The sequence below is a fragment of the Scophthalmus maximus genome, chromosome 2 (genome assembly GCF_022379125.1).
Source record: "Scophthalmus maximus strain ysfricsl-2021 chromosome 2, ASM2237912v1, whole genome shotgun sequence".
NCBI classification, from domain to species: domain Eukaryota; kingdom Metazoa; phylum Chordata; class Actinopteri; order Pleuronectiformes; family Scophthalmidae; genus Scophthalmus; species Scophthalmus maximus.
The window spans coordinates 3,536,763-3,645,006 of record NC_061516.1 but is presented as its reverse complement, the minus strand read 5'-3'; the positions used below and the strand labels follow the sequence as shown (position 1 = coordinate 3,645,006).

Genomic DNA, 108,244 nt, shown 5'->3' with positions numbered 1-108,244 from the left:
CACACCAGGATTACTGCACTTTCTCTAAAGATATCAGTGCGAGGATTTAATACAATGCCACTTCATCCATTGAATGGGATTAGGCCTGCAACTGATAGTCGTTTTCATTATCAATAATCGTTTGGTCTGTGAAATGCTTACTGTGAGTAAAAGCAGAGACGATATCCTGTTTTATCTGACCAACAGTCCAGTCGCTCAAGACATTCAGTTAATTACCAGAGCAGATTTAAAAAAACTAAAAATCCTCCCATATGAGAGGCTGGAACCGGAGAATTGGGGGAGAAAGAATTGGGGAAGGGATTATGGGTAAAATCATGCAAAAAAATTAATGAGCCAGAGGATTTATTGACACTTAAACGCCTTTTGGTGATACAAGGTGCTGCACAGTATTAGTACTGTACTGTAAATGCAAGAATCTTGAATCTAAAAGCCAATAAATAAAATGTAAAATGTACTATGTACTGGTAATTGTTTCAGCCAGGTTTCAAGCAAAACGTTTTGAAGCTTTTCTTTGTCATATGTGACAGTGAAATAACGAGCAAACTAATTACATCACAGCAAAACGGCAAATATCAGTTGTGATAAAAGTTATAAACTTTTCATAGACAAATTGATTCGTTAAGAAACTGATTGGCAGTTTAAGTAATACAGATACAAGTTATTAGTTACAGCCCCGATTAACCAGCTCCTCGACTCATTAAAATTCATTGCCAACTGCGTTTGTTCACCAATTAATCATTTCCTTAATTTTCCCTGCAAAAAGTTGAACGTTCATTGATTTGAACTTCTCAGGGGAGATGATTTGATGGTTTTCCTTGTCATGTGATGTCATGATTGACAGTCTGACTCGTGATTGGCCGAGCATCTGTATCCGTGGGACCGAAACCAAGGCACCACAACACGATCACTAGACTCCAAATCACGTTACCTGCGCAAGATGGCGGTACTTGTGTCCTAGATATTTTTGGCTTAATTTTTGTTCAATGGAAGGAAGTGGAGATGTGTCGTCCATCTTTACTTAAAGCCTAGGGTTTTGGACTGATGATTGGATGAAATAAGTCTTTGTCTACATTGTCTATTTATTTTCCCTATTTTCTGACCGTGGTTAGAAGAAAGATTTCCAGATAAAAAGAGAAAATAAGTGGCAGATCAAGCAACAATCAAAATGATTGTTAGTTGCAGCCCTGATGGTTGAGTATTAGATGGTCAGGCCATTTGCTTTACAGTTGCTGTCTTGCCACACATACACACGCTGTTTGGTGTGAAGTAGCAGCTGCCTCTAGGGTTAATAAAGACTGCAGGAAATGGACAGGGGCTTGCTCGAATCCACAGCAGTACAAAATCAAAACGACATGGTGTTTTAGTCGTGGCCAGTCTGCCCCCTGCCACCACCTCATCCCTCAGTGCACTTATGAGATGAATGTATTGTGTGGAAATATACAGCTGGACTTGTTTTCTGACTCTAATGTGAGGTAAAGTGACTCGAGGGGAATTTGACTCCCTCATCTCCCCCTCCCCATGCTGATCTTTTCCCCTGTTGCTGAAGCCCCCTGCGTTTGCACAGAACCCTTCTTCTTGTTCTCCTCCACTGAGCAGTTCTGTAAGTGTGGCAGCTGTTAGGCAGCCATGCGTCCGCTGGAAGGGCCTGCTGACAGGGCACGCTGGCTATTTTAATGCGGGAGGCCTCTGCAGACTTGACATTCTTGGTCCAGGAGTCAGCTGTGCCATTAGGACCTCATGGCCCGGGGACACAGCCGCACAACAGTCTGATTGTGCTGAGATCTGCTCACATGTGGCACACACAAGTCCTCCTGTCGAAACACACTCAGCTGTGTTCATGGCAGGTACTACATCCTGTATGTAGCTACAACAGACACGTGGTCCATAGGAGCAAGCAAAAAGTGGCGAGAGACGAGATGTCAGTTTGTTGTTGTCGTCAAAGTGGCTCCTTAGTTAGTCCCCAATTGTTTCTATAGTTGTCTACACACTCCAGTACAATTACAGCCCTATTCGCTGTCCTGAAAGAAAATAAGTGCAGTCATGAGAACAAAATGTCAGCGGGGAGAAGAGTTTGGACTGACATAATTTGGCCACTTCACTCGAACACAGAGATGAAACAGAAACAGGACACAAAATGAATTCAGTGAGATACACTGTGGGCCACAACTAGTTTCAATTTGGCAACAAGAGCTAACTTGTTTGTTTTCTAGATCACTCACCCGCACCTCCCTTAAAGTTTGAAAACCTCGGGATTATAAGCGATCAACCAAATCTAGCTGGTGAAAAAGTAGCCCAAATTCCAAAAATCTTTCGAAAGGTTTTTTAACCCTCCCATATAAAGAAAAAGTAGCTCAGTTGGGAGGAAAACTGGCCAGCATCCCTGGAAGCACGGAGGGAGACACAAGGCAAATATACTGCAAAGGTGAAAGGGACGGGTGCACACCGATGATCTATGGCAACAGGAATTTGATATTGAAGCTTGGCTGCTCAGCACAATGAACAGTTGCTGCAGCAGCAGCAGTGGCAATGCAGGAGTCATATCAGTCACATCTCAACACACAGAAATTATGCCCATGTTTTTACATTCAGTGTGACATACACTTTCTGAGGATACCATCATCTCCATTTTGCAGCTTAAATATAGATCATAAACCCACTTGGAAAAATCACACTAAGAAGACATCAGTGGTCACTCCAGAACTTGCCTGAAAAAATCACGCTTTTAGGTTGTTTGTCACTATTTAAGTAGGCCATTGGCAGCTGTTTGTACATAGTCCACTAACCAGATGGTCAGTGGTTTGATCCCTGGGTCAACCAGTCCACATGCCTATGTGTACTTGAGCAAGACACTTGTCCCTAAATTGCCCCTGGTGGCTGGGCTGGTAGTGTATGAATGATGGGTGATAGAAAAAGCGCTGTGTATAGAGACAATGTATGAATGTGTATGTGACTGGGTGAATGTGACTTGTACTGTAAAGTGCTTTGGGTGTTAGATAACAGGAACTCCTAGCAAATTGGGTATTCTTCTTTATTTTCAAAATGTTGATAAATATAGGCTGTTAAAACCGGACTCATTTTGTAGGCTAATATTAAAAAAAACTGGGCTACCTTTATCGGGTTGTACTTTGCAATCTGGTTTCTTTTTGTCAGTCGAATTTGGCATCACTGGGTCACAGTCGGCAGTAACGATGCAGTTCATTGACCACCCATTGAGTAGTCTTTATGTGATGTTTCTAAAACCACACGATTTTGCAAACATATGTGGCTGAAGTATGCTGTGCCACTTTTGGGGGTGACCCAGCCTTTGGTTTTGCTCAAAATGCTCAATTTAGCATTACTTTGATAAACCCCATACTATTCTTTTCCTAATACGTTTCCCTCATTGTCAAAGCCACAACAAGTATATATTAAATGTAATGTGTAATAAATCATATACATTAATATGAATATGCATATACATTATATGACAATATGCAAAGAATAGCCAACAAAATAATTAACGCAGTATCACCTCTGATTATTATTAATATTTTTCCATTAATAGAAATCAACTGGAATATCTGTATTTTGTCAGTTTGACATTATATTCAATCACTGAATCTGGATTTCTAAAGAGAACAAACCCTTTGTCATCATGCCTCAGGCATCATATAAAAAAACATGGGTGTTGCTGCTTAATAGTGTCAGACTTGACAGTGACTCAAAGTGATTTTCACAAAAAACATTTGGGTGGACAATTTGCACAGTTAATCTAAACCATATAAATATTGGATAACACTGCTTGTTTTAGGCCTTTCAATGAGAAAAAACAGCGATGACTCTTGATGGCTTTATGACACGTCTTACTGGTGTTTGTTCTACTTTAATCTGTACTAGTATGGCTCAGACCATCACTTTGGTCCAGACTGAAATATCTAGTGTTGTTATTTGTGAAATATCTCAACAATTATCAAATGTTGCTTAACTTAAAATACTTTTAGACAAATGGAGGAGTTGATTGACTGTAAACAAAAACACTCCTTCTGCAGCGGAATTCATGTTCTTGCTGCCACAGTACCATGGCTGTAGACTCACAGTCCAGCTACATGAACAATGCATTCATAACTTGATATAATGTGAAGTGGAACATACAGAGCATTTAAGTCTCTTTGACTTCTTTATTTTTTTATTACGATTTTGTTTCACTCTCACAACTCTCATCAACCTTGTTTCCAGGTCTAACAGGGATCTGTTTTCAGAGACGCAGCTGTAAAAAACAGCTGACCATTACCTGCTCAGCAGCAAATAGCAGACAGACACAGTCAGAGAGCAGCTCATGAATATAGTGGAGCATTCAGGAGCTACAGATCTGAGCAGGTATTTCTCTGTAACCTTGACAGGTTTATAAGCAGGGTGCGATTTGTGAAAAAAGCAAAGGGGGGATGACTTGATCGTGTGTCACAGGGTGGGCTTTGAACTCCCGACCTCTGGCGCATGAGAGACGGACTGTCTCTAGCTGTAACGCGTGGGCGCTAGCATTAGCATGTGTCTTAACGTGTACGCGAGTGAGGTTTACACACACACACTGCATTACACACACTCGATTGGATGGACCACCGTTACACATGCATAACAAAACAAAATATGCAAGAATTAAATCCCCCTCCCAAATATTTGTGTTTGGTGACATAATGGTGAAATTGGTGAAATAATGTTACATCAATGTAAAAATCCTGCATTCAAAATCCTTTAAATAAATATGTTAAACTACCAAAGTATTATTGTTAAATTCTACAACATCAGGGCTTGAGGCAAAAGTCATGAGATTATTATCATTATTCTATATTATTATTATTATTATTATTATTATTATAGGGGAAGAACGAAGAAGAAAACTTCTGTTCTGATAGACAAGTTAATATCTATTTTAATTGGATTCTACTCTGTGCTAAAGTTATTATTAAATCAAATATTTATTCAAATTAGACGATGTGAGTAGTTCAGAGGGGAAATATCTCATAGGTGGAACTGAAATTCACAGTAGTGGCTGAAACTAGTTTTTCGGGAAGCAGTCACAAGCCAAAATGTGTGGGAACCACTGTACTGTGTTAGATTTCAAAAGTATTCAATCTTATGTTTCTTAATGTTAAATCTATACATGTAGTGGAGCAAAACGTGCAAATCCTTAGACCAATCCGCCTCCCTTGCTTTAATTGCTGGTGAACTGCCAGATTTGTGTTTGACAGCAACTTTCACGTGAACAAGCCGATTCATCCCTCAAAAGCTAACGCTAAACCAGTGGATCAGAAATGTGCGGAAGCTTCGTTTTGCCAACACTTGAGAGGAAACAAATGAGAGAGAGGAAGCCAGGGACAATATCATATTAAGTTGCTGTAAATTCATCTCTTCTAATCAAAGGCACAATGATAACGTTATATCAGGGCCTTAATGGGGAGCTACATTCCTCTCAGTCAGACTGATCCCAGCTCGGGGTTTGTAGCTCTCTAGTACCTGTCGTCTTCACTGAGCGGACAGGACGACTTGACTCAGGAGAATGATTTTACCCCAGAAAACATGGAGCACTTATTCTGCAGCTACTTCTGAGGACCAAAACATTGCACATTAAGTGACATTAAAAAAAGAATGCTTGACTTGAATAATGTCACGCGACTGAGGCGCCCCCGACTGAGGCGCCCCCTGATATTTCCAAGTTTGCATTTTCTAGTTTTACAGTACTTTTTCCCTTCCCAAGCAGACACAAATTTTCAACAGATTTATTTTCACTTTGTGAAGAAAGGATGGATTTCTTTTTTTAAGGCTCATTATTAGTCATCGATATCACTAACTTTGCATTTCAATTCCGCAAACACGGCATCTACAAACAAAATATGTTCTTATTTATTCTTACTCAAGCTCCAGTTTAATAAATGTGTTTTAAACTAAATGCATTTAAAATGCGAATGTGATTTTAAAGGTAGATATGGCAGTTACTGCTACTCTGCTAAAATAGGTTAATTCACTTTTGGCTTACTCCACTATGATATGATTTAGCTGCTACGTTATTTATGGTCTGAACGAAACTCAAACATCCAAGATGTCAGAACATCTAAATTGATTTATCAAAGACATGAAACATGATTGGTAAATTAACTCAGTTGCAGTTGCACCAGCTAACTGTAACTAGACAGATTAAAGTCACTGCAGTTATTTATTAAATAAAAATTACACATTTCTATATTATAATAATTCACTATGGTCAGGGTTTGGTCGGATTATTTTGAAATGCAGTCAGTTAGTGATCAAATTACATGGCAATTCTTATAATTGTATTGTTGTATTCTAACACATTGGATTACAAAAAATACTTTAAGATTACTTTTGATTACTTCGGAATCAAAGATTGAAAATCTTTCACTTTACACATTCTCTATCTATGACTCAAAAAGGATGACCTGATTAGAATTTGGTGGTCAAAGCTCAGAGGTCACTGTGACCCTGCAAAAAATGTTTTTTGTCTCATTAGCACGATATGCCTTGAGGAATGTCTTCAGATTTGAAATAAATTTAACTTGGATTTAAGGAAGAACTGATAAGAGTTTGGTTGACAAAGGTCAAAGGTCGAGGTCACTGTGACCTTACAACACACATTTTTGGCCATAACTCAAGACTGCATACGTGTAATCTATTCAACAGATATGCATGTAAACTGCATCTTGAATTATTGGCGGAGGCATTCAACTGCAAGGTGATAATCCTGTTTCTTCAAGAAAAATTTAGAGACCTCAGCTTTTACAGAAGCTGAGGTCTGTAAAAACGTAGAAACCCTGTATGTCAGACGCATGTTTCATTAAATAATATCATAGGTTATCATTGCTGTATTTCAAATATGTATTCAAAACACAATCATGTAAACCTTGACATTGAAACCCTGATCTGATTGCGTAATCCTCATTAGATGCAATGTACAAGACTAAACAAAATCATTAGGTTGTGTAATTTCAGCATAGCTGTAGCTGAAATCCAGAGGAGAAAAGGTGCATGTAGACAGAAGGAGAGTAGCCTTTCTGAAGACAGGGAGAATGATGGCAGGTAAAAGTGACAAAGTAAAAGCAGGAGGAAGGGAGGGTGAGAGGTGCACAAGGGGTACCAGTGTTTGTGTGAAGCAGAGAAAGAGGGACAGCAGCAGCAATCCTACTTTAGAGGAAGCATGATCCCGCTGTGAAGCCGGGCCACTGGGGCTATATTTAGCTTCTGTTGCCATGTGTCGGGAATGTGCATGGAAGAGGGAGACACATACACACTGACACACACTCAATCATATACCCACACACAATAGGTTCACTACTGGAACTGCACTCTAGCACATTTTAGTGTGTGCGCAGATCAATGAACCAGTTTCAAGGATGTTATTGGTTTTTCTCATGATTTTCACTTGAGATCATTTGCATTGATTTTATTTCCTACTTTCCTTATGTCCTTTTTAGATACGAAGAAATGTATGTCATATTTGCTTGTATCCATGTGCACACACATAAACATTCTCCTTTCTGTCGCACATACTCACGTGATGTTAGTGTCTTAGCTGGTGAGAGAATTGGAGTTTTATGCAAATGTTGAACGTTTTCATAAATCATAGATGCGGTAAGAGTAATCCGCCAATCGCTAAAACTGGAGCAAGGAACTGCATGCTTGAGTTGGTAAATGTCATTGAAATCTACACTTCTGTTGGGTTCCCCCCAAAAAACGGGTTACAAATAGAAATGTGTCTGTGTGTGTGTGTGTGTGTGTGTCGGCAACAGCAACGATGGAGTCGCCATGAGAATAAAAGATGAAACACCCTTAATGTTCAACACATCACTTGGTTATTTGCTTTACGGACGCACAACATCGAATGGCAATACCGAGCAGAGCTCGGCATCTCTCATTGGTGTGTTCTGTGTCAAGTAACAGCCGAAGGTATCACCATGCAAACCTGCACAGGCTGTACCAATGACAAGAAGTCAACTTTCTCTGAACCAACTCTGATTGGCTGAGTTTCGTTAAGTCTGCTATTGTGAAGGGGAAGAAGAGAACGACATTTAATTTGGTGAGTGCTGGGAAATTCAGATTACAGGCTGTTGTGTCTGTTGTGCGTGTGTGTGTGTGTGTGTGTGTGTGTGTGTGTGTGTGTGTGTGTGTGTGTGTGTGTGTGTGTGTGTGTCTGGTGGATGACCTATGAATAAAGCAAAGCTTAAAATGCAGAGATACATAATTAGGTATGTTTACTGTGATTGTACATGATTATTTCCATGTCATGATACTTCTTCTGCTCTCCACTGCTATTCAGAGGGAAGCGATGGTACTTTTTACTGCCCTTCATCATTTCCTCTGGTACTCAACCAACCAATACCTTAGAGCTGAAATGACAAGTTGATTGAATTTAACACAAAAGACAAAGTTTTAAAAAAAAAAAGGAAAAATGCCAACTTCTCTTCTGGTTGTTTCTTAGTTTTCTAGAAACCAGTAAGAAAATATTTAATTACAATGTTTTATTTGCATGGTGGGCAGAAAGCAAGAAGGTTTTGCGTCTGACCAGGGCCTTTCTGTTTGGTAAATGGTGAAATATATTGTATTTATATAGCACTTATTGAACACATTAAAATCGCTTAACAGCACAAGTCACAATCACACACACCTTAATACAGCAATACTACCGACTGGCTTTTTCTGGTGAAAGCATGTTTAGCATGTGTAACTTTCTTGCTTAGTGGGACACGTTAACAACAGTTTAACTTTAAAAATGAACATGCAGCAGAAATCATTGCAGAAATATTCATTCAGTCGTCATCTTTAATCCAGGTTTGAGTGTGTTAATCTGTATAAGGGAAAGTAAAAATGTAAATTTTTATTGTTGTGCATAAATATTCTGATTTTTTATCTTATTGATACATTTTTCAGTTCACAAAACCCAATTATATTCGTAACTTTTATAAAAGAGGCATTATTTTCAATGCCTGTTACACACCGACCCTGAACAGGCTGCTGTAGAAAAGGTTTAGTTTGGCTGAATTGTACTGGCTAATTGTCTCCAGCTGTTTGCAGTATGCTTTACAGCGATTGGATCATTCACTGCCGTGTATCTAGAAACATCCAATCATGTTCATCCAGGTGTGCAGCTCGGATATTACAACATGTCACACCAGAGCCATTGAGAGAGAAAGTAGCGACAGCACAAGTCCAAAATGATTGCACGTCATGTGACTCATGTAGACTTCAGATAGTTCTGGAAGTGGTCCCGGCAGTTCTTGGCATACAATTAGAATCCATTATTCAGAGTGACAGAACTGCAATTTTTGGTAATTAGTAGTCAATAAATGTATCGATTTACAATATAGACGACCAAAATGCCTATGTAGTTACACTATGTAGTAACTCTATGTGTAACAAAACAAACCAGTACCAGTCGTGGCTGCTTGACTTTACAGTTTTGTAGTCTGTCTTCATATAAAGTATTTGAGACTGTCATCTATATTCTGAGATGTAGCTCTTTAGTTCCATTTTATCCTACTGATTATACATAAGTGTTGTCAACATAAAAAAGGGAGCTGCACTCTATAGTGGACTTAACATGTTTCATTATCTGAAGCATTTATCACACTCATTTATTAATTTAAATCCTATAGTCATATGTGGACTTGGTGATAAGTTTGTCCAGAGGCAGATTTTTTTGTTCGTCAAGGTTGATAAAAAAAATACGAACTATAGCTATAACACTTATTACCTCTTCCCCTCCCCTACAGTCCCACACTGTATCCCCTTCTCCTCCCACCACATTGACTCTGCAGTTCTGGGCTCATTCTGAGCTCAGCTGTTACCACTTGCACAGGCCCAGTCTGTATATTAAATGTGTTCTATAATTTTAATATTGACCACCTTTTTGTGTTTTGTACCTTCACTAAAAATAAATCTAAGAGTTAATCTTTAACTTGGTTCTGGCTCATAAATTGTGTTTATATTTAATTGTTTTGGATTTTATAACAGGTTTGTGCAATAACAGGTTTGTGTGATTTAAATATATTTTAAAAGCCGCGTAACAGTACATGTAATGATAAGAACCGAGTGATTCATTTTTCTTCTTTGCTCTTGGAGACAGAACATGGTCAGCACAATGGATTCCTTCAGCATGTCCTTCCCTAATAACAATGAATGTAGTTTTCGATTTAACAGTGTTCCACTAACACAGTGAATGTAAAGTACAGTATGTATATAATATTAAATTGTTATCAAAGCTTACGGGCACCGTAGAATCATTTTTTGTTCTCATGTTTCACTTGGGGAAAATGTGACCAGTAAGTTATTCACAAACCATATGTGGAGTACCTGGGGTCAGTGCTGAAGTGATGAGTCAGTTCTGCTTCATGTTGAGCTCCCACTGGTCCAGTCTGTCTGGATCATCTGGAAGAAAACTTTACACAGACAAATAGATTTAACTCCTTAACAGACTTCAATTTATGTGCAAAATAATTAAAAAAAAAAAAATTACTTCAAAGTTCAACATCTCATAAGAACATTTTAGCAAAAGAATTATGCAGAATTTCAGAATTCAGAAGACAGCTCTGGGGTCAGAGATACACTAGGAGAGATAGAAAACACAAACAGGGTTAGTGACATGTAATGTAAATACATGGGGGCAGAGAGAAAGAGAGAGAGAGAGAGAGAGAGATGCTCATGATATAAGTTCCCCCAGCAGTCTGGGAACCACAAGTAGTCCTGCGTTTACAAAGCGAATTGATCTATTGGGATAATATGAAACTATGAGCTCTGAAAAATATCATGGAGCTTGATTATTAAGGGCTTTGTAGGTTAGGAGCAGGATTTTGAATTCTACTCTGAATTTTACAGGAAGCCAGTGCAGAGATGCTAACACTGGAGAAATATGATCTCTTTTTCTAGTTCCTGTCAGAACTCGTGCTGCATTTTGGATTAAGTGGAGGCTTTTCACAGACTTATTGGGGCATCCTAACAGTAATGAATTACAGTAGTCTAGTCTAGAAGTGACAAATACATGGACTAGTTTTTCAGCATCCCTTTGAGATAGGATGTTTCTAATGTTCTTGATATTGCGCAGGCTGAAAGAGGTCTATTATAAGTCATCCAGGCCTTTATGTCTTTAAGACAGTCCTGAAGTTTGTCTACCTGATTAGTTGCATCTGGCTTAATAGATAAATACAGCTGGGTGTCATAGCAATGGAAATTGATGTTGTGTTTTCTTATAATATTGCCTAAAGGAACCATAGATAAGGTGGAAAGTATCGGTCCCAGCACAGAACCTTATAGTACTCCATGTCTCACTTTTGTGTGAATGGAAGATTTGTTGTTAACGTTAACAAACTGAAATCTATCAGATAAGTAGGACCTTTAATCCCAATGTGTTCTAGTCTCTGTAACAGAATTTTGTGATTGATCGTATCAAATGCAGCACTAAGATCTAATAGGAGGAGAATAGATACATGTCCACTTTCTGAGGCCATGAGAAGGTCGTTGGTAACCTTCAGTAGTGCTGTTTCTGTACTATGATGTTTTCTAAAACCTGACTGAAAGTCTTCAAGCAGACTTTTCCTGTGTAAATAGTCACATAACTGGTTAGCAACAGTTTTTTCAAGGATTTTAGAGATAAAGGGGAGGTTTGATATGGGTCTATAGTTAGCTAAGATATCTCGGTCTAGAGTCGTTCTTTTGAGCAGAGGTTTAACTACTGCCACCTTAAAGGCCTTTGGTACATAGCCTGTTAATATAGATAAATTGATCTGATCTAATATGGAATTATTAATTAAAGGTAATACATCCTTAAATAGCCTTGATGGAATAGGATCTAAAAGACAGGTTGATGGCTTGGATGAAGTGACAAGTGAAGTCAGCTCAGCCAGATCTATAGGAGAGAAGCATTCTAAATATAAATTAGGTGATACTGTTGGTTCAGGGGCTGCTCTATAAATGAAATTTATTATTATTATTACTGTACTTGACAGTGTATCTGTGCTATTAGTGGGAAGAAGCTGATAATTTTTTTTCTCTGACGGTAATAATCTTATTAGTAAAGAAGCTCATGAAATCATTGCTACTTAGAGTTGGAGGAATAAACTGTTCAGTAGAGCTTTTACTCTCTGTCAGCCTGGCTACAGTGCTGAAGAGAAACCTGGAGTTGTTTTTATTTTCCTCTATTAGTGAAGAATAATATTTGGTTCTGGCATTTTGGAGGGCTTTCTTATATGTAATTAAACCTTTTTTTTTTTTAGGTGAGAGTCATCTAGACTATTGGAACGCCACTTCCTTTCTAACCTACGTGACGTCTGTTTTAAAGCACGTGTTCATGCATTAAACCATGGAGCTATCATCCTCTGTGTTAATGTGTTCTTTTTCAGAGGGGCGACAGTGTCGATTTTGGAATGTAGTGAGGCTGCTGCACTATCAACAACATCATCAATTTGTTTGGGAGTAAAGTTTTGATAACTGTCCTGCACTGTATCGGCACGTGGCAGTGGAATAAATAATGATGGAACTTTTTCTTTGAATTTACTTACAGAGTTTTCTGATAGACACCTGCTGTAATATAACTTTTCTCCAAATTAGTGAAAAGTAGTGAATGGACAGAGGGTTTTGAGGAAATTCGATTTTCAATGTCTATGCCATAGGTCAGAACGAGGTCGAGGGTGTGATTAAAACAGTGAGTGGGTTTGTTTAGATGTTGAGTAAAACCAATTGAGTCTATGAGCGAATTAAAGGCAGAACTAAGACTGTCGCTGGCAACATCCACATGAATGTTGAAATCATCCACTATAATAACTTTATCTGTGCTAAGCACCAACTTAGATAAAAAGTCTGAAAAATCGGATAAAAATTCAGAGTAAGGGCCTGGTGGTTGATATAAAACGACGAGAATAACTGGTTTTTGACATTTCCAGCTTGGGTGAAAGAGGCTAAGTGTTAGGCTTTCAAATGAGTTAAAACCATGTTTAGGTCGGGGGTTGAGTCTGATTGTCAGATTGCTGCTACTCCTCCTCCTCGGCCTGTGGTCTGAGGAATATGAGTATTATTATAAGAGGGAGGTGTTGATTCATTTAAACTAACATATTCTTCTGGCTGTAGCCAGGTTTCAGTCATATAAAATAAATCAATGTGATGATCAGTCATCAGATCATTCACTAACAGAGATTAAGATGGGAGTGACCTAATATTTAATAATCCACATTTTATTGTTCTATTGTTAGGTTCATTGATAGGCTTTGTGTTGATCTTGATAAGATTTGTGTGAATAACACCTCTTTTATTTACCTTTGGTTTAGATAGTTGAAGTGGTCGGGGGGCAGAAACAGTTTCTGTGGGGTTTTTGTTGGGGCGACTGCTGTAATAGAAGCGCAGAGAAGCGTGTAAGACTGCAACTCTGCTTCCTGGTCCCAACTCTGAAATGTCACGGGTTTGACCGTCTCGATAACCGAGTCAGGTTTCTACAAATTAGAGCTGCACCATGCAAAGTTGGATCAATGCCGTCTTTCCGCATCAGACCAGGAATTCTCCAAAAGGTGCGCCAGTTATCTATGAAGCCCTCATTGTTATCTGGACACCACCTCGACAGCCAGCAGTTTAGTGATGATGTACGGCTATACGTGTCATCATTGTTCATGTTGGGCAGGGGTCCAGAGAAATCTACAGAGTCCGACATTGCTTTTGCATAAGTACACACTGAATCAATATTCATCTTCATGACCTCCGATTGGTGTAATCGGGTGTCGTTACTGCCGATGTGAATAATAATTTTACCATATCTACGTTTATCCTTAGCCAGCAGTTTTAAGTGGGATTCAACGTCGCATGCTCTGGCCTCAGGGAGACAGACACTACACTACGTTATTATGCCACAGTAGCTGTTATTGATGTGAGTCTGCCTGCAGTCTACACATTTCTGAAGATGGACTACAAAATGCGCATCTTATAGACTACTTCGGCCCCCGGGCATTCTTAGTGGATTGAACATGGCTTAACATGGACAACACGTGAAAAATATGTTCCATTACCAAGGTTGGATGACGATGATGATAGTTTCCGTCAAGGAGCCCCCACAAAAAGCTCTGTGTTTTAAAAGGTTTAATGTATACATAAAAACAAAAATAAAAAACAAGCATTTCCATAGAACCAGACGAATGAAGCCTATTACTTTTCAGCTTGCAATGATTTTAAATGCACATGTTTTAATTTTCTTGTTACAATGAAACAGAACACTTGAAAATAGCATAGCAAGTAACAATCTAGAGATTAACCCAATTGAAGTTTTGAGGAATATCCTATTACAACATTCTCCAGCAAAGAAGAATCATTTTTAACAGCGGTTTGCCAGTGAGTAAAAGTACTGAATTATTAGTCATCTCCAACGTTCAGAGCAAAATCAAAAAGCAGGTGATGGCTCCATCTAGTGGCCACAGTGGAAGCAGATGTGATTCTGGTTAATTTCAAACTGTTCTGGGCTCCTTCAGCAATGACATTTTTAGCAGATGCTGAATGAGATGACATGGTAGGAAGTGTCCACTCTATACATCTTCACAGGTTGGTTTTCTTTCTCGTAGGAAGTGCTGATGAACCAACCATGGCACAAAACGGACTCAAACATGTTCCCATTTATTTCTCTCTGGCGAATGTAGAAGAGGAAACGGTCCATGTTTCCCATCAATGGTGATGCTGATGATGTAGGAACTTACTTTTTGAATAAAGTCAGTTAGGAGATTACCCATATTTAAGATTATGACAAAGTCTAATTTAAGCAACAAAATCAAAATTGAGTTAAAAAAAATGAAGTAAAAATGTTTACTTATAAGATTATGGGAAACACCAATAAATTTGAATATTTAAAAGTCTACATTTGAAGATAAAATCTCCAAATTATGTGTTATGCTCAATTATAAGATTTAAAGAATCAAGGATTTGAAAAAAAATTCTAATTTATGAGATAAATGTGTGTGTGTGTGTGTGTGTGTGTGTGTTTGTGTGTGTTCTTGATAATGAGATGATGCACAAATATATTTTCCTCTTTTTGTACCTCTATCTAGCTTTTTTTGGTGAATTACTGGATAATTGTACATTTTTGCATGAAATTATTTGAGACGTTGAAGAGGGAGATTTCTCATTGAAGTGAAAACCACCCTATATTCTATAATCATGTTTTTTTTGTTGATGTAAAATCTTTATCTGATAAGTAACTGAAACTTTTAAAGGAATCAAATGCTGTAAAAAGTTAAAATGTCCCTCCTGAATAAATGTGCTTTTCATCAGTCAACTCATGATACTTGTACCTTTGTGATTGAAGTTTCCTCCTTTCAGAGTGACGGCTTCCAGTTTTAAAGCTGCTGTAGGTAGGATTGAGAGAAGTTTGGACATAGTCTCAGAAAACGACTCTTGCTCCCTCCCCCTCCCTCTCTGCTGCACTTCGGTTCTGCATCCCCAGCTCCTCCCAGCCCGCCGTGCCCGCGAACGCTACCATGGCAACCGAAGCCAGGCAAGGTACGTAACATGACGTTAGACTATAACACGTTTTTTAGTTACCATTGCCTCACATCATTACGTGTGACTTTTTGTGAAAACAACATCGTCACTTTTTTTGAACGGAAGTGACCATACATCAGTTTATGTTAGCTTGTTTGCGTACCTAACATTAGCTAGCACTTGAGCTACTACAGTGCTACATTGTAGGCCTGTAAATTAACAACTTTATCTTCACATATATCATAGATGATTGACGCTTTTTATCTATATTTTTTTAACATTATTAGAGCTTTGAGACTGGTACACTGGACTCCGATGAGAAAGTGAACATGGCTGCTTCAACGAGTAGACGAGCGAGGAGAAGACGGAGTCGCTTACGAGGCGCATGAGGCAGGGGCCGTGGGAGACCGGGCCGAGGTCAGCGTGTTGGCCCGACACCCGAGGACTTGGGAGCCAAAGACATAGCTCATCTTCATGTGATGAGCCAGTTGGTACCTGATGCTTGCACTGGTTTCATCTCAAAATGGTGTAGCTTCAGACTTTGCTAGATGTAAATAGTGTGCTGTGCAATACATTTTTTTCCATTTCATTTATTTATTTCAAAGTACTATTTTAATATTTATGCAAGCCTTAGTATTTGCCTTGCAATAAAGTGTATTTTTGAAAGTGATTGGTTTCTCACTGCATAAATATACAACAATGGGAAGAATACTTCATTTTTTCATCAATATACTTTTTGAATCAATTCAGGGCGTTCCAAATATATTAATGTAGGGTAATCTGATTCACTGGTTCAGTACTACAGATACAATATCTCAAAGAAAATCGTCTGTGAATCGCTGCTCTGTCATCTGTGGAGCCGCTCCGATGTATACATCGCCTCAATCTGCTTCCTTCTTTTTAGCTCGTTTTTTCTCGTGGTCTTTGTCGTATATGCAGTTTCTGGCAAAGGAGGTGGGCAGTTTTTTCGAAGATTGGTGTTTCTCTGCCACGGTGTTTTCAAACTAACTCCGATTCTGCTGCTAGCTCCTCGTTGCGAAGACGTGAGGTGGGACTTGGCTGAGCGAGTGCACAGGGACTGAGCAGCGCGACTCGAGTGCATGCAATTAAGGATAAATGTACCATGAGTAATGCTGAATGCCACAGCTGTAAGAAACAGGACATTTTGCTGTTGTAAATGAGTTTACTGAACCCGAGGAGGAAAGTGAAAGGAGTCAAGTACACTTCCTTGGAGAAATCACAGACGTAGAGAATTCAAGTAACGCTTGGACAGTGAAACTGCCTATACAGTAATATGGGGCCCCGTTTGTAAAGTGGAACACGCTGAAATAAAAATGAACATTTCTCCACGTTAAGCAACAACGTATAAAAAAGTGGTGCGAATTTTTTAAAGTCACTTTTGACCAGATTTACGACAATATTTGTGAAATTGTGATATTTACTTTTCTTGTAAAAATAGAATGTCAATGTTAAATCTAAATGTTAAATTTTAAATGTTAAATGTTGAATGTAAATGTAAATGTAAATGTAAATGTCAAATCTAAATCTAAATGTTAAATGTAAATCTAAATGTTAAATGTAAATCTAAATGTTAAATGTAAATGTAAATGTAAATGTAAATATAAATGTGAAATGTGAAATGTGAAATGTTAAATGTTCAATCTAAATGTTAAATATTAAATCTAAATGTTAAATGCTAAATCTAAATCTAAATGCGTCGCCAAGTGTAAAGCTAAATGTTGGATCGCTTCAGACGATTTGAAAGGGTCCTACCAAGGCCGGTTCTCTCCAAATGGGAGAGATGAGCACCTTTAGCTCTTGAGGAAAGGCTTGCTGTTGGATGAGCTTAATCACCACCTCAGCGGCCCTCCTGCGTTCTTCGACAGTCACAAGATCGCCATGACGTATTAGCTTAGAACCTAGTCTCTTGATTCTTGCAACTACTTTAACAAACATTATCCAGTTGGAAAACTGGCTTAGGCGGCTTAGAATATGTCTGCTGACTGGCTTGGGTTGCAAATGCTTGAATTGACCAGGTAACCAGTTAGCCGAAGAAATGTCTTCTGCGTGAAGACACCTGGAGTCATGGTCGGCTTGATTTTGTGTTGTATCAACATAGTGCCATTGATTTGGGTCTGTATTCTCTTTTATCAGTTTAACACGGTTTGCTACAAACACATGGAACCTTCGTGCTTTGTTGTTGAAGTATTCGTGCACTACTTGAGGATCAATCCAGAAGAACTCTTCATCAATTGTCATCTCAAGTTTTCGCCTTTAGCATGACACTCATCCTAGCTGAAGTGACTGCAGCTGAGAGCGCCAATCTTGGGATTCTGGTGATTTTCATAGGAGCAACCCTTGCCTTAGCCATCACAAGACTGCAATGGATCTCGTTCTTTTGGTTTTTGTACCTCAGATAGGAACATGAGCCATATCCCACATTACTGGGGTCTGAAAGTTCGGTTCCAACCTAACAAGGGTGCCAACGTTTTGAGGGTGGATACATCTGGGTATGGGGACTTCCTTTAACTGTTTGAGACCATTCTTCACTCCTCCCACCGTGAATGCAAGTTCTCAGGGATGGATCGTCCCACCCGATGCCTCTACAACATAGCTCCTGCCGGATGCATTTTCCACTTAGAGTGAAGGGAGCCACGAACCCGAGTGGATCATACAGGGAGGCGATGACTGACAGAAGACCACGGCGTGTTGGCGGGTGGACCTTTGCATCGTTGTTGAAGCTGAAGGTGTCGTTTTCCATGGACCACTGAAAGCCAAGTATGTATCCATCTGGTGTCGTGTCTGGGTTAAGTTTGAGAGGGTCAGTGGTGACAGCCCTTTCTGCAGGGGGTACACCAGAGAGGGCTTCCCTTTGGTTTGAGTTGAACTTGTGCAAATGTAGACCTGCACATTTGCACAGCTCCTTTGCTTCAACAATCAGTTCCTTAGCCTTCTCAACTGTTTGTACACTACTTAACCCATCGTCCACATAGAAGTTCTTCTCAATGAATGCTGATGCTGAAGCGTGGTTGGCTTGGTGTTGCTGTGCCAGATACTTTAGTCCGAAGTTGGCACATCCAGGGGAAGATGAAGCACTGAAGAGATGGACTGTCATTCTATACTCCTTTGGTTCTGTTTCTAACTGTCCGCCCACCCACCAGAGAAACCTCAGGTAGTTGCGAGCCTCAGGTGAGATGTGGAATTGGTGGAACATCCTTTCGATGTCACAGGTAATAGCAACTGCTTCCCTCCTAAAATGACACAGAACTCCCACCAGAGAGTTGATTAGGTCGGAGCCTGTCAGCAGAGTGTCTTTCAGAGAGGTGTCATGGAATTTTACTGAGCAATCAAAGACGACTCTTAGTTTGCTTGGTTTCCTGGGGTGATAGACCCCAATGATGTGGGATGTACCACACAATATCTCCCTCAGAAACTGAAGGTGCTGGCTCAACATCCCCAGTATAATGGTCGTAATACTGTTTGCTGGTCTTTAACTTCTTCTTTAGGTGTTGTAGCCGAACAATGGCCAGCTTCTTATTATTTCGTAATGATGGTGGACCACTGCCCTTGAAGAGGAGGGGCATCTCATATTGTCCACCTTCCTTCTGCTTAATGGTTTCACCGAGGAGATGAATGAAGCGAACATCGTCTTGAGATACATATTTGTCCTCGTAGCTCCTTTCATTAAAATCCATTTCTAGGACTTTTTAGCATGTCTGTGGCTGGTGGCACTGGTATTTCCTTCACAGCAACTCTGTGGACAAAAATCTGGTTCACCTGTCTGTCTAAATGAGGATTGGCTGACCCTATAATGCTCAAACCGAGCACTGTCCTTTTGGGCGAAAGGTTCGTTTTCACCACCCATGATGACCACCAAGGGAGCTAGTGCTGATGGGCAGTCATAACCAATTAGCAACCCAACTTGTAGCGGAGGTACCTTGTTTGTCAGGTGCTTGAGATGAGGCCACTGGACAGCTGTGCTTTGGTTGGAATGTGAGACTTATCGACTGGGAGGAAGCTGCACTGATTGGGTATCCACATTTAGTTCAGAAAACTAGATCCTCCAAGACGAAAGTTGAGTCACCCTGTGTGCCGAGTAGAGCATAGGTGAGAATTTCTCTCTGGGGCTCTCTTGCTGATGAACTAAGGCAATGCTGGAGGTGGCAGAAGCGTGCTGCTTCAGTGCATGGGCCATAACCTTGTGGATTTCCTTTTCCTTGCTTGCCTGGTCATTTGTGGATACAAGACCTCTACCTGCTGTTTCCACAGGCCTTTCCTTTCTCTCTATGTGCAGGCAGGTTGGATGGCATCGACCACATATGCTGCAGGTGTGTCGCCTTTTGCAGTCCTTAGTTGTGTGTCCCTTTTTTAAGCACCGGAAGCAGAGGTGATTTTCATGGACAAAGTTTTTCTTCTCATCTTTAGTCTTTGCTGCAAAAATAGGACACTTAACAACACCATGTGTTTCATTCTTACAGACTAAACAAGGTGGCCATGTCTTTGAGTTTTCCAGTAACCCTGAGCTGGAGTTTTTCCTTTGAACACTTGTGTCGAGTGCTTTGGCTCTCTTTGGAAGCCTCTCATCTGTGGTTTTAATGTTCATCAAAAGAGGGGAGGCAATGGGGTTACAAGCTATTCTCGCTTCTCTTTGCATGAACCCTGTGAATTGTACAAAACTTGGATAGTTTCCAGATTTGTCCAACTCTTCCACAACAACACGACTCCATCTGCGCACCATCCAGTCAGGCTTTTTAAGAAGCTTGTGGTTTTCCTCACAGTCGTTTAGGATGGTGAGACCCTTAATGTGGGGAATAGCCTCAGAACATCCTTGAAGAAAATCGGCAAATTCTCAGAGTGCTGTAGGGTCATTTGTAGCTATCTTGGGCCACTTCATGAGCTTAGCCCTGAAGGCTCTTTGGACAATGAACGGACTTCCATACCTATCCTCTAAAACTGCCCAGGCGCCCTTATATGCATCTTCTGAGTTACGGAAGAAAAAACTTTCCACAGCCTTGCGTGCGTCCCCTGCAAGATAACTCTTTAAATAGAGCATTTTTTCACTAACTGGGAGAGGCTTCAGTCCAATAAGGGCCATGAAGGATATCTTCCAGTCTATGAACTTCAAAGGGTCACCAGTAAACATTGTTGGTTCTGGGACTGGTAGACGGCTCAGTGTAAATGAGCTTGCAATTGCCTGGGTCAGACTGACCTCCTGAGTCAATGGTGTTTCAGGAGATACAGGATGAGGCTCGAATGGTCTAGCTTGTGGATTTAGTGGATTTTCAAATTCTGCATTTTGGGATCCGCTTTTAATTTGGGGGTCAGCTTCTTCCTCAATACCTTCGGGGCTATCAAAACTGTTGTACGCTCTAACACGAGCTGCTGCTCCCCTTACTTCATTGTCTGCTTGTAGCTGTTGTAGCCTTATTTTTTCCTCCTCCAGCTTTTATTGCATTTCAGCTTCCCTTTGCTTGATATCCGCTAGCATTTGTGTTTCCTTGACTTTCCATTCACTCTTCATTTTGTCAAGTCTCGCTTGTTGAATATGAAGTCTTTGCATAGCTTTTGCGTGTTCTTGTTTGGCAGCAAGGTCTGCTTCTGCATCTGCACGTTTGTTACAGGACTTTGAGGTGGTACATGAGAACTTGCTTGACCCTTCTGATGATTCTTAAATCACAGTTTCTGTGTTAGTGTTTCCAAAGACAGACCTATATCCATTCTTATTCAGCATTATTCTCACTCTCTCCTTTTTAATTTGGTCATTGAATATCTCGTCAATCCTCTCCAATCATTTGCTGACAAGGTCATGAATCTCAGCTGTCAGAGTGACACGTGCATCCATTTTCCTGACAATGTCTGGAGAAGAAGTCATACCGGCATATAGAAACTATACACCGGTGCACATTGTAACTCACAAAAAAGAGGTAGCAAACTTTGCCATCCATCCCTCGATGTAATGTGGCTCGATCTAGATACTACATGCCGAAGCCATGTCAAAACATACACAAAGGAAGTTGTATGCTTGCCTTTTTCACCAGAGGTGTCGGTCTTTGTTATACCCAGAGGAGCGCAGACTGGAATCAGTCAGTATTTGGTTTATCAGAGCACCAGTCATTCCCATTTCAGTTTTTGAGCACCATCAAAGGGTGTAAAAAACTGATGAAACCCAAGGTTCCTCCAACTACCCCTGGGGTGGGAAGGAAGTTGCCACTGTCTGTTCCAACACTTGTCTGTACATCATGGCAGGAATGGAAGTGTGTGAAAATCACTATGAATAATAGCAGCCTCTCAAGGTTAATTGCTGATTTGCTGATTACATTTTTTTCATGAATTGGTGAATTGTAACTCTTTGAGAAACAACACCATTATATTTTTTTGTGTGGAGTGAAAATAGTGTAGAAAAATTTGCATCAAGGGATTGATTTGAATGATATGAATTACTGAATAGATTCAGAGAGATGTACTGTACTGAAGCTGTGGTTTTGACAATTAGTCAACAATACGGGGTGTCTAGTCAGGACACGGGAGGCACAAATATCCTTTGATGGGTTTATTGTGGACTCAAACGGAATATACAGATGCACAGGCACTATTATTTTCTTTTAGTTAGGAGTGTGTGATTCTAAAAGGAGAGGAAAATAAAATACATAAAATGATGCTACTTGTGCTATCTTGCCAGAATCTTTGAGCATTGAAGAAATTACAGGAATTGTAAGAGCACACAGCGAGAGGGTTTTCTCAACAGCATACAGACCGATCTACATCAGCCGAATTAACGTGTGGACAACTGTCCTCCGACTATTCAGTAGACGTAGATTCACTGAGAGCACCAATGTACTGTATGTCACCTTTGCAAGTGACGAAGACACCAATGAAGATGCAGAAGACCTCGGAGGGCCCAGGTGAGAATTCTTCCGTCTAATTGTAAAAGCTATCTTCAAAGAAAGTGGAGCATTTGAAGGTAATCTTTTTTTTCCATAAATGTTATATACTACATATAAACTGTACACTGTCCTGAGGTGGTAATATGATTTTTCTTAAATAGAAGATACATTTCCCTCTAAAAGTTTGGGTAAAATACATACATAATAAACTAATTCGACTTAATATCTTCATTAGATATACGTCTTGACTATGGAAAACACATTGGGAACTAATAGTGTGTATGCAGCTTATTGGATTTCCATTAAGTATTTCTCTGTTTATATCTCATAAATGTCTTAGTAGTTCCTTATATGTTCTCTAAAAAGTGTTACCAGATTTGTATTGTTCTCTCACATTTGGGACACTTTAGTAAGTCAGCAGAGTTGGTTTCTATTTCAAAAAATTATGTTATCCGTTAATGGTATTCAAATTCTGGTTATGGTATCTTCAGTGATTATTTCTATCTTTAAAGTATAGGCACAATTGTGTCATTTTCTCCTAGAGTCTCCGAATGGCATCATTCCAAGGATGAGCATTTCTCATGTGCAGAATGGAGTGTACCACACTATTGGATTGATGATGACTACCATCATAGTCCAGGGTGGTGAACATCCAGCCCTCCTTTCTCCTTTGATAGTTGAATACCTTCTGACAGGACCCATCCTTTGACGAATGTCACTCTAGAAGACTTGGCTGACATGGAACTGAGAGAAGCACTGAAGAAAGTATTATATTTTTGGCTTCAACCCCAATTTCTGAGTTATATATTTTACCTGTGAAAGCATCTGTCTTATCCTCATGTTTCTATTATCCACCTTGAGGTTGACCAAGCAGCAACCAAGGATGAGCTGGAACTAGCAGTGGAATGCTGTGACTCATGGAGATAACAAATCAAAGGTCTTCCAAACTCAGTTAAAACAAAGATGCATTTGTGAAGAATGCAATACTTTTCCAAGTCCTCATTCAACGACAGTGCTGCTATGATCAGTAAGTCGGGGGCTTGAAGTACTACGAGGTAAGTTAAGACTTAAATGTAGTGCACAACAGAGAGTGAATTGCTTGTGCGAAATTTTATAGCACACTGTTTTTTGAAAAGGTTTGAATTAGATTTTTAGAATCTAGAATTTTTAGATTAGATTTGAAGAATTTGATTAACCCTTTTCTGGTGGCTCTCATGAATGGAGCCATTTTAAGTGCAGTACAGTCTACAGAAAAGAAACAAAACGATGCTTGAATTGTAAATGTGGAGCCCAAAGCTTTCAAGAGGTGGACACCAGGTCTATAATCGGAGAATCTGGTGTAGCATGTTCTTTGAATTGTGTCAGTCACCTGAGACCCCTCCTCGATGGTCCAGATATCTTCGAGGAGGGTGGCGAGGAGAACATCCTGTCTGATTCGGCAGCTGATCCACCTCCAGTCATAGTGCCATCAACTCTGGCACGCATCACCTCCAGTGGCAGACATGGAAAGTATGTGAAGTAGTTAGAGAATAACCTGTGTTAAATGGCAATGGCATCATTTGTGTTAAGGGTTAAGACTTGCTAATCAGAGAATGTTTAACATAAAATGACTGTCACAAAGAAGAACTGATATAAGAGACAAATTAAATGACTTGCCTAAACATTAATGCCACCGGTGCGTATTTGAGCAAACATGCATGAGGAAAGCAAATTAGCATAATGAAAGCCCCAGTAATTCCACATAAGGCTACACTACCTGCCCCCTGTCAGGAAGTGTTCATTCTTGAAAATGGCATGAAAGAATAAAAATAAGAACTTTAAGAGAATGGACATTGACATCCTCCTTTCCAACAAATCCAGAAATTAAAGTCAACACTTTTTACAGTAAGAGACCGACTAAAGCGGTGCTGTGAATGCTGTGTGGTTCGCACTGTCACTGGAATAAAGAGGAAAAGATTCAATAAGAAAATGGCTAGGAGGTCAAGGGTAAGTGTCTGTCACTGATATGCAGGTGCAGATGTAGGCATAGGCGACATCAGCATCCAAGGGATGCATTCAAGCTCAGAGCGCTTGCAAAAACATTCTTTCCTTGCTCCGGGACCAACCCCTTTGTTATGCTACTTCGTCAACAGCGTGGCACATAACACAGAAAAAAAAAATCCCCTTTGCCTTGAGACACTGCAGCATTTCACAACAGACAGGTTAGCAACCTGCATTGCAAATTCACTACTCCAGCCAACTCTGTTTCTCCGGACCTCACCTTGCTCACCGTCACACTGGATCCGCCGCTCTCTCTCGCTCTACATTTGTACAGTAATAATGCAGTTCCTTGTTTGAGCTGCTGATATTCATGGATAAGAGGAAGTTCTCTGAAATGTACCCAATTTACCATGTAACTGGTATAATAACCGTCCTCATGCTGCCAGAGGCTGATTAAGATTAGTGCCACCTGTGGCTGCCTCCACAGGTGACGGCGATGAGCTGCTGATTAGGAGGAAGAGCACACACACAAACACACACGCACCCACACACACACCCATACATAACCACAAAACAGATACACAAAGAAAACACAGACACAGGACGCGGGGGGGTTACCAAGTGATATGTCATGCAATCAATCTCCATAAACAGAAAAATAAGGTGTATCATAATTGTTTCAAAGTGATTAACAATAGGGTTCCCAGCACCGCTGGAACTGGGAACTCCCTAGCCCTAACTCCCTCAGGCTCGGACCCCTAATCATACCGTTCATATTGAACGTGACTTCTACAGTAGCTTAGCAGATAGCTAACCGGTTTCTCAAGAAAAAAAAGTAGTTTGATGTTTATCAGGGGGACTGAAATGCTGAAAGGATGAAACTGAAATACAAAATACACATTTTATTTGATACCCATTTTATTCAATGAATCACACATTACAATACACAACACCAGTTACAGACTGGACTACTGTAATTCATTTCTGTTAGTATGTCTGTGAAAAGCCTCCAGTTGATTCAAAATGCTGCACCAGGAATCGTGCTGTACGAGTTCTGACAGGGACTAGAAAGAGAGATCATCATCAGAACCATCTCACTGCTCAGCACGGAGGGCAAGATATTTTTCAGCATCTTGTCTTGGCGCCTGTCAAAGTTCCTGCTAAAGAACGATTATATTGACAAATCGTTAGAGAAGGGTGGGATCTCTGGAACACCCGGCTGCTTGGATCATACAGGAGCAGTCACACAGCTTCTGAGGGCAGCAAAGGAAAGCAAGGGTGACCTGGTTATCCTGTGGTTGGACCTTGCCAATGCCTATGGGTCCATACCTCACAAGCTGGTTCAAGATGCTTTTCGTAGACACCACGTTCCTAGTAAGATCAGCAACCTAATTCTGGATTACTACAAGATTTTCCGGATGAAGTTTATTGCTGGGTCCTCAAATCAGAGTGGCACAGGCTTGAGAAGGGAACTATATCGGCTGCACCATCTCAGTCATCCCTTTCGCCCTCGCCACGAATAAGGTGGTCAAGTCAGCAGAGGTGAAGTAAAGAGGACCCCCTGACAAAGACCGGCATGCGCCAGTCACCAATCAGAGCCTACATGGAGAGGACCTGACTGTTTAACATCATTCAGTCCCTGGCGGCAGGTGGATTTTACAAGGACGTGAGAAGCTCGTCTCGTGGGCAAGGATGAGCTTTAAACCATCGAAGTCAAGGTCCCTTGTGCTGAAGAAAGGGAAAGTCATGGACGTGCCCTGACGTGCTGGCATACTGCTCTAACGTATTGTGTCACTTCCGGTTGTTGGTGCTTCTGTGAACTGTGCTTAGCCACTGCTCATCCTTTTCTCTCTTTAACACTGCTGTTTCCTCCAACTACTGAGATAACCATCCACTCCACTCACCCTTGTTTAGTCTAAACACTAACAGCTCTCTCCCTCTTTTAGCGACTCGCTTGTCTGTTGCTATGTGTGCTCCATGTTTAGTTATTCCTCTGCCTCCTTTTGGGATAATGATACTTGTAATAAGCTCGCGCAGGCTTCTGGTGTATCCCTCTGCCGTTTCTCCTAGCTTTTGTGCGCGCTGATGGAAATGGGCCCTTTCGTGAATTGTGTTCAGTTTAAGCACAAAATAATCACCCAGTTTTCGCCGTGATAGTCCCTAGAGCAGCGAACATACCTATACCTCTCCGTCCTCTTTGTTGAGCTTCGTCGCTGAAATCTCTGGCGCCACTCTGGCCAATGTTCCGGCCGTGAAAAATCAAAATATTCCAGAGGTGGGAGCTTTGTCATCTGCTGACGACTTCTGACACCACAAGAAACATCAGTTCCTGTGTTGACACTTCTTAGGCTTTACACCACATGAGATAATACGGCAGTACAGCATGAGGCTCAATGTGTAATTCAAGTCTACAACAATACGAGCGAGAAGCTAACCTGCCTTGACCTGTTAAATCCATGTAGTTGTGTGTGATGTTATAAATGCAAGAAAAAAAAATATTTTTACGGGGGCAATCTTGCTGTAGCTGATTAGATTACAGTAAAACAACAGCTAGCTAGCTAACGTTAGCTGAAGATACCTAGACTAAATTGAAGGCTAGTTTGACTGCTATCTAGCTGGTGAATGTTTATGGTAAAGCATTGAAATTAGTCATGCAAAAATACCTTTATCTTGCTGTTTTTTCTCTTCCTCTGCTTTCTTTTCTGTCCATTTTTGTGACATTCCCTTTATATTTAACTTTATATGCCCCACCCGGCAGCGTGTGGGGCATATAAAGTTAAATATTCGATTCGATTCACCTTTGGCTTCAGAGCTGAAAGCAGAAGTTGAGTTGAGTGTTTGGGTGCATCACTACAACAGGCTCAGAATGTTAGCATAGAAGAACAATATAGTATTCAATACTTCTACAGTATCAATACAATGGTCTTCTAAGTATCTTACAAACCCATATGAGTATTGACTTGACCACTAAACCAGTTTTCTTCAGTTAGCACCGCATCTCTTTGCTGAAATAAATGAAACCACATCCACATATATATCCTCTTATGTGGATCTCATAAGAGGATCTGAGACCCACAATAACAGTGACGGTAAAAACTTTAGTTTGTTGCTCGGTATGTTGTTCTCTCTTCTTTGTTCAAACCTGCAATAAGTGAAAACAAACACTGATGTACAGTAATCAGCCTTAAGTTGATATAGCAAAAGGGTTGCCTGTTTTTCCTTTTATCACTTATATCACTCTAAATTAATGTTAAGTTCACCACATCATCTCAAAAATATTTTTTCTGTTGACAAAGAAAATCCCTGCAGGCAGGTTTAACGTATCAACAATACTCTCATAATGAATGTGTACATCACTTAAACATTGCAGCTAGTAAATGTGGGGCAAATTTAATAAATCATTTCACATACTGCTGGGAAGCATGTGAAAACAGGGCACATCTGTCAAACATGGCAAAGTAAGCCATCACATTATCACAACAACAACCATCCTAGTTGGCCCCTATCATCTTACCTGTTCTAGATAGAATGGCATATATATTTCCATATTCATGGAGCTTTTTCAACATTTTGATGAAGTTAGCAGTCTTAGAGTGTGCTAGGCAAGTCATGAGATCCAGTAGGATATGCTGCATTTTCAAGATATTTTTACAGTTATCTATGATGAACATCAGTAATGTGCTTACTAGAAAGACCAAGGAGAAGTGACAGTGGGTCCAGTTCAAGCTCAATTCTCAACCTGTTCTGCATTTCATACAAGAAAGCCCTACGTGATTTTTGCAATTTGGTTCAGGACCAAAAATGAGTAACATTACCAGTTTTAATTCTGTAAAGTCTTGACCTCACTATGTAAAGTGCCTTGATATAATAATGTATGTTGTGATTTGGTGCTATACAAATAAATACATTAATACATAATTTGTTACGGGAAAAATATTGCCCATCATGAATTTGTCAATAAACATTGCCTGCAACTTTTCACAGTGTTTTATAGGAAGTGACCCATTGGTGTGGCATGGATAATGAGAAAGTGTGAGGTTTTACTTCCAATCACTATATTACTATGTTTTGCAGTGAACCATGGTTAACCATGAGTAACAAGATTTACTGCTGCAGACGTTCTGAGGCAAATACTTGATGTCCAAGGTGACAATACAAACAGATGAATTGACAGAGACGTTCAAACAAGAAGATTGTTTGGATTTTGTTTTAAACAGATAAAAAACACGTGAGAAATGAACATTTTAGTTTCAGATTTTAAGTAGGAAATATAAAGATGACTTGTGATGTCAGATGGTGCCAATGTGATCCTTTGGGGGTTAGTCAGATGATGTCTGTGTGATACTGTGTTCATGCTATGAGGAAGCCCGATGGGAGTCAGCTGACTATCAAATGAAAGGTATGAAAAGGGCATTGTTCTGAGGAAAGCCTGATCAACATCTGGAAATATGACTGGTTTAATCAACCATGTCATGAGTCGGCAACTGTTATGAGGGTATGTAGGAAAAAGACTCTCTGAAAGTCTGGTAGAGAAGAACCATGAGGGTCTTCTCATTTAAAAAGTCTACTCATGGCACGTCACCAACCTTCTAACTAGCACATAAAACTGACCTGAGTGTGGGATCAATTCAAGGCACATATATGTTCAACAAAACATGAAATAACTTTTGAACCGTTAATGATAGAGGCCAGGTTTAAACTGTTTTTGAAGCAAATTGAACGGTGCTTTTACGACAACCGGGGCTCATTTACTTTGTGTGCAAACACATGACCTGAACAGGCTGATATGACACTTGATACTTACTGAAAGAATAAGCTCAGGCAAAAAAATATAAAACTTTCTCCAGGCATCTGTGTATGCTTGCGAGGGTTAATGCAGCACATCCATAATGTTCTTGGTTTTAAAAATGCAGAGAAATACACAGTGGAAACGTACACCACAGCCTCAGTCTCTTGTGGCTCCTCAAAAATCAACCCTCAGCTTGCAGGTTGCTGTAATGGAAAAAATGGGCATTGTGCATGTAGGTGTGGTGTTTATTAGTGCCCTGTGGTCTGTGAGTGTACTATCTTTTGAAATGTGAATGATGTCTGTGGTAATGTATCTCTGACCCCAGAGCTGCAGGACCCAAACCTGTCATTATTATTGTTGTTATTATCATTATTATCATTAATAATAACATCAACATGATTGTAATAATATATATATATATATATAATTATAAGTATTAGTCTGGTAGAGATTAAAGCGGCGGTGGTACCACTGTCCTCTACCTCTCTTCTCTCCTACTGTCTCTCCTCCCACCCTCTTTCTGCCCACCTCTCCTCTCTTCCCCATTTCCCTCCTCACCCCAACCGGTCGAGACAGATGACCGCCCACAACTGAGTCCGGTTCTGTCAGAGATTTCTTCCTGTAAAAGGGAATTTTTTCTCTCCACCGTCGCCAAGTGCTTTGCTCATTGTGGGATTTGCTGGGTTTTCCCTGTAATATTGTAATATTGACCTCACTATGTAAAGTGCCTTGAGACAATGTATGTTGTGATATGGTGCTATACAAATAAAATTTAATTGAATTGAACTGAAATTAATGACAGGTCCATCTCTAATACTCTTGGCTTGCCGATGCTTCTGACAAACAAGTTCCATAGGCACATCCACAGATACATGCACATATTTGCATACTTTCTTGTTTTATTATTATTTTGATTTTTGTAACCCTGCGCCCAAAGAAATTGCATCTTGTTATGTCTGTGTGGAAATACAAAAGGCAAACACAATGAACATATTTAGAACAGGATTGAGTTTATTTCCTAAGAAAATTATTTACGTGTTAAAAGTAATAGAGTCTCAATGTACCCAAAACTGGCAGCATTCACAAAACATAAGATCAATTCTCTACAAATGTGATCTGGACATAAAGATCAATTTAATGGTGTAGTTCTCAATAACTCCTTGTTGTACCTGAAAACTGAGATTTGCTTACCTATAAACTACATCCTCAATCTTATTCTATCCAAGCAGTCTTTATATATATATAAACACACACACACACACACACACACTCTTGTGTATATATATATATATACACACACACACACACATCTCCACATTATCAACCCCCTTAAAAAGAACACCTCTTCATCAGTATTAGTAGCACAAAGTAATGATTATCTTTTTTACATTCAGTCATTTGATACCATAGCAATGAAGTTATTACAATAAAACAAGAAAAAAAAAATTACTGATACTCACATGAAAAACAAATGGCAAAATGCTCGAGTGGTAACACTGAATGAATCAAACAAACATGGAATCAAAAAAGAGACAGAAAAGGTGGCTATGTAACAGGTGGCAGAGCCGATTCAAACAGCCCGAGGCTATTTTAATACAATACTCACATGTCCTAATCATACTCATACTCACACTGACAATAATGGACCAAAATACATTCTGAAGTAATGTCAGTTTTCGTGAATATGAGGCTTCAAATTTAATGGTTCATGTTATGAATATGTCTGTTTTAGTATTAAATTCCCAGTTTACGATGCATCCTTATAGTTGCTTTGTATATATAAAATATCAGTCTTAAGTCAAAGTCCGTTCTACCCTCACTAGATTTGCGAAGTGGGAGGAGTGTGATCTGTGATTGAATTTCTTGCATGGAAAGGCACCTTGGGAGTCTTCCACCTTTAAAGGTTTTCTAACCTTTGTCATGAAGCTGCCAAATCAAGACTGTTGAAGCCTCATATGAGGTTTTGCTAAATGCATCATTATGCCATAACATAGGTGCTTTCTATGCTGGAATTTGGGACAAAATCAGCCCTTTACAAAAATAATACTGTGATTTCTCACAGCAACTGGACAGCTGTGTGGAGGTGACATTATTATCTGGAACTAAACTTCTCCCAAGCTCTTATATGATTCTTTACACACTTTAAATTATTTCTGTCACTTTTTATGTAATTTCTGGTTCAAAAAATGTTTCCAAGAGCCAAACATGACATCCTGTCATGATGCTTTGTTTTATTTGAATACTTTTGAGTTTTGGACTGATTGTCTGTTTACTATAATATACAGTATATATATATATATATATATATATATATATATATATATATATATATATATATATATATATATATATAATATCGTTTAACTGGAATCAAACCATTTCCATTAACTTGATTATCAAAATAGTTTAATTTAATTTAAATTAGATTAATTTAACTAATTGAATATTGACTAAGTGCAATTTACTGCCTTCGAGTGTGGTCATGGTCAGACAAGACAAGTAGTTAATTTGGAGCATAACCATCCTGTTAAACTTTGTGTATTTTTGCACATTATTTCATGGTGTAGTCAAAGCAGCTGTTTCCAGTATGAACAGAGTGAACATTAAAGGCTTGTGAGTATTTCATTAAAATACATTTGGAAAACCCCAAAACTATCCACTGAAGTTCTGATTTTGGTAAATGGCTCTAAGCGCCTCAGTCAGAGGGTCTGCCTCATTATTTTCCTCTTTATCGTTGATATATCAATTAACAAGGAAAGGAAACGTTATCTGGAGGCCAATTGTAACACGTTCCACGTTTACATGCAACAATGACAGAGGGCGAAAGCTTACAATGTATGTTAGTCAAACATACAATGTGGGTAAAGGAGTTAATGATGACTGGATGCTTGCTTGCTGACATGTACGAATGAAATATTGTATAATAACACACTCACACACACAGACAAACGCATTCATAGAGAGACGTGAACATGTACTGGAATGTTAACAGAACTCGAATGTGGGATAGGAGAGAGCAGAACAAACAAGGTGCTTCAAGAACAATGATCGAATCTCCTTGGCCAAACAAGTGGATGTTTAACTCCAGGATAGGAACATGTGACTAGTTGCAGGGTTTAATTGAAACAATGAGATCAGTGCAGGCACCAGTTTCACAGCGACCTCTGCTGGACCACATATTCAGTGCCGGTAATACTATGAGGTACCTGAATAGGTCTTGTGGTAGAAAACAATGTCTATGGGGAACAAGGATGTCACACCTCGAAATAACTAAAAAATATTGTGGGGTACGTAGGGCTGGGTATCGTTTTTGAAAGTTTGTGATACTAGTGCTGATGTAATACCAGCCTAGACAAGTAACAGTTATTGTTAACATCAATTATTCTGCTGATTTTTGTCTTGATAAATCGATTTGTCATATAGTCACAGGAGCTTATGTGACTTAAACTACTAATATTGTGTTCTGTTGATTGACAAATCAATTGATCAAATAGTTTTAACTCTACAGGATTTTCTCTTAAACAATTTCTTGTCATTTCACTTATGTTCTTGAATGCTAAATATTCTCTTAATAAAGCAGCTGCAGAAGAATGTTGCCAAAATTAATTCTGTACAGTCTAAAAATTTGTAAAATTCAGATTTAGGTTTCGGAAAAAAAAATGCTTTCAAAATTATGAATATGATCAGAAATTGGATGGGAAATTTTCAGCACCTGACAAATATGAATGTTCTGTTACTCTTGCGTATTATCCTCTAATTTATCATCAGCATTACATTTAAATTATTTTTACTATTTTTAACAACATCATTGCATCTATAAATGTCATTATTATTATTGTCATTATAAAAATTAGTCTGACAGAGTTTAAAGCAACGGTTATACAACTGTTCGCTCTCTCTCCCCAATTTCTCTCCTCTCCCCCCAACCGGTCGCGGCATATGTTCCGCCCACAACTGAGTCCAGTTCTGCCAGAGATTTCTTCCTGTCAAAAGGGAGGTTTTTTATTTTGTATCTACAGTCGCCAAGTGCTTGCTCATTGTGGGAACTGTTCGGTTTCTCTGTGATATTATGAGGTTTCGACCTAACTATGTAAAGTGCCTTGAGATAATGTATGTTGTGATTTGATGCTATACAAAGAACATTTTTTATTGAATTGATCAGAATTTTGCTCAATTCTACATTCTGAGGTTTGATACCAAACCAGGCTCACCAGTCATCTCTGCTGCTCTTAACATTTGGCCAATGCAAAAACTGTTTGTCACTGGAATTCAAAGTTTAACTCCTTGTACATAATATTCGATTGAATTTTAATGGTCTCGTGCAAAATCACAACATACATTATCTCAAGGCACTTTACATAGTAAGTAAAAAAGCACATTCTGATTCCGAGGGTCACATGCATGTTGGATTACTACTATTTTCCTTATCAATTTATCCGAAGATTATTACCTTGACTAATTGTTTGATCTTTAAATTGTCAGAAAATTATGAGAAATTGCCTGTCAGAGTTTCCTAAAGCCCAATGTGACTTCCTAAAATGTCTTCTTTTGTCACACAGTAAAGACACGCAGCAAATAAAAAACTTTTGCTTTAAAAATTCACTAATTGTTTCCCCTCAAATTATAACCACACTTAAATTCATATTTTTTGACTTAAGTATCACTAAAAAAATGACACTCATTTTGAAACGTGTTTTTCAGTTTGGATTACATCCTGGGCCACCATTTTTAATTTGAATATTTACAGTATATATTCAACCCGTCATTGAATCGCGGATCAAACCTTTTTGGTCATATACACACCTATGTCTGACAGAAATATTACATGAGGATATAAAACCCGGACCGTAAAAAAGCTTGATGTATCGACAGTGCACAACTTTAATGTGCAAATCTGCTTTTCAACCAGCTTGAAAGTTTAGTATCTTAAACGGACGGCTGCTTGAGCACACGTACACGCACACGCACACGCACACACACACAGGAAGTGTGGGGAAGTGAGGAATGGCAATACATGAAAGTATGAAAGGCTAAACCCGGAATAAAAAGGCACCGCCAAATTCAAACAAAGAGTGTGTGTTAAATAGTAATAGAAAGCTCATAATGGAATGGGGGTACAGAAGTGTGAGCAGTGGGTCGACATAACAGACAAATAAAATCACTCTCACTCCAGTCCAGTCCAAAAACTACGTTCCAGCCATAGATGATTTTTTTCTTTTCTTTTTACAGCGGGCAGACAGAACTGCACTACCCATTAGCCTCTTCTTCTGTGGAGCTCTCCTGGGCTCTACTGCCACCTGTGGAACCCAACCAATGACAAGAGAGCTTGGGGTGAGTGAGGGATGATGGCAAGCAAGCAAGCAAACAAACACACACACACGCACACACACACACAGGTGATGGAGGATATTTAAAAAAACAGGAGCAACACTGGCTGCGTTCGAGAAAAGTGGCACAAAAGAGAGGAAGAAAGGCCAGAGTTTAAGAAAAAGAAAAAGTTGTTACATAGAGTTATTGCATAGAGAGCTCAAACAAAAGAAAAATGCATTCAATATCTCATAACGTTTCTAATAATTTACATAATTAATGATGTTCTGTGGCTCCCTTCATAAAAGATGAAAGTGATGTTTTTGTGGAATATGAACTTAAGTGGAACAGGGTATCCGCACACTTGGAAAAAAAGATCCCCATTAAAGAAAACACCACACCTTAAAAAAATTAATGTATGTTACGGTTTGGGCTATGCATTTAAAATGAATCCTCATATTAATATGTATTTCCAATCTATAGCTGGGGCAGCTGTGGTTCAGGAGGTAGAGAGGGTCATCCATTAACCAGACAGTTGATGGTTCAATTCCTTGGTCCTCCAGTCCACATGTGTAATTGTCCTTGGGCAAGACACTAAACCCTACATTGTCCCTAAGGGCAGTGTATGAATGATGTGTAATAGAAAAAGTGCTGTTTGAATGAATGTGTGCATGTGTGTGTGTGAATGTAACTTACTGTAAAGGCTCGATAAGATTAGAAAAGTGCAAAAAAAAAAATACAGTCCATTTACCATTTTGAATAGCTGCAAGCTGTAGATATTTTCAAACAGCAAAGTTTTATGAATATACAAATGTTGCAACTGCTGCAGCAGATGCTGGTTTGTCTTTGTCTTTGAATCATAATTGATTTACTTCATCACATGTGAAGGCTGAATGTGCTTTCACCACAGGCTGTTTTTCGACTCTTTTGTGCCTTCTTGTCACCTCAGACAGCCATGTGGGAGGTCCTGTGCGCCAGTGTTTGATTTCTGCTCAGGACATTGCTGTGCCAATTACTAACTAGAGCTCCAAATGAAAGTGGTCATAAGTGGTCTGAGTGGACGTGCAATACATACGTCAGAGGACATATTAAATCCCTTCAGGTCAGGGGGCAAGTGAATCAGATCCGACATGCGGTTAATGGAAGAACACTGTGAGAGTTTTACATACCCAACAGAGAAGGGGGAGATGATTTCAGGAGGAGAGGAGGACTGACACGAGATGAAGAAACAGAGGTAAAAGAGCCTCACAGACAAACACACACGCAGCAACTTCCTGATACTAAATCCAGACAAGAACTTTGTCTCATAAAAAGTACACAATGAAAAAATCTCACTGGAACTAATGATTTCAGACGGTAAAGGGAAAAAGGGTAAAAAATTGTAAAGCCAAAAGATATGGATTTTTTCGGGGGACCAATACAGATATTAGGGTGTAAAACATGTCATATATATTTTTTTTTAAATGGATTCTAAAGATGTCGTCATCCATTATGATGACAAAGAAAAAAATGAGGTTTTGTCATTTTAGAGTTTAACCTCAAACTTAACCAAATAACCATAAATAATAAGAAAACACAAAGAAAGCCAAGCAACAGAACTCGAAATAAGAAAATTGACCTAAATTTGTTTACGTAAAATGTAAACATAAGAAAAGGTTTTCATAGCAGTGCGTATTGGTAAACATAGATGCAATATGTCTGTGAAAGGCTCATATCAGCCTATATTTTCAGCCAATCGACATATCGGACGGGCTCTAAAAAATGGTCCTCTTCTTTCAAGAAGAGTGGGACGTCATTTTGTGTCTCTGTGTGTGTGTGTGTGTGTGAGTGTGTTGTATGCACAGTCTGTCTGCTGCCATGCTACTGACAGTCTGCATTTCATTTACCTCATGCAAAAAACAAACAAACTACTAACAGTAGTTCTCAATGGTGTCAAAGAATGAAAAGTTTACAGGAAACTCTGGATGAGCCAGAGGAGAGAGGAAACATGGAGGTACGCAAGGAGGAGGGAAAAAAAGAGAGAGAGAAAATAATTTTAGTTCAGCTGAAGGCAAACAGGAAGGTACATTCCTCACAAATCTACAAAGGCGTACACAAAGTTTTAGTGTGATTTTTATCATCAGCAGTGTATGTTAGCTTAGAGATGCACGGGGCTCGCGGACCCCGGAGGCCACGCTGCGTTTCGAGCGAAGATACCTTGTGTGGTGTTTCTGTCGTTGAGCAGCTTAGTCTGACTGTTGGGTAGGATCTTAATCTCTGGAGGATCTGGACTCTGGCCGACGCGTGATGCCATGAGAGCGTTCAAATACTGGAGACGTGTCACCTGCATCACATCCACAAAATGAACGGGGAGAAAAAGCAGAGACAGTTACACCAAGTATAAATGATACTACAACTGGATTTTGTCTTAGGTTGTCCGTCGATTCTCGTGGACGTGCTATCTCAGGAACACCTTCAAAATTTGGCACAAATGTTCACTTGGACTCAAAGATGAATCGATTAGATCTTGGAGGTCAAACAAAAGCCGATCTCCCGTCTATATAATAAAATGTGTTGAGTGCGTTCGTGAGATATGAGTTATGGCCAAAAAAGTGTTTTGTGAGGTTAAAGTGACCTTGACCTTTGCCCTTTAAAATGTAATCACCTTTGAGTCCAGTTGAAGCTAGATTAAAAGAAATCCCTTCCAGATGTTCTGGAGATATCATGTTCACAAGACACACGGACAATGAGAAAACAAAAAAACCTTCCAGCATCAGCTGTCGCAATACATTTTTACACAATTATTCAAAAGTGGCGATTACAGGGCTACTCGTATTGTATTCAGTGCCATTTCATTATCATGTCCACTTGGTGTCTAGCTGTGAGTCAGAGCAGCAGCCAGATTGTGAGAACCTGGCATGACATGTCTGACACTATTGCCCCTTTTCCACCAACATGGAACAGGTTCTGTTCTGTTTCGTGCCATTCGCAGCCTTTTAACTAAAAATGAATTGGTCTGGACCCTGGGAGGTCGGTTCTCAGTTGGAACCAAAAAATAGCAGGTTTCTAAATTTGAACTGGGAGGATAAAGAAGGAATGGAAGCGTGCAGTGGTCTTCTGATAAATACATCATCTGTATCAACAGTATGAAGACTTGCAGGTAATAAGGTTATTTTTTGTGCGTTGGGCAACCACCCTCTGTCAATGTCGCACTGTTCTGTGCTCACAACTGGTGGAAACGCAGGCTCGTTCCAGAAGCAGAGCTGTATGTCAGAATTTACGTCAGCCATCAGTATTAACAGAGCTGCACATGATGCAACACTGTGCCGCAGTCTGCCCCCCAGGGACTAAAAAAATGTAGTGGTGTCAGTGTGAAAACACACAAACATTATTACACACCCGTATCAGCTGCAGGTCGGTGAGAGCTCGGACGGTGTAGTCAGGACAATAGCTGGACGGGCTGGTGGCATCTGCTGACTCAAAGGGATCCCTGGGAGTGTGATGCTGTGTTGACACTGGAGACTGGTGCACTGTCATATCACACACACACACACACACACACACACACACACACACACACACACACACACACACACACACACACACACACACACACACACACACACACACACACACACACACACACACACACACACACACACACACACACACACACACACACACACACACACACACACACACACACACACACACACACACACACAATGTTATCATTATATTTTTTTTATAACCCAACTGATACTGATTTACATATTTGGGAATTAAAACAATTCTGTTAATAAAATATATCGGATAGTTTAACAGAAACAAAATCTTGATAGTAATCCCACAGATTTAAAAAAAAAAAAAAATCTACTACTACTACTATCGGTACATTTTAACAATGTAGCACATTGTGATGCACACTTCTCCCCGCGACTGACCTGAAGATGGTAGCGTTAGAGCAGAAACACCATAGTAAGTAAATGCCCCATTTTCAAACTTCAGCCCCTCTTTTCCGATCTCCACCTCCACGCGGCCCTGAGAACAATAAACAGGCAGCATGTACTGTCATTTTTACTTATCTACTTTTTTTGGCACTTGTTTATGTTAAATGCAATAAACGAGGAGTGTGAACTCATTCCCCTATACCTAACTGTGTGGTTACCAAAGGTATGTAGTGCAGTCATGTGATGCAAACAGGTTTACCAGACCATATAAACCTTACGTCCCCCAAGTCCCCCAACGTCACATTAATAGTCTATCAATATTTCAAAAATTATAATATAGTTGTAAGCAAATCCTTGTGTTTATCAATCAGCATTCCTGAGTGAAGGCTGCTGTATAAACAGATAATGACAACACAGTAAAACACAGTTGTAATTATATGAAAATAATGTAGAATACGACCCACTTCCTGGTGATCTGATCTTGTGAATACAAAGCTGAGGCGGACGTGTCACGTCCTGAACACGAGCACGTACCTGCAGCAGCAGGATGAAATAGTCCACCGGGTGGTTGCGGGTGTATAGATAGTGACCCGGGCTCAGCCGGTTGCTCGGGTCAAAGTGCACCTCCTGGTTGACGCTGGGGTGACGGAGCAGGTGGAACAGGACCTTCTCCGACATGCGTCCAGGGCTGAAGTGCTCCACCTCTATGGGGACGAGGTCAAAGGTCAGAGAAACAGAGTACCATACACGCGCCACCGGAGCTGTGGTGTCAAACTTGTCGTGGATTGTGGTTGTGTAAAAATGATCCTGATGGGATTTTTTGGGAATGATGGAATCTTTCAGGTATGAGAATGATCAGGTAACTGACACGACACTGTCCAAAGATGAGTGTAAATGATCCGTAAATGATTTGACTATGAAAAGAGAAAAGAGCGACTATGAACAGGGAAGACAGTGGACGTCTAGTGTAGGGCACTAAAGTGTCCAGAGAAGACCCTGATAATGTATAACAGCAACATAATCATTACATGTGCCGTGTTACACTATGACTGAGGTTCATGGTCAGACATAACCTCACTCAATCTTTCCATGCAGGCAAATGGTCACAGACAAATGCACAAACCTCTAGACAGGAATCGGTGGGTAGCCAGCAGCAGCTGGGGAGAGGTGCGAATCTTGGGTTCTCCTTCGGGAGGCTTGAAGAGAGAAAACTCCTCGTGCGCGCTGCGAGGCTCCAGAGGAATCTCCAGCTGAGGGAGGGGGCGTTTCACTTTCCTGTCCACTACAGGAGCCGGCAAAGTGGTCAAAGGGTTAAATAAAGACATCAGATGCTAAGACAACTGAAATATTCACAAAAACTTACAATAGCCATCAGATTCATCCAGGATCTCTGACTTGATGATCTCCTCGATGACGTCCTCCAAGGTGACCAATCCCAGCACCTCGTAGAAAGGATCTCCCTCCCCCTCGTTGTTCACTTTCTGGACGATGGCCATGTGAGAGTTACCTGGTATCAAGTGGAAAGGTTAATGGCAAAATCACAGAAAATTGAAAATGAAATTAGGAAATTTCAGTTCGAAGAGATCGTTCTTCATTAAAATACCAAAATTAAACAAAAATTGATTATTTTCCTCTTAACCTCTGGCAGTATCCAACCATGCACATAGCACCACTCCTATCAAATGATGTGCTGCCTAATTTTCAATTTTAAAACTTAAAGTCCCGGTTGCTCAACTCATTTGGTGTTTTGCAAACGGAAATGATGTACGTGTTGATTTACATACAGAGCAGGTAAGTGAAATCAGATCACAAGTGGTCACTGGAGACGCATGTGGAGACACGTTCTGCTGCGTACTGAGAGTTGTCCACCTGTGATCGGATCACTCAGGACAGATGTTACTGCCAGGTGAAAAAGGGGTCATTGATGGATCCACTTGAGATATCTATGAAAAAAAAATAACTGCTCCATGTTCTTCCAGAACTGGCCTGAGAAGCATCAGGTTTTTCAATTTTCTTCGGGAACAGATTATTACAGTGACAGCTGTTTATTTAAAAAAAACATTTTGGGGGGCATTTTTAAGCCTTTAATGACAGGACAGCATTCAGCTTGAAGGGGCGAGAGAGTGGGGGAAGAAGCGGAGCAAAGGAGGACTCAAGCCTCCACACAGCCTCCACAGTGCCCGGTACAGCTGTTTGTACATCCAAGAGTATGTTGCAAACAGGAACAGCTAGTTGTTAATTCAGGATAGGTTCTTAGGCCAACTGATATGGATTCTTAAGGGGCAATGCTGTTGCTATTAGGGAGTAAAACATTTCTTAGGGATCATTGCTAATATATATATATATATATATATTATAGTTAAACCAATGAATAAAAATAAAAAACAAATGCAGCCAAATATATTGCACTTGTATTTTTTTTTTTTTAATGTTAAATGTGAACATAAATGCACATCTTTTCTGCATTATTTTGTAGAACAAACGTTTTGATATCGGCAAACTGATAGCGATATGTCTGCGAAAGGCTCATATCTGCCGGGCTCTAGTTTTTATTTTAGTGCCACATTGACAAAATTTTAACAATAGTTCTATCCGGAGCAGGGGAGTATTCTAGAAAACACGTTTAACCCTGAAATTTCGGTTCCAGAACAGCTGTTCTGAGTTAGTTCAATCATCTCTGAGTATGTTCATGCGCGTGCCCGGCCACTATTAAAACTTTTTGGCATTTTCTCTGTTAAAAATATCTGATGTTGGTGTAATGGTTAGGAATGTTCTCCGGTGCACGGGCGACCGGTTTTTCGAATCTTGTTGCACACGTCTGTAAAACGTGCAATGTTATATAATTCTTTTTAATTTAGGTGCAATTCCACTGGCACAAAAATGAATTATATGGATATAGTGCAGATAGGTAAAGCATATGGTTTTGATCATAGTTCACATATTAAACAAAGTAAATATATCGGTGGCTAAATCAACTTGTTGTACAGAAAACTCCTGTTCGCAAAAAATCGAAGGGCAATGTAAAGAATTGGCTCTGGTCGTAAAGAGCATGTCCGCGATATTAAAATACTGGAAATAAGGCCAGAGAATATTGTTCAGATATGTGATAGATTGTGAGAAAAAACAGTAAAGTTCTTCTAAGTAGTCGTCGAGGAATGAAAGCACATCTATACGAGGTCTCAAGATCCTCTCCCACATAAGATACAGAATTAATTATTCTTCCATATCGATCGGGTGGACAAGGAAAGGACACCCTGTTTTTTGTCAGCTAGTTCCGGTTCGGGAAAAGGCTGGAGATCGGGAGAAACTCTGCCAGCGAGCAGGTTAGGTTCACATAGTGAGCTAAAGTTTAAGTTCAATTGCTTTCTGGAACGGAAGACCAAGAGTTTCCCTCTTCTCAGGGTCAACGAAGAGTTTTAGCAAAACCTTGTTTCTGGAATAAACCCCAGCTCTATCAAGAACAGAGAGTCTGGATCAGCCTGGATGGGTCTGGATCAGCTGACCTCATTGTGAACAGATTTCATTAGAACTATTTTCTTTCAAAGACGGGACCTAAAGAGCATCATCTCATTCCAGAGCACTCTGTCAGCGATATCATTTAATTATTTTACAACCAGGTATGTGGACGATACCAGTAGTAATTGTCTCGACACAAAAGACACATGCTGCTGAGTTTCTGTCTGCATTGGATAAAAATTACAATTCACGCATAAACAAAACTAAATTCTGTTCACCTCCATTGTACTGAGGTGGAGAAAGCCACAGCCACCCTAGATCTTTAATAATGTTTTGATCAATGAAATAAAGCTTATCAGAATCAGAAATACTTTATTGATCAAGTTGAGGTCATGTCTAAAGTCCTATATGATGCAGATATTGCATTTTTGTTGACCTTGGTCAGCTCCAAAACGTAATCATCTGAAGATACCTTCCCAAGTAACATTCCCGAAAAAATTACAGTAAAGAAGCCTCCACTATCATATTTGGTGTTGTTTTTTAATGACCTGCAAAATGCAAATATGAGCATGGGCATACCTTTCTTGAACTCCTCCAGCATGGCATCTAGTTTGGTGTCATTGAAAACGTAATGCAGCGGATGATTGTAAAACTTGGTGATGGTCGTCATGGGGGTGCAGTCATCTGGATCCACCAGGGCCAGATCTTTCACATATAGGATTTCCACAATGTTGGACCTGTGAAACCAAACAAATGTTGATGTGAATAAAGCCATGGACATAGCTGTTTTTGGCACTGCGTGCGGAAATGTTGAAATAGTACAGGTCACTTAACCCACATTGCCAAGACAAATGGCTGTAATGTGAGGCACACAAAGAATATTGTTATCACACAATAACAGCTTCTGTCTTTGTGGCTACACATGATGAAAAGTTCAAAGATTGAACTACTCTGTTTTTTTTTTGTTTCCCTCATGGCAGCAGTTAGGAAAACCTATAACCTATTTTTTTAAATATACTGTAGGTTAAAAAAAAGCACCTGTAAGAATAGAGGTGACAAAAGAAATTCCCACAGTTGAGTACTTGTTCGGTATAATGTACATTACATTCATTTTGATGATACTTTTATCCAAAGCCACCTACAATCATGGAGGCAGGTAGCATTAAGGGCCTTGCCTAAGGGCCCACACTGGGATGACCTTTCTATAGTAAGTCAGCGGTGTAACCCAATAAGCTATACCAGCTGCTAATGTAAAGTATTGTTGTAATAACGACATGTTTATAAAAGTAAAACACCTTAAGTACAAGTGAATAAACTTCCCTTATCTACTCTAGCGTTAATAGTTTAATTCGTTTTTGAGTTATAATTATTATCATATCTTATTGTTATTTCTTAGTCAGTATGCAGAAAGACCTCCTAATATATTATGGTATATCAATATCAGAAGATACTACCACAAAAATATTGACAAATATAACAAAATCCGATTTGCATTTACAAAAACAGACGTAAGTATAATATATGTATTTATATATACACACATATTTAAATGAGGTATTTAACAAACTAGATGGCATCTTTCGGTGAAGACATTGCTTGACTTTGCACCACTTCTGTCTGCTCAGCTGTGACAGACTCTGTTTGATACCTGTGCTGCAGAGTATTGTAAACAGTGAAGTTGGAGTGCACTCAATTGGACAAACTATGTGATGCATTATGTTCTGTAAAAAAAGAAAAATACATACATACATACATATAAGCTGATACCTATATATCTGATATGCGGCCTCTGCTTCCTTATCTGCTGCTAAAAGCTCTTTCTTTGAATGTAAAATTCAGTCTTCCTTCTCGAACCCCAAGAAACTTTTTCAATTTTCTCTACCCTCCTCGAACCCCTCCTCCCTTTGTACGGGAGACTTTGTAAACTACTCTGCAAAAAAGATAGATGGCCTTCGCTCCTCATTTCCTGACCCCCCTACTGACCCTACCTCTCCTACACCCTCCTCCTCATCTCCTTCTCTAGCCGATTTTTCACCACTCCCTCCCAGTGAGGCTCTATCGGTCACTTCCCTACACCCCACCACATGGCCCCTTGACCCTATCCCCTCTCACGTTCTTCAGTCTATTGCTCCTGACCTCCTTCCCTTCCTCACCCACCTCATCAATACCTCTCTGATAACAGGTTACTTTCCCGACACTCTTAAAGCGGCAAGAGTGAATCCTCTTTTAAAGAAACCTACACTCGACCCATCTGATGTGAGAAACTACAGACCGGTCTCTCTTCTTCCATTTCTTTCCAAATCTCTTGAACGTGCCGTCTTAACTCAACTTTCTGCATATCTCCACCAGAACAACCTTCTTGAACCCCACCAGTCATGATTCAAGGCAGGACACTCAACAGAGACTGCCCTCCTAGCTATCACAGAGGAACTCCACACAGCTCGAGCAGCCTCCCTCTCCTCTGTTGTCATCCTGCTCGACCTCTCAGCAGCTTTTGACACAGGGAATCCCCACATCCTCCTCTCCACCCTCCAACAACTGGGATACCAAGGCTCGGCACTCTCCCTGTTTGCATCCTACTTCAAGGGTCGCACCTACAGGGTTACTTGGAGAGCATCGCTGTCCGAACCCCGCAACCTCCCCACTGGGGTCCCTCAGGGCTCTGTTGTGGACCCCATCCTCTTCTCTCTGTACACCAGGTCATTAGGCTCTGTCATTCACTCACATTGCTTTTCTTGCCATAGCTATGCAGATTACACCTAACTGGTGCAGTCCTTTCCACAATCTGAAACGCAGGTGGCAGAACGCATCTCTGTATGTCTGGCTGACATTTCTCAGTGGATGTCGATGCACAACCTGAAGCTCAATCCGGACAAGACCGAGATGCTCTTCCTCCCAGGGAAGGCGTCTCCCACCAACGACCTCTCCATCACCCATTGAGAACTCGGTGGTGACCCCTACTCAAACTGCAAGGGACCTGGGTGTGACACTGGACGACCAGCTGTCCTTCACTGCCAACATTGCAGTGACGAGCCGCTCCTGCAGATTCATCCTCCACAACATCAGGAGGATACGTCCGTTCCTCATAGAGAAGGCGACGCACGTATTGGTGCAGGCTCTTGTCATCTCACGCCTAGACTACTGCAATTCCCTCCTAGCTGGTCTGCCGGTATGTGCCATCCAGAATCTAGCGGCCAGAGTGGTCTTCAACCTACCCAAGTTCTCCAAGGCACTGGTACTCACCTGCCGTGCTGCGAATGGTTCAAGCCCTATTTAGCACTTTGAGATTGCTTTTAGCAATGAAAAGTGCTCTATAAATACAATTTATTATTATTATTATTATTAATTATTACATCCAGAAAATGGTCAAGCTTTACACCCCAGCCAGTCCATTCCGCTCTGCTACTGCCAAACAGCTTGCTACACCCTCATTTCGAGGGGCAGGCAGCCAACCGCTCATCTAAATCCTGTCCTGGTTCCTCAATGGTGGAACAAGCTCCCCATTGACATCAGGACAGCAGAATCCCTTAAATGGTTTCGTCGCAGACTGAACACTCACCTGTTCAGACTGTACCTTACTCCCTGAAATTGTTATATTAAACACAAAAAAATAACAAATATTGCACTTAATTACAAATAGCAATTGAAGCAGTTTTTGCCTATTTGATAAATGTTTATGTACTAATTCTTGCACTTTTGAGTATTATCTTCATGGTTGAATACACTTATTGTAAGTCGCTTTGGACATGACACAAAGCTGATTTGTTTGTAAAATTGTGCTCTGTCACATTGCTTTCAAGTCAAGTAATGAAGAAACAAGAAAATGTGGGTGAGCCAGTGCTATTATAGGAGAACCATAATACATCTGAGAAATTATTCTCCTGAATATAAAATATCAAAATGGTGAAAAATGAACATGATTATTACCAAGTTAACTTATTCAAATTCAGCGTTGAATATTGTGATTAGCCAATTAAAAAAAATTGTTGACAGTTAATATTAGTATATAATACAAGTTTCCGTTGTCTCAGACGACAAAGTTTTGAAGAGGACTTGTTGCTGTGCCCACCTCTCCTCCTCGTAAATGGGCACCCTCGTGTATCCGCTCTGCATGATCTCAGACATGGTAGAGAAGTCCAGGACAACTGAGCTGGGCAGCATGAAGCAGTCCTTCAGAGGAGTCAGGATGTCCTCCACCGTCTTAATGCGCAGCGTCCCACGGCTGAACTCCTCCTTCACAAACTCACTGCACAAACAAGACACAGACATGGGAGAAAAGTATCAGAGTATGAGACCGGACAGTCTAATATTTTGTTAACTGCAAATATGAAAGCACATACAGTAGAAGAAAATGGATGAAAACAGAAATTCCAGTGGCTGGATTATTGTGGCCTATTATATTTTTCTAACAGAGATATTTTCTGAATATTTGATGAATGATGTACATATGGGGTACTCAGCAGAGAGGAGTGGTAAATTGTTCTGATTACATATGAGCTATATGTTCGTTTCTTTATTTTTTACCATATTCTGTTTGAGTTGGTCAGATAAGATACAGAGGTCGAGCTTGTTTGTTGGATGTGTGGTGTAGATGTATGTTGCTGTATGTTTTGTATGGTTGTGGTTTTCTGTTTTGTTGATGTAGGTAGCGTTTATTGAGAAATTTAAATAAATCTTCTAAGAAAAAGGTGTGATTATATCGCTGAATGATGTTTTTTAACCTTAATTTATGGTGGAAGAAAAGAAATAGCCATTGTTTGCAAATAGGTGTCAATATGAATTACACATTAATTTTAGCCACTTTACAGTGAATACTTCAGTTGAGTATCTGCCCTGCTGCAAAATGATTGTTGTATGGATCAGACTCCTCCCTGATGATGGCTATGAATCAGAGTCATAAAGAAGTATCTTCACAGACAGGCCGAGCCAGCAGTCCTGCAGCAGATGGACTGGACCCCACAGAGCCCTGCTTTCAACATCATGTGGTCAGTCTGGGATCAAACAAAGAGACAGAAGAGCCACAGAACAACTGCGACAGATTCTCTGAGATTTCTCGAACATCCTACCTGCCAAGTACCTGGGAATCTGTGTGGGGGCATTACTATGCAGGAAAACAAGAGGTTTAACTCTATGCATATATGTACAGTATGCAATGTGTGTACGATTCTTTCTGCGGGTGTGATTTTACCTGTAAGGGTCATTGACGCTTGTGCGGACCATCTCCATGGCCCTCTCCCTTATCCCACAGGTGCTGATGTCCCTCCTCAGCGCCAGGTCCAGGATCAGCCCCAAGGGGCAGGACAGGGGGCAGGTGAGCACCATACTAACCTGGGCCAGCCAGGTCAGACCCGGCGCAAGCTGGAAGCCATAACCGGAGCAAACGATGTGGGGGCCCAGCTCGGCCAGGAAGAAGACCAGGAAGCCGCTTGCGAAGACTGCGGACAGGATGGAGCCCAGCGCCCGGTACAGGAGCACACCCAGCGCCGAGTGTCCAACGGCACACAGGAACAGCAGGGAGCACGTCTGGGATGGAGAGAGGGGTGGGATGGAGGCATCGTTAGGCCGAACGGTACTCTCGACCCATCCTCTTTCTCGTGCTCTCCCACGCAGACACTTACCAGGAAGTTCCCCCTCCTCCTGATTGGCTCCAGGCGCTTGGCGGCCCGTTTCTCCTCCTCGGAGCCGCAACTGTGGAGGATATACAGCTCCACGGGGTCCAGCCACAGCAGGCTGAGGTTCACGGTCCTCAGCACCCCGCAGAGCACCAGCAGCAGCACAATCAGCACGACCAGAGCCCACGGCGGGATGTAGTCTGCGGACAGACCCCTGTCAGTGTTCAACCGCAGGCGGTCGGGGCCAACGGATGCCCACTTCTCTCCGCTCAGCACGCACAGGTGGTGGTACATCTGCCGGCCACCAGCTGCCCCCGCGGAGGTGCTCTTCTTCTGGACCTGCACCGTTACCAGCCCACTGTACTCTTCGTCTGGGACGAACTCCCCCGTCACCTGGAAGGCGGACTCCTGGCGGCGGGACTCCTGACCGCACGGGTCCGGCGCATCGCCGACCGCCCCCGCCGCTCCGCCGGCAGCCCCCGCGAACGCCACCCACGGCCAGCTTCCATTCAGGTCAGCCCCGAAGAGACGGAGTTTGATCGTGGCTCCTTCTGGCGCCGAGATGATCCGATCCTTCATGTACACCGGACCCGCCGGGTCTTCCAGTCGCAGGCCCAGGATCCGCGGAGCGTCCTGGCTGCAGGAGCCGTACCCGATCCCGCAGAACAACAATATCATCAACAGGAACCGTAGACCTGCCAAGCTGGCCACCATATTGGAATTGGTCAGCCTGGCTCCGCGCGGATCATGTGACTCCAGCCGTACAGTAGCCCCGCCCACCCGGAGAGAGCGGGCGGGGTTAAGCGTGCCACACAAACTGCAACTGAGCTGCCGTGCGGCCATTTTGGCTCTGCACAAGGCGGTTCGGCGGACAGGCAAGCGTCCATTTCGGCGCTCGATTTGTGTGTGTGTTGTCGTTATTTATTGCACCGCCCCTTCTCGAAACCAGCAAATTGGAGTCTGAGTGTGTTTTCACAGCCAATAAAAATGCGACAAAACAAGTGGGCGCGTCCCTGTTTGGTTTGTTAATAACAAGTCATTCATCATTCTGGTTCTCTGTTAGAGAACTGACCCGATAGTTTCCATCATCAGGGAGGAGTCTGATCCATACCACATTCATTTTGCAGCAGGGCAGATACTCAACTGAAGTATTCACTGTAAAGTGGCTAAAATGTATGTGTAATTCATATTGACACTGGTTCTCCTGCCACGCCGGCAGTGATCTCTTTCTCCTGAGAATTCCAAAGTTCAACCACAGCTTATCTGAGATGCTCAAAACTTTGGACAGTTAAGCTCAATTTTGAGTTAGCATAATCTTACAGCAGCAGAGCAGTGAGTGATATGGAAGGTGCACTCCTTCCCAATCCGTCTGTAGGCCCAGACGCACCGGGAGGTGGCACGGCTAAGTTCATTTGTGTGTGACTAAGAAATATGTGGTTTCACTGGTTGTGCTGGCAATATAATGGCTAATTATAGCCAACTTCACACATGAATCATGGAGACAGATTTTCTGTAGAGAAATATATCTCAGGTTTATTAACCCCATAGATTTCTTCGAATGCCTTACAGTAGTTATAAAATAGTATGTACACATTGCTTTTAAGTTACACAGTCTCGAGTCTCCTCCAGCTCTGCCCAACCCTTACAATCAAAGACAAAAACAAAAATCACAGCAAGTCAAACGTGTTGCAGTAGAATCCAAATAGATATTATGCATCTACTGTATACACCCTGGAGAAATGAAAAGGGAAATATATATTTCACTTCAGTATGAGCGTTTATGGTCGAATCCAAAGCTCAACTGCCTCATTATCGCTCCATGTGTAAAAAAAAATCCAAACATTAATATATCAAAAAAAGGATGATCATAGATGCAAAACATGTTTTGGTTCACTCTTCTTCAGCTTGTTTAATTAAACCTCAAACAGCTAACTTGTGAATGATACACAGTATGGAAAAGTCACTGGCCTGAGAAAGTCTGGAAACTCTGGACCAGAAAATATTTAACCTTAGGGCTGGTCTAATCATCACACCGCTGCAGGGCTAAAAAACAACACCACAGGAGCTGCTGATAAGTCACAGACACACACGCACGCACACGCACGCACACACGCGCACACACGCGCACACACGCACAAACGCGCACACACACACACACACACACACACACACACACACACACACACACACACACACACACACACTTGGCTCCAGTCCCATTACAGCAAAGGTTTGAACAATGACAATGGCTTAGCAAGTCAGACCAGAAGTCGAAGTTGGTGGAATTTCAATACGTCTGAGCAGCGGGAGCATAGCAAAAATAAGTGCAGGGTGAAAAATAGTAAAGTGACAAATTGAAGCATGGGAAGAGAAGGAAAAGGGAGATACAGGATGGGAAAGGAGAGGAGCAAGGATTATGGCTGAGACAGAAGCTTTGGTTTTCATGTCTAATGACAAAAACAGAAAGAAGCCAGCTACAGAGGATAATTATTTGAGGTCAACTCTGTGCAATGTTTATTGCTATGTAATGCCTTCCTAGGAAAACAAAAGCTAAAAACCTAAAATAACACCATATCTCATTATAAATAGATCTATTTTCAATATCTCTCTCAGCATCACACAAATGCCCATGTCTTCATGTACAGAGTATTTACAGTAATATAACACAAACAGCAATCAGAGAACTGAACACAGTGTTTCAGGGTAAGGTCACCCGACAAAAGCTGTGCCTGAACAGCTGGAAGCCCGTTTCACAGAACAGCACCCCAGGTGTGCATCTATAACAAAAAATAAAGGAAACAATAAATGAAGGGGTTACAATAAATAAAATTTAAAAAAAACATTACTAAGTAAAACAATTGATTTCACATTTCCCACAGCCAACCAGTGGCTTCATTGGAAACCAGCACAGGACCAATTGCTACAGGAGACCTATATGAACCAGCAGGCAGGTCTAGATTTTTCTATAAATATACGGTAAGGCTATGTCAACTGTGTATTTGCAACAAGCAGGTTTTCCCTCTCAACCTTGAGAATTGAGAGTTTCTGCCGAATAAAATCTAGTTTTTCACAGTGACAATCTTCTCCATGGCCGGATATACCTGTAAGGGGGCCCCGGGGTAAAAATGAGCTGCTGGGCCTCCATTGTCTCCCCCAGTGCCTCCCACTCCTGTGCACTGTGTGGTACTGCCTGGCCCCAGCTTCGGTTGCTGGCAATTTTATAAACAACAACGCAGATTGTTGGGGATAAAAGTCAAACAATTGAGTTATATACTAGACTTTGACAGTGGGACTTTGAGAAAAAAAAATCTTATATTAGGAAGATAAACCTTTGTGCCCATTACAGTTGATGTGGGGCTTTAGTGGTGCATATACCCAATCTATATTTTAACATATTGCTACACAATAGGCTGTTGGGGTTGCAGTTCAGGAGCTCATTTTTGTCATTTGGGTAATGCCGCCTTGATCATCTCACTCCAGAAATCATCAATCACAAAGGAAAAAAGAAATGCTTTGGAATATTCACTTTTTCAGACTTATGCTACATAATAATAATAAGTTTAAAGTGTTTTTAAATCAGTGCTACCTTATGCCTTTATTCCCACCATTTGTATCTTTCCAAATAAATATCCTTTAGTATAGCATTAACAAAATAATCAATCTTTACAGTCACTTAAATTATTTCAGTGTCACTCCATACATAGAAAATATATAGGTAGATTACATGCTAGCAGCTTAAACATCTCAGCTCGGCCCATCACACACACAAGAGGAATGAGCTGCTTCACTCATTGTCACGTAACCTCTTCTTCTCTGCGTTGTAAGTCCATTGAAACACAACCAAACATCACCCAAGCACAGGTTGAATAGGTGCAATATCATTTAAACACGCATTCAAATGTACATCACAATGTTTTAAGTGCAATGTGTATGAATGAATCCCCTGTTTGTAATGTCACGATGGACACATACACATAATACCAGTTGCAGAAAACAACACAAGGGTTTTCCATACTACATCTATTTCCCAGCAAAGACATGGTCAACACCACTGGTGTGAATCAGCACAAAGACATGCTGTGGAATGTTTGTTGTTCATTGAAATCTTAATCTATTGTGCTGTAAGTGTCCTCGAGCATCAATCCTTAACCCTTGGCACACTTGTTAGCTCAAGGGTTAATAAATATGTGCACTTACTTGCTTTCTCGCTGAGAGTTAGTTAAGATTATTGATGCTACTCTCATATCTATTGCTGGAGCCACAGCCATGTGGCTTTACAAAAGCCTATCCCAAGCTCACTAATTAACACTTTTTTTCGTGATTAATCTGTTTAATTACATTTTGTACAAGTAATCCTCAGAAATCAGTTGCTTTTGAACTGTCTGGCACATAACCACCTGTAGGACCACAACTTATTATTTAGTTTTACTAAGTTATAGTGAGGTAGAATATTTTTATTAGAGAGCTTTTGAGGTAGCTATTTTTCCCTGCTTTTTGCCTCTACGATATGCTAAGCTAAGGCCACCGCCTGCTGGCTCCTGGATACGAGAGTTGAATTAAACTTGTCATCTTCTCAGCATTTATTTTTGTCTCAGAAGTTTGGGATATTGTCTCTATTTTTTTTTTTACCTCAGGTTTTTCATCCAGCATTCAGTGATGCTATCCCTGCCAATGTGGCGATGTGCAGAGCTTGATCCCCAAGGACATTTTGTGAGTTTCAGTAAAAATGAAGCTAGAGTCAGAAGGCGATTAACTGATGGCAACACCTCTTAATGCTCCTAAATGAACAGGTTATATCAATTTTTTTTCACCTATGAGGCTATATAAAGAGAAATATGAAATCAAAAAGTTGGGGCTTTAGGGCCATAAAATAGTTCTATCTATCAGATTTTTAAAAAATTATTAAAGGTGCCATTTGTAAGTTTTCTCTGCGGCTGAACCTTTTTTGTTTGTTTGTTTGTTGTTGTTGTTGTTGTTTTGCCTTGAGCAGGTGGTGGTGATGATCACTGGCCAAGAGCTTCAGCCATTGTTCTGATTACAAGACGAGAGGTTATAATTCATCCTATGAGCAGCTCTACTTCTTCGTGACTGGCTATCACAAAGTGATGAGACAGGCTGGCCAGACTAGCTGATAAGTATGCTAACTTCAGCAGAAAAGTGTTGGAAATAAAAGACAGCTCTTAAAAGAATGTAAAAGTAAAGTTTGATGCCGAACTTACATAAGATGTGTCCCAGTTTAGGGGCCACATCATTCAGCTGACTCGCTCTACAAAGAAGTTGCCTTCGTAGACCACAAAGACCAAAACCGAAAGAAGACTTATGCCATTCTTGCCATTGCATTGTTCACTACTTTGAGCCGCTGCACTTAGTGCAGCTCAGCCGCCCGCGTGGCTAGCTCCTTAGCGTTGTCACTAATGTGCAATTAATCCTAGGATAGGTTGGACCAAGAAGGATCCGGTTAGATCCTCTGTTGATTGGGAATAGAATGGCCACATATGTCGGCCACATTTGAAGGAGCCCTCGAATTAAGACAGCCCGGTCGGGCCACTGTGACGGAACCAGTCTTTAAATGCAGCCTCCGAAGGATGTGACCCCTGAATTGGGACACAGCTGTTGGTTTAGCTAAATGATTGGTATAAACATGTGTTAATGCTAACATTGGCTATGTAGCAATAGCATCAACTTACATAGAGCACCTTACAACAAACATGATACAACATGTTAAATAGTGCTCTTTCCAGTCGTCTATGCTAAGCTCCGCTAACTGCCTCCTGGCTCCAGCTTCATACAGATGTGTGAGCAGTATCAATTCTCTCATCTAGCTCTCAACAAGAAAGCAAATAAGTATAATTACCAAAATGTCAAGAAATTCATTTTATATAACTAAATTATCAGAAAATATAGCTGAAACCAAAAACGAGGACAAATCCAAAACAAATCAATATAGTTGAGTTTGACTCCTGGTTACGGCCTTACAATCAAAACATTCCAGGGCCTTTGAGAGAAAGAGCTTGGTCGGGTCTTTGTTGCAGTATGTTATCAGACTCTGTAATAAAGTAGTCTTGTGCAGAGAATATGTAGCAATGCCTTTGTTAAACTTGCACAGCAGATGGAATTGAATTGAGGAGCCAACTGTGCTGTGAACATACTTGTCACTGTGAGCATTAAACTACAGGGTTACTTGGTCTTCAAGTCACCTTTTTCAACCCAAATTGGGGGCTGAGAAATACATTATATTTCCAGCCAAGAGTTGTGACATACATGAACACAGTCCGTCATTTCACGGTAGTGAAATGTACAGTAACGCAGCGAACATCAGGTCCAGTTTGGTCAGCTGTTTATGACTTGACCTTATGATGATTTCGGACTGAGCATCATTCACAGTGAATATTTGGTGGCGATGATCAGTGGAAACTGTTCATAATAAAGAGTGTGGTGTCACATCATGTATGCAGCATGTCTGCCAGCTAAGTCTGCAGTGTTTTCAAGAACAAAAGAAAGAAAAGAAAAAAGAAAAAAAAATTGAATGAAACAAACTGAATGTCAAATACATATACAATACAATATTGTGCAAAATAAATATCTTAATTTAATTTCTCTCTTGGAAATGAAATTATTTAAAACATCTTGCCTTGGCCGGGAGGTGGGCCAGAAAGACACCCTCCTTCACAGCACGAGTACCAGTGACTTAAAGGATCATACCAGTCATTCTAGAAGTTTTGGCCTCTTGACTACAAATTACACGTATTATTTGTTATTGCTGGCTACTTCCCATTGCATCCTGCATAATTTAAAATTTTGTTTTTCCAATGCTAATCAGGCAGCCATTGATTTTCATTTTTTCCTGTTGGCTGTAAGAAAGAATTTTCAGACTCAAGTGTTTCCACTGGAATAAGGATTGGCTTTTACAGAGTTTAATTATTATCAGTTAATAAACTGATATCAAAAAATATATTATCAATATAATGTTTAAATTAATTGTTATAATAAAAAGAGTCACAGTCCATTTGTTTGCTTTCATTTAAAGATATGTAAAACCTAAAAATATGTCCAGTCCTGCAGCAGCTGGAGCTCAAGTTATAATTCCATTTTGAGGTTTAAATGAGATTCGGAGATGTATTCAAATGACAGTGATCATGAAATCATCACAGTTAATATAAAGTCTGTTTTTACTTCTTTTTGGGCCATTAACATTTTGTAGTATGCAGTTTAAATACACATTGCACATCTCAAACTGAAATTTCAAGAGTCTGATAATTGAATTTGAAGCCATATAGAATGGAACGAAAATGGAAGCATCTGAATTGGTGAAATTTATCCAAAAATATATTTTTTTAAGTACAGCATGGTTTGCAGAAACTCAGGAATAATGCAAAGTAACAACAGTTTGCATTAAATGACCGGAATCAAGCAACATCACTGGTGTGATTGTTTAACTTTCAGAAGCTGTTCAGTCGAGTGAATCTGGTCCATTTGCTGGTAGTTGAACTGACTTAGTGCAGACCGCTCAGCAAAGACACAGGCAGGAAACACAGATAAATGAATTTGTTCACACCAGGCTGTCACGACTCTGCCTTCCTAAAAGTCGTCCTAACGCCAACGATCATACTCATTCAAAAAAGTGATGTATAACAAGACCTGCCAAAAATCCTGCAAAAAAAGAAAAACTTCACCATTCACTTCAGTGCTTTGTGGAGGTTTCTATCTTTGGAAAAGTAAAATTAAATTTAAGAGGCAAAATTCTCTAACAGTAACCTGTGAAGCAGGTTTGAGTGATGCAGCAATGGTCTGGACACTCCAGGTGGGAATGTAAGTGTTCTGTTAGCCTAACTGGTGGTGACTTAAAGGGTCAGTTCACACAAATTACAAATACATTTAAGATGTACATACTGTAGGGCCTGCATAATCAATTATTTGTTTTTGTCCAGTAAATGTCCGAAATAATGAAAAATACTTTCTGTCTAACCAGCAGCTAAAATCTCAAAGAAATAGCCCGCAAATTTTAGAAGCTGGAGACAGCAAATGTTTGGCATTTTTTGTTGAAGAATGCTGAAGGGAGCAGCACCCCCTAGCGGCCTCACTGGTAGCTACTTCCCCAGAAAAGAACTACATGTATGTCTGGCCAGTAACTGATTCAGCTAGAAAACTCTGAGAGCATAGAAGTCTTCTGTGAGCAGAAATAGAACAAAATTAAATAAATAAAATTAACTAAATTATAAGGTAGTTGCTCTAAAATCTTTTGAGTTAAAGCCCCAGTGTGTAATTTTTGTAATTTTCTGGCGGCATCTGGTGGTAAAGTTGCAAACCGCAACCAACTGAGCAACTGACAGGGACACTTTATGGCAGAGCTGAAAATTCAACAGGAATGCCCGTATTCTTGACCGTTTTATGCAACAGTATTTAACACGACGTAGCAACATGGCGAATAAGGTCCACCTAATGTAACTATATTTAGTCGACCAAAAAATATTGGTTCTTTGTTGCAGGTGATTATACATACATGAACACATAGTTATGGGGAATATATTCAATATCTGTGAATAGGTTCTTCTAAATATTACACACTGTAGCTTTAAGGAGAAAGCCCTCTCATATTTTGAGCCTAACTTCATACATGTCACCAAAAGTCAAGATCATTGTGTACAATGAGCTAAACTAGAAACAGCACCCACTGTACATGCTAAGCATCTGAGAACTTGAGAACCTGCTGCTAGAGAAGCTTTCTAAAAAAAACATCACTCACCCAGTTGAAATAATTGACTTGGAAGTTGATGTGAACGATACTTAGAAGTGACATGAATGTGGCATAAGAAATTGCTAATAATAGCACCGATATTGCAGACAATATAAGATGTATATACTGCTGGGCAGCAACAATGGAATTATTTATTTTATAATTTCCCACAGACCAAGGTTCAAATGTCTTGTTTTGTCTGACCCACAGCTCGCGCACAGGGTTCGAGGCACCTGGCTCAAAATGCAATGGAGGGCGACAGAATTTTGTTTATACTGCTCTCCAACTTTGGAAAATTGTAGATGGAAATTAAAATGTAAAATTCTCATAGATTTGTTTTAAGGTAGCTATCGTGCATAATTTTCCAGTCATCAGAAATGGGACGAAATCAATTTACGACAAATATTTGAAACAGCACCTCAGGTTCAGAACTCTGTGGTAGGTTGTCATTGCAACGGTAGGCTGACCACCAAATTATTTACCAAAGTTAGAAAATGTGTCTTATTGCAATTTGGGTAAACTGATCCTTAAAAAAAACAAAAAACACACGCACGCACGCACGCAAACACACACACACACACAAACACACACACACACACACAAACACACACACACACACACACACACACGCACCTCTGTCGTCATTTCTGACTCAGTGTTCCCTGTTCGTCTGGCCTTGATCTTTTTCAGTGTTGGGGGGTAGCGGGGTTGGGCGGGAGCATGCATGAGGGAATAAAGGAGGATCTCTGTTTAAAAGATACTCATGACGTGCTGATCCTCAGCTTCCCTCTGACATTTACAGAAAAGTTCAGGAGACAACAAGCAAACAGGAACAAGTAGCAGTGTGTCATGTGAATGCACAGGTAGTTTAGTTTACCCACAGGGATTTCAGTTAGATGGTGCTCTCAGTGTGTGCGTGACTGATGGTGTGAACGAGTGGGTGAGGGTGCGCCTGTGTGTGGCTGGGCCTGCGGGGGCCAACACAGTTCTGCTGCTCACTTAGCAAAACGGTGGTCTCTCCTGGCCCGTTCTCCGGTCCGGCAGAGGGCGACGACTGCTGGGGCTTGGAAGACAGATTTGGATGGGGCTTCAGGGTGCACTGTGCCATACTCACGAAGGACAGGGAGGTTTGGGAGAGGGAGGCGTGGTTGCTGGTGGGGGGAGTGGCTTGGGGCAGAGACTGGCTTGGCCTGCGGCTGGAGGAGGAAGACGAGGTGGTCTGGGGCAGAGCGGCGCGGCTGCCCGGCGGTGTCGGCTGAGCTGTAGAGGGTGGCCGCTTTGCAGGCGGTGTGGCCAGAGGCAGTGGAGTGTGTGTCCCCGGTGGCGTGACGGGGGGCAGGGAGATGGACATGTCCAGACGAGTGTGACTGCCCTCTGGCGAGTGCGGCGTACTGTCTAGCCTGGACGCCAGAAGACCGTTCTGGTAATGAGCACGAGTGATCTGCAAGTGGAAATACACAAGCATAAGACAATGGTGAAGACAGAAAGTGGGAATAGTTTGTGAGCTGCATATGAACAATGTTAAAAAATCTGCCTTTTACGTGACTTCTCTAAAACTCCAGAATGGCACTCAGGAGATCGCTTACCTCAACCAAGTTTGAACAATCTTCCACACGACTCTCAAGTTTGTATAGTAGAAATATTAGAATAAGGAGGAGGTCTGATAACCTAATTTATTTATTTGTCATAAAACATAATCATTAACAGTGGACATGAAAGTTAATGTCAAATTTTCTTTACTCTTAACTACATTTATGTCCTCAAGAGACTTAAGATTAAACTTAACATAGTATTATATGGCTGAAAAACGTCCAAACCTTATAAAAATATAAAAGATTATGCTAGATTCAGATTTTTATTTGGACCTGCACCAATTTGTGTGTTCTCATAAATATCAGCCCACTAAATATGAAGATCAAGATCTGTGCATTATTGTTGTTAAAGGCCCTAATAGTTTAAGAACCTAATTTTTTTACATGTATATGTTATAATTAAATGTGCATATGCTATGTTTTTATATACAGAAACTTAAATATACATAATGACATAAGTTGACAGAATAATAATTTGAATAGAACAAACGGGTGCAAATGAGTTGTGATAAACTGAACTGCCCTTTTGGTTTTGACAAGTTACCAGTCATAGTTTAACACAGTTGAGAGTGAGTCTACATCATACCACTCAGGTTGAGGGACCAATGACTAGATGAACGACATGACTGCTCCCAAAAGTGAGGTCAAAATATCTGGATTGCCCCCTGGTGGCTGTCTGCAGTATAAGTCCTAAACCTCGCCCAATCCATGATAGAAGATGTGACAAGGACCAAATTAAAAGTACACATCAGGTAAAAATGTCTACATAATGGTTTCTGTCATTTTAGGTAGTTCTCATCGCACTGATCTCATCATGTTAAATGTTCATGTTTGGTGCTAATAAGTTATTAAATGCTATAAAAATGGGCTAAAATGTCATGATTGACAGCTGAGACTGACTTGCAGTCGGTCGAGCGGATGAAGCAACAGGATCTCAATAAGTTTGCTCCACATCATGATCACTACCGCGCAGACTCTGCAAGATGGCAGCAACTGTATCTGAGATATTTTGGCTTCCTATTTCGGAAGTGGGAAGAGGTGCAGATGTGTCGTCCATCTTTATATACAGGTACAGTCATTGAGAGGGACCGAGTTATTGGAAAGAATTTATAGTCTTTCATTGGTGGAAACCACCCAAATGTTAGGAAAAGTAGACCAAATCATCACAACCCGCCACAAACATTTTTTTTAACTGACTCAATAAAGTAAATCTCACTTAAATAAATGGCACAATTAATAGTGAGTTGGATGAATGGAACTTGTCTGCATTTAAAGGAACGGCAGAAATAAAATGATTACAAAAGTAAGAATAGACGTGCAGAGGCCCCTCCCAAAGGAAAAATAAAGATCATTCATAATAAGTATGTTGTTTTGCAAAGAACAGCAAGTTATAAACAGGATAATATAAAAAGAGATGGTCATCAATGCAAAATAAACCACTGTTCTTATGTTCTATATCTGACGGCTACTTCATGAGACTGACCTGGCACCAGTCAAAAAGAGACGTACCTTGACAAACTGCACGTCAGTGAGAGCACGCACGCAGAAGTCTGGTATGTACTGGAAGGGGGTGCCTGGGATTTGATTGTTGCTCCCGCCGACAGAGCCACTTTCTGGAGTGCGCTCGGTGCAGCTCAGTGACGCAGAGCGGTTGAGGTTGCCCCCGTGTGACGGAGAACGGAACTCTGGGATTGACAGAGAAGCAGAGTGAGCAATAGGGCGAAGATTTATGAAAAGGAAATGGCGCGGTGGCCCCAGGAGCTCAACTGCAGCTGCAACTTTTAAATAAACCCAGTTACAAATAGAAAAAAACGCAAGCAAATTCAGGAAAACTGACATCATCAAATTAGCAACATGAGCTGAAAATACTCACGACAAAACCAAATGCAGAAACACGGACGACAATGTAGGTGTTTCCAGGAGACATAAAAAGGACTTCAGTAACTCACAAATTCGAATAAAGTCAAACATTTAACAAAGACAGAGCCCATCATTAATGTCATTGAACCGAAGTTGGCTGCAATTCACCGAGAGGGCAGTCTCGAGGTGCCTCTCAATGAATTGGAGTGAATGAAGCTAAATGTCTAAAATAATTATTTAACACCTGCTTATAGACAAAAAAAAAGTCACATTTTATTAAAGTTTTTGCAAATATCAATTATAGATCAGAACTGACCAATGTTCGTTTGCTTTATTCTCACAGGGAGGCACATAGACCTATGCTAATGCATTCTGACTGGTCGGTTAAGAATTCATGATGGGGCACTCTTCATTGATGGCACTCGCAGTCTAAGGAAAGGGAATAAAGTGCAATGATCATCTAAAGGGGGAGCAGGAGGATCCAAATGTAAATCTGGCATGTCCCAGACAGGTTCATCAGTTTTTTGTCCCCTGGAAACACCTTTGTCATTAGTGCAAGTTTTTTGGTTATGTTGTGAGTATTTCAGCAGTTTCAGTCAATTTGCATATGTTTTCTTAATAGATGTACAGTGAGCTCTCAGGGCAATTGTGAAATGGAGATCACTCTCTCACTCTCACTATCTCTCTCTCTCACACACACACACACACACACACACACACACACACACACACACACACACACACACACACACACACACACACACACACACACACACACACACACACACACACACACACACACACACACACACACACACACACACACACACGCGATCATTAAAAAGGCAGAAAACAACAGTGAAAAATGATGAACACACACACAAAATACATTAATGTCAATGATTGCGTAAGGAGCGTCTGTTATGAAAAGAATGTGACAAACATGCCATGCGATGAGGCAAAGTGCATCGTTTGAGCATTTTGTGGCTAAAACAGGACTGTCTGAGCTCAGAGGAGGAGCTTCTCTCATTGGCTGGTTTTAGTAGTGTCATGGAGGGTGAAGTAGGGGCAGGATAGACAGTTTATTAGTGATCTATAGAGTAGGAAGGTGCATTCCAGACAAAGCTAAGCTAACTGCAGTTTCATATTACTTCAAACAGTCATAAGAGGGGTTTTGTTCTTCTTATGTTAACCCACAGAGAGATAGGATAGCAAGCATATTCTTCAAAAGGTCAAATTACTCCTTTAACCAAAAGGTCATCTGTCAGATTATCCTTCTCCTCTTGTTGATACTCCTCAGGAGTCATGAACAATATCTGACCGTAGATCAGTGGTTAAAGGGAGGCAGTGGGGACAGGGTAGGGAATTAATAGGGCGTTGAATCAAGAACCCCGTCCAGCAAGATTGTATGACTCCCTTCATGGCGTGATAATGCGAGGCAGTAGTAATATAATACATTGGAAAGTTTCACAACTCGCCTCCCATTTTAGCAATGCCCCCGATCTTATTTCAAGCTCATAACTGAACTTTCCACGGTAAGCCGTTGAATAATAACTATAATCACCAGTCAAATCTGGTGAAAACAGCATAAAAGGTTTTGGCAACTTTGCCCCAAAATAAGTTTTTAAAAGGTACTTTTTCTCTGCGGGTTTCCACACACCGTATTCGGCATCATGGACTTTTCCATTTGGGATTCTTTGACTGGTTTGTCCCTCTCTTATAACTCTGGTAATACCCCGCTGACTGAAGGAGACTCTGTGACCACCTACCTGCAGGCCCTTCAACCGGCCCTCCATCCACACCTGTGAAGAGGGAGCTTGTCCGACTGACCCAAGCTTGTGTTATCATGTTCATTACAGACTAACCTGCTGAAAAGTGGAAACAACTACTCGACTTATCAGTTTGCTGACTAACAAAAAGTCACTAAACTATTTAGATTGGACATTTACCAGCTCTTCAGAGCTTTTCATTGCATCTCAGACTGTTTTTTAGTGAAAACTGTAAAGTCTGCTAAATGTCAAGTGTCAAACTGTTAATATTTTAGTTAATTTATCAACCAAAAAACACATTCAATGACCAAATCTTACTTTTGCTTTGACTGAACAAAGTAACATTTTATGAGATTTTTTTTTTTGCAGTTTTATACTTTCTTGTATTTAGTTATTGTATTGCTTAGGTTGTTGTACTGCTGATTGAGACAACATTTAACACTTGAGAAATGTGGCCTCTTCTGTGAAATTAAAAAGGCTTTGGTAGAAACATGTTCATATTAGCATATATTTATAGTAAGCCGAAACAATTTACAAATATTTCACAGTCCTTTTTTAAAAATTCTGACCGGGGTTAAAGGAAACTAGAAAGGGCCAGCGCTTGCTCAAAATCACCATGACAAAATCAAACAAAATTAATTTGAAAAAGTTAAATTCCTTTACTTCTTGCCATGTGTTCAATAAGAGACTGTACTTGCTGAATCGGGACTCTGACGATAATGGAAAAGGGGAAATGGTGAGATCGGATTAAAAGAGGAAACCCATGCAAATGTTTACCTGGGAAACGAGAGAAGAGAGAGAACCTCTTTAGAGAGAGGCGTCGTGGAGGGGGGGACGCCACTGATGGGGAGAGAGGAGGGGTGACAGCTGAGAGAGAGAGGAGGAGGGGAGGGGCACAGAGACAGAGATGAGCTGTTTTAGTAGCTGTTGTTTTTTTTTTATAGCAGGTGTAAATCATATCCACTGCATGGACTTTTCCCCCCAATTTTCTCAAAACACACGGCGGCGGATTCCTCCGGTTGTCTTCTTCTGCAAAACAGGGAGAAATGTTGTTCTGTTTTTAAAAAAGGGGGGTTGTGATTCATTGCATGGTGTGTTGCACAATGAAGCTCATTGAAATTTTAAGCAACTCTGCGCCTGCATCATGTTGAATAACAGTCCAGAGAAAGGTTAACCCTAACCCTGGCTGATAGCACTCGTACAATGCAGTCACTGGACTTAAGTCAAATCACGATAGACCAATCATATCTGCAATTTTGACTTGCATTCATTGGCTGCCTGTGTATTTTAGAATTGATTTTAAAATGTTAGTCTCGATTTTTACAACACTGAACTCATCGAGTTACTTGGTCAAAGCTAAAGATCAATGGAAATGTACAGTGGCCCTGAAGTAAAAATCCCAACGGCAAATAAGAAAACTTAACAGCAAATAAGATAACACTATGACAAATAAAAAACAACAACAATGACAAAGTAGAAAACACAGCAACATTAACTCCTAACGGAAAACTATCCCTGCTATCGACAAGGATTGTCGTTGATTGGATGGACGCCCTTTGAAACATAAGGAAATGCACCGCGCGCTTTTGGCCCAAGACAAGGAAAAAACAAAGGAATCAGGCCTGGGCGGGATTATGGATAGAACAAAAAAAAGTTAGAAGATAATGTGGTTGTGTTTTTTTAATCTGCCTTTGTGTTTTTTTTCAATTTGCCATTGTGTTTGCTTATTCGTCATTGTATTTTTTACTTTGCCATTGTGTTTTTTTATTTCTCGTGTTTTTTCTGATTTATTGTTATGTATTTTATTAATTTCTGTCCCCTCTTGAGAAAACTGTCTGATGAGCGTTCTCACGCACTATGCAAGGTCATCTAATCTAGGGCAACCCAAGGCAGTTGGTGGGTAACTGAAAGCTCTCTCTGGCGTGTCACAGTCGCGACATTTGTGCAAGACCCATAGTGGTAAATACAGTGTTTACGCGGTAACGTATATGCGTCACTTCCGGTTCTTGTCGCTTCTGTGAACTGTGTCTATCCACCGCTCCTCCTCGTCTCTCTTTAACACTGCGGTTTCCTCTAACTATTGAGACGACTATCCGCTCCACTCGGCCTTGTTTAGTCTCAACACTCACAACTCTGTCCCTCTTTTAACAATGGCTTCTTCCTCTCCCGCTGTCTCTTGCTCTGTTTGCTCCATGTTTAGTTACTACTCTGCCTCCTTTTGCGACAGTGATACTTGGAGTAAGTGTAGTTTGTTTGCGAGGATGGAGGCGCGGCTCATTCTGTTAGAAGCGCGGCTCTGCACCAGGGAGAGTAAGTCTGTTAGCCAGTCCCCGGCGGTCGGTGCGAGCCGCTCCAGTGAAGCTTCTTCAGCTCCCCCAGCAGCTCCCGAGCAGCCGGGAGGACAGGGTGGCTGGGTGACTGTCCGCAATAAGAGGCATAGTCCTAAACTGAAGCCCACGGTTCACCACCAACCACTTCACGTCTCTAATAAATTCTCCCCTCTCGACACACCCGCTGAGGAAACAACTCTGATCATTGGTGACACTGTTTCGAGGAACGTGAAGTTAGCGAAAGCAGCGACCACAGTCTGTCTCCCTGGGGCCAGAGCAGGCGACGTTGAATCCCACCTAAAACTGCTGGCTAAGGATAAACGTAGATATGGTCAAATTATTATTCACGTCGGCAGTAGCGAAACCCGATTACGCCAATCGGAGGTCATGAAGATGAATATTGATTCGGTGTCCGACTCTGTAGATTTCTCTGGACCCCTGCCCAACTTGAACAGTGATGACACGTATAGCCGTACATCATCACTAAACCGCTGGTTGTCGAGGTGGTGTCCAGATAACAATGTGGGCTTCAAAGATAACTGGCGCAACTTTTGGAGAATTCCTGGTCTGATGCGGAAAGACGGCATTGATCCAACTTTGGATGGTGCAGCTCTAATGTGTAGAAACCTGACTCGGTTACCTAGCCCAGGCCAACCCACGGCTCCCGAGCCGCATGCGTCTCTTTGCCTGGTTTCATGCGGCTCTTACGTTCATATCGAATTTTGTGTTTGTGTTTTTTTTTTGTGTATGTGTATGCGTGATCACTTGAGTTCAATATTTTCATCTCACGCAAATGGCGTGGACGCAACATAAAAACTGCCCGCTAAGCTTGGAGGGAGGGAGTTCGCTCTGAAAATGGCGCTCTAAAAAAATTGGCAGGAACAACTTTACTCCCACACAAATTGATGATGTTGTTGATAGTGCAGCAGCCTCACAACGTTCCACACTCGACACTGTCGCCCCTCTGAAAAAGAAGACAGTCAAACAGAGGAGGATAGCTCCATGGTTTAATGCACAAACACGTGCCTTAAAACAGACGTCACGTAGGTTAGAAAGGAAGTGGCGTTCCAATAGTCTACGTGATTCTCACCTAGACTGGAAAAATAGTTTAATTACATATAAGAAAGCCTTCTTCATTAATAGAGGAAAATAAAAACAACCCCAGGTTCGTCTTCAGTACTGTAGACAGGCTGACAGAGAGTAAAAGCTCTACTGAACAGTCTATTCCTCCAACTCTAAGTAGCAATGATTTCATGAGCTTCTTTACCAATAAGATTATTACCATCAGAGAAAAAAATGACCAGCTTCTTCCCACTAATAGCACAGACACATTGTCCAGTACAGTAGCCTCTGAACCAATAGTATCGCCTAATTTATATTTAGAATGCTTCTCCCCTATAGATCTGGCTGAGCTGACTTCACTTGTCACTTCATCCAAGCCATCAACCTGTCTTTTAGATCCTATTCCATCAAGGCTATTTAAGGATGTATTACCCTTTAATTAATAATTCCATATTAGATCAGATAAATTTGTCTATATTGACAGGCTATGTACCAAAGGCCTTTAAGGTGGCAGTAGTTAAACCTCTGCTCAAAAAAACGACTCTAGACCGAGATATCTTAGCTAACTATAGACCCATATCAAACCTCCCCTTTATCTCTAAAATCCTTGAAAAAACAGTTGCTAACCAGTTATGTGACTATTTACACAGGAAAAGTCTGCTTGAAGACTTTCAGTCGGGGTTTAGAAAACATCATAGTACAGAAACAGCACTACTGAAGGTTACCAACGACCTTCTCATGGCCTCAGACAGTGGATATGTTTCTATTCTCCTCCTATTAGATCTTGGTGCTGCATTTGATACGATCGATCACAAAATTCTTTTACAGAGACTAGAACACATTGGGATTAAAGGTACAGCACTAGAATGGTTTAAGTCCTACTTATCTGATAGATTTCAGTTTGTTAACGTTACCAACAAATCTTCCATTCATTATGGAGTACCATAAGGTTCTGTATTGGGACTGATACTTTTCACTTTTTATATGCTTCCTTTAGGCAATATTATAAGAAAACACCACATCAAGTTCCATTGCTATGCTGATGATACCCAACTGTATTGATCTATAAAGCCAGATGAAACTAATCAGGTAGACAATCTTCAGGACTGTCTTAAATACATAAAGGCTTGGATGACTTATAATTTCTTACTTCCAAATTCAGAAAAAACTGAGGTAATTTTACTCGGCCCTAAACACCTCAGAGAAACATTATCTGATCATATAGTTACCTTGGATGGTATAATCTTGGCCTCCAGCTCTACTTTGAGAAACCTTGGAGGTACCTTTGACCAGGACATGTCCTTTGACTCACACATAAAACAAGTTTCTAGGACAGCCTTCTTTCACCTGCGCAATATTAAGAACATTGGAAACATCTTATCTCAAAAGGATGCTGAAAAACTAGTCCATGCATTTGTCACCTATAGACTAGACTGCTGTAATTCATTACTTTTAGGATGCCCCAATAAGTCTGTGAAAAGTCTCCAGTTAATCCAAAATGCCGCAGCAAGAGTTCTGATAGGAACTAGAAAAAGAGATCATATTTCTCCAGTGTTAGAATCTCTGCATTGGCTTCCTGTAAAATTCAGAATAGAATTCAAAATCCTGCTCCTAACCTACAAAGCCCTTAATAATCAATCTCCATCATATCTTACAGAGCTCATAGTTTCATATTATCCCAAAAGATCACTTTGCTCTGTAAACGCAGGACTAGTTATGGTTCCCAGAGTCTGTAAAAGTAGAATGGGAGGCAGAGCCTTCAGCCACCAGGCTCCTCTCCTCTGGAACCAGCTCCCAGTTTGTGTCAGGGAGGCAGACACCCTCGCTACATTTAAAGTTAAACTTAAAACCTTCCTCTTTGATAAAGCTTATTGTTAGAGCTGCTCAGGTGTTTAATAAACCATTTCTTTATTATGCTGCTATAGGACTAGACTGCTGGGGGAACTTATATCATGAGCATCTCTCTCCCCCTCCCGGTTGGTTTCTCTGATCATTCATGTGTGTCTTGCGATGTATATATTGCTAACATAAAAAGCAGATCTGCATATTGGCATTTTAACACTGCTATGCTTTTGGATGCACACTTTAGGGATGTTTTCATTTTCTATTGGAAAGGTTTTAGGGACAGACGGGGAGAGTTTAGTTCACTGAGGCTGTGGTGGGACCGGGGTAAAACTGACATCAAGCAGCTTTGTCAACAGTACACTCTCAATGTTTCTCGGGACATTACCAAGTCTATGCAAAATCTAGAAAAGACCATAGTGGACCTGCAGAGTTCTGCTGAGTCCGCTGGGAATCGGGGGTTTGTTGACGACCTCAGGAAGGGAAAAGCCGTCTTGGCAAACCTACTGGGTTTGCAAGCACAGGGGGCTCTGATTCGGTCCCGGTTCCAGAGCGCTGCACTGATGGACTCCCCAACAAAGTTTTTCTTCAGCCTGGAGTAGAAGAATGGACAGAGCAGAATGATCCACGCTCTGCGTTCGGCAGGAGGACAGCAGCTAACCACGGCGTCACAGATAAGGGGGAGAGCCGTGGAGTTCTACTCCGACCTGTTCAATACGGGATACACGGCAGATGACGAGGCTTTCGATGTGTTCTGCAGGGGCCTGCCCACAGTTTCTGGGGTGATAACCAGGAGTTGGAGGGGCCCCTGACTGAAGAGGAGGTTTTCAGAGCCCTACAGAGCATGCAAGGGGGAAAAGCCCCTGGCATCGATGGTCTCCCCCCAGAGTTCTACAAGCCTTTCTGGGAGGAAATGAAAACAGACATTGTGGATGTGTTCACCGAAAGTTTTGGGGACTGCTCGGTTCCGCAGAGCTGCAGGAGGGCAGTGTTAACTCTCCTCCCTAAGAAAGGTGACCTAATGGACATAAAGAACTGGAGGCTGGTCTCTCTGCTGTGTTCGGACTACAAACTGTTGTCCAAGGTCCTGTCCTCCCGGCTGAAACAGGTGATGGACCGGGTCATCCACAGGACCCAGACTTACTGTGTGCCCGGCTGGTCCATTGTTGTCAATGAGTCTTTAGTCCTGGATCTTTTGACCGTCTCTGGTTCATTGGGTTTAGATACTGGGCTAGTTTCATTGGATCAGGAAAAGGCTTTTGACCGGGTTGAGCACCATCATTGCCACCATCATTCACTGTTATCTGGACTGTCACAGACTGAAACCTCTTTTTAACATTTTAAAAACGGTGTTTTTCGACTGCGGGGATGTGTTCACGGAGACTGTTGTTATTTTTGGTGCTGGCTACAGCAAACAAGATGCTAAAAAGTGGCAGTTACTGAATTTTGTGGTTGATCAGGCCAAACTGTCGATTTATAAAAACAGGGAAGACAAGACAGGAAATGTGTCCAGACACGGGCTGACAAACATGTACGTGTCTCTGGTGAGAGCCAGAGTGAGAGTGGATTTCAGATTCCACTCTCTGATGAACGACACACAGGAGTTTTTAAACCAGTGGTGTTTCACCCCGGCTGTGTGTTCAGTGAAGGAGGGAGAGCTCATCTCTCACTCTGTTTTTATGACCTGATTTATTCTGTTTTTTCAGTTATTTTTTTGTTTTGTGTTCTTGTTGTTGTGTGTTTTTTTTTTCATTTCATTTGTAGAGGACCGGGATGTTCTCTGGTAAATCTTAATAAACATTGTTTTTTAAAAATCAAAATCTCTCTCTCTCTCTCTCTCTCCTTGTCCCTCTTTTCTGTCTCTCTCTCTCTCTGCCCACATGCATTTACATTACATGTCACTAACTGTTTTCTCTCTCTCCTAGTAGCTCTCTCACCCCAGAGCTGCAGGATCCAAACCCGTCATTATTATTATTATTACTATTATTATTAATAATAACATCATTGCATTCATTTAGTCAGTTTTCCCTAATATAAGTATTAGTCTGGTGCAGATTAAAGCAACTGTTATACAAATCCCCCCCGATATGTTTACAGTACATGTCACTATCCCTGTTTGTGTTTTCTATCTCTCCTACTGTATCTCTGACCCCAGAGCTGCAGGACCCAAACCCGTCATTATTATTGTTGTTATTATTATAATTATCATTAGTAGTAGTAATACCAGTATTTAGCATTTACCAGTGCTTTTCGTTAAGATCCTAAACGGATGCCCAGTCTGTGTTATTTTAACTTCAGATGTGCCAGCTGCGACTGTACCCCACCCACAGGAGTAAAACCTAGGTTTCCAAGTTATGTTGAGAGGCACCACAGAATTTGTTATGGAAGCTCGTTAGTGTTAAAAGTGTTAAAAGTGGAGACCTATTGATGCAGCAGCACTATTTATTATGGAGAAGTTTATGTTGTTTGCGATGTGTGTTGTTTGTCATAAATGTGCATGCAGTGAATGTGTAAGTATGACAAATCAGTCCACAGAAGAAATTAATGGTAAACCGTAAAGAAACGCACACATAGATAAGAATGGCAAGCTGAGAACGATTAAAATGCAATGCAAACGACTGGAAAAAAGTCACAGTTTTTGCCCAGAATGCCGGTAGGCATTGCAGATAGACAGAGAGGATGACAGTGGTCATGCCTTATAATCCACTGATGTGTTAAGACATCAACTTGAAAGACTGCAAAGCAAAATGTAAAGTAAAATGCTTTAAACTTTGTAAAATAGATAATAATAATAATAATAATAATAATAATAATAATAATAATGAAACATTAAGAGTAATATGGGTTCTATATTCAAAATGGAGATCCCAATAGTTCTGAACAAAGAAAGTAACATAATATTATATTAAGTATTGTGGATACTTGATGTGATTTCATTTAGAAAAGTATGTTTTATTACTGTAAATATTATTATCAAGCCTGAAAAAGAATCCTAGACAATACCCTTACAAAATAATTATGAAAATTAAGCCGTAAATTTGAATGAGCAAAATAGATGTTTTGCATATGTGGTCTTGGCATGGTGAGCTGTCTCGGAGATGTAGCCGCTGTTGCTACCATAATTGTTGAATTTCAGCCATTGCACTTGGTCTTGAATGTGTTGTTTGTGTTGTTGATGTTGTTTATGCACGGCTGCACATCTTGAACATGATGCAGCAAGGAGATCTAGCTGAGGCCATCATATTGTCAAACCCTCACATTTCTTTAATTAAAGCAGACTGATTCAAAATTCTGATATGATTTTGTAAATTGATGGATTTAAAGATAACAAACACCTGGTTGTGCTGTAGTGAGTGATTGGGAAGTTATGGAAGCAATTCACTGTCTAACAGTGACAAGCAGCAGAATTATATGCCCTCACTAGAACCCACATTCTGGCTATAAAGATTAATGTTCCTTCCTTCAGATTTTGGCCCATGTTTTTTTACACAGTCCGACACATGTAAAAGGGGGGTGAATTATGTAATTAGATTACAATGATTTGCACCAGGCATCACAGAAATGTCACACGCGATATTGAATACATAAAGAAGAAAAGAAAGAAAGTTCAGTGAAAACACTACCACTTACAGCCTCCATCAGATTAAAGTAGTAACTTATTACTATCAACTGAAAGAGTAATTTATTTTTATTATCAGGAGTAAAACAGTCACGTGGTATTATCGCCATTAAAACAGTCAAATTGTAATTATCGTTATCAATATGTTTGTATTAATAAACTTTTATAAGTATGAAAATAGATTTTATAGATATGCCAAGCTGTCAAGTTTATGAATGAAAGTGAGAATGAGAGAATGAACTTGACCATTGTTCTATATTTCATCCACAGTACAAAGAATGCACCAACTGAACTAAGTCCTTGTGAGTCCTACAGAGAGTACCACCCAAAAGGTCACTCTTCTCTGGACTGATGTGTAGATGAGGAGATGAGTATATGATATTGTATGTATATTGTATGTATATTGCATGTTAACAAAACTAACAAATCTAACAAACTAACAGTAATGCTAAAAAAAGATTTTATTTACAGCTCCTGTGTGTGTGTGTATGTGTGTGTGTGTGTGTGTGTGTCAATGTTTTGCTCATTTTACCCGAATTCTTTACTTATGAGGATACATTTACAATCCCCGATTTTCATATGCTTCTATAATAAAATCCAACTTTACAAGTCCTTGAAATGTGCCAGAGATCTCTACGTACTAATAAAAAAAACAATTGTACTTTGTTTTTACTCTACTTAATTCAATTTAATTTGTTTTCTTTATCCATCTTATTCTCTGTGTATATGTTCTATATCTCCTGGTATGTAATATGTGGTGTTCATTCTACACCGTAGACAGTCTACAGTTTTGTCCATTTTCCACATTAAATGAGGAGGAAAAAGAAGAAGACTGAGAAGAATTGATCAGCAGTTACGATGCTGAACCACCAGGAGTCACCAGTGTTACAAATTCCATAGTGAGTCAGGGTAACTTCAGACCAGACTTCCCATCAGACAACATGATGCTGCCACAGCACTGACGCCACCCAGCGGCACTGTGACCTTCTCAGGTACGCCAACATCATCCAACACTGGCAACCCTCTCCTATGTACAACACACACACCCTCCACCTCCACCCTTAGGGTAACAGACCTGCATCCTGCACCAGGTTGTCTATTATGTAAGCATAATAAGGGACATGGAAAGCAGCCCATTATGTAACTGCATACATCTGGGGCCTGTGTGTACATGTTTGTCCTTATAGATCTGATGACAGCTTGAATTCACCTTTTTTTTTAAAGCTTAACACATCAAAGTGAAGATAAACATGAGCTGAGGTGTCGGAGAGACAATGTGGATTCGTTTTTGGAGGAAAAGGAAGTGTCATACTGAAATTGGACACAAGATACAGCCATTGGCTCTACACAGAAACACAGAAAAAGGCCATCTTATTACAGTGGTTCCTGCTCTGAGGAGAAAAGGAAGAAGTGAATTATTTCCCTCAAAAAATTAAACAAAAAAACTAAACCCAGATTTTAATCTCTTGGAAATTAGATAGTAAAACATATTTTGAGATTTCTCCGAATAAATAGATAAAATAAATATTGAATGGCACACTGGGTTAGAGACACTTAAAGGGGCAGCGAGCGATTTTGTAGAAATCAGCGAGTATCTCCTCGCTGTCCGTTAGCTGTCACTTTGGTGTGGGCGCAGGAAGAAAAAAAATTGGGTTTTCGGCTCAGCCCTGGCTCTGTAAATTGAAAAGAAAAAAATGGTGCGGACCGCACCACACAACACTGTGTGTGCAGTTTTTTTACATCGCTCGTCGACACCTGATAGTGTGCTGCTGGTGTGGCAATTCTGTGGTTTTGGAGTCTCTCTCTATGTTATTGATGATTTTACTGCACTGGGTGGGGCTCGAAACCCGCAGTCTCGGGTATGGGAGACCGACGCTCTAACCACGAGGCTAAAACTCCTGAGTCATTGCATCACAAGCACAATTTCTTTTTTTGGCGCACACACAACTGACAGCAAGGTGAGGAAATATCCGCAGAATTTCACAAAAAGTGTGTTGAATTCATATCGCTTACTTTCTCTTTAAAGGAATAGTTCAACAGTTTGTGAAGGTTGCTAAGTTGTCTTCTTTTTAAAAAGTCAGAGGAGAATGTGTTATGTAACTCTCACGTCTGTAAGTACTGAGCTTCATTGAGGCTGTGGTTGACATAGCTTAGCGTCAGTAAAAAAGAAAAGGAAAAAAAGAAAAATCACACCTACAGCACCTGTAAGGCTGATAAAAAAACATCAAATGGGAGATGTAAGAAATTACACGTTGGCTGCCAAGGTTGCCAAGTTTGGTATCATTGCAGAGAATCCTAAACCAAAACCTGTTCAACCAAAACCAAAACCTGGACCATATCTGACACCCCAGGGACATAAGCAGCCAGAATTTAATAGAAAACGTTAAACCGAATACATTAGTCTGAAATAAATGTTGAGCAATTTTGTGTCTCATTTTTTTACACTAACAATAATATTGGTGCTATGCATCAGTGTTGAAAAACACTTATTAGATCACCACTAATTAATATGTAACCCTAACACTGATCCCACTCTCTGAAAGAGAAAATCTGCATAATTCATCGAAAGGAAAATGTAATGGTTGTAATTTATGCATGTGTTAGTAATTGTACCGATGTAAAATGTCCTCAATTTAAGTTGGGTTGTGAAATGCTTTTTTGCTGATTAATGGAAATGTTCCTCCCTGCTAACATATATCAAGAATAAATGCAGAAACAATCAATATTCTGTTAGTGCACAAATAATAACCTTAATAACATCAGGACCCAAATCCATCAGAAGCTCCATTACACCCTCAAGCTTATAAATTAAAAACATCTTAGTGAAATAGCACACAGCAAGTCAATATATTTCCTCTCTCTGGTCGATTTTTCACCTGGAGAGAGAAGATGAACTTTATTGTGACCCTGTCTACAGTAAGTGTTTCCCTATTTGGACTAAGCCTATTGACTTTTCCGCTCTTCTCCTCCTGACTTTAGTACCAGCTCACTAGGTGACAGAGCACTTTGTGAGAGGCCGACTGTGGCCAACAGAGAAAACGTCACCGATTATCTAGCTCGGCTTGGAATATTTTACATGTACTGCACACAAAAACTATTTGGTGAATTTCTTTTGACAAATAATAATGTTTCTGCCCCCACTGAATCTCTCTCTGTATCTGTGTCTGGTTTCCCAGTGTGGGCTGAGAAAGGCTCCAGTCGCTGTGACCCTGCACAGGATAAGTCTAAGTTATAAATAGAGAATGGATGGATCATACTTGGGCTGGCTGCTGTGAGCTTCAACTCTCCTCTCTTCAGGTAGTGAGTTAAAGGTTGTAGTTATTGTATTATAATGTAAAAAAAAAAAAAATGTTTTTTACAAGATGAGTTGATTTTATGTTATAACAAGAAAGTGTCAGGTCATAAGCTCTTGTATCCTATATTTTTTTAATGTCAATAAATTCCACAAAAAGACCAGAACCAATACTTTCTTTGGACATTTTCTGACCTGCATACTCCTGTGGCCTCATTCCAAAGCCCATTGATTCCATCTGAGGACTTGAATCTTGAATCTTGTTTCATGCACTGCGTGCCAAGATTTATCCCAAAGATGAAGAAAGAAAAGAGACGACAGCTATCTTTCCCCAATTTGCAGCGGAGCATCAAGAGAATAATGCAAGAGTCAAAGTGCCCCGACTACTCATTTTTACATTTATTTAAAAACTTTGTTAGTGTTAGTGTTTGTTTGTATGTGTGTGTGTGTGTGTGTGTGTGTGTGTACCGTCTTACCCAGTGATGGTGTACTTAGAGCCATGACTCCATAATAGGAGAATGGGCCAGTTTCAAACTTCATGTTTTCGTTTCCAGCTTCCACCTCCACTCGCCCCTGAAACACACACACAGTAACACAAAAGACATTTTGCTCATTATCATCTGACAGTGTAAACTGCATTGTGTGTGTGTGTGTGTGTGTGTGTGTGTGTGTGTGTGTGTGTGTGTGTGTGTGTGTGTGAGTCCGTTAACAAGCTCTGCTGTGTACAATCCAGGAGTCATCTCCTGTGGCACTTTGACATCCCATGAATATTACATTCTGCCACAGGTTCACTAGTCCAGGGTCTCTTTACCTCACACACACACACACACACACACACACACACACACACACACACACACACACACACACACACACACACACACACACACACACACACACACACACACACACACACACACACACACACACACACACACACACACACACACACACACACACACACACACACACACACACACAGCTGCATGGTGGAAGAGGAGCAGCTGTGCTCAGGTTGCCTGCTGAGTGTCTGCGGTCACTTTATCCACACCTCAGGTGTCAACAACAGAGATACGTGCTAACACACATTTTCAAATACAGCTCAACACAACAGCCTTGATAGGGAAACATTTACACACACACACAACCTCTAAATATTGCATTCTGCCACAGATGCACTAGTCCAGGGGTCCAGTATCTCTTTACCTCAAAACAAACCCGCCCGCCTGAAGTTGCTTTTGTGACCAAATTCGACTGCATTATTTGAAAGATTATATTTCATACTGAAAAGTGTTTCTATCACGTTGTCCAGCCCAGTTATATCACTAAATAACCTCTGTGCAATACAACAACTGCACAAACTGCAAGTTGAATGAAACACCTCTCTAAAGAGCTATTGAAGGACTAATAATTAGACTACTTTCGTCTAACTGTATCTAATAAACTGACTGTTGAGAGTATTATCATGCAAGTATATGCATGTACGTACTGGAAGGCAAGAGGTCTGTGAACTGAAATGAATGGCTTAATGAATAGCATCAAATTTAACAAATGTTTTATAGGTCAGATATACGGCATTAATAAGAACAACTTTGACGCAGTTGTCATTTTCCTGTCCAGTACCAACGTTGTTTTTGTGCCCATCTGAGCACCCTGTTATTTTAAAGGCATATTATCACTATAGCAAGATGTAACTACATAGACAACAACATGCGTACACTCTGCTTGTTACACACACAGATGGTCTACTCATGTGCAAGTGGATCTGTATACTCTGCAGAAAGTGTTCTCTCTTAAAGGGATAGTTCAGTGATTTTGAAGTGGGGTTGTATGAGTTACTTATGCATAGGTAACATGTTACCTTATGGAGACGGTGATCAGCGATGTCATTTAACGGAGTTTGGAGGGGGATGGAAGTAGCGTGAGTCACAGTCCCACTGTTGCAGAGGCTCCACATTTTTAAATGCTTACCTAAAAAAAAAATTATCCGTTAAATTGTACGCTGAAGGACGTATTTTTCCACTCCTTCAGTTTTCGCCAGACAGCCGTTTAAGTTTGCACTTTTTTTTCAAGCGTACTCCGGCCATGTATCACTGCGCCAACTCCACGCGGTAGCTTTGAGTCCAACAGCTGATTTGCGGAGTGATACATGGCCGAAGTACGCTTTCAACGGATATATTTCTTTTTAGGGACGCATTTAAAAATGTGGCGAAAAAAGAGGTTTGTCGGTGGTCCCCTCTGCAACAGTGGGACCGTGACTTACGCGACTTCCGTATCCCCTCTCATTTAACTCCGTGAAATGACACCGCTGATCACCATCTCCACAAGGTAACATATTAACTATGCATAGGAAACTCATACAACCCAACTTCAAGATCACTGAACTGTCCCTTTAATACCTGGTGAATCGGCCCAGGTGCAAACACACCCGGTTTTTAAACATGGCACTACAATTGGTTTATTATGTGATGCGGCCAAAACACACCCATGATTAAATAAGAGACTAAGCTCTTTTGAACCGTGCTCCTGGCGCAGACATCTTTTCACCGTTCAACTAATTTAAGTGGATTTGAACACAAACTAAATGCACTTGCTCCATGAGGATGTACTGCTTATTAATATTATGTCTGATGAAAACCTCTGCATCTTATTACTCTGTTTAATTTGAGTATTAGTATTTTATTTTATTTCATAATCTTTTCAAACTCGTGTTATTCTGTTTTTCATTGTCATTGTCACGCGTGTGTTAGCCTGCACTTTACATTGCCTCTGTGTTTGAATGGTGCCATGTTGCTTGACTCGTGCACCTGGTTGATAAATCTAAAAAAGTTCATACTCCATATGCTGGGCTGTGTGGTGCCGATTGTCACCACTCGACGCTCACCGTGTCTTCTCATCTGCTTTTCCATCCTCCTTAACCTTTAAATCCCCTTTTCTCCCTTCGATTTGTCTCTGTCTTATGTAAGAGGATCTATTAGTGAAGGTCGTGCAGAGCGAGGAGCCCCTGAGGCAATGAAAACTGCTTACAGGTCTGAACAGTCATTTTATATCATAATGGGTGTTTATCAACAGCTACACTGAGCCAGATATTTGATTCATAATATCGTCTATTTACTATGCAGAATACCCCCCCCCCCCCTTATATTCAGATTCTTTACTAAAATTAAAGAGGGAATACCACCCTGTAAAACTCCACATGTAAACTGAGAAAACTACACAAGTAATATCAGCTAAATGTACTTAATGCATGTATCAAGCATGAATAAAAAATGGCCCCAGTCTGAGTCTTCTGCCCCTACACATTATGAGCCAAAATGTGCTTTTATTTACTACTACTGTGCAACATTGAAAATAAGAGCCTGAATATCTGCCAGTATGAACCTTTCACCAATTTATCGGGATCAGTGTTTATGCAGAAAAGATGTAAATTCATATTTACATTTTAGGTAAAGAAACTATGTTTAGTTTCTATATTGTTTTCAAGTGATACATATATTGTTGCATCTGTTTTTTCTCTATCTTTTGATATTTATATAAAGTTAATGGTTAAACTGTTGAATATTAAGCCGAAATTACATTTCTTTGTGATATGGGTTTGATAATGACATCATCCAATTTTCTTAATTATACATATAACGATAGTGGACATTTTATAATCCCTAATATATCTGCATCTGCCACCAAAAATCCATATTCATGGTATTCACTGTTTTGATGATTATCGGTCAATTTTAAGCCGATTTGCCGATAAGATAATTTCATTTTAAAATGTTCTACTTTGGCTCTGATGCAGCCAGAGTCACTACTCTCTCTCACATTTAGCAATGTCCTATCCATGTTTGTCTGTTCAACTCTAAATAATGCTACTGATAGCTCCCTGCACATTTTTTATTAAGGTTATGTTGAAAGTTTTTGGGAATTAAACATATGCTTCAAGGCATTTCAACAAAGTTTCTGGTAAGAATTTGTGTTATTCTAAATTTTTGACACCTTTTGACAGTTTTTTTTTACTGCAGACAAATTTCGGTTTCAAATATCAGTTGGCTGGCTGCACGGTGGTGTAGTGGTTAGCGCTTTCGCCTCACAGCAAGAAGGTTCTGGGGCAAGAAGGTTCTGATTCATGTTCGAATCCCGGTTCATCCCGGCCTTTCTGTGTGGAGTTTGCATGTTCTCCCCGTGTATGCGTGGGTTCTCTCCGGGTTCTCCGGCTTCCTCCCACAGTCCAAAGACATGCAGAATGGGGTTGGGTTCATTGAAGATTGACCGTAGGTGTGAATGTGAGAGTGAATGGTTGTCCGTCTCTGTATGTGGCCCTGTGATAGGCTGGCGACCTGTCCAGGGTGAACCCCGCCTCTCGCCCAATGTTAGCTGGGATTGGCTCCAGCCCCCCGTGACCCTTAAATGGATAAAGCGGTAGATGAATGAATATCGGTTGTCGGTATCGGCCCAGAAAAAGCCATATCGGTCGACCCCTAATATGAACACTATTATCACTGACTAATAATTACTGACCACTGTTTGCTATCATGATTAGTGATGAACAATATTGGGTGATAACTAACTGAACTGAAAAACGTTTTAATGATTATTAAAAAACTATAAATTTGAATATACGACCAAAAATACGACCAAAATGATTCACAAGATTTAGACATGTGAAAGCTTCTGTCGGCACAACAGTCATCACTCATTGCAATGAACGTCAATATGATTATTTCACAAGCTTGTGCCTATATTTCCCAAATAAATATTAATACATCGATGTTGGAAAACACTCTTGGAAATATAATGATACCTTACAGTATTTCTGCATTAACATATCAATATTTATACATCATTTTTTTTTGTTTATACTTGATTGTGGTAGAGCTAATTGTTGCTGCTTTATATACTGTTGGGTGGTTACATACATTACAATTTGACATATCTTAATACAAGTTAATAATAAATAAATAAATTATTTTTCCATCTGAAATGTAGTTGAGTACAATTATCAATAAGTATTAAATGTAAATACGCAGAGAATGTTGCGTGAGAGAATGGTGATATTTAGTGCCAACAGTACCTCAAAATCTAGAACAATTTCAATCATTATTTCATTTTCTAAATTACTAAATAATCTATACAACTAAAATTGTATTTCAAAATATATGTTGTTGTATCTTTAAAACATTTATAAATACAAAACCCATTGGTTTTTTTATACCGTGATTAAAACTTTAATATACATGTTTTGGATCATTTTTAGAGCCTAAATGATCGGTCAATAACCTAGTTTGTCAATCGACAGGAACTCATTTGACATCAATTTTGATCAAAAGTGAATTCATTCATAAAACAAGTAAAAAAAACAAATATTTGCTGGTTCCAGCCTCTCAAATTCAAGTATTTTCAGATTTTCTCTGTTTTATATCAGTGTAAACCAAACTATTTTTGAGTTTTTGGTCATAACAAGATATTTGAAGATGACACCTTGGGCCTTGGGAAATTATCTTTTTGAATGAAAGTAATCCCAATATTAATTTATAAATAATAAGTAATCAAAATAATCAATAGTTGTCATCTTTTGATTAAAAAACCTGACAACCAATAAATAATAAATAGTAACTGTAAAATATAATTAGTGTTAGTTTTTAAACTGACCAACCCATAATCTGCATAGCATTGATATCGACCAGTGTCACACATATAATCAATATGAACAATTAGAAATTCATAGCCAATATTTTGCTCATTCTGCCATTTTTTCATTTCTCTGAAGGAAACTTTCAACTAACAAAAAGAATACAGGCATCAACATGTTTTCACACAAACTCATAATTAACTTAGGTCAGTCATGTCTTAAAAGGTTGACGTGTTTGGCGCCTGCATGTGCACTAATACCCCCTCCAGACTGACGCAGTCGGCGACCTTGGATAAACGTGTTTGTCACCAGTGGAAACAGGTCAACCTGTGTTATCCAATCTGACTTCATTATGACCCTGCAGCAGCCAGGGTTCAGACGGGACCAACACTGCACTGCTTTGATGTGAAAGCATCAAAATGTGTTTCCATATTTTGAATAAAGGAAACACACCGCGGCAGGAAAAATGACAATGGCACTCCGTAGAGCATATACCTCCTCCAAAGTTCAACAGCCAACTTTAATTCAATCGAGCTGCACCAAATATGCCTGTTTTTTATTCCTTCAAGATCCATCAATCATCCCTAGTTAATTGAAAGTGGTAAAAAAAATATCCTTGTCTGGATCCGTGCAAAAATTGAATGGTCCATGTTCCATCCTTCCACCAAGTTTCGTGGAATTCAGTAGTTTTAACATGATCCTGCTTACAAACAAACAACCAACCAACCAACCAACAAACAAAGGGACAGGGGGAAAACGTAATCTGGCGGAGGTAATTATGGGAACTCCTTGGGATGATCACAATTCATTTGTCTAAAAATGTGATCAGATCTTCAATCTAAGTAAAAGTTATGAAACACAATCTATTTAAACTCATAACACACATCATTGTGTTGTTCCTGTCCGGAATTAATTAATCACTTAAAACATTCACAGCGTCAGTGAAAATAGATAAGAGGTGTGGCTTAAAGCTGCGTTTGACTTTAAAATTTTGCTTTTCATAGGGAAGCATGTGAAAAAAACATCTCATCAGATTCAGGGGTCATATAAACTGTTGATTTGCATAAAACTGGAAAGAGTTTAAACCAAACGCGGCATCCGAGCATCATCCACATTCACTTTCCAGAGTGCATGGCTTCAACATCTCCACAGCGTGTCTGTGTAAAGGTATGTGAATGTGCGTTTACCTGCAGAATGAGAATGAAGTAGTCGACCGGTTTACCCCTCTGGTAGAGGAAGTGCTGCGGCGAGCGTTTGTCATTTTCGTTAAACTTGAGCTCCTGGATGACATCCGGGTGTCTGAGGATCCTCAGTAAGACCTTTTCTGTGATCTGGAATGGGCTGAACAAGCTCACCTCTGGGAGAAGGGGGCGGCAGAAGAAGCGTCAACGAAAACTATCAGTTTGGTATTTTATAAAGTTAAAAAGCAGAAAAACAGGCTGAACAAGCCTGACTCTAAACACAACTTATCTGCATGCATGTTATTCAGCTTTCCCCGTGTCTGTCTCTGATTTGAGTGTCTGTTGATCCATGGTACAAAATGATCAATAAACCCTTTCTGTCTTTTAGACGTTGACTGAAAAATATTCTTTTCAGAAACTGATCAGTCAGTAAAAAAAGGAAAAGCAAAAACAGGAACATTATATAAAGAAATTAGTGCTCAAAATTTAGGTTATTAGTAACCATGTGTTGAAGGGCTGACTTTTTCTCATAACTCCATATGAAATTGACATGTTTGGCATACTGTAATAATCAGAAGCATGAACCTGGAGCCCATCAGTCAGACTCAAGACAGAAAACAAAGCTGAAGAAGACTTTTGACTCAACTTTGACTTGAAACACATTTCTTTGCAAATTTGAAACGTTTAAGCATATAGCATAAGACTCAAAACAAAATAAAATAAATTAACTGACCAAGATATTTTGGAAACAAAAGGAAATTTTATATATTTATTTAGGTATTATAATTATCATTTGTCGCCATTTACTCTATATTTGTCATTATAATTTATTTCAATTAATAACTCATTTCATTGATTTATTTACGTTCTATCTAGAAATTTGAAAAATGCTCTGTTGTGTTTCAACTAAACTAGAAAGAAAATTTGCATATTATTAGTGATTATTTTAAGTAAAGCTGCACTGAAATCATTATATTTTACCTAAAATAAAAATACAATCTAGGTGATCCATTGAAGTATTTTCCCATTCATTTAGATGTTTCAGGGGAGTTTGGGGGCTGCATTGTTTGTGCAATAAAATGATGATCTATTGTTTTCTGTTATTGTTTGTTCTTTTAACTGTTTGTTTCTCAATTGACCCAAATTTAAAAAAAAACAAATAATAACAATTCCTTAAGTATTTAAGATCAAGTGATTATTTCACATCAGGGTCAACACACATATAGCAGTCCCACAGGGAGCGGTGATAGTCCACCAGAGGCCGCAGGTGCGGAGAAGCAAATCCGCGCCGGCCCACTGTGAGATAAGCTGCCGCCCCCCTCGGAGCTCACCTGTGGCCAGGAAGCGATGAGCTGCCAACATGAGCTGCGGCGAGATCTTCACTTTACTGTCGGCGTCGTGCTTGAAGGCGGAGAAGTCGCGTTTGTTCTTGTTGGGATCCACCCTTTTCCGGTTTCTGTTATCAGCTACAGAGAGAAAGACAGAGAGCGGCAAAGAAACAAGAGAGGTTTTTATCCTCGCTGACTCTTTGGTAACCACCAAGGTGACAGCGATACTCCAGGAAACACCTGCTTCGAGCCCAGATACAGTCTGGCATATAACCCCAATCCCAAATCCCAACGTTTCACTTTTACACTTCGGTTTCGGTTACGGAGCAAACAAACATGCTATAACGTTCAAGGAGCTTTCGAGGTGTTGGTGGGAGGATTTTGTTCCACATGTACAGAGCCAGGCTAGCTGACACCCTCTCTGTTCCAGTCTTAATGCTAAGATAAACTAACCAGCTGAGTTAAAAGGTTATTGTATATTTGGCCTGTTGATTCGGCTATTTATCAATCCGGTGAGCAACGCAGCTCGTGATAGGACCGTTGTGCACGAGCACCATGGGTATATGACAACCTCAGGCCTACATGTTATCTCAGAAGCCCGACCGCATGGTCTTCTGAAGAAAGCGAGGCCAAGACCCCTGGACCCCCCTGGCGGCGACCTGCAGCGACCCCGCATCTCCCACCTGGGGGCGTGGTTTGGACACAGCCCAACTCGCGTCCCTCGTTGACCTGCAACGGCGCCGCGAGGGGTCGCGTGACGTCACAGACTCTATAAAACAGCGCGATTGCCCACCGCTCATCGCTCTCCGGGAAAGAAACCCCGCTTTGATCAGGTGGGTTCCTCTTTCCTGCAAAGGAGGCAACCACTCCTACGTTAGACTTCGTCCAACGCCACGATTGCTCTTGAAAACCCAAAGAAGTGACCGCGCACGCAGCCGAACAAGGCCCCAGGATTCCCCACTTCGCTGGACGAACCGGAATCCGCCTTGTTACTCTGTCGATTTGACCCTTGCAGAAGGAAAGACCCGAACCCACCGTCTTTCAACCGGGTCGACCGCCTCCGAACCCGGAGGGCCGCGCACCGCCGGCAGTCGCGAGAAGCGCCGCGGCTCCCGCCTCGCAAATCGCCGCATCCGAGGACGGACCACGCACGCTCGTTCCCCCGCAAAGGAGTACAGTAAGAGGCTTCAGCTCTGGGCAGAATGTAGGCTATTTATGTGTGTTTCAGTAAGTTTAACTTACTGTGTATTGTTGTGAAGTTTGTACCGGACCGCCGTGTCCCGTTTATTGCTGCTATAACAACCGCGTTATTATCAGTGTTGCTTGACTGTGATTTGTGTTCGACCACGGCGGACTATCGTGTGTTGCTCTGTCATCGTGTCTGAACTCAGCACGCTGTCGCCTGTTCAAAGACCAGAGACGCGCCGGCTCACCGGCTGAGCCGCTGCGCCCCTGCGTCACAGACCAGGTGCTGGACCTCAGTCATCATCAGATTGGTAGCTTAGCTTATAACAGACATTTGTCGATAAAAAGTAGTATTGATTGTACATTGATATTGCTAAAGTTAATAAATGCTGTTGTACTTTAAAGAGAAGTTGTTTTGTGTTATCTGCATGTACGTTGTGATGTTAGCTGGTATATATTACAAAATATAGAATACAAATATTGCCAAGTGAGGCTTTTCTTGTATGTCACAAGAATCATCCAATGCGACACTAAAATACTGGCATACTTGAAGATCAGAGTGCAACTGCGACTCAATGGCCGTGTTAATGTCCGATATTCTGTGTTCAACAGTGTGGCGGGACAGTTGGACGTCTGATACCATTCCCATTCGTTTTAGTTTGTCGTTTTCAGGAGACAAAATTTCAACAACGTCACTGAGGCATTTTTTTCAACGAACTCCCCTTCATTGTATGGCTTTTTAGCTTGTGCAATGTTCCAAGCCAGTCGATACTATGCAAGCGTTACGGCCTCTGAGTGCTTCGTACATTTTTGGAACAACTGTTTCTGCTTTTCTGCCTGACTTTTCAAAGCGATTAACTTGTGCTTTGCGAAGTTCAGTCCCTTTTGGAAAGTGGCCCTGAAGATTTGAAGCCTTCAAATGCACTAATGACGCCTGGCATATAAGGCAGAATGGCTTGCCATCACGTTCAACAAACAATATAAACTCTCCCACTCTGTTAAAAACGTCCTGTGTTCATCTTCATATTTTCGTTTTGCTGTGCATTTTTTTCCTCAACAATAAGGTTTTCCCTCCCTCCAAGCTGAGCGGGCAGTTTTCGGTTGCGTCCACACCATTTGCGTGAGATGGAAATATTGAACTCAAGTGAACACGCATACACAAAAAAAAACACAAACACAAAATTCGATATGAACGTAAGAGCCGCATGAAACCAGGCAAAGAGACGCATGCGGCTCGGGAGCCGCGGGCTGGCCAGGCCTGTCCTAGAGGATCAATCACAGCAACTCCATATTCGGTCCGCGCATCAAAATACCTTGTTGATGAAAAGCTATGAAAAGATTTGTATTCCTTGGAAGGCCATGGGCGTGGCCTCGCAGCAGAGTTTGCTGTTACTCCATAATAGGGGGCGTTCCTCTGCCCTGCAGGTTTAACTTATTCACCTCGAACTAGCTAAAAAAGAACAATGACACTTACATGATGTGATATTTTGGAATCTGTCAGTGTTCGTGTGACGTCCTCTTTGTGGAGTGGAGTCACGGCAGTCTGATGCTTCATGGCTGCACACTGACATTCGCAACCACGAGACATCAGAATGCCCTTAACTCCATGCCACGTTGTCCATATCTTCACCAAATTTCTCATGCATGATCACTGTCCCAACCTCAACACATGACCTATGACAAACATCCTCTGATTTACATGAAATTTACATGGTGTACTCTATGCATGATGTACATAACCATGATGTGGTATTACTGCGTATTCTCTAGCGACACATAGTGGGCATGGGAAGTGATATCTGGGTCACACACCAACTTTTGCATATGTGCGAGGGCACGACCAGCGTTGCTTGCAGCTTTAGTTTTTGATGGTTCTCATCACAACAATGTAATGTAAAAGTGTTCATTTTTCAAGTTATTTGATGCTGAGAGTAACAATCTTAATTTGGCATTTGATCTGAGGAATTGTACCGATCGCGGGCCAAGTTTGTGCAACGATCTTGTTACAGAAAACCTGCGTGCAATCATTACAACCAACAGATATTCATTTTGTAAATATATATTATCATATTCTGTGCTGCTAACGAAGAAATTAACGCTGACGTCTATGAAGAATCTTCACTATTCCCATTCAGAATGAATGATTCCGATTTTGGATTGTGATTCTATCATCATCGTCGTACGATCTTTTAGCCAGATCGCCCACCCCTAGCTTAGTGACTCACGATTGGTCGTGTGTGTGTATTAGCAGGACAGCGTTTCCCCTATATGCATCCAGTAGCGGCGGATGAGGAGTTTGGGCTGGGTCTTATCTAGGGGTGGGAACAGAAACCCGCTATTAAACGGGCAATGGTGCTAAATATTGAAAGACCCTAGTATCAACAGGCGCCGACGTTATCGGTGCTGCTCACGGTATTGAAGAATCGAATGCATTTGTCTATGACGAATTGTCACTATTCCCAATCCTGAGGAGAGGTCTGAGTCTGTGCAGGGGGCGTGGCCATCTTCAACTGCGCAGCAAAGACAAACAATGAACTGCTCTGTGTGACGATGCAGAGAGTTAAAGTACATATTTGTCCTCCACCAAAATCAATGGAGAAAAACACTTGTTGACACAAGTGTAACGGATATTTTGCAAGTAAAGGCGCTAACACGAGCGACCTGTCAAAACATTTAGTGGAAGTACATCGAAGTTTAAAGCCTTTCACATCTGCAGCTGGTGGCAGCATGACTGAGCAGAGAGTGAATGAGTTCCACCTCGCTGTGACCAGGTTCGTAGTGAAAGACCTACGACCTTTTACATCAGTAGAGTCCAGGTTTAGGTAACAGTCTGTCTGTATGTACTGAGTTGTGATACTTTTTTCCTCTGACAGCCTTTATGTTAGTCCCATCACTCAAAACACACATCGTGTACATTATGTTAATTATTTGTTCTAAATAGTGCAGTTCATTGTTCAACAATGTACCGAGTACAGTGAGAGAAAGAAAACATTTGTCCATTCCATTCTTTCACATTTTGTAAAAAACATTTCTACTAAAAAGGAAACAAGAACCGATAAGAGTACTGTTAAAGTACCGGATCGATAAGCAGCATCGATAAGCGTACCGGCTCACAATTTTTTTTTTTTGCTGCCGCCGCTGCTACAACTCCGTCCTAGGGTTAACACTGCAGGAACCTTGATTCACACCACGACCATTACTGCGCTGACTCTGGCTCAATTGGCATCAAAAGTGCAAGATGGCAGTGCCTATATTTGGGACATTTTGGCTCTATTTTTGTATAATGGGAGGAAGTGGGGACGCGGCGACCATCTTCATTTACAGTCCGTGGTCTGTTCAAGCACTGGTGCACTGCAAACCAGAAACGCTGACAACAAATCAATCTCACTTTTAATTGGGCCAATTTGCCAAAATGTAAACAAACTGATGATGTGTCGTAATGTTGGCTACAGCTGGCGGGGCCAAAAACAATGACTATGTATGACACACACACACACACACACACACACACACACACACACACACACACACACACACACACACACACACACACACACACACACACACACACACACACACACACACACACACAGTTAGATTAGATATTGTTGTTTCAACTTGTCTTTTAAATAAATGTTATTACATATGCAGTCTGGTCTATTTAATGTTGCATAAGTGTGAGTATTGCCAACCTCTGACTGGTAGAACTCCAAATCCTTCAACCTCTGCTAACTACCAAGGTGGTGATTCTGGTGGTAATTATTAATTTATTCATCAATCAGAAATCAATTGATCGTTAGCATATTGTAAATGAGACTAAATCAATTGATTGGCTATCATTTCCCTTCCTTTGAAGGGTGGCGCCCCGAGGAACTTTGAGATTAATCAAAGTTATTATTTAATATTAACATTTTTTATATTAATATTTTATTATTTTGATAGCCTTAACTGATCAATTATATTGCTTAGACAAATGGTACTTTCACCAATGTCCAGGCACAACAACTATAAGGCAGGCGGATTGCTGATTCTTCAGGGATTTAAACACCAAGTCCTAGCCAATGAATCTTTTCAGAGCTAGACATCCTTCCCTGCCCGCTCACCACTAACCCAGACCAGGGTTGAATCTTAATTCCTGATGTATCCTGATAGTTGATACATCTGGTGGTCATCGCAAAAACAACTAGACTCTGGTAAGTAAAGTAGTGGATCCTTAGGGATTGTAACGCCAGTTCTTGATGTTCTTGGTTATTGCCAATAATGACTGCACTGGTAAGTAAAGCGCTGACTTTATTACCAAGTCCGTGTTAATGAATGAAATCTTCCGAGTGCATGTTCATGTGTTGAGACATTTGCACCAGTGTCATGGCCGACTCACTGTACTGGTCAGATTCATCCAGGATCTCTGACTTGATGATCTCCTCAATGACGTCCTCCAAGGTGACCAATCCCAGCACCTCGTAGAAGGGATCTCCCTCCCCCTCGTTGTTCACTTTCTGGACGATGGCCAGGTGGGATTTACCTGGTGAGGAGAGAGAGAGAGAGAGTTCAGCTCAATGTTATAACCAGTCATGAAAAGTGCAACATCTAGTGATTCTATACAGTTCTCTATGTTCACACAAACTGGGCTGAAATCCACTGCCAGGAAAATAGGGCAGCATCAAGCACGAGGGAGGCGCGGCGAGTTTGTGACTTTCACTGCAGCTGCTGCCTCCTTCCGCGGCTGGCCTTCAAACACATCCCCCCTCCTACATGAAAACATGCTTTCTTGTCTGTTTCTTTGTTTCTTTTTCTAATCTGGAGAAATCTGCCCAGTCGTGCTGCAGTTCGATCCATTAGTGGATTTATCCTGACTGCTGGCATCGGGACAGTCTGGTGCCTTAATATAGCCCAGACTGGACTAAGACCCTTGGAGCTTGGAACTGCCAAAACCAGATGAAGAGGAGACACTGGAGGGGGAGACTGGGGGGCAACAGATGAATCCACCCCCTGCCGTCTTCATCAAAGAAAACACACGCAAGACGGTTGACTTGCTTATACTAGTGTGGATGTAGCTACATGTGGACTATCATGACACGTGCACTGAACGCTGCCAAACCAGAGCCGAGTGAAGACGCGGTTCAACAGGAGCAAAGCTGCTGGGTCAGGAAACCTGTCACCGTTACTGAGCTCCATGATGCTGCTACCTGTCTACATGTATGTGCCACGTGCTTGCGTGTGGCCCAAAGTCACCGAACATGTCCCCGTTGAATCCCCTTCCAACAAACAGACGGGGACAAACACAACGTCCTTGGTGGAGGTAAATAGATGACACTAGCCAGGGTTTTATCTACATTTAATACCTATATCTAATACCTCACTGAATGAATTTAATACCTGTTCTAATTTGTTTCAAAGTAATACTGCTACTTACTTATTGAAAATATGTGAAAACATTTATTCTTTAAAATGTATATCACTTTTATGGTAAATGGGCTGTATTTATATGGCACTGCCTATCCGGTGCTGCTATACACAGCGTTTTTTCTATGACACATCATTCATACTGTACACTACTGGCACAGCCATCAGGGGCAATTCAGAGTGAAGTGTCTTGCCCTGGGACACGTGGACTGGAGGAGCCGGGAATCGGACCAGGGGATGGACCCTCTCTATCTCCTGAGCCACAGTGGCAGCGCTTTGCAGGTGAACATAATAGTTCATCCAAATGTTTTATTTAACCAACATGACCTGGAACCTTTTTGTTTTCAGCTACTGTTGGATTATGACACTTCTCCTGCTTTTTAGATGACGATGGCTGATGATGGATGACGATGATGATGACGATGACGATGATGACGCTGTCTGAGACATGACTCATGTTACTGGCCGTTGGCCTCCACACTGGGCTGTGGCTGGATGTGACAATGCCAACAGGCCTGGTTCTGTGTTTGTTTGTGAACAGAGCCAGTTCACATGCTGTCGCTGGCCTGGAGGATGACGCATAACACAGTGCAGTGACTTGTGCCTCCGGACTACGTTTCACTTGAGGGTCGGAGAGATCGCGGTCAGCGAAACCCCTGCAGCAGCTTCAGATCAGTGACATTTTTCAAGGGTGTTGAATGCCGGCTCCAACCTTCGAGTTGAGAGTCACTTCTACCATTCACCACTGAGGGACTGACACCCAATGAGCTGATCAACAAGCCAATCAGCAGCTGTTTGGATACATTTTTGAGCAAAAATTCAGCATCTAAGATGTGAGTCTGATGACAGTAAAGTGAACATCTTTAACAACACATTTGTCACCTCAGGATAGAGAAACGTATGAGGGGTTTTCATAATGTTCTGGCCTTTTATAGAGGATTCAAAGGGTTAGTTGATCAGCAGACAATTAACCAGCGACTGCGGTAGTTCGATAATTGATTAACGGAGTAATTTCTCTGGTTCTAGCTTCTTATCTTTGCACATTTCCTTATTCTTGTTTGAGAGTAAATGGGATACATCTGGGCTCTGGACAGTCGGTGAGGACAAAACAAGACATTTAAAGACATCAACTTTGGTTCTGGGAAGGTATGATGGGCATTTTTCATCATTAGTGACTTACTGAGAAAAGAATCAACCAATGCTCAAAATAAATAGTTATTTGCAAATAATCCATAGTAACATCCATATCCAAGTAACTGGCAAAGACATTCATAATAAAATATTTTTTTGTTTCTTTTATAACCTCTCATCCGGCAGATTTGGAATTTGTCTTTCAGATTTGTCTTTGTCCAACGGCAGGCATACAATCTTACACCTTTAATATCATCAAAATATGTTTCATTACATGGCAGCCTCAACAGTGTAATGATAACCGCTTTGTATTCGAGGTGTAGATATCAGCACTGAGATTTCCCGGCTCTAATCCTGTGGCCTGAACGTGCAGATTTTCATCCCATCAAACAGGAGGCGGCAGCTGATTTACAAATCCACTGCTGAGTGTTGAGGGGGAATAAAAACTGGATTATATGAAACATTGATGTGGCTAATGAATTATTAAAAATAAACCCATACACAATCACACATAATCAGTCTTGTCTTTACTCTCAGATTAAGAAATTACCCTGCATTATTCAGATGATTCACTTTTGGAGCTGATCGGTCAAAGGTCAAAACACATCAAGCCAGAAAGTGACCTCGTGCAATGTTAATAAATCTGTTGAGGTATCTCTGCATCCTATAGGACTGTAGAAACTATTTAAAGCTCATATATAGATCAAAAAAGAATAAATGATTATTAGGAATTAGATCAAAATGACATCACTATGAAGTCAAAAAATTACATTATATAGCATAGGAATATATTAACTTTTGCAACCAATAAAATAAGAGATCCAATCTACAGCTCATTCATATTAAAGGGGCAGTAAGCAATTTTAATCCAACACACTTTTTGTCAAATTCAGCGCATATTTCCTCACGGTCTGCTGTCAGCTCTGTGTGGGCGCCGAAAAAGAATCAATTTTTTTTCAGCTCAACCCCGTCTCTGTAAATTGAAAACAAAAAAATGGTGCGGACCACACCGTAAAACGTTTTGTGTGCAGATTGCAGACACCACTCGCTGACAGCTTAAGAGACGTCCCAGCTGACATTGGGCGATGGCCAGAACTGAACATGTTCAGCAAAATATTCTTGAATGTAGACCAAAAAAAAATAAAATCACTAAATTATTATTATTATCTATATTGCATATTGTTCAGATCTTTTGATACATGCAACAACGTGACCTGCCTTCTATGAGACAGGAGAAAAATACATGACTTGATATCAAACCGTTTTTTTCTTTTTGCCCCTGGACACCTCTGTATCAGTTGCGTTGAAGTTAAAATGAGCAAATCTGAGAAAAAAATGCTCATCATCATGAGCACAAGTAAAATGTGCTTTTAGAGGGGTTGTGTATTTTATTTTCCTGCTGCCTGCTGTGAGTGCTTACACGTAGGTGGGGATGTTCCACTCATCGATAGTGCTGACAGACACAGACAGAGCCTGCGGGGAGGAGTGTGTGTTTGTGTCTGGATGCCGTGATGCTGGCTGCTTTCAGCTCATTTCACTGCAGGGTCTTCAGAGAAAGGGGCCTGCTATATGATTAGAAATGATTATGATGGAGATGATGATGATAATGATGAAAGTACCCAAATAGACACACACACACACACACATGTTGCTGACACACCTTTCTTGAACTCCTCCAGCATGGCATCCAGCTTGGTGTCATGGAACACAAAGTGCACGGGGTGGTTGTAGAACTTGGTGATGGTCTTCAGGGTGGTGCAGTCGTCCGGGTCCACAAACGCCAGGTCCTTCACGTACAGGATGTCCACGATGTTGGACCTTTCGTCGTCATACACGGGTATGCGAGTGTATCCGCTCTCCATGATCTCCGACATGGTGTTGAAGTCCAGCACGGCGTCCGCCTGGATCATGAAGCAGTTCCCCAGGGGCGTCATCACGTCCTCCACCGTCTTGGTCCGGAGCTCCAGGGCGCCCTGGATCATGTTCATCTCCTCCTTGACCAGGTCGTTGTAGGGCTCGGTCACCTTCAGCATCTCCACCAGCTTCTCCCTGTTGTACACGGTGCCAATCTCCTGGCCCAGCAGGACGTCCAGCAGCTTGCTGACGGGGAAGGACACCGGGAAGGTGAGGAACATGAAGAGCTTGGTCACCGTGATGGTGTTGGCGCCCACGGCCAGCCCGTGGCGGGAGCACAGCGCCTGGGGCACGATCTCCCCAAAGATGACGATGCCCACGGTGGAGGCGACCACTGCGCCCAGGCCCGATCCGGTGAGGTCGTCGAGCAGGATGGTGAGGCTGGTGTTCACCAAGACGTTGCCCAGAAGAAGTGAACAGAGGAGATAGTTGCCCTTGCTGCGGATGGGCTCGATTTTCCGCGCGTACCTCTTCTCCCTGTCGGTGCCGCAGCTCTGCACGATGCGCAGCTCCATGGGGTCCAGCGCCATCAGCCCCAGGTTCAACCCGCTGAACATCCCGGAGAGCACCAGCAGGCAGGCGATGAGGATGCCCTGCAGCCACACGGGCAGCAGGGACCTCTTCTCCTCCAGCACCAGCAGCTTCCCGTCGCCGTGGCCCAGCAGGACCCAGCTGCTCCCGTCCGCGCTCGGCGTGCACAGGGCATACTCCTTCCGCGGCTCGCTCTTGCGCAGCGGCTTGACGCGCACGGCGAGCAGCCCCGACGTGCCTCGACTGCTGACGTTCATGAAGGTGCCGACGCTGATGTCCTTCGTGAAATCCGCACAGGTCCTGTCGGCCGAGCGCATCGCGCCGCTGCCGCTCCGCGCCGCCGCCGCCTCCTCCTCCTCCTCATCCTCTTCGTCCGCGCCGCCGCCGCCGCCGTCCGTGAGCTCCGTGAAGCGGATCTGCGACCAGGCACCCGAGTGAAGCTGCACCCCGTAGAACCGGAGCTGCACGGAGCTCTCCTCGGTCACCTGGATGACACCGTCGTCGTTGGTGCTGGAGGGCTTGTCGCTCCTCTCCAGCCGCATGCCGAGCACCTGGCCCCCGCCCCCGCCCCCGCCGCCGGGCCCGGCCGCCGCCGCCGCCTCCATCCGGCCGCCGACCGCGCTCCACAGGCAGACGACGACAGTGAGGACGTAACCCTGCTGCCCGCTCCATTCTGTCGCCATGTTTGTTTCAGTGCTCGGCGACCTGAAAAGCTGACGTCATTTACTCATGTCCGAGCGGCTCCGCCCCCCTCCATCACACTCACACACACACACACACACACACACGTTATCACCGCCTACCGGGCAGGGACAGGTCAGCTAATAAACAAACACACACACACACACACACACACACACACAGAAAAATCACACATTTAACCATCCCTCTTCCTCAAACGCACAACAATCCATTTGTATTCTTATCCATTATTTTTGGTGACGCAGCCCAAACTTATATGAGCAGTTACCCCCGTGTATTGTCCCCTCCATCCCTCCCCTGACAGGCTCTGGGCAATGCGGCAGTCCGCAGCGGAGGGCTGCTGCTGTTGCTGCTGCTGATGCTGCTGCTTGGCCCAGCAGTTTCTCATCCAATTGTATCCGGAGTCAGCTGCTGTTATGTAAAGACCCCCCCCCCCCCTCCTCTCCATCCTCATCCCGCACCATGCCCGCATCCCTCTGGCACCGAGCCCGCTCCGGGGATGGTGGATGAAGACACTCTCAGCATTGAGGGACAAGAGACAGACTCTCTCAAGCTGGGACCTGATTCGTCTGTGCAACAGAATGATACGAATGTATTCGAATGCAAATTGCCAATTAAAGAGATTGATAATGAGATTAATAGCTCTGTCAGGTAGGCACGTACGTGTAAAAAAAAAATCCTCTCATTTTTGTCCATGAAGCGGTGTCTGATGTGTATTTACCATCTTTATTTATTATTAGGTCCTAATAGTGTCCGGCACTTATTTAATACCGCATTTTCCTGTCCTTGCTTACAGCACCACCTACTGGTCAAACCAATGAAAGGGATTTGAATTTGGAAAATCTGGTAGCATTGGTTGAACGTAACAGTTAACTCAAATACTGAGTAAGACTTACTTTAGTACAAATTTGTACTTGTATATTATATATTTACGATTCATTTTTTTTGACTTCTAACCCCACAAAGAAAATGAAGAGAGGAAAAAGAAGCACTCCTGTAGCCTACTTTTTTTTTTTTTTACAGCTTTAGTATATAACCCGCCTGTTACAGATTAGATAAATTAACTTTATATAAGGTAGTTAAAAGCAGCAGCTACTCTACAACAGCAAAGTGCTCAGGATAAAGGATCTGATAGTCAGAGTTAGAAAAATGTACTTTAATTTTTACACATTGAGTACATACTGCGGATTGTACTTTTAAATGAGCGGTGCTTTTTAATCCAGGTCTGAAAAAAAAAAGTAATTGAGTATTTTTACATCCGGATATTGGTTACTGTTTTTTAGTGAGGGATCAGAGTACGTCTTCCACAACTGCATTTGGAGGTGATCAAAAATTGAAACGTGTCGGTCATGTTTACAGATCAGGACTATAATTAATGTTATTTGCTTTTTTAATAATTTCTTTAGATTTTTTGCTTGTCCACATTCACGGCCAATTTAGAGTCTTCAATTTACCTAGCCCCATTCTACGTGTCTTTGGACTGCGGGACGAAGCTGGAGAGAACCCACACATACACAGGGAGAACATGCAAACTCCACAAAAAGGCCCTGGTTGGTTTGAGCCGGGATTCGAGCCCAGAACCTTGTTGCTGTGAGGCAAAGGCGCGAACCACTACGCCACCGTGCAGCCTGATCAAGATGGATTGGCAAGGGTAATTCAATTCAATTTTATTTGTATAGCGCCGAATCACGACATACATTATCTCAAGGCACTTGAGAGTACATAGTAATTATTACAGAGATACCCAACAGCTCCCAAAATTGGCGACTGTGGAGAAAAAAAAACTCCCTTGGAACAATTTCACGCAGAACCGGACTCAGTTGTGTGCGGCCATCTGCCTGGACCAGCTAGGTTCAGAGGAGAGAAATGGGGGAGATGAGAGAGAGTGACAAGGAACAGTTGTGTTACCGTTGTTTTAAGCTCTGACAGAGGTTCTTATGATGGCAATAATAATACTGACACATAGATGTAATGACGTTGTTAATAATAATAAGGATAATATGGCTGCATAAGAGACGGAGTTCAGGACTCGCCTGAGCAGCTCTAACTATAGGGTTTATCAAAAAGGACATTTTTAAGTCTAAGCTTAAATTTGGAGAGTCTGTCTGCCTCCCTGAGACAAACCGGGAGCTGGTTCCAGAGGAGAGGAGCCTGGTGCCCATTCTACTCCTTCAGACTCTTTAGACCACAAGTAGTCCTGAGTTTACAGAGCAAGTGATCTATTGGGATGATATGGAACTATGAGCTCTATAAGATAAGATGGGTCCTGATTGTTCAGGGCCTTGTATGTGAGGAGCAGGGTTTTTCTGCTGCCGCATTTTGGATTAACTGGAGGTTTTTCACAGACTTATTAGAACATCCTTTCTAATTTCATGAACAGTTTTGTCAACCAGCTCCAGAATCTTTGTGTATTTACATTTCCTTTTAGTAATAGTAAATTCAACTCCCGTTTGCTACATTCTTCATAATTACATCTAAAGAACATTTATGTCTTTCTATTGCATTGCTGGAAATTCTCTGCGGCCAAACGTGGTTTCTTGCTGGGAGCAGGTGGTGACTTGTCTTGTCACGACACTTGAGCCACTGTTGCACTTAAAAGAAAAGAGGTTATAATATATCCTCTGAGCAGCATTAATGCTTCAGGACGGACTAAACGCTAGTCAAGCTACATTGACTCGCAATCAGAGCGTGACAAGACGGGCCGTTGCTAACAGGCTAGCATTCCAACTTCATCAGAAGAAAAGCGGTGAGGGAAACCGATGGAAAACAAGCACATACGTACATCGGGGTGTGTGTGTGTGTGTGCTGGATGTGATCCTTGGTGAAACTTATTTCGATTTTCCTGGAGTTTTTAAGTCAAGTTACCTCTAATCACTGATTACAAACTAATACATAGACAGAGCATGGGAAACGGAGAGGTTAATAGTCCACTGCTCATTATTTGTCCCGGTTGCCCTGAGGCAGGAGCACTGATCGGGGATGTGTGTTTTTTCCATGCGAGGACTCGATCACTGCAGCCTCCTGTCTCCTCTGCTGTGCGGACTCTGCATCTGTCCGTCGGCAGGAGGAGGGAGAACCTCCACTTTGTAGCTCACCCTCTTAGACTGAAGGATGCTGTAGCTGTTATCAAAACACAGCACGTCTGGACAAAGTAACGGACAGAGGTTGGAGTGATTTGGGGTTTTATAGCAACATGGAACAAAGGGGTCAAACATGAAAGTGAAGGAATTGATTCGTTCACTTCCCTGAGTGGAGTTGTGGATGTTACTTACAGACTCCGGGCTCGGGGCAGGTAAGCCAGCTGTCTTCAGGGACCAGATGTGCATTGTAGCGTTCGCTTGGCAGCACCTGCAGCATCTCAGTCACTCTCTGACCAGCGCCCTCTTTGGTCCGCCTGTAAATGCCGAACCCGATATCTGCTCCATCACTGGAAAACTGACACCTGGGAGGGAGCAGGGCCCAGAGTTTCTTTGACCAAATGATCACAATTGTCTCAACTCTCTATCTGTGAAACATTTTTAGAATCTCCATAAGAATACAGTAGCATAAAAAAAGGGGGGGGGGGGGGGGGCGGGACCAGATATGCATTGTGATTTCCCCTCCCCATGAAATCACGTTTTTGTACCTCAGGAGGCTGCTGGGTGCTGTGATATCACACTCCAGCTGAAAGACGGCGCCGCGGCCGATGGTCACACTGTTGTCGTACTGAACCCTCACTGAGTGCTGAACATAGTACGACCTGGGCACCGTACCGCCGTACTTGATCTGCAACCACAACGCACATAACATTCCTCATTTCGATCACCGTTCTCTCGAGACAGACGGCAGCACACCCAGTCCCTCTTTGCCATCACCATGGTTCTGCAGTGAGGGTCTCCGTCGGGATCAGTCAGGGTTCCCCCGTACACCACAGGAAGCTGCTCCGGGTCAATATGTTTACGTAGCACTTCTTGCCAGTCACCTCGCAGAGAGAACAGAGAAATGGAACATGTTGATTCGGGTGAACGGCCCGAGTTTTTAGTCCCGTCAGCAGCAAGGCTCTGGGGAGGGGAAGGTTACGCTGTTTGATCCAGCCTGAAATATGTCAGTGCCAAATTGGATGGATTGCCGTAAAGCTACTGTGGTGCCCAGAGGTCATCTAGCACTACCACAAGTAGTTTTGTGCCAAAGGTCACAACAGTAAATGTTGCCTGCGGTTAGTGGCACACACGAAACAAATTAAGTGGTTGCCTTACCTCCCAAAATGACGATCTTGCGCCGTGTTTCCTCGCACAGAAAGTGTTTAATCAGGTTGTAGGCCATGGGAAACATTCTGGGAGCTGCAGCAAATGCACAACACACAGGAGAGAATGAACAGGATGCATGAACACAACCTTGAAATCAGGGAAGACAAACACACAATTTAAAGGCGAAGAGCAACTGAAGTGCTGAGCTACCTTTGATGAGAAACAGCCTTTTCAGCCCCTCTGGATAGTTCTCCTCAAACATGGTGAGGATCTGCAGCAGAGGAGGAGAGTGGTGACGGGCTGCTGCAGCAGTTTAACTTCTATCAGTGGGCAGATGGAGCATTAGTGCGAGTCGACGACAAACCTCTCCATAGGTCTCAATAGCAGGTTTCCATATGTGTTTCAGTCCCAGTCCTTCACAATCGTAGATTAGAGAGATGGCTTCAATGTTCTTCCCCAACTGAAATGGAGAGAGGGAGATGGAGATGGAGAAGTTAAAGGAATATTTAGAGATGGGCAGGAGGAGGAGGAGGAGGAGGGGAGACGTGAAAAGGAAATGACAAGAGAGGGATCAAGAGGAAACGATGAGAAAGTAGGGGAGGAAAAGAGAGGGAGAAGCAAACTGAGGGGGAGAATGAAACTAGGGACGATGAGAAGAGAAGAGATGGGAGGAGAGGGAATAAGACAAAATAAGGAAATGAGGATAGGGGATACAAGAAAGGAAGAGAGAAGAGGAAAAGAGGAGACGAAACAAGATGAGTGGGAAACAGCTGTTCCGGTCCTGACCTTCTCCGACTGCCTTCGACACTCCCGCTGCAGCATCTCCGTGTGTCTGATCTTGGTCTTCAGGAAGTCTTGTTTGGTGGCGGAGAGCAACAGACCCTTGGGATCCAGAGGACCAATCACGTCGTACCAGATGGGGCTCCCCTCTCGGTCGTAACCACACATTCCTCCGGACACATACTTGTCGATCACCTGGCGAGCGTCAGAGTGAGATTGGGAGCCGAAACTGGACACGAGTCTACGGAAAGTCTGCCGTAACACCGGCCACTGAATAATGGTGGTGGGATTTGTCAATAACACCTCCTTTACTGTTTCACAACATGCAGTTTTTCTGCTACCAGGGGTCCCTCAAACAAAACATCACAAAAGAGGGAGTTTGGTGACATGGTAAAGTAATGTGGGGACAGGGGAGTCTTCATTTTCATTGATTTTAATTGGGAAAGGTTATGTATTATGCCTTCAAAATTTCTTCAGGTGAATCATTAATACCACTATTATCACTATCACCCTATATTTACCTGATGAATGACTGGGAACAGCTGGATACTACTGAGAGAAAGACATCCGCTGCCCCAGAGAGAACACGCGTGGAGAAGAGGGATGTTTCAAAAAGCTGGCCACACTAGTTAGAGATAATGTCTCCGGTTCCATGAAACAAACAAAATAAAAGTGAAAAAATAATGGTAAAATGATATGTTTTTATTGTGCTTTTGTTTATGGTTAAACTGTTAAGCATCAAGCCTCAACTGGAAGCGCATTTTCGACAGTAGCGAAAGCACAGCGAACACTTTTTGCTGAGCCAAATCATGTTAACTTGTTTTTTAACCAACAGTCTTCTGGCTTGAAGGCGACATCACAGTCCACTGCGCCAAGGCAATTTTGCCATATAGATGTCACTTTGTCGTTCAAAAATAGAAGAAGCATTCATGCAGAATGCCTCAGCATTGACACGTAATAAAAATAAGTAAATATATGAAATCACTTTTTACAGTCAGTGGGACTCCTCTAGCAGTCACTTCTCTTCTTTGTGCGCGACTGTTGCCCGGCAACATGTCGAGCAATTTAGCGGAATACATATTGGAAGGGCCATTTTGGCAGCAATCCAGAGTTTCAGCAATGCATCTATACATACGCAGCGACGTGGCCGCCACAGAGCCACCACAGCACTCGGTAAGAGTGACATGAGTGACCAGGAGTCAAGTGTCATTTTGTCAATTACAGAAGAACTGAAGAGAATGTCATGTTGGCCCCCAACTGGCAGAATTGTAGAAATATTAGGTGCGCCCCCGTCGGCAGAATTGTATGAAACTTCCCACGCCTGTGCAGGGGGGCCTGGCGTACGAGGGCAACGTCCAAGAATTAGGCCCTTGGTATATAGAACGCCACGCTTTCAAATGTTTGGCAAGCAATTACAGATCAACCTTGTGGAATATCGAAAAACAGAAATAGAGGTTTTCTTTGTGGCAATCCAAACGTGGATTGAACGGAGTTTGGTGAATATTGAACGAACAACGCAGCGACAGAAGCCCGAGGCAGGTTTTACACAAATTGCGGGAAATCTTTCCAAGGGGTGAAAGCGGCGTGGCCTATACCAGTCGAATTGGCCTCATCCGCGGGAAACACCTGCTGAAAATGTTGTCTTGATATGTCGCACGGTTGGCAAGCTACGAACGTTAGCGCTATTCCGCTTAAAACGTGTGACAACTGACCACACAGCGGCGCTATCGACACTGCGGCATTCACACATACAAAAAAAGATTCTAATATCTAGACGTGAGAATGCATGAGTGCATTCACAAATATCTGCAGATACATCAGTATCAGAAATGTTTTATTCCCTAATTTTGGTATTGGTCCAAAAAAGTCCATATCAGTTGGGCTCTAAATTGCATAATCCTGTCCTACCAGGCCTATGAAATTGTGATGAACAGTGCATGTTCACCTCTGGAGGCTTCCAGTCAGAGATGATGGTGTCTACTTTCATCTGCTTCCTGAACTCCACATGCTGCAGAGAGAGAGAGAGAGAGAGAGAGAGAGAGAGAGAGAGAGAGAGAGAGAGAGAGAGAGAGAGAGAGAGAGAGAGAGAGAGAGAGAGAGAGAGAGAGAGTTCACACATAATGAGCTCTCAGCCCCGCGATCTAGGCCTCAGATAAAAACCAGGCAGGTGTCATTAATACATAGGCAAACATGTGGGTGACAAATTCAAGGAAAAACCAACACAAAGGGAACGGCGTGAAGATCAGATCCGCCTCGGTGCTCCTCGTCCCGGCAGCTGCAGTTCTGCTGGAGGGGATGAAAACGCCGTTCTTCCAAACCCGTTCCCTCATTGGGCTTATTTACACGATTCAAATCTTTTTCATCGACACTGAGCCATGCTGTGACCACAATCAGTCAGTCTTTATCGTGTTGTGGACAGAGGAAAAAACTAAGAACAAAAAAAATCTGTTTTTCAACTTTACTCCTATCCTTACTTTTTGTGGAAATATTGGATAGTTTGACCTCAATGAACTGTGTCCTTGAACATGAAGCAGAGTCAACTAGAAGCAAACTGTATGTAAAGGGTCCCAAGTCTAAAAGGTTAGGAAACACAGGTTTAATTTTTAACAGTATGATGTATTATGTAAGATTATCATTCGTTTATATTACGTGAAACTAACTCATCCAACTCAAGTGGTATAAAATAGAAATGTTCATGGAAAGTGCTTCACACTAGAACATAAATCGTCACACAAACAGCAGAACAAAAACAGACTGATCAAAGCGCTCACCTTTCTTATCATGGCTTCAGCTTTCTGAACATTGAAGCTACGGGCTGGAAAAAGAAGGGGAAAAAAAATGCCAGATGAGACGACTAGATGTGAATTGACACGTAAAAGACACGCTACCATGATTCATGATGAGGGTGTGAAAGCTTTCGTTTTCATTTGAACAATCTTTGACACTGGCACAATGTTACCTCGAGTCAGACAAGTTATTAACTGTGTATTGAAGCTATAACAGTGACTCTGAGATAGTTGGATACGCTGAGCCTGTTCTCAGGTGAGCGCGGGACAAAGCCAAGGGTAACAGTCAGTGTAAATATTGATCTGCAGTCACAGAGACCCCCATCGATAAAGGCCTGAACCGTCAACAGACACCTTGTCCTGTTGTGGCCTAGATCAGCTCTGCAGCAGTGGCAGTGGATCACTCAACGCACACTGATTCTAAGGATTTTTACATATTCTATATAGTTATTGCTGACAGATGATCTTTTGAAAAACAGACAGGAAAGAGGAGAGATACATTTAAGTAGCTGTTTTTAGTATTTTAGTAAGAATGAACCGTTGTAGGATCAATAAGCTCTACAATAATTAAATTCACACACAATGCAGACTGTGTTATTGTCATGATCTTTCTTATTCTGATGCTTCAATTTCATCTTGTGTTTTATTCCATTTCTTCTCATATTTTTTGGTCTTTGCGTGTCCATGTGTTTGGTGTTTCGTTCTTGTGTATTAAGCTGTTTGTGACAGAACGGGATTCAAATCAAAACCAAACCACTCACATGTGGCTCAGGTTTTGTTTCACAGATTATCAACATAAGGTATTTTACCTCTGTCTCTTTTTTTTTATTTTACATCAACTATTGTAGACATACAATGGTGAAAAGTGAATTCATTAAATCTCTGCAGATTTCTGTAGAGTCTAACTCTGACACCAACAGTTACACAGCAGGATGTGACTGCTGAGTTAAGGCCGTTCAAACCTTCAAGGCCGAGTAAATAAAATGTTTTTGTGGCCACTGGGTCAGGGGAGGGAATACTGTAGGAATTAAGTTACAGATTAAACTCATTCCATCAATTATCAGATTAACCTCCTTTAAAGTGAGATAATGTCACTGCATAATGTGACATAATGTTTTCTTTTCTTTTCTTTTCAGGAGATTTTGCAGCTGAGGAAGGACATCAGTCACGCAGAGAGAGAGACACGCACACACGCGCACACACACACACACACACAGTTTTATTATTATTATTATTATTTTTTTTTTAAATCCTGATTTAAGATTATTCCAATGCATATTTCAGATTTAATTGTAGGAACAAGTATTTCATCTGTCAGTCATTTAGGTCTCCCAACTGAACATGTGGAGCACATGGAGAGAGATGCCGGAGTTGAGAGTTAAATCAGTGGATTCATCAGGAGGTTGATTTGGACTTGATTATTTAAAATGGCTCTGCAATTAAATTCAACTGCTATGACATCTCTCCCCTGTTCACCAGGCTATCAGCGCCTCCTGGATTCCTCACACTGGTCTCACACAGCCCACAGACACACCGTGCTCCCTCACACTGATGCAAATCATACCCTGACTGACATAATGCCTTTTTATGAGAAGGACAATCAAACTGTGATGGGTGAAGACTGATGGTTTTACTAGGCCTTGATGATTTTACTGGGCCTTTACATGTCAACAGCCTTTTCGACCCTCACCCGTCCGGATTCAAGGCAGGGCACTCAACAGAGTCTTCCCTCCTCGCTGTCACAGAGGAACTGTCACACAGCTCGAGCAGCCTCCTCTGTTGTCATCCTGCTCGACCGCTCGGCAACTTTTGACACAGTGAACCACCGGATCCTCCTCTCCACCCTCCAAGAAGTGGGCGTCTCAGGCGTGGCACTCTCCCTATTCGCATCCTACCTTACAGGGTTCCTTGGAGAGGACCTGTGTCCGAACCCCGCAACCTCACCACTGGGGCCTCCCAGGGCTCTGTTCTGGGCCCCATCCTCGTCTTTCTGTACACCAGGTCACTAGGCTCTGTTACTCACTCCCATGGCTTTTCGTACAATATCTATGCAGATGACACCCAACTCATTTGGTCCTTTCCACAATCTGAAACCCAGGTGGCAGCACGAATCTCTGCATGTCTAGCTGACGTTTCTCAGCGGATTGAGAAGACTGAGAAGCTTTTCTTTCTCCATCAACGACTTCTCCGTTACCATTCTGCGGCGACCCCACTGCCAACTGCAAGGGACCTGGCTGTAACACTGGACAACCAGCTGCCCTTCGCTGCCAACGTCGCAGTGACGACCCCGCTCATGCCGATTCATCCTCCTCAACATCAGGAGGATATGTTCCTTCCACACCGAGAAGGCGACGCAGGTATCGGTGCAGGCTTTTGTCATCTCATGCCTCGACTGCTGTAACTCCCTCTTAGCTGGTCTGCCGGCATGTTCCATCTGACCTCTCCTTTTTTAGAATCCAATCTAGAATGGAGCACTTTAAACCAGTTGTTTCCAGCCTTCTTGGCATCTGGACAGGGCCCATTGTCAAATCAAAGAGGTCATTATATATTATTAGCCTCAGAAGAAAAGTCCAAGAAACTATCAAGTTACCTCCTTCTGCCTCTAAAAACTGTTCAAGTGCAAACTAGTCGCTGGTTTAGATGGTCAAACGTGTAGACATATTGTACAGTCAGCAATGTGGTCACAATAACACAAACGGTTGCTTTGTTTCGAGTGGTCCTATGCTAAAAAGACTGGTAACCACTGAGTTAGATGGAATAGGATGAGGACGATTCAGAGAGCGAGTCTGAGGCATTAACTCCCACTAGCCTGAACCATTTTGAATAGTGACAGCCAATACGCAGCCTTTGTTAAGGTTTGTTTCAGGGGAAAGTCGACTGTCGCGTTCCCCTCTCACCAAAGTATCTCTCGGGCAGTCAAACTGGAAGTGGTGTGTTTGTTCAAATTTAGTGCAATAGAAGTATAATACGTACAAGTACAGTACTTGAGTAAATATTCTTAGTTACAAGAGAACGGACCCCAACAAGATTCTACAAGCCTAAACCGCTTTTCAGTTTTAGATTCAGTTTTTAATTGAAGTACAAAATTATCATATTTGTGATGTTTAATCTTAATCTGCAAAAGCAAAATAGCTGTTATATTAAAGTAAGACAAAAGCTGTAAGAGATACCGGACGCACTAAATTAATTTCAAGGGTTCATTCAAGCATTGTTTCATTTCATTTTTCTATTTAGATTTCATAGTCTACTTATATGGCAATTCTCTATTTTTCTGTCTAATCTGTTAAATTGGGAATATGCTACATTTGGATAAAAGAAGCCATTTTGTTCTTAGAGAGGTGTGTGATTGTTCTTTTGGCGTGTGTGTGTGTGTGTGTGTACTGGACATGTGTGGGTCTCACCTCTGAGCCAGCGGAGGAGGTAGTGGTCGTGCTGTGCAGGCAGGTCGGGGAGGACGTCCTGGATCCTGCCCCGAAACTGGAGGAAGGGAATCAGAAACAATAGAAACTTCATTCAACAACATAAGAGTTTAAAGAGATTATTGTAACACCTTTGTATCCAGCCATTTCAAGATAATCATGTGTATACTGTGAAAAGGGACGAGTTTTTAAAGGTAATGGAGTGAATATTTTCATTTACATTTAGAAAACCCCTCATTTTAACTTGTAATCTGTTTAATGTGTTGTGTTTTATAACCTTATTTTCCTCATTTTTTTTTTAACCTTATTTTCATGTAAAATTTTAAACTAGTTTTAAAAATGTAGTGGGTTAAAAATTACAACAATACCCTTCGGTGAAGTAAAATGGCACGAGATGCAAACACGCTGAGTTGAATTGCAAGTACCTCAGAACTGACTTTAAGTGCAGTATTTGAGTAAATGCATTAGTCCAACACCACGGGGAAAGAGCAGTGAAAGCACAACTCAAACTAGAAACTGTCACTATGGACACACAACAGACACTTAGGAGCGACATTGTAAGTGAGACGACGAAAGCAACCTTTTTCCATTGTCAATCTGATCTCACTCAAAGACCATATCGATGAATTTCTCACCTCTTTTAGGATTTCGGCCTGTTTCAGGTTCAAGTCTCCCACTCGTCCACTCATGTCTCAGCTGAGTCTGGGAATGAGCTGCACTGGAGGGAGGTAGAGGTAGAGTAGCACCCACCACGGCCCCTCCCCAGACACACACAGGCGGACTTTCATCTTTCAGCTGAAGGCTCCCGATTGCTATGTAGACACTGTCACCCCAGGAATCGTGTTTGTCACAGAGAAGCAGTGGTGGAGGGGAAAAAAGGGGTAAAAGTATTTGTGCATATATTTGTACACAAGAGAACAGCTTAAAAAAGGACTGCTGTTTGTTTGTGTCTGTTTTATTAACCATTACTAGTGCTAAATAGGTATTTCCACGTGTTATGAAATAGGTGAAAACTATATTCAGTTATAATTAGAAGTCATGACTTAAAAATTTCAGTCACAAACATATTAGCAAAAAATATATGCTTAAAAGTACAGAAGTAAAAGTATTCCCTATGCAAAATCAATGCACGCATTAAGGACTGTACTACTTAATGTAACAGCTGGTAAGCGTTGGGGATTATTATTTTACAGTCTTAATTTGTGAATAACTGTCTTCAAATATTAACAATTTATTTGTTGATTATGGTTTGTACTTTTGAGTTAATTGATTAGATGCAACATTTCCCTCTGAAATGTTGTGCAGTACTTCTTGACCACTCAAAGTGCTTTACAGGGCAAGGCACGTTCACCCATTCACACATTCATACAGGGCTGCCGTTTACCACTTTTTCTCGCACATTCATACACGGAAGAGCCGTCAGAGGCAATTCAGGGTTAAGTGTCTTGCCCAAGGACACATCGGCATGCGGACTGGAGGAAGCTGGGATCGAAACCGCCACACTTCAAGTCATAGGACAACTGTCTCTACCTCCTGAGCCACAGCCGCCCAGAGCAATATTACATTACAACATTTTCCATAAAACTCATTTTATTCTTTAAATACACAAGCTCTTCAGAAACTGATTAAGACCCAGATACCAGGTTCGCCAAAAATAAAGCTGGTGCTTATGAATAAATAGATGATTTACACATGACACTTCAGAAACAATCATAAAGCATACAAGTACTTATCATTTTGACATAGAGGAAAGTTGTTTTAATCCTAAAGAGAAATAATTATTTACCTTTTCAAAATATTACTGCCCTGAAAGAGAATATGAGAAGAAAAAAAAAATCAACCCTAGAGAAACATTTTCTTAAATGTATCCCGTCCTTTTGCAATGCTCCAAAGTTCAGCTCATGAAAACAAAGTGGTTTGTACTTTGTCGAGATCAATAGGCTGTCCAGAAACCTTCCGTGCAGTTCAAGTTGGGCGCAGACGGTGAATCGTTTCGTTCTTCCTTAAATTTTGCTTATTCTTGCATCAAGATAAATAAAAGGGAAAAAATCTCCGTCTGGCACGCCTGCAAGATGTAGGCGACATTTTAACATGTAGATTGAAGTGTAGATGATGATGATCCACACGAAAGGCCCTTGGACACAGTTATGCAACAGTGTAAGTTCACGGTATAACATGAGTCAGATTTCACGACAGTCCTTCCAACAGTCATTCCGATATTTTCGTGTGATGGCAAGTAATCAGCAGGGATACAGAAATCAGCAGCTCAACATTTTCGCCGAGATGAAATTAAAAGTAAGTCGCAACCTGGGTAAAATTAAACAAGATTAGACTTTTACCTGCTCTTATAACAGAGAGCTGACCTGTCAATTCAAATGAGCCATTTAACAAATGAACGTGGAGGTTTATGAGTCACAAAAATGGCTCCTCCTGGGTTACATGTCACATTCATGAAAATAATAATGTTGTAGATTGTTTTAATGAGCAGTGGCCACTACATATCAAAAGCTCATCTCTGAGCATTAAGACAGGTATGTATGGGCTACTAAATGTAAAAATAATGGAGTTGTAGAAGAAGTCAAAGCTGCTTTTGTTTTGTCATCAGATCTTAACTTACACATTCGTCTCAAACTACAGCACTTTCTGCATTGCATTTTGGGATTTGATATTTTCCGCCTATAGACAAAACAATATATTAGATTTGTTTCATGGTCTAGTGTTTTTTTCCTCTCAATGCTGAAGGAACTACAAAATGAATGCAGCCTATCAAAAATATTCAGTCTTTTTTTTCAACTTTTACACCAATGATTCCAAAAATAACTCTTCAATATTAAAAAAGATCAAAACATTGATACAATCTCTATGCATATAGTAAATCGCATTCATATATATATATATATATATATATATATATATATATATATATATATATATATATATATATATATATATATATATATATATATATATATATATATATATATATATATATATATATAGACACACACACACACAACCGTATATGTATGGGACAAAGTTGACTGAAAAGTTCCAGGCTAAAAAGTGAGATGACGTGGAAATGGAGAACCTCACATGGGATTATGTGGATAAAGCACAAAGCTACTTCAAACTTCACAAGCTAACCTGGTTTGTTTTTACAGAGATGTAAAACCCTCTGTGCTCTTATGTTCAGACTTTTTAAAAACGATTTAGCAACCACCATCAGTAACCATGATACTTGTATGAGGAAACTGGCCGTTTTGATCAAGTTTTACATTTTGTGGTAAAAAGATGAGAAGCTGGTGAAGAAAGAAAGGCCACCTGCTTAAAAACCAACATGACACTTATTATAGCACTGAAAAAACTTGTTTTAATGGTTCTCAAGTGGCTTAAAGCTGCTCTGGAGATGAACTGAACGCTTTTTACTGTTTGGTATAATACTTTGCGAGTAGAAAGTTCTTGCAACAATCGGCACCCTAGAAGACAACTGCGGAGCTCAGGGCACTTATTATGCGTCGATAACACTCTCACATCTGTGACCTAGATATATTGAGCAGCATCCAAGAAGCGGTTAGCTCAGCTTAGCACAGAGACTGGAAAGAATAGGAAACTGCTAGCCTGGCTCCAAATGGAAAAAAAAAAAAAAGTTAATTAAAGACGTTATAGTTTTTTTTGTTTGGCCAGGACGAAACCTCTACTTGTGTTGTTATGGGGTTTTCCTCCGATGATGATTGGCATTTAATTAGATTTAGAGGTGTTAATAGGGATATTTTTTTGCCTATGGACAAAGATGCCCCCCCCCCCCCATTTCAAGTATGCTAAGCTATGCTTACCCGCCCCCTGGCCATAGCAGCAGCCTCTGTGTTCTCATCTGATGCATGGTAAGAACGTGATGTTGATCAAAAGGTTCCATTTAACCACTAAAACCAAACCAATTTAACCATTCATAGTATTTCATAATCTGTAGAATTGAGAGGGAAAAAAGGATTGAGATGAAATGTGAAGTTAAGATCACACCAGCTGTGCAAAATGTCACAAATTAACTGAAACACCGAAGAAAATCACTGGTATTTGAGCTTGAACTGTAAAATACTGGTCTGCAGCGAAAGGTCAGAATGTTTAGAAAGAATAGCAGAAGCATCCAGACAGAGACCAAAACTGTTGGTTTTAGTTTGAATGTCATTTCAACTTTAAGCCACAACAGGATGGTAACTCCTGTGGTGAGCCTCATCCAGGAACCACTTGTTATACCAGGTTTGCTTTTTAAGTGGTTTGAACTGGTGACGAATTCATGGGTTTGTGCTAAGAATTAAAATTGCCTTAATATGAAGGAATTTGGAGTTTACATAAGTTACTGATATTAACTAAAATGAACTTCATGCATGCATCAATATCTTCTTTTTGTACTGGGTTCCCTTAATATGGCTGCTGACGCTGCTGTAACTATTACACTGATTGCGGGACTTAAAAACTCTCTTTTAGGTAAAAC

At 41.3% G+C, this 108,244-nt stretch overlaps 3 protein-coding genes across 5 annotated transcripts; all 3 read right to left on the bottom strand.

Moving 5' to 3' along the window:
• Nucleotides 1–34,359: 34,359 nt before the first annotated feature.
• LOC118300765 (metal transporter CNNM3) lies at nt 34,360–48,304 on the bottom strand. Of its 2 annotated transcripts, none has more exons than XM_035625484.2 (11): nt 47,453–48,304; nt 47,023–47,357; nt 45,904–46,080; nt 42,414–42,571; nt 39,742–39,885; nt 39,502–39,660; nt 38,913–39,082; nt 38,373–38,469; nt 37,828–37,958; nt 36,646–36,772; nt 34,360–36,409 (listed from the first exon to the last, which is right to left on the bottom strand). In XM_035625484.2, the coding sequence occupies exons 1-11, from the start codon at nt 48,287–48,289 to the stop codon at nt 36,360–36,362; spliced, it is 2,385 nt and encodes a 794-aa protein (XP_035481377.2). In that variant the 5' UTR covers nt 48,290–48,304; the 3' UTR covers nt 34,360–36,359. The 2 variants fall into 2 exon arrangements, with proteins under 2 accessions (XP_035481377.2, XP_035481376.2); XM_035625483.2 differs by having other exon boundaries at nt 34,360–34,439.
• A 648-nt stretch (nt 48,305–48,952) lies between these two features.
• On the bottom strand, nt 48,953–92,670 carry LOC118301337 (metal transporter CNNM4). Of its 2 annotated transcripts, XM_047330552.1 has the most exons (7): nt 91,058–92,670; nt 87,242–87,385; nt 81,682–81,816; nt 80,357–80,526; nt 74,023–74,119; nt 59,282–59,457; nt 48,953–57,621 (listed from the first exon to the last, which is right to left on the bottom strand). In XM_047330552.1, exons 1-7 carry the CDS (start codon nt 92,523–92,525, stop codon nt 57,073–57,075), a joined length of 2,739 nt encoding a protein of 912 aa, XP_047186508.1. In that variant the 5' UTR covers nt 92,526–92,670; the 3' UTR covers nt 48,953–57,072. The 2 variants fall into 2 exon arrangements, with proteins under 2 accessions (XP_047186508.1, XP_047186509.1); XM_047330553.1 differs by lacking the exons at nt 48,953–57,621; nt 59,282–59,457 and adding an exon at nt 61,760–62,268.
• A 1,526-nt stretch (nt 92,671–94,196) lies between these two features.
• Nucleotides 94,197–104,495, bottom strand: sec14l7 (SEC14-like lipid binding 7). Its single transcript, XM_035627036.2, has 12 exons — nt 104,391–104,495; nt 103,738–103,813; nt 100,322–100,365; nt 99,496–99,558; nt 97,557–97,745; nt 97,135–97,230; nt 96,981–97,041; nt 96,780–96,863; nt 96,399–96,505; nt 96,170–96,309; nt 95,817–95,986; nt 94,197–95,686 (listed from the first exon to the last, which is right to left on the bottom strand). The coding sequence occupies exons 1-12, from the start codon at nt 104,442–104,444 to the stop codon at nt 95,553–95,555; spliced, it is 1,218 nt and encodes a 405-aa protein (XP_035482929.1). The 5' UTR covers nt 104,445–104,495; the 3' UTR covers nt 94,197–95,552.
• Between the last annotated feature and the right edge of the window lie 3,749 nt (nt 104,496–108,244).

Bases quoted from the DNA above. Each gene is read 5' to 3' on its own strand.
- LOC118300765 (XM_035625484.2), bottom strand. From the start codon at position 48,289: ATGGCCGCACGGCAGCTCAGTTGCAGTTTGTGTGGCACGCTTAACCCC. The intron at 47,358-47,452 runs GTAAGTGTCTGC...TCTCCATCCCAG, and splicing joins GGAGGAGGGGGAACTTCCTG to ACGTGCTCCCTGCTGTTCCT. The intron at 39,886-42,413 runs GTATGCCCATGC...ACTTGATACCAG, and splicing joins GCTGGAGGAGTTCAAGAAAG to GTAACTCTCACATGGCCATC.
- LOC118301337 (XM_047330552.1), bottom strand. From the start codon at position 92,525: ATGGCGACAGAATGGAGCGGGCAGCAGGGTTACGTCCTCACTGTCGTC. The intron at 74,120-80,356 runs GTAAACGCACAT...TGTGTGTTTCAG, and splicing joins ACTTCATTCTCATTCTGCAG to GGGCGAGTGGAGGTGGAAGC. The intron at 57,622-59,281 runs GTACGTCTCTTT...TTCCACTTGCAG, and splicing joins CTGACGTGCAGTTTGTCAAG to ATCACTCGTGCTCATTACCA.
- sec14l7 (XM_035627036.2), bottom strand. From the start codon at position 104,444: ATGAGTGGACGAGTGGGAGACTTGAACCTGAAACAGGCCGAAATCCTA. The intron at 97,746-99,495 runs GTGAACATGCAC...GACGCTCGCCAG, and splicing joins CTGACTGGAAGCCTCCAGAG to GTGATCGACAAGTATGTGTC. The intron at 96,310-96,398 runs GTGATGGCAAAG...TTGTGGTTGCAG, and splicing joins ACCCTCACTGCAGAACCATG to ATCAAGTACGGCGGTACGGT.